Below are 121,896 nucleotides of genomic sequence, written 5' to 3'. Positions count from 1 at the left end.
TTGCACAAATGCCTTGGAATTGTATCTCATCTTTCATTCTCAGTGTTCTACGTTACTCATTTGTCAGTTTATAATAGAATAAATCATAAAGAATTTGTAAATGAGCAATGATTAGCCAAACACACTGTTTATTTGTTTCAAAATATGTATAATTGCTTCGAATGGCAGTGTAAAAAAGTGTCAATGGCACTTACATTATTAATAACAGCAACAGTAATAAACATATGTAATGGGACTGGATAAGTTATTGAGATGCACAAGGAATTATCTTAATTTAATGCTTAAGTGGTTTAGTAATTAACATTTCTGCTGGGTTAGTAGGCCTCCAATGCAATCTAGCGTTTCTAACACATGTTGTATCTCTTTCTGAGGAGTACATTTGACTTGAAAATATACAGATGTGCTCAAATTTGTTGGTACCCCTTCACAAAAAACAAAGAATGCACAATTTTCTCTGAAATAATTTGAAACTGACAAAAGTAATTGGCATCCACCATTGTTTATTCCATATTTAATAGAAATCAGACTTTGCTTTTGATTTTTTATTCAACATAATATTGTAAATAAGAAAACAAATGAAAATGGCATGGACAAAAATGATGGGACCGCTAACCTAATATTTTGTTGCACAACCTTTAGAGGCAATCACTGCAATCAAATGTTTTCTGTAGCTCTCAATGAGACTTCTGCACCTGTTAACAGGTAGTTTGGCCCACTCTTCCTGAGCAAACTGCTCCAGCTGTCTCAGGTTTGATGGGTGCCTTCTCCAGACTGCAAGTTTCAGCTCTTTCCATAGATGTTCGATAGGATTCAGATCAGGACTCATAGAAGGCATCTTCAGAATAGTCCAATGTTTTGTTCTTATCCATTCTTGGGTGCTTTAGCTGTGTGTTTTGGGTCATTATCCTGTTGGAGGACCCATGACCTGCGACTGAGACGGAGCTTTCTGACACTGGGCAGTATGTTTCGCTCCAGAATGCCTTGATAGTCTTGAGATTTCATTGTGCCCTGCACAGATTCAAGGCATCCTGTGCCAGGCGCAGCAAAGCAGCCCCAAAACATAACCGAGCCTCCTCCATGTTTCACTGTAGGTATGGTGTTCTTTTCTTTGAAAGCTTCATTTTTTCGTCTGTGAACATAGAGCTGATGTGACTTGCCAAAAAGCTCCAGTTTTGACTAATCTGTCCAAAGGACATTCTCCCAGAAGGATTGTGGCTTCTCAATATGCATTTTAGCAAATTCCAGTCTGGCTTTTTTATGTTTTTCTGTCAAAAGTGGAGTCCTCCTGGGTCTTCTTCCATGGAGCCCACTTTTGCTCAAAAAGCGACGGATGGTGCGATCAGAAACTGACGTACCTTCACCTTGGAGTTCAGCTTGTATCTCTTTGGCAGTTATCCTTGGTTCTTTTTCTACCATTCACACTATCCTTCTGTTCAATCTGAGGTCGATTTTCCTCTTGCGGCCGCGTCCAGGGAGGTTGGCTACAGTTCCATGGACCTTAAACCTCTTAATAATATTTGCAACTGTTGTCACAGGAACATCAAGCTGCTTGGAGATGGTCTTGTAGCCTTTACCTTTACCATGCTTGTCTATTATTTTCTTTCTGATCTCCTCAGACAACTCTCTCCTTTGCTTTCTCTGGTCCATGTTCAGTGTGGTGCACACAATGATACCAAACAGCACAGTGACTACTTTTCTCCATTTAAATAGGCTGAATGACTGATTACAAGATTGGAGACATGTGTGATACTAATTAAAGAAACTAATTAGTTTGAAATATCACTATAATCCAATTATTTATTATCTTTTCTAAGGGGTACCAACAAATGTGTCCAGGCCATTTTAGAATATCTTTGTAGAATAAGCAATAATTCATCTCTTTTCACAGCTTCTTTGCTTTATTCTATGACATACCAAAGGCATGCAAGTATACATGATAAAATAGCTTTTAATTTCATCACTTTTCAGGAGGAATGAAGCATTATTTCAATGAGCTGTAAGGGTACCAACAAATTTGAGCACGTCTGTATATGGGAGAAACTATGTACAGTACTATAACTAGGAACAGATATCACCTGCCACAGCTAATGAGAAATTTGAGCTCTCAATCTGATAAACAAGCTGATGACCTATATCAACGGTATGCACTGCACACAATGGAATACAATCAGAAATGTCAATTAAATGTTTCATCACAAATGGATAAGCAGTTCTCCAGTTATATACAAAAATGCAAGTGTGGCAAACGGATGGATGGATGTACAGACAGACACACTACAGAATCCAATATTCTCACTAACTTCCAGTTTCATGACAGTTAGATAAACCCTGTGCTATTTCTATGGTCTAGCATTTTAAGAGCTTTAAGCTGTTTATTTGCATAGCTCCACCCAAACGTTGTGGATTAAATATGACGTTTTATGAGTAACAATGGGCAATTACAGTTATTTCTCAGTACTGTAATTGCTGTTAGTGTGTGATAACATTACTTTCCAAATGTCCCTGATTTGGGATTACAATATAATGATGGGGTCACTATACCTACATTACCAAAAAAACACATCTGATATTTGATAATTGTAACCGAATCAACAGTCAGGTAGACTAATGGCTTGTTCATCATTATTAGCAGTGATTTGAGACATGGTCATCTGAAGAGGGTGTACTGAAACTGCCATCAGTAGCATACACTCTTGTGTAAGAGATTTTGATAGTATTGTAGTATACTGTTCGGCTTTCATATCCAAGACAATTGACTTAAAAGGATGATTCAGTGGGCTCTTCTGTAGATTAGTCTTGTTTTGCCATCATATATCATTTCTTTGAATTTTTTTTACATTTTGAGGTAAGAGATGGTGCATAATCCGGCCTGTCTTTCTTCTTCCAAGAACAGGTTTGTGTTCTGCTTTCCTGGACAGTGTCTGAGCATCTATAGCAGCTGTCATTGAACTAATCCAACACACCATGCCTGTAGCATCTGTGGAGACTTCAAACATATGCTTGTACTTGTGATCGAATTTCGATAAACGCATTCATCTCAAAACCAGTGACATTGGGTTGAGACTCCAGAGGAACAGAACGTTGTTTTCAAGGCTTATGTATTATTATTATTATTATTATTATTATTATTATTATTATTATTATTATTATTATTATTATTATTATTTTTATTATTATTATTATTTTACAATCGAGTTACTTTATTATTTTAACATTAACCTTTAATAGTATTTTTTATACATCATATATAAATTGCTTAAATTAGGTATATTTCTAAGGGGTTTCATACAACTCATTGGCCAATACAAATTCTACTAGGATTACATAAGGCGGCCCCAATCTAATCTGGCACCATGTACTGGGGTTGGACAATAAATTAGCTGTACTATATGTAGTACACACTTTTGTGTAACATTTCAGTCACAGTGAACAGCAGAGGATATCTTTGTTAACAGCAGTTCTTTCTTTTCAGTGGAAACTGTCTCAAAATCTACAACTCCACGGGCGATTCTTGAGAGCAGACTGATGGTCCACCCCAGTCTTTCTGCAGGAATTAAGACTACAATCATTGAAGAATAGACACACATACCTCCGGAACAACTTAAACATCTTGCAGGCTTCTCTCGTCAAATCAATTGCTGCCCATGATGGCCATACACCTTGGTTTATGGCAAAGATTATCATTTGTGATCCACATCTGAGACATTGCACAGTCAGTATAACATTACAGCATATTATTGAAACTGAAGCCTAAAATCCTAGTGGTTTGACCCAGTTCTTATCTCCAGAAACCATTGCATTTTAATCTGTAATTTTACAGTAGAAGCACTGATATCCACACTTAATTTTGCACTGACACACTGTTTACAGAGCTTAATCTCTGAAAACAAAAGTGTGACATACTGCATGTAAAGAAGCATTACAGGGGTTTTATGAGTAAATAGCTTCCTGCTGCTCCACAGTGTGGTCCCAGAGCCTGTAGAAGAGCTACAGGCAAGATGCAGGTGTTGTTTGTTCCTTCTCCAGCAGATGATATCACATCCCTAATCACAAAAGGACTGCATTTGGCTTTGACACAGTAATTCTATGGTATAATGGGTGAATTCACCAGCCTATAATTCAGCACCACCTGGATTCAAATTCGACAAGTGAAATAAGTTTCAATCTGGCTCGCCTTTGACAACTTTATAGGTTGAGTGGATGTCACAAGACCACATACATTTCAGGACATTGAGATTAGGGTTTTTCCAGCCTGTCAGTGTAGAAGTCTTACAGTACCAACAGACTCGTGGGCAAAAGCAATTTGCAAAGGAAAAAAAAAAAACTATATACTGGAGGTGACGGGCTTTCGTCAGTTATATTTATATGGAGAGGAAGGAATGTGCAACGCGAACAAAATAACTAATACAAATAATGAAAAGTAAAAGCAAATTGGTTTACTATAATTCAATACTAGCAGTTGCAATATCCTAGATTTGTACTCATACAATCTCAAGTTCATTGTAGTTACGTACTGTATCTCCACTCCCAACTGTAAAGTATTTCAGTGGTGAATGTAGGTGAAATGTGTCTTCCCTGCTGCTGAAATAAAGGAATGAGGGACAGGACACAGACCAATACAGTGCGATTCAAATACACTTGAATTCCTATAGCACCCAATGCAGTCTGAATTACAAAGAGGATATGACAACTGAGTGTTCAAAATCTGTATTACAATATTGAGGCATTTTATTATGAGACATATTTGTTATCACGCTGTAACAATCAAAAGCACTGACGTGTTAACAGTAAGGCACTGATATTTTGACATCAAACTTTATGAAATATTAAATTGAGAAACCACGGCAAACATAAAATTACATTAGAAAACGTGTATTTAATGCACACTATTCTAACCAGGCCGGACAACCCACGGCCAGTATATAGGATTGTTTGTTTTGCTTCAGATAGGCACGCTGCAATTCATCGAGCAAAGTGTTAAATTCGAGATTTCCTGCAATGAAACGTATTCCTTCCCCTGAGTGCAAATCTGAACTCGATTTTCCGAAGCCGTTAACACGGACTTCGCGTAACACTAATGTCTCTCTCCACTGGGAAATAAATAGCCTACAACAATGTATCAATCTGCTCTTTATCGCTAGTCGGCAAAGAACCGATAGAAAGTAGCCACCGAAGGATATTATTGCGCTGTTGTCAGGGCAGGGCAAGACATCCAGGTTTATTAAGGGAGATCAGTGCTGTAGAAAACCACGTGCCCGCGCATGACACCCACGGCTAGTAGAGAAAGTTACTGCTGGAGCTAGGGTAGAAGGGGAGAGAGGAATTTATCATATGGACCTAATAGTGCATCGGCAGGCATCTGTCAGTGAGTTACGAGGAATTGACTTGCGTGCGCGCAATTCGTACTCCAACAACTTCTTTGCATAAGGTGCTCAGAGAACATTGCAAAAGGAGGCACAAGACACTGCTTGCCGGATAGACCAACCTTCATTGGGAAAACAGATTCTAATTCAATAAAATATAAATAGTCAGAGCATATGAATTTGACACAGGCGTGCTATTAAAGCTTAAAGTTATTTGTATATGTTATTATTAGCGAGACTTATTTATCAGTGCAAGGGTAGTTTGTTTTTTTTCCAGCCAATTGTGCTTTGTGAATTTGCCTTTTTTATTTGAAAAAAATCGTGATCTGAAAAGATAACTGGATGTCTCTGCAATTTTTGCAAAGGTGAATGAGTCGATTACCAGCACTAGGGTGGTTTGTACAACCGGTGAGCCTGGCTGCGGTGGGACACGGATTCACACGCCGAGCTACCCTTGAAATAATCAGAGAGGTTAGCGAAACTGACCAGTCACCTGCAAGCCCACACGTGACCTGCTGACAGGATTTCCACTACGTCGCCTTGCAATGAGGACCGCGCCAGAAAACCGGGCTTTCTAAAAACAAACATTATCATTTTACGGATTTTGTTATCCCGTCCCAAACAAAGAGAAACCTCGCGTTTTGCTCCAGTAACAATTGATATGCGGAAAAACTGCAATTCGTCTAAAATGACAGTGTTGACAAAGATCACCAAAGTTCGAAAGAGGAGAGAGATGCTTTTTCTCCAGGTCTGCATTATTTGCAGTATACTGTTTATCGCGTGGAGCATGTCAACGTTACTGTCAAAGATGGGTAAGTCGTCATAATTAATTCGATTCTGTTAACAGAGATGTGTGCTTTGATATTGCAGTCTACACTATGTATGATGAACCGCTTATGAAGTTTTACATCATTCATAGCTAATGCATTCTGTAAGGATTTTGTAGTTCAGTTGATCTGGGTTACATTACCAAATTGGTTAAGCCTTATTTATTATTATTTATTATTATTATTATTATTATTATTATTATTATTATTATTATTATTATTATTATCGATCTTTGATTTTCAAATATGTGTTTATTGCCGGTCCGCTGTAGGAAATCAGTTTAAGCATAAGTATCACGTTTTGCACAAGGTTACAGGCATACTATAGAAAACATGGTCATTCATATTGCACAAGGTGTTTTTGCACATTTCATTGGTAATTTAATAGGGGGGGCGCAACATGCAAATTAGGATTTGGTTTGGAGGTTTGGTCAGCGTGTTTTCGGTTGCTTCTCTGCTTCAGGCTGATTACCGGGGACAGCTCAGTAAATACCTGTTCCCGGAGGCATGTCCTCTACTACTCCTAGCTCTGCCATAAGAGGCTTGTGGTTCCTGGTGTTGCTGTGTTCCCTTCAGCATCCATGCGAAAGTCAAAGATACATATTAAGTAGCACGTACTTAACACCTGATCATGCAATTATTGTTGCCTGGTGTTTGCATCGACATTGTGCTTTGTATCGGCTTCTTCTGTTGACTGAACTCGAGGGAGTGGGCGATCCAATCCCTTTTTCTTCCTTACCCTCCAGCTGCAGTTCCTACCAGTAGTGTGAGTGTGTTGTAGCCCGCCATAGTGATATTATACTGTAACATATTTATAGCACATACATTTAATCTGCCAATTATATATCCACGCGTCCTGCTGTGATTTCATTTAGCGGGACACTTCCTCTTAACCATAATTTCATCTATGTTCTGTCCGTTTTAATAAGGGACATTACATTTTTCTAAATTGAAAATTTTGATTTGAATATGCAGTAGCCTACAATGCGTCGGACTTGCGCACTTAATTCATAAGATATGGCCACAATCTTAGAGTTATAACATGTTATCCACACATACTGAATTGCATTTTCAAGTGAACGTTTAACTAATACAGTACGGGGAACTGCTCATGGTCATTATTTGAAGTTACTAAGATCTTTTCAATCTGGGGACTGACCTGGGAAAGCATTGGCTGCAGATGAGACAAACAGGGAAGAAATGTGTAACAATGTTTGTATTCATTCTCACACATGCCTAAGCCGCCCAGTGAATGTATACTGTACCTATTTTTACCAAAGCTGTACTGTATACAATGCAATCAGCCTCATACCCTCCAGATTTCTTCTTTAATCGTTGCAGCCACTAAATGTATCCTCTGATTTCAAATTATGTAAATGTTACCCAGTGTTAAAGCCCTGCATACAAAAATGAAAGACCTTGAGAAATGGTACACCAGGAATGATACATTGCCAGTGCACAAAGCACATGCAGGTTCCAGCAAATATAATTGTGCTTTTATAATCCTTCTCTCTATAGTGACCTCCCTAGTCATGCTGTATGATGCATTCAATTACCTTGCATGATACAAGTGTGAGTGGAGCCTGTCCCTTGAGTTCCTCTTATTAAAGCATCCTTCAGTAGGTCTGATCAGAATTTTAATTTCCCCTTCAACCTGTAACCTTGCAAAGGTCAACCTAAAGTGAGAAAGGGACCTTGACTAGAAAAATCACCCTGGGTGCAATTTAGATGCTACCATCATGTGTAGCACCTCGTTCTACTCGTATTGAATAGGTAACTGACGAGTTTTATTCGAACTTCAGCCTAACCCTTTACCATGTAGGGGATGTGGGTCCTAAAATGTAAGTATTGCTGTAAGAACCTTAGGAGCCAGTCTTCCAAATTCTGTGAAAAACTTTTGGTTTCAAGTCCCACCACTGGTCATTAAACCCCCTTGAAATTTGAATTGTTGCTATTTGTACCAAGTTTAGGCCGTAATAACTCCAAAAAATCACCCAAATATATGTTTGGATAGGTGTTAATGAGATCTACAAGCATCAAGCAAAATATGTTGGTATCTGGGGATTTTGGATTTTTGGCAGATTTTTGAAGTTGCATTTGTCATGCATTTGAGCATTGCTTATGGCCACTTTGAGGTTAAAGTACCACATAGTTCTATCCAAACTGGCTATTTCTTCAATTGTGCATTCTGAGGATTGATGTCGAGGAAAAAGTAACAATGTGGGCTTCCAATGGCACTAGCTTGGAGCTGAGGGGTTATGAACTTACCTAACTTACTTTGGTAGTTGAAACTACCAAAAGTCCCCTCACGCAGTTATTGTGGCCTAAAGTTGGTACAAATAAAAAAAATTCAAATTTCAAGGGGGTTTAATGACCAGTGGTGGGACTTGAAACCAAAAGTTTTTCACAGAATTTGGAAGACTGGTTGGTTCCTAAGGGGCAGCAGTGTGGAGTAGTGGTTAGGGCTCTGGACTCTTGACCGGAGGGTTGTGGGTTCAATCCCAGGTGGGGGACACTGCTGCTGTACCCTTGAGCAAGGTGCTTTACCTAGATTGCTCCAGTAAAAACCCAACTCTATAAATGGGTAATTGTATGTAAAAAATAATGTGTAAAAAATAATGTAATTGTATGTAAAAATAATGTGATATATTGTAAGTTGCCCTGGATAAGGGCATCTGCTAAGAAATTAATAATAATAATAATAATAAGGTTCTTACAGGGTAAAGGATTAGGCTGAAGTTTGAATAAAACTCGTCAGTTACCCCTCGTCTTGCAATTTGCCAGAAGTGAGCAGAGTGCTCCCTAGTATTTTTTCTGAAAAGCTCTATTCAATACGAGTAGAACGAGGGCTACACATGATGGTAGCATCTAAATTGCACCCAGAGTGATTTTTCTAGTCAAGGTCCCTTTCTCACTTTAGGTTGACCTTTGCAAGGTCACAGGTGGAAGGGGACATTTTAAAAAAAATAATGGTTATCATTTCTGAACTCGGCGTGTCTGAAAACCCCCAGGTGAATTTTTCTAGGAAAATCTGAGACGGATGAGCAACAAAATGTCCCTTTTCTGGTTGAGTTGGCATGGAATGACCCAAATGATGGTGATGTCTTGTAATGTATTCCTAAGTCATCAAGCTGCTGGATTGTCAATACAGAATTTACTTTAAATAACTTTCTCAACCCTTTTTTTTAGCATAAGTTATTTAATATTAGAATCTGGTTATATATAGAGGAAGCTGCCTGTCTGCGTACTACACTTACATTCCAATATGTCTTTATACAGTGTAGATTGGTTACTGACATTTTTGGTATTGCTGTAAACTTGGAATGGAAATGAGGTGAAGGGGTGGAATATGAGAAAAGGCTGACTGTTGTTGTGAAAATTCATTAATTTTTTTATTAGAAAACAAAATCTCTTGCCCATGTTGGTATGTAAATATTTATCAAAACCCCCTGCTACCATGTGTTAAATGTGTTTAGATTGGAGATTTCCAGCGGATTTCATATACCGGTAGATAAACATACTGTACCATGCCTCTAACCTCTAATGCCAGTGGGGATGTTGCAATACAGTGAACAGATTATATTAATCTTCTATGAGAATCAATCAAAATACAACTGATAAGACCCCCCCCCCCCACCTTTTGTATTTATAACTGTTTGATGGCTGAATGCCTGCAGTAACAACAGAAGAGTTTTTTTTTAAAAAAGTTTCTCAAATCCTGGACATCCAAACCTGGATTAAATAGTGTGTCACAGCACTGATTGCTCCATACAAGTCTGCAAGGTGTAATTTGTGCTGATTTGGTAAAGACACATCAGCCTATCAAATGCATATGATGTGTAGCAGGGAGATGCAGCTTTTATATATTCCAGAATGCACCTTGGGGTTCCATTTCAAAATGAATGTTGGAAATCTCAGTTGCATAAGTGTGTGTTGCAGGTGTTTTTGCCCAGATGCTGATTTTGATGAGCAGAATGGACTTTTCCTCCTGCTGTGAGAGGAGGGGTTGGCACAGCAGCAGTCTCCTCCACAGCCATTCCCTGTGGTGCTGCACTTGGTTCCGTTGTATTTGAGCTTATCTGGTACAGTACTAAATGAGTCAAGTTTGACGCACCCCTGTGATCGCAATAGAACTCTCAATCAGCTTCCAAGTACTTGTGCTACACAAGAAGATGTAAGAGATAGAAATACATCAGTATGGGGTTAAAGGCATGGTTTGTTTATCTACTACCATTCTTCATCCACTAGCAGTATTGCAGGGAGCCAGGTTAATGTTTCCACTGTAGTAAAGCTACTGGGACAGGGCTCTGAGAGCTAAATTGACGCCACAGGGCTGCTATAGTCTTCTGAAAAGCTACCAAGATGTGTTACAGAAAATGATACAAAAATACATTGGTTAAGATTATTTATACATCCATACCTAAGTTTATTTTTGGATTATGTATTAACTATCACATTATCAAGTTTTGGACAATTTTCAGAGCAATCTTTTTGGTGATTGTCAAGTATTTTAAGTATATTATGACCAGAGCCTTGCCTATATTCAATACTGTCTGGGGTGAGGAGGAGATTTTGGAGGCTTGTATATTTGTTTTTAAATAGATTGTTGTTAAAAAAGAAAAAAAAAGATGCATACAGGTGTCCATTGACTTTGTCCATATTTTACATTTTCAGATTTCCCAATCAATCTAAACACAAAAAATAAGAATGTCTACAGTCCTATTGGCCTTTAATAAAGTTTGCACCAGTACACTTTACCTCCTTGTTGCAATAAATCACAAATTCTTTAGGTCATGCTGATAATACATTATATACTGTACCATGAAAAGAGGACCTATCTCTAATATACTGGTTTCAATATTTAATTTCGGACAGCAAAATAATGATTTAGCCTTTTAACTTTCACAGTCATTGGAAGTGTTATTTGCACAGGCAAATTTACTAATCATTTCCTACTGGTAAACTCTTTAAAAAGCTCATGTATTCTGGACACGATACTTGTAAGATACGTCCCATTACATTTTATCTGCAAGCGATGTATAATTGCCATATTTAGCATAATCTGCATGTCGTCAAATGCCATCCAATTTAATTTCAAGAACTCTGCTTTATGAATCTTGATTTGCAGATGTAATTATCAAAAAGGTTATTAATGCAGAAATAAATATGCTCACCAACATATAAACCGCTTTGTTAATGAAAGATGTATATTTCAGTATAACGACGCATGTTAAGTTGTTAAAGACAGCGGAGAGAGAAGGGGGTGCAGTGGCGACAGCTGATGCTGATATGTGGATGTTCCTGTTGGCTCCAAAACAATTTATAGCTGGAAGAAAGTCTTCAGGTCCCTTGGGTCTGCAGCCCTTGATCTTAAAGGATTTGCAAACAGGAATAGGAACACTGTGTTTGCTGGTTTAAAGTTCAATGATCTCTGTTGCATTTTGCTTCCAAACTTGGGATATCAATGATGGATGGCTGGGTGTGCAAACAGTGGTGCTGGTAACTGAGTGTGGAACCTATGTCAACTGCCACCAACAGTCGTCTTATGAGCGTTTTAGGTGTGAATTTTTATGATGTGTTTGGCGGGGTGTAGGGGTGTTTTTAATTTCCTGAACATTTAACTGAGAATTTTTACTACAAATATATGAGACTACAGTAAATAAATTATCCTTCCACTGTGCACTTGCATATATTTGACAATGTTTAAACTATACACTAACAGCTCTAATAGGAGATGCTGTTTTTCTGTGTACGAGGGGCACACAAATTGTGATTGTAAAATATTTGCACTGAATGGGAATGTATGTAAAAATGTAGACAATTTTGGGTCCCGAGTGGCTCACGTGGTAAAGGTGCGGCCGCTTGGAGTTCCACATCCTGGCTGTGCTGTGTTGACGATCTTCACTAGGATTCCACAGGGAATGTTGTGTTGGCTTGTGGGTTAGGGAGGTAGAATTGGCAGGGAATGGGTCACCTCAACACACTGTGACAGCCCATCCTGGCTTGGTGCCTAGTGCTGTGAAGTGGACACACAGGGACCAGTAGCTCGTCGATATCCACTCGAGCTCCTGGATGTAAAGAGATGATTAGCTTGATGATGGGATCAGAGGACACCCACTGACCTTATGTCCCGAGTTGCTGCAGTGAGGGGAGAAAAGCATCCAAATTTATGGCAGTCTAAATAAAAACAAAAAATAAACCATACTATTGTGTAGAATTCTGCTGATATCGCTGGTCTGACCACTCCGACTAGCAACAATTACATTTATAAAGCACTGTGCAATGAAGCATCACAAAGCACTGCAGTAGGCAAATACAATAGTCATAATGCACTCTGCAACAATCCTTCTGTACATGCAGCTGGGAACAGACTCTTTCACTTGATTTTGTGACGGTTGTGCTTTCTTTTCTTCATAAGATATCCCTCTCATTTGTCTTTGTTTTGCTACCTGACATGCAGTACAACCCTGATATTCATAAGCTCCTACTGTTATAGATGGTAGTAGCTTCTGGTGTAGATTAGAATGACAATAAGGCTTCAGTGAGGGTGGAGGTTAGTGTGCCTGTAGCTGCAACTACCATTAGGGAATGTAAAAAAGAAGACAAAAAAGGAAAACCAAGTCAGGTTTCTGAAATAGTATTCACATGCACCGAGCAGTCCTTGTGTAAATAAAATGCAATACATTTATGGGGCTCTGTTGCTTTAAAATCGGTGGCGTTGCAGTGAATTGCTTCCAAACAAGGATCTGTTCTGATTCTACAATTTTTATTAAATAATTGCTGTAAAACCCTTAATGTAATTAGATTTGTATACACCTGCCTTTGCTTTGATAAAATAAAGTGGTTGATTAGGTTAAGTGATTAGTTAGTTAGATGTTTTTTCATTCATTCAAAAGAAATATTACAGAGGTCAGAATACTTTTTTAGTTTTTTTTTTTTTTAATTGTGTATACACTCTGAGTTTTGAAATACTGAACATTGCAGTTTGGTTTCATAACTTTAGCAGTTTTACTGAGAGTAACTATTTGGCTATTGAAGGACAACGTGGGAATCGGGTGTTGATTTTTGGTAATTATTATTGTTATTATTATTAATATTAATTGCCTTTTAACCAAGGCAACTTACAGAGACTAGGGTGTGTGATCTATGCATCAGCTGCAGAGTAACTTACAACAACGTCTCACCCGAAAGATGGAGCACAAGGAGGTTAAGTGACTTGCTCAGGGTCACACAATGAGTCAGTGAGTGAGCCGGGATTTGAACCAGGGACCTCCTGGTTATAAGCCCTTTTCTTTAACCACTGGACCATACAGCCTCCATATAAAGAAACAGACACCATGTTTTGGGGGATAATTAATTAAAAAGATACTTTTAATTAGCCTCTAGGTGCTAAACAATTGAAATCCTTTGTTTGTCCTACACAGGTCTTGATACACCTGCAGTAGAAAGACAGACGGCTTCTGAACAGTGGGGGAACAGGAAGTTGATGGCGATGGACATGGAAAATGAAACACTCCTCACCAAGAACTGCACAGAACCAGGTACGACTGATGGATGTAATGGAAAATAATACCAGTAAGTCACTGTACAACAAAGTACTTGCCCTATCTGAAAAAGAATGGTTATTTTCAAATACCTATTAAAATATGGGTACCATTGCCATACATCTTCTACTTTTTATCACTGTATGAGTTGAATTTGAATGGCATGTTCAGTCTTTTAATCTCATTGGCACTGATCAGGATGTATTTAGTCTTTGTCACAGCATGGGACAAAAGCACCTCATGTTGTACAAATCTTTATCATAGCTTCCGGTTTCACCACTATATCGGTAGCCTTTGGAGATGTACAGTGGGAGAAAACTGCAGCTAGAAAGCAAATGTTTAATTTATTTAAAGTTAGTAGTATACTAAAAGTAGTTTTAGCTTATTGCTGCTTAAGTAGTATGCTGCTCAAGAGTGTTTTAAATCATTGCATGTTTTTACTTGTCAATTACTTTTCTGTCCACCTTTAATCGCACAAGCAAAGCAACTTGGCATTGCCTGCTATTTTGTAATATTGTATTCTACAGAATCATGTCCGTTTGCATGAGAGTCAAGACATGAAACTGTTTTGAAAGCGCTGCGCCTGTGGGTGATCCAAAGTGAAATTTTTCACGGAAATCACTGGGCAGCTTGTGAGAAGAGAAATGTATTCTGAACACCTGCCAGGGGAACAGAGTTTCACCCACTTTACTGGGCAATCTGTGCACTGTCGAATGTGTTGGTGTAACTGCTGCAGTTTTATGGGGGGAAACCACTGTGAAAGTAAATTTCTACAAAAAAAAAAAATTATGGTTCTGTATGAATAACGCAATAAATCTGAGTACAATCACTCTATGTATCCATATACTGTATAATGTAGTTAGACAGCAGTTTTATGCCAGTAATAGCAGCTATGAGGCAACAACTTCAAGATGTTCACTTAAAATCATGATGCAGTTGTAGGGATGTAGAATTGACTCAATCGGTTTTGACATCTCACTGCTGTAAATCAAGGAGGTTATAGTCTCTGTGGAAAGCTACATTAAGACAGTGGTGCAGTGATTTGTTGCCAACCACAGCATGGCTCTGAAACACACATCAAGCACTTTTGATGTTTTTATACTGCAGTTCTAATGCAATAACTAACAATAAACTGAAATTGTATCTGTTTCTACAGTATGTATTGCATTTTTTGTTCAAGTGGGGAGGTGAGTAAGCACTTCCAGTAGGGAGGCTTCAAAATGGCTTTTCAAGTTGAATTTGAGAACAGAAAACCTGCAGATGTTGCTGTAGATGCCATATGGACATTTTATTGAAGGAGATGCAATTCTGCCAAGTTACAACCGTTTTTTCACTGTAAACTGATGCATGTCTAATTAAATGAGTAATGTAGTTCCAATTTTGATTTCATTTTGTTAATACAGCATTGTGTCTGATTACGAATTCATTTTTAATGCGCAAAATAATGAAACTCTAAGTTTTCAATTATAAATGGAAGGCACATATGGAGACATATTAATTAAGTGATAACCAGTACAAATTATTTTTGGTGTAAAACACCTTCACAAATCTGGCCCCATGTGTTTTGTTCCAGCATCAGAAATGGTGGAGAGTTAATGAACTTTAATGAGACACTCTTCCAGCACCCAACATCAAGCCAGCCAGTAGAGCTGCCCTTGTACTCTCAGAACATTCGGCTGCCTCCAGCAGAATTGGAAGTGTTACAGCAATTTCTCTTTTGTTGTTGTTGTTTTCTTCTCATTAACTGACCTGAAAGAAGCCGAGAGGCTGGCTAGGAGCTCGTGGTTTTCATTAGATTGCACTGCTGAGTATTCAGGGGAGTTAACTTGATTAACTCTAGCCAGAACAAACTCATGGTGGATTCTAACAAAAATTCCAAGCCTGACAGAACGCTGGAGACTAAACCAAGCAATTTCATTGGTTGCTGCCCAGGTTCTATATATATATATATATATATATATATATATATATATATATATATATATATATAGTGACGAATACTGCCGTGTATAGGTTGTCTTTTAAAATCAGTTGAAGTTCTCCATTTAGTGTCGACTGTTTGTCACATGGTTTGCTTTGAACACTTCCTTGAATAATGATATTTTAATTCCTTCATTTGTTCATTATTTACATACCCGCGTGAATAGGGACATATTTAGTTCACAATGACATATTTTATAGAGTTTTGCATGTGAAGGAAAAACAATTCACGCCATAGTCTCATATCTCACAATACCTGGTTGTATCCCTTATACACTGTATGAAATGCAGACCACAAAACAACATAAATGTTTGAAATAGGAATTCTGTCTCTGCATATGATGGGGAGAGACCTGTAGTTCACTTTGTTCCTTTTCACGTGATATTGAATAAATATTTGTCATTGTTTATTTGCTTCGGCTACCTCTTTATTGATGCGCTATTCGTTGCCTGGTGATGCATCAAAAGCTACTGATGTGGAAGAAGAGGTTAAATAAAAATCAAATTGTAAGTGAATGAGCAATGCAATCAATTTTTATTTGTACTGCACCTAGTCATTATTAAATTTGGTGTATTGCTTGAGTGGAAAACTTTGTTGGTGTCTTTTCCTGTACAGTACCACATATAGACGGGTAAAAATGCCCTGTTCAAACCTTTCAGTATTATTTATAATCTTATGATTTGTGTTTTACATGTTAAACAATGTATTTGAGAAAGCATCCTGTGCTTATTGCGGAATATTGACTCGAGGGAGGGGTGTCTGTTACTGATGTAAAATAATGACACGTGCAACAAAAGGCTCTTTACAAAAAACTTTCTTGAATCTTATTAAGATGCATGACCTTTTAAAATATAAATGTGTTATTTATTCATTTATATAATTTTAAAGTAATTTTAAATTATTATCCACCGCTCATCAGATACAGTGTCTTTATACAAATAAGAGCCAGCGCCATCTAGTGTGCAGCTGTGTATTGCCAGCAATACAAAGAATAAAAGCTTGCCATTTTGATAATACTTTATGAATGTAAAAGAAACATTGACAGACCTGGCCTATGTTATGTGTCCAGTAGTCAACGAGAACAGAAGGGCAGCTCCTGAACACCAGTCCAAACACCTTTACACAGAGAAAACAAAATGTATGTGAGAATGTAGTTCTTTACTGTTTAATGTTGAGATTGACATTGTTAAATTTCTTTCACAATTTCAATTCAGAGGTGCACCAAGCCATTTTACCTACGTTCTGATCCCTTGAACTCTGTCTATTCCAAGGTAATGCTTCACATGAGCATTGCATGCAAATCATTCGTTCTTTGCAAGCTGTGCTTGGGATCATCTCCAGAATGGCAGCTATTCTTGGTTTATCCCATGCATCCAAGGCTAGATAAGTTGTTTAAATTCAATTGAGTACAACGTTATTGCTTTTGTTCTTGAAGACACATGATAATACCGACTGGTTCGTTATCAATGAGAAATATTATTTTCACAGAGTTCTTTTAATTATCCAGAGGATTGAGAATCCATGGCCCAAATCATTTGGACACTTAATATGAAAGTGGAAAAAATATGAAATATGATTTATTTTGGAAATGCTTTGACCTTGTTTTGATCTAGAACTTTCACAGTATCAGAAGCTGTATTTTTTATTTGCTTTATTTTGTTAAAAGCTTCAATTTTATTTTGATAACCCTTCCCTTCTAAAAATGTATCGTAGTAAAAGCATAGCAAAGTGTAATAAAGCACAGTGAAAGCATGGTAATGAATAGGTAAGCATTGTAAGGAATAGCGAGTTATGGTAAAGCACGTGAATAAACATGGCAAACCAGTATAAACTATGGTAAATGCATAGTATAACCATGGGGGGGGGGCAACTAGCTGGAATTAAGATCAAATTTCATGTGGGAGAAAAAATGTAACCATTATTGGCTGTCAACCTTGACAAGAGCCAGGTCTCGGCACAGACTTCATTGTCTTGTCAAGGACTGCTTATTTCCACCTCCTGGACAGCTCTTGAGCTTCAGTACAAATTACTCTTCCTTAATTACTTCGTGAAGCCAGGGAAATCTGTCACTGTCAGTGTTCGGAGTGGGAGTTGTGAACAGCACAGCCTTATGTGCTTCCGTTGTAACAAAGACGAGTGGGAGAAACGACAGTACACAGCTTGACAGCCGTGGAAGTTTGGCACCCAAGAGCAGACCACCCGCCCCCGATACCCATTCACACCCTTTTCTAACTTCTGTTTGCAGTACAATAATACGAGAACCAGACCACATAATCTAATTCATGGTACTCTCCACATTTCGTTTCTCTGTTTTGTAAACTAAAAGAAACATAACCAAAGTCAATGAAAGTGCTGGATTTTTGTTTCTTGCTGTGAGGAACTTGCAGTATCTGTGCACAGTCCCCTCCGCTACCCAAGCACACACAGTGGTAGCTGTGAGCTAGTCTAGGAGCTCTTTCCAAGAGTTAAGCCCCACCAAAAACCAAATGATTTCTCATATCAGCAGTTTTGTAAATGCTTTGGGTGCTGTAAGGCAACTTGTATTAGCCTGGGTTGAGACCTTTTCTTTCAGAAGGCGGTAGTGATTTTACTGAAGTGGTTGCCACTGACATTGGTAATTATGTTCTTGGGCTTTTTTGTTTTGTCAAAATCAGAAACAATGAGGGCAGTGTGAACAGCTGCAGTGTACGCAGACTGCAGGTCACAGCTGCTTGTGGCTAAACTTGTTTTCCCAAGTCTGCACTAAAGTGAAGAGACTTTGGTAGTTTATAGCATTTATCAAGTTATCATGAAGGTTACAAGCATTTGTCACCTTCCTAAAACCTTGTCTGACACATCTGTGTGGTATCGTCTTTCTCGTTTAAAAAATGTATACAGAGTTCTGTAAAAATGGACTGTGATTAGCTGTTTTCCAAAGAGGTGTTGCCCAATCCACCAATGATAGTGCTTCTTTCATGATCAAATAAAACCCTTGATCTTAATGTTTGTGAACTCCAAAATCCAGAATGAGTTGGGTGGTTTGAAGAAAGGGTGGGAACGTTGCTGCAGTTTTCTTTTTGAAAGAACAAAACATCTTTTTCCTAACCTCTTCCTTTCAAAATTGTCTGCTTAATTAGTTTCATGTCATGCCCCTGAATTCATTTCAGTTTGTGAAAATTCCAAGCCTATAAGGGCTATTTTTAATAATCCAAATTTTCAATTCAGTTCATTCTTCAATTATTTCTATCATTTTTTTTTTTACTTTTAGGTGGCAGTTGAAGCCAGGGCTCACTCAATTATCTTGCAAGAATGAAGAAATGTGTTAATTTTGCAAGATCTCAAAATATGATTGATTTATTTCAGGTCACGAATGGCATTCTAAAAGAAAAGGAACTTGCGAACAGGTAAATGCAGCCAATAAATTAATTTCAGTTGTAAAAAACACCTATACATTAAACATTTTATATGTTTGGCAAAGGACCTCCATACCATGAACGGTCTTACTGTTAAGCTGTTCATTTTAAAGACCTCTTAACTATGGCTAAGAAATAACTAGAAACAAGTCTCACCTTTTTGTCACGCTATTTTGGTAGTACCAGTCTGCAATGTGGGATTACATGTAGTTTTCTTTTAGGGAGATAAATCCCCCTTTTAAAATTCAAATGACCTAATTAATATTACAATACAGGAGGGTATATTTAAATTTGTCAGTGTTCCAATTTGGCCTTGGGCAACCACTGATGTCATGAAGCTCCATATATCCCTAGATTTTGTACGCTCAGCAATGTATGCTAAATAATGTTCCAAGTTTTGTGACAGTTGGATAAGCAGTTCTCCAGATGCATGGAAAAAATTTAATCGTTCTCTTTTTACATGTAATGAACCAGGATAGAAGATGGGGTGTGTGATTTATTGCATATCTTACCCCACTCCTACCCCGTAGTCACTAAATATTATTGTATCCATGAGTCTCTTCCTTTTCAACAGTTTGTGATCCATCCCACAATTGCAGTGGTAAATATTGATGGTTGCTTGCTTTCTCCACACTGACCTGACCAGGCAAATTTTTAATATTCTCTTACTTTTTGTTTCTTTCATTATGGCAAGGAAGTTTTCAATGCAACAATGGAGTTTCACTTACTGTAGCTTGTCTGCACTTTTATCTGCCTCAAAAGATCATCTTCTTCCTCATATGGGAGTTCTTCAAAGGCATGCTCTGGTTTGGTACTACTGGATTTTCATCAGCAAGCTGTCTAGGTCCTGCTCAATGATGGGACACACAAGCGTACAGATAGAGGATTACTCTGAGAAACATGGATCATTTTTTGTGCACTGAACCATGTAGTGTTTGTGTGTACACCCGTCAGTGCATGTGTCACTTGACTGACCCTCCACGGCAGTGCTACTCAACCCTGGTCCTGGAGGGCCGCTGTCCATCCTGGTTTTTGTTCTAACTGTACATTACATTGATTAATTGGACCGATTTAAGCTTCTAATACGCACTTAATTGTTCCAATTAAGTAATTTAGGGTACAGTTGGAATAAAAACCAGGAGGAACAGCGACCCTTCAGGATCAAGGTTGAGTATCCCTGATCCACGGTATAGTTACATATGCGATATGAATGATTGAGTGGGAATTGATTCCTGCTGCCCCCTGGGATACAGGTGCCCTGTAATGAGGTGATGCCTCTCTTGGGGGTGATCCCAGTTAAATACATTTGGTGGGGATGAAATGAAAAACACAGCGCTTGCATTTGAATTTCATTACAACACCGTACCACAGTTGTTTGTGCTAAATAGTCTGTCCAAGATGCTGATCCTTTAGGAAAGAAAAATCTAAAGTGATATTGCGACAGTATAGAAGCACTGCAGTTTGTTGTTTCCAATATGCATAGATAAACATTTAGAACAGACTGCTGGCAGATTAATGTTATTGTTTTTGAGGCTTTGTAATGCTTTGTGTAAGAGAAATAATAATAAAAAAAAAAACATATGGCCTACTGGAATTTCAAATGGCTTTTAGGCAACAGGAGAAACAGATATTCAATTAGTATGTATTAGTAAGCAATTGCTAATTTATTTCTTTTTTTGTCAAAATGGTTACAAAGGTTCATACTTTTGTAAAGTTTATACAAACAGTCAATTTGACAAATGTTTTGGCTAGTGCCTTCTTCAGTGTATTGATTTGTGTGATGGTATTCTTTTATATATCAAATAGAAACTATGCTAATGAAGGCACTTGTCAAAGTGTTATGTTGGGGTTTTTTTTCCTAGGGGTTGATTTGATAAACCAATCTCCTGGGGATAAGCCATAGCTGTGTGTTTGGAGCATTGTGGAAGCTATTTTTATAGCCAGACAATCCGTGCTGAGCTGCAATGTTGACAAGCACCATTAAATTCATTTGTTTATTGTCTTTGATAATTAAGCCCCACCTAAGCTCTTCAGACAGCTAAGAATACTTTAGAATGTGTGCCTCCCTGTCGCTTTTTCCTTCAAAACTTGTATTATTATTTAAAGCTAGTGTTTAGATGGGAACTTAGGCAAGAATATGGATGTGAGGTAGTAACTTTGGCTAATGCCTTTTAACAGTGCAATTACTGAATATTTTGTCTGATTGACTTCAATCACTAAAATGAAGTTTACCCAATTTCAAGGTTTGTAACTTGATCATAACAGTGCATTTCATATTCTGTTACTAGCATAGACTCACATTGGAAAAGTATGTATGTAGTTCGTTGTTGAGTTTAATCCCAAATAACACCTTCCCAAGGACTACAGTCCCACAATTCACTGCAGAGATGACACTTTTCTAATGCTAATGACATTATGAAACAATTCTGATTTCATATTAAAATGGTAAAAAGGTTATTTATAAAATATAAATGAGTTTTCGTTAAGTTGATCGTGGTAGGTTACATATGAAATAACTATCAGATTGTTATTGATTAATACTAGTGATGGGCACCATTATCAATATTTTGATATGAAATCGTGGGATTAAAAAAAAAAAAAAAAAAATCTGTCCACTCGGAGACAAACTTTTTATTGCTAATACTGCTAAAAATACAAACGCAGTATAATCAAGTTTATTTTATGTTAAATTACAACAAGCCTTATACATACCAATCACTGTCAGTCTCGCAGGCAAACACCACACACTAAAGTGTTATTTAAACATTTTATTCCATTGATTGGCATTTAGGTACCAAACGCTATTTGCATGCTGCATTATTTTGAGATATGCGTCCGTGGTTGATTGCATTTTGTCTGAGTGATTTACTTCCACTATTATCAATGTATTTTTATAATGTGAACTTATTGTAAAGGAGATGTACTTTTAAAACATCAAAAGACATCTCAAAATAATGCAAAATTCGGCATGACATCATACTTAATACTTTTCAGCATTTATACGCAGAGCGGCTGAAGATTCAATTACTTCTGGATTGGCTAAAAAATGAACAACCCCGAAGTCTGTGCGCAGTGAAGTATAGAAATATTTCAGTTTTAAGGTGGCTGATGGAATAGTAAAACAATGTAGCAAGACCTTGTTTTTCTCCGTGGATATTGTGAAGCAAAACACCACTAAGTTAAAGTAAATGATTGCTTTTCATATGTAAATATCTTTTAATGCCTGTATATATTTGATATTGCAATTTGTTTATTTCTGTGTTTTGCAAGACTTCGATATTATCTATTGAAGTATGTGCATGACATCGATATACAATTTTCATATCGTTGCCCACCACTAATTGATACTCAATTGTGTGAACAAGGTAAACTTTAGTAACTAATAACTTCAGATTTATAAAATGAGTTTGGACACACCCCAATTTAGAACAGTCATCATATCCTGGTGACTTTTTTTAAAAAAAGAACCCCTGGGGCCTCAATTGAACTGGTATACCAGATTGTAACCATTAACCTGCCCCCACAACACTGCCCCTAGTAGATGTAGTACCACATAGAACAAATGTGGTATTACTTATGTCCACTGAGGGGACTAGTTACACTGATACTACATCCACCCGGAAGCTACTTTCAGATGAGATGCAAGAAAATCCTTTGGGAGCAGAGGCAGACTGGCAGACTGACAGAACAGTACAAATGTTGCCAGTAATTTATTACAGAAGCAGAGCAGTCTGCTCTCCAAACAGTAAATCCAGATGGCCGCACAGCCATAGCTGTGTTTGCTATGAGTAGACATGAGATGATGAAACAACAACACAAAGTAGGCAATTTAAATTGTGTCCCTGTATATGGATATGCGTCCACTTCACAAAACCACAACATAATGTATCACAATTATCAGTAATCTGTTTGGGAGAACGCAAGGACTGGATAGCAGAGGGTGTTCACAAATGATTGTGTTCCTAATAACTCCAATTGTAAAAATGAAAAAAAAAAATGTGGTTGAGAATTGGAACCTGAACCATGGCTTTTTAAATACTTATTTATATTTTTTTCTAAACCAAATCTTTGGTCAAGCACCTTATTAGCAGACCAAGGATAAATATAGTAGTTAAGTGTCTCTTGTACCACTAAGTGGATTGAATTTATTTAGCAATTTAATGAAAATCGAGCACTTTAGTCACCTTGACCTAGTTGGTATATTAAAATGAAGGCTATTCTTGGGCAGGGCATGAGACATAATTCAATCAAGTTAGTGATGCGCTGCTCCACTTAACCCATTGTATAAATTGCTATGCCTTGCTGGCATTGCTGCTGGGCAGACACCAGATTAATCGCGAGTGTGTCAGGTGACCATGAGAAGGAGGCCAATACATTCCCTTACTGGACGCTGTATGTGACACGAAAGCTTATGTCCAAAAAAAGAAAACGTTTTTTGCCAGCTTAAAGAAAAGTCCTCCCTTCCTATTTTGGCTCTGTGTCTGCATTAGCTAACATTTACTAAAACTGCTTTAAAAGAAGTCACCGAAACTAAGCACAGCGAACATCTACACAAACTAAATCCTGTCATACTGTGCTCGGGGCAAAAATGAATTGCCTAATCCACCTGTTAATTGATTCATTAAACCTAATTCCTTCATTCCTTAAGATGGGACTTTTAGTGTCAATTGGGTTCTTGTCAACATAGGTGATGGATAGATCAAGAGAGAAGGCTGAGATCATGGATTCCTGAATATGTGTTTTAAATGAAGATTTCAATGTTTGATCGTTCTGATCCCAGCTGAGGGCAGCATGTAGTAATTGGAAATCATGGTGTGTATTAGAAATTGATCGAAGGCCCTACATCTTGGGCTTCAATCAGGTTCTAGAATACTCTGAACACCAAACTAATATACAAGGTGGCACTGGTACAGTTGGTCCACTTTTTGGTGGATTAGATAGACATGGCAAAACCTGGTATCTTTTTTTATATTGTGGTTCATTTCAAGGTTGGGTTGAAGCACATTGGCAAACTGGCAATGCAGCTGTATTGTACAGTACCTGTTGTGTGTGGATTGATTTGAAGGCTCCACTCCCCAGCGCTGTCAATCTGGTACCTTCTTATACAGGGTGCATTTGTCATGAATCGATGCAGAATCAATGGGGGGCTGACATTTTAAAATACTGGAACTCAATGTGTTGCCATGAGGAGTGCTCTGTGTGTCGCCTTTAGGGTGGTTAGTGGTGGGAATTGAAAATGTCAGAGCAGGTGACAGGAGGATAAAATAACTTTCTTGATTCATTGAAGATACCAACGAATCGGGAGGGGGGGGGGGGGGGGGGGAATGGGATAGAATATGGAATGCAGTGACCTTTCAACTTGTCCATTGTAGTGTATACGGCTATTGAGAATCAGAAAATGAGACTGGACTGTTACTGTTAAAGTAAATTGAAAGGTTTAAACAAAAGAAAAAACAACAGTAACTCTTGGAGTTGTGTGTATTTGTTTTCTCATTATTCACATGCAGAACATTGTAACTTCAGAAAGACGATGTGGGGGGCAGTAGCTAAAATTATTCTATAAAAGATGGAAAGGAAAACTCTGGCTGAGCAAAAGAAGCTTTTTTTTTTTTTTTTTACACCAAGGTTTACAGAAAATAGGAAGGATATGCAAGCACAATGGCGTGTTTGTGGATCAACTGCCAACATGCCAACAAGCCCAAATCTGCTGGAAGACTCTAGCAGAGCAGTGGATGAAATGGCTGGTGCAGGCATTGAAAATGAAAACAGTTGACCTTCAAATGTTCTCAAATGTTTGATTAAAAAATTTCTAGGGGAAATTAACATTGCTTTGCCAGCAGCTCAATGCCGACTCCCCACAGCCCTGCTTTTGTACGTCTCCTATTCATTTCAAAGACAGAGCGGCCCAGCAGTGATCCATGGGGGTGCTTCTCTCCAGCAGGGGCAGTGGTCCCATGATGATTTTTGCCTTTTAAGCAGTTGTGCAATACTTCTCTTTTAGACTCGCTTTTGATCAGTTAAAAGAACCTCAGGGGCACCCTTGAGTTATCTGACATGAGTTTCTCTACTGTTTTATAGAACTGCATTAAAAATTCAAATCAGTCCCTTAGAAATACAAGCTTAAACAGCTGAATATGATATTCAACCAGATGACATGATGTCATCTGGCTGAAATAAATTATTATTTTTTGGAATGTAGCTTGCATTTATTCAAATCCAATGACAGAATTACTAGGCAAATCGCAGTGTTCACAAGTTTATCAAGGTTATTTGTATTCTTAATTGCTTTATTGTTGAGCAGAGATTAAATGAGAAGCAGTAGTCTGCATAAAAGCAGCACATTTCCATTGTTCCAAACTCTCCACAGGGAAAATTGATTTATTGGAATATAGGATACAACTCATCAAGTTAATGCGACAGAGGTCACATAAAATTCAAAAGAGGGTCCTGTTCACCCCGGGAACTGGACTATAATCAGATATCTGACAGCCTTTGCATGTTGAAAACAGAAATTTGAGTAAAACACACCACAGGGTCAGTCTGCCTGCAGCTTATGAAAAACAACACTAACTCAGTTACCTTTACTACTGCTGTGACTGCAACTGTGCTCCCATGATAGAGGGCTATTCAGCTATTTCTTTCATACTGTACTGGCCTGATGAGTGTAACACCCAAAGGAATTAGAAAATATTTTTACAAGGATGTTCATAGAACAGCAAATCCCTGTAAATCACACCTCAAAAGTTGGCATGCATGACTTGATACATAAAGATATGAAATTAATTTGGGGATGTAGCGGCACTATTTAGGTACTCCTCCAGTTCACCATCCTTAACAGCACACAATACACTGTTTACATACCAGGTTTTTTCGAGCATTTCTATATTACGCATTGCTTTATAGAAATTAAAATCCATTCTAACCTGTGTTAACAAAGCATTCTAAAACTGATGAAAGGATCAGGATATAAAACATTTTGATTTTTCTGCTCCTTTTTAAAATTGCTACTTTTGGCCTGGCCAATAATAAAATTCACCAGCTGGATTGAGTACTTTCTCTTTTTGCAATACTTAAAACCAAAAATAAAAAACACCTCAGAACACAAAACCCAATCCAACAAGCAATTCCTTCAGAGCAGCAAACAAAGGTTTTAATGTGGTGCAGAACACTAAACAATGGTAAATGGTCTCCCTCTGTGAGCAAAAGGGACCGGAGTCTTTCACCTCATGGTTTATGATGCTCACAAAGGAGTTAACGGCAATGATCTTTTTGGCAGTGGTGGGTTATACAGGGTCTCTCAGACCCTCTACAGTCAGGAAGTGACCCTGCTTATCAGAAGCGTGACTGACCGTTGGGGACACTAACAGTGATGGGAAGGGGGAATCAGCGGGGCTCTCTGTTCCTTGAACAGCTGTCTCAAGAGCTCCAGCCCCTCGCTGGGAAGAGCAGCACGCACCTGGGTAAGGAAACGCTCAACAGTGCGGACAGACCGCATCCCCAGAGCAGACTCTAACCACTGAGGAGTCACCCAGCTGTAAGTGTTGAAATCTAAAAGGGCTTTTAAGCTTTACAACACTTGCCTTTAACTGAAATATGTGTAAAGGTAGCAGAAAGAAAATACTGTATACTAACGGCTCTTCTAGAAGCCAATCCAGGCTGATGTTTTCAGTGTTTCTCTGCTCAATACGCACCCACTGCCATGCCCTCAGCAGGATCTTATAGTAGTCTGGCAGTGAAGCCAACTCGAGTTTGACCATTTCCAGCAAAAAAAAGGCCCCTGTCCTGACCCAGCCTCCCTACCTGCTGCAGGAAGGCACAGGCAAGCTGTCTCCATGGGAGGTGCTCAGCGCAGTACAGCAGCCTCTGCAGGGCCTGCAACCTAAATGCCTCTGTTTTGCTAGAAAGGTCTAAGAGTCCCTGTTTCACTAATGACTGTGGGGGCTCCAAGCAAATCTATCTGTGCCACAAGCTAGAGGCCACCAAGTTATTAACAATGAGTACCCTCCCTCTATAGGTGATCTGCGGGAGTAGCCATTTCCACCGCTGCAACTGGCCTTTCACTTTCTTCACCACCCCCTCCCAATTCCTCTGCAGTGTGCTCATATCCCCGAGATGGACACCCAGATAAAGGAGCCCACCCCTGCTCCACTGCAGTCCAGCAGGTAAAACTAGAGGACGACAACCCCTCCAGTCACCCAGGAGCACCGCATTACTCTTAGCCCAGTTTACTTTAGCTGATGACCGCTTCTCACAGTCTTTGACAGGTGCTGACACTGTCAATATCAGTTTGGTTAGTAATGAATACAGCAATGTCATCTGCATAGGCTGTTGTCTTCACTGGTTTACCAGGACACTGAGGAATGGACAGTCCAGCCAGTTTTTAATATTACACAAATCTCCCTTTTTAGGGAGGAGAGTGATAATCGCGCTTCTGCAGCTCTGAGGCAGAAATTTCTCCTGCACACTCTCCCTGAAAATCCCCAACATGTCCTCTCCCAGCAGAGACCAGAACTTTTTATAAAACTCCACTGGGAGGCCATCAAGTCTAGGTGTCTTTTGTTCAGCCGATGGAGGATCTCACCAGCTCCCCCTGCACCTTTACGTCCTAAACCCCTTTTATTACATTTTAGGCCCTCCAATCAGCCTTTCATTTGGGCTGGACTCCAGAGCTCTCTGGAGCTGTAGGATGTCCACCTCCAGCTCTCTCATGGTTTTATTTAAGCTCTTTGTGACGTTTCTAGTGTATTACTGACAAAAAGATCAAGTCTGCGCCTTCCCTACATCCCACCATTGCTGCAATTTTTTTTCTTAGATCTCCATCTCTTCCCCCCAAAAAGTGAAAAACGTTCCATGCACTTTGTACTCTCGGAGAGGGGAGCAACACGCTAACAGAAACTAAACTGTGATCTGACACGCTTGTGGGGGCGTTTAAAACAAGATTTAAAAATATTTAAATTATGTTTAACAGTATAAACCCGATCCAGTCTGGCCATGGAAACATCAGTGCCATGTGTTTTGACCCAAGTATATTGCCTATCCTTTGCATTAAGGTTTCTCCACACATCAACTAGTTCAGTATAGTTTACAATCCTAACCAGTTCCCTGGCAGACTGGGGATGTGGCTCAATGTGATTCTGATCTAATCTACTGTTAGCTGTGCAATTTAAAATCCTCATCTAAAACTAACACCTGTTCAGTTTTACATTCTGCCAAAAGGTCTTCAATCCTCTGGAGGAAGCTTACTGTCTCCCTGCCGTCAGTAGGTGCATAGACATTAATAAAAACAAACACTCAACCTTCAATAACTACCTGGACTCTGAGTAGACGTCCTTGTATGACGTCACAGACAATTACAGAGCCTGGTTTAAACCCCTCAGAAAACAAAATGCCAAGCCCAGCACTCACATTGGTTCCATTACTGAAGAAAACATCCTGAGCAGAAACGTTTTGTTTTAAACCTCACACGAGCTCATCAACAAATCAATATCGGGAAGAATGGCTTTGAATTGGGAGGAGGAGGAGGAGGTGTCGGCCCAGCTTATTGAAACAACACTTCTGGTCCCTTGAGGACAGTTCGGAGTGTCTTTATCATTATCCTTCATAGTGTCTGCAGTCATGTCTTCAAGGGAGGATCGGTGCACATGCATGTGCATATGCATCTGTGTGCGTGCATGCAGATTAATCGGTTTTGCTTTAGGGATTGCTCTGTTGAAACACAGGCCCCATATGTCATTAACTTGTTTTTATGTTCTCTGGAATAAACACACTGTATAATCAAAACCTTTTTTTTTTTTTTTAATACATAACAGGTTTTGTTTCTATGACATAATGATAGTGCTGTTAAAATTGCAAAGACGCCAAAGTGAAGCATCTATCAAAACTCGAGCAGAGACGAGTCGTGTGTGTGGGGGAGGTTGTGTAAGATATGGTGATATTGCACATGAATGAGTAAACACAAATACAATTTGGTTTGTGGCTGTCTTTTTGAGGAGATGGATTTTCCAATCTGTTTAGGACTAAAGTACAAAATAACGGTACGGCACAGTAAAAGTGTGTCTTTTCTACCATTTTGTTTTTCTAAAAGACTAACGTATAAAAGGCGTGTTTTGTTTTAGAAACAGGAGCTGGAGTCTTTGGGGATGCTCATGTGCATTGCAACTTATCTTGTTGATGTTAAAAAGCAACAGTAACTGTCATTCAGGCCCCTGTGTGCACCATTGAAGACCAAAAGCGTAAACCACAAATGCAATATTACTGTACATACCACAGCACCAGAAACCACTCTGCCACAAGGCTCGGCTGACATCATCTTGTAAGCTTTGGCAGTCCACTTTGTGTCCATCAAGTCTGTGCTGTTGTCTTGTAGGGATTTACTATGAGCTTCCTTTAGCGCTTGTTTTTGTCCCCCACCCAAAATGCATAATAGTTAGCATTTGGGATGTACCAAACAATACATTATTGTAATAAAATATTTTTTAGAGATTATTGCATGCAAATAATTTTATATCACCTTATTAAACCAGATATGTCACAGTAATATGGCTAGTATCGCTTTTTTATATTCCTACAATAATTTTAGGTAGATTTGATTTTGTCCAACAGTAAGCTTCAAAGCAAACCAACAATAATATATGCTCCTTAGGCAATATATTCATCAATACAGATTATTGCTCTTGGAACTTGTAAACGCTATAGCAATAATTGTGAAACTAGAAATGCATACAAAAGTGTTTCTTAATCTGTAAATGTGGCATTAGAACATAACCAGATTTCCATCTTCCATATCTAAAACACAATCTCATCTCCTCTCATTCCGAATGCCAACTTCATCACCCATCAATTTAATGTTCTGGTTAAGTTAACATCACACTTGTTTAGATAGCAGCCACAGCTCCCAATACAACCTCAAAGTATGACGTATATCAGTATTTTCAGTGCATAAAAAGTGTCAACAAATTGTCATCTAATCTGTAATCTAACTGCCTTTTGAATTACAAACCATTAAAGTTGCACTTGCCAAGAAGTAGATCCAACAGACATTGATAACAAAGCAAACGGACACCATGGTTTGAATACACACTGAGGAAGGCTTACAGTTACAACATGTCTGTGCTTGTGCTTGGCGTTTTTTAAAACCGAATTTAAAATTAATATATAAGTATCATCTTTTTTTAAAAGATGTGACGTGAGTGTTTGACCAAAGCACCTGAAGTGAATGTTATGACCTGAGATTCCAAGTGTGCTTTGGAGTTGAGCAAGCCCTTTGATTATTTTATTGGGGATACATTAGCAGCCTAGTGTATAAGGGAGCTTGGTTTAATATGACAGTAACTAATGATGGAGAATGCTCAAGGGGGTACATTCTCACGTGGATACATTTATAAAAGCAACTCAAAATGTTACTCTTCTAAGGTTTTGCCCCGTGAATGCGAAAGGAATTAGCAAAGCCAGTTTCTGCCATCGGTGTTACGTAACTTAAGCAGCTGTCAAGTCTTTAATGAGAAACTCATTAAAATGTGCTGGCCGGTTCTTAACACCAGAGATACCTTTAGATTTGGCCCCCACCTCCAGCTCCACTGGCCCATTTCATGGCCTGTACATTTAGAGAAACATCCATTGTTTGTTTTCCGTTTGGTGACCCTGTCCGGTCTAGATGAGGCTCTGATGGTTTTTCCTGAAAGTCTTTGAGGGATTCAATTGTTAGAGTGCTTGCTACCCTTTTCTTCATTTTTTTTTTAACTGACATGAAAGGATGAACAACAGCTCACAGTGCAGGGGTGCAGCATCTAAGATGGATTCAATCCAAACAAACAGCACCACTTTTATGACCTGCGTAATTTTGTTCTTGTATATTCAACAATAATTTTTTTTTTGGGTGATTGAAAAAAAAAAAAAAATTCTTTTTGGTATTCATGATAAGTAGAAAATTGTAGGTTTTATCATGTGTAATTTCTAAATGGACATATATGTGTTTCTAAATGAATTATGCATGTTTTGCCTCCATCTATTCAGGTTGAATACTGATGTGAAAAGATATTCTCCTGACTAATTTTTTTAATGTGTACATATAATGATCTACGGTATGATGTTAATGAATAATACAACAGATAAATGTGCATTAAATCATTAAATCAAAAACAAAAGTAAAAATGTAGCACCACACTGGCACGGTGCAGTACTTTACTTCTCAGTATGTTGGCGCTCAATGGTGTTGATCCTCTGAAACCAGGGATTCTTAATTCCCTTTCCACACAGCTGGTCTGTTTTTAGAATCGGTACTCATCCCAGTTGTAATTTGAGATTCTGATGCACAGCAGGTGGTCAGCAACCTCAATGATAAATCTCTACAATAACAGCCTTGGGTATCCACTGATGTGCCTTTGCGGCATGCTCCCTGAGTGAAGATACAGTCAGAACGATCTATCTGTTAATAGCAGGTGCTTTTATTTGGAAGTCCAAATAACCACTGAGGTATGCAGCAATTTTATGTGGTGTGTGTGTTTGTTTTTTGTTTTTATTTTGTGGGGTTTTTTTGTTTGTTGTTTGTTTGTTTATTGTGCTCAGGAAGTTTTGCAAGCGAGCACATCTCAATAATTTATTTTAAACTTTGTGATAATTCTGTGATGTCCACTGGCAGCTAGGTTAGGGCCAGATAATTGATTTTACTGAGCCACATTTGAACCTAGCTAAAAAAGGGCTTTTCCATGTAAAGACCAATCCAGGCCACTTTCTATATAACAAATTAACCAACAAGACTTGATTCAAACTGTGTTTTTTTTTTTTTTTTTTTTTTTTTCTCAGTTTGTAGTTGTGTAATGAACCACAGTTTTCAATGTTAACAATGTATAAAGATGCTAGGTACAGCAATGTAATGGCATTTCAAATAGACTCCATCATGGGCTTGCTCTGTGCAGCAAGCCCATGATGGAGTCTATTTTGAAGTACAGAGTGCTGGTGCACTCTGCTTGCGCCACAGGGAAGCTACTTTTGTTAAGGGGCAGAAATGTATAAGACGGCTGAAATCCAACGATAATATACGCCCATTATAAAAAGAGCACTAGTTTATATGTCGTGAAAGTTACGTTTTATAATTTAGTTTTTGAATAATTCAGAAGGTTGTGGTGGTGGAAAAAAAATGAGATCTTGGTAATTTTACTGTAGAATGTTGTCACTAAATTTGTAGATCCCCATTTATAACTTTATGCTGCGTCGTATAGAAGTTGCACGCTTGGCTCGCAGTGGAAAGTCGTAGCAAACAGGCTTCAAATAACTTTTTTTTTTCCCACTGAAGCAGAAAAGTCCACTGGAGAATGTTAACAAACTGAAAGCCATCACATGAAAAAAAAAATGGAAAGGTGAAAAAAGTTAACAGGGGAATAACAGTGTAATTTAATATTATTATTATTATTTTAATTTAGTGGTCGCCAATTTATTTTTATTGTTTTCTCCCTAATTTAATAATGTCCAATTATTTTTAGGCTCAGCCCACCGCTATTACCCTGTCCTCCGAAGCGTGTGCCGTCAGCCAAACGCTTTTTATACACGCCCCCAGGGAGCTCCCGTCCTCGGTCGGCAAAGGAATAACCTGGACTCGAACTCGCGACGTCCAGACTATAGGGCGCATCCTGCACTCCACACGGAGCGCCTTTACTGGATGCGCCACTCGGGAGCCCTCAATAGTGTAATTTTCTAATTGCATGCTGGGGAACCCCAATGTTTTAGCTTATGCCACCTTCAGTGGAATACCATTGCACTGAAACGAAGACAATAGCTGAAATATCTGTCTGCTTTACCTACAGTTTACAGTGTTTAAACTGTCTTCTTGTACCGGGAACTCGCTGGTAATGTATGGCGTGTGTAATACTGCAACAAAGAGCAAGCCAAGGAAGCAACAATCAATAGCAAAACTAATAAGATAGCCCAATTAACGTAATAATGCCACCATAACAGAAAATATTTTCATCTTAAGATTTCACCAAATATGTTCTCCCTTATCTTCTCATGCTTTCTTTAACATTTAATTCTTCAGTTCACTTTTTTCTTTGCCTCCTGTAACGAGTGTCATTCACACGTCTGCAGGGTTAATGTTCAGTATGTGCTAACCAGCCCCTGCACGTTCCTCTTAATGGGACCGCTTAGAGGTCATTCACACTTTATCAATTGGGGTGGAGTGATTGTAGAAGTGTGTGAATCAAAAATAATTTCAGCATTGAAGACATTGAGAGACTTCTAGTTCGAACATTTGTTTATTGAATTTTCTGTTTTAGTATTTCTGAATAATAGCTCTATAAATGATAACATCCTAGCAGATGCTGAGGGTTGGTGTGTGACAACAACTCTATTTGACCTGGAGCAGGCCCTTACTGTGTGAAAGCCAATCCAAAGGTGATGGCATGCTGGGAATAGCAAGAGTTTTATCACAGGATGGAGATAATCTCATCGCAGTATTTAATCAGGATGGGAAATGATTCCAGCTGGTCTTCATATTAGATACTTGACCATGCCTACCATTTCCTTTAAAAGGCTATCATTCTGTGGGTTAACACTGGCAGCCCCTGTGTCCAATATATGCTTTTAAGCTGAGTGATACATTTTTTTTTATTATTATTTAAGACTCGGGTAACTAATTTCTGTCAGTGGGTGCCATCGGGGTCCATAGCTCTTGAGATGCTTGCCAAAAAGCTGTGAGAACACTTTGACTCGGCATGCCAAATGCTGATTAGCTACTAACCTATTGTGCAGAACAGATGCAGGTAGAAGGATGGGTCCATTTTAGTTAATGTGTCTGGTGCCCTGGACTGCATTGTTACAGAAATGAATTGGGTATCAAGAGTTTTGTTTTACTATTACTGCTTCCTTACCTTTTTTATGATGTTTGCAACCATTCTGAATGGTTCTTCTTGCAGTTTATAAACTTGTGTTTTTATTAATCTTTTGCCAAGTCTGTGTTAAGCTCCCCTTCAGTTGTAGTTCCTGCCATATTTAACGCAGATTTGAATAGCAAAGTGTCTTTTATATTAGTAACCAGCTCTTACAGCTGTAAAGACTCTTAGGCTGATCTAGCCTATGATGTCTATGGCAGCTTCTGAACCTCTTTACAAAGGATCCTTTTTGAAAAGTTTAGCTACAGGTAAAGAATGAGGCAAATGCAGTACTAATTCGATTTCCATCCTGTCAGCTAGACCAGGTGTCTCTTCAGGTGAGCAGCACTTGGGGTGTTTTTGAGAGCTCTCCCCATATTTCTGCAAACATGCAGGGTGGTTTATAAAGCTGGCTGGCCGCTGTGCAGTGTTGCTGTGAAAAAACTAACCTTCTTAGCCAGTTTTGATAGATGATACCCATCAAGATAAGCTGCCTGTCCCTGTGTAATGCTGCATTCTGCTGTTTTTAATGATATTGTGCAAGTTAATATGGTGTGTGGGTGTCTTATTGTATAAGAGATGTCATCTTGTGCAGTTTTGGTGAGAGGACTGTGAAGCAAAGCTACTCAAACTGTGAAATGATGTCTCTTTTTAATAATATATTCTTTAACCCCTCAGTGAATATCCTGTCAGAAGTGGGGGTAAAACAATGAGGTGTATATTAGTTTTTGGACAAATATTCAAACACTGCTTGCATGTATTTGTGGCAAACATAATCGTGAATCATTTTTTTGTTCATATACATCATTTATTAATGACTGAATCAACAATATATATTTCAAAGGAAAATAATGCATGATTGGTCTGAAATAAATAACATTCTCCTGTGTAAGTATTTTCTCGTTTCTTTAATAGGTACAGTAGTTTAATAGGGTAAAAAAAAAAAGAAATTACTCCTGTTTTTTTGTAATATGGTGCAAATTATACTTTTTTTTTCCTCCAATTAATTCAATATTAGAGTACACACATTTGTTTGACTTTTTAAAGAATATTTAAACATGAAAAGCCCATGTTTGTCCCAGCTCAAGCTCTATGGCCTGTCATGGTAGATCTAAGATCTTGTGATTTGAAATTTGGTAAGGACATCTTTTAAGTTAGTCTGGAGATATCGCACTATACAAATATTGACTGGAGTTTAGGCTTGATGCCCGAGAGTTGAAAACGTGACACAGTGGGTTATAAATATTTCAACTTTCCTTCAAAGTAGAAGTTCAGTGTGTTTATGCATCAGCAGTCCAAAAGGTATAACAATACCCATGTCCTGACCAAGAGCGTTCTGTTAAAAGGAACAAATGAAACTCAAGGACAGCTCATTTATTTGAGAGTATTGTAATTTGTTCTTCATTTCCTGCATTAATTCATTACCGTTCCTCACTTTTCAGAGCAGAGGCAAAAGCCAGTTATGCAAGTGCTTTATACTGAAATGCTGTTCAGAAAAGATTTCTGGTTTATTGCTGGTTTAAAAAATGATACTGCTGGTAGTAAAATGTAGAAGTGAACTGGATGCTTAATATCTTAAAGAACACAACCACACAGTCCAAATCTGTTTTAAATGCGAGAATGCATCATTACCTCCAGCATTAAAATCTGTTTTTGTAATATACACATTTACATAAAACATTTGCAATTTTAAAGTTTTCCTTCCTTCCTAATGTTTTTCATAATGTGTGCCTTTAACTTTGAACTTAAAGACAAATTACTGATTGGATCATTTATAAGCCTTGCAAATAAACTCCAACTTCACTTAACAGATCATCTTTGCCCCCAGGTTACATGAGTCATCCATAACTGCAAACACTCCATCACAAGATGAACAGTCAGGCCTTGTTCCTTTTAACAGAACGCTCTTGGTCAGGACATGGGTATTGTTATACCTTTTGGTCTACTGATGCATAAACACACTAAACTTCTACTTTGAAGGAAAGTTGCACCATGTGGTGAGGGGGCTTGTTTATGAGGTCACAGAACCCCTCAATGAAGTGCAGCCCATACATTATTCTGTGTGTGTGTGTGTGTGTGTGTGTGTGTAACATGCATATTGTATATATGTATAAAAGAGCAGGTGGCATAAATAAGCAAATAACAGCCATTAACGGATCAACAAAATATGAAGGCAAGGCACATTTCATTAAATGCAAAAAATAACTTGACAATGTCCTCCATAAAGCTGCGACCTTCGCTTACCTTTAGCATTAAACTTGTTCAGTACCACTTCTTTCCACTGGCGCGGAATCATCCCGGGGAGTTGTTGCTGCAGTGTCCTGAAAGCTGTTTGTGCTTGCCGCTGGCTGTTCATCAGGAATCCCACTATTAACTTCCTTGCTGCTAGTCCATTTTCTAATATCCATTGTTGTAGCTTTCACGATATATATTTAAAATGTACTTTTTTCAACTGCTCAATTCACGCTGTATGTGCGGCAGTTATCTATGTGGAAAAGAGACTAAAGAAGGGGGGGTTATGTGGGAGTGGACATTCTGGGCATTGCAAATGGATAAATATTGAAGCAGACACACGTCATAGCAGAAATACAAAGTTGACCAAAACACACTAAAAAGCTCTGAATATGTAGTGTAAATGTAATCATTTATTAAGGATGGGAGAAGAACAAACTGGCCGTGCGATGTCTGCTCTTGTTTGGCTGCTGTTCTGCTTTGTGTTTACAAACTTTACTTTTACTTTGAATCAGTTGAGTTGAATCCTTGTTCGTTCACTGGAGGTGAACTTCTAGCATACGGCAGGAGAACAAAGTGGAGAATTTAAAAAGCAAAGAAGCAATGGATCATACAGTTACTCTGTGGACAATCTGATTGACATATTTCAAAGGGGAGCTCAGGTATTTATGCACAACAGAGATCTGAGAAGTCATTGAACCGCTACACTGTGCCTTGAGAGTTGCATTCAGCTTTCTGATTGGGTGTCTCATGCATTTTCAATGGAATGGAATAATGCGCTGCTTGCAAAGCCGTTACACAGTATATCTATATTCACACTGACAGAGTCATTTTTTTTTGTTTAAGACACATACAAGGAGTTCTAATGGAGCCCCTTACTTTTATTTTCTTAGTGTTATTTGAAAGAAGAGTATCAATGAAACCACACTCCTTCCCACAGTAGGGAACTGAAGGTGGTTCTGTGGAACGGAATTGTAGGAAAGAACAATGCCAGTCACAACATAAAAAGGAATTGGACATGCCGCTAATGGGTACTGAAAACGAATGAGCAGGGGTTGGAGACCTGCAGAAAGCCTTTCTGGTGGCGTTAAGAGAAGTAAGCCTTTAAGCAGGAGCTTAAATTATTATTATTATTATTATTATTATTATTATTATTATTATTTATTTCTTAGCAGACGCCCTTATCCAGGGCGACTTACAATTGTTACAAGATATCACATTATTTTTACATACAATTAATTTTTTTTTTTTTTTTTTTTTTTTTTACATACAATTACCCATTTATACAGTTGGGTTTTTACTGGAGCAATCTAGGTAAAGTACCTTGCTCAAGGGTACAGCAGCAGCGTCCCCCACTGGGGATTGAACCCACAACCCTCCGGTCAAGAGTCCAGAGCCCTAACCACTACTCCACACTGCTGCCCTTAAATTAGAATTTTCAGTTAAAATAAATGCTGTATTTTTTTTTTTTATTATTGTTGCACAACTCCATTTATTCAGTGTTATTATATCCAGAATATAACTCTGGATATGATCTTTTCTTTTGAGCTTTTTCCTTGAACTCTGCTCTAAGGAAGCTGCAGCCACCTCAATGGTCTTGTATTAGTCTTGAATCCTGAAAGGTGGCATTTCTAACATACTACTTGTTACATGCAATTCCGTTGCTCAGTTCTTATTATCTTTCATACGTAATTCAAACTTGTATTATGTAGCATCAACATTTTAATGGGAAATTAATTTAAATCCTCAACAGTCCTTGACTTAACGTTTAACTGAAAAATGAGTTGTGTTTTTTTTTTTTTAAATGATGACCTTGCATTTGATTTTCCCTTTTTTTCTAAGTTTAATCCTGTATATTCTCTTGATGCATTGTGTACTACTGTAAGTGAATACTGCATCTGAAAATCAATGTAAAAAAAGTAACTGCATTCAAAAACAAAAAAATGAAAATGTGTATGATAATTAACAGTAAATGCCATTTTACACAGAACATTTTAAAACATTTTACAGCTTTATACACAATGTAAACTTTCCATTGCTGTTTTGTTGTTGGAAGGGTGTTGCATGATGGTTCTACTCCACAGAACGTCCTTCTCAAAAATAAACCAAGTTTCTTTTTCAGGGGCGTCATGGATATCAAACTAATAAGTTATAAAAAAATTATAATTAAAAAAGCCTTTGAAAAAACAATCTTTTAATTGACTCATGTGAATAGTTCCTTGGTAGAATTGCTATAAGCTTTCAAAAACGATTGCAAAGCCCAAGTTTATAACTTATTAACTATATGTCGAAGAACAATGATTTTAAAAACAAACCCGTAACAGCAGCCTGATTGTTTGGTCTGTATTTGCCTGTTAAACCAATAGAAACGAGCCCTCTTGTGACTTTGTTTATGGTGTGTTTGTTTCTGCTGAATTATTCTCCTGTGCTGGCAGCTGTGTGTCTCTCTGAATACATGTCGTGATATGTCAGGTGGACCAGGTTCTTGTGTAAGGACTCAAGCACACAATTAGTGTTTGGCACACACTCATTAATCTTTGTCTTTTAATTGCAGCTATCCGTGAATTTCCAGAAGATATATTCACAAACCAGGAGAGACAACGGGGGGGTGTGCTGCTTCATATATTTGCGGTAGGTGTGTTTTGCTGTTTTATTGTATAGGGGTCAAGTTCAAGTACATGAGGAGCTAGAGGTCACTGCTGAAACGGGAATACAAAATACAACAGCTAGTTGCCCTGCCAGTTTTAGACTTGCCTAAATTACCAGCAATGGCAGAATTGGTATATTTAGAACAAACATTGTACACCTGATACAGTACAAAACATGGTACTGCAATGGATTACAATGGAATACTCTCCAAATGGAATATCTCTTTGTTATGACATAGATGATTTAAACCTGAATTTCAAAAGGCACATTTTCAACTTTTTGTGGTCGGTCTTGCTCCAATGGCTAGATTAATGTAAAAGGCACATAATTGATAGTCTATAGATAGTGGTTAATGGAAACTGTTCAGTAATCTCAAGGGACTGTAAAATGAAAAAAGTTACAGCGTATGGAAACTAGGTTTAATTATTTCCATCACTCATACAGTAGCGAGGACCGGTTTGCATTTTTTGCTAGAACTGACCTCTGCAGAAAGTCAAACCTCAAATAAGTAAAACAAGATTGCTTAAATAAATAAGATTGCTATCTCAATCTATAACTTTCTATCTATAATCACTCTGCCTCTCTTTCTCTCTATATATAGTTGTTATATTTTAAAATAAGTAATTTGATTCAGATGATACTTCATGGGCTTTCTAAATGTTAAACCCGTCTAGCTACTGTGAGACAATGCGCTTCTAAGAATTGAATTCAGCTTATTCAGTCATATGTGTTACAGCTCTTTTTTGCTTCATAAGCATTCTACTTTTGATAGAGCTTTTCAAGCTGTGGGCATCTGAAAACACTTTCTAAAGTAAGTGTAGAACACAAAGATGCACAGTCTGTACACAGCCTATACGCAAAGAAAAAAAAAACTTAATTTCCTGTGTGGTTCTTGTCTCATATATGGTTATTAAAGTTGATGGAATAAAGTGCTGACTGCAAGTAATCCAGCACAGGGAACTCTAACCTTTCCAGCATAATGAATGAATATCACTATCACTAAATTTAGCGCCTTGGGGCACCTGTTACTGTTAGTAACTGAACCATAAATAATAGTTGTATTTGATTTTCAGGCCCTCTACATGTTCTTTGCCTTGGCTATTATTTGTGATGACTTCTTTGTTCCATCGTTGGAACAAATCTGTGAGGTATGTGGGTTATTTTTATACTTTTGTACTTTTTGACATCAAGATCTTCCTAGTCCATGCTTAAGTGAGGGGAACTTAAATGCAAATCTCATACTTACTGCCTCTGCAACTTCATTTCAGATGACAGCTTTGTATTTTACAGTCATGGAAACTCCTAGGAAAATCTAACTGCACCTTTCTCTATGTCCTAAGATGATGACGAGATTGTGATCATGCGACTTTTTTACGTTTCCGGTGGGGGTGGGGGGGGTAGGTGCTTTTAAATATTGGCTTCATGTTCGGTACACAACTGTATTCTAAGGTTCTATTCCTCCGGGCTCCGTGGCTGTTCTACAGAAGTGTTATCTTTGACGTAGCCAATCTATTTTGTCTCTACAGAAACTCCACCTGAGTGAAGATGTAGCCGGGGCCACTTTCATGGCTGCTGGGAGTTCAGCACCAGAGCTCTTCGCTTCAGTCATAGGTATAGTACCGTTTCAAAGTGATTGCAACCAACAAAATAAGGCCAAAAGCGTTCCGGTTTTGCCCCGCCAGAGGTTTCCAATGGGCAGTTTCTGAAGAAACGAGCGTTTTTAAAAACAGAACTGGTACACCATTAAAGAAACCAATTAAAGAAAGTTCTCATTTTCCATGCATGCCTAATTCTCAGGAAATCTGTTACTCTTGCTCTTCCTAGGTCATTTCACAAGTGTGTTAGTCTGAAGGTATGTGAGTTAATAATTGAAGCATATTTGCTAGAACAGGACCCACACCCTGAGAGTAACTGTACATGTGAGACTGCTATAACATATTGAAGTCCACATCAGGTATGAGTGTATGGAATTGTTGTGGTGGCTGCAGTCACTTTGAGGTTGTGAGGGTGCACTGGTACACCTTTTGAAGAGATGCAGGATCTGCAGTCCTCTCCATTTTGTTACAATCACAATACAAATGCCAACTTAAACAGTGCACTGTACAACTAACCACGTTTACCTGTCACTGAATAGGATGTTAACTATGTGATCTGAATTCACAAACCTTACTAGAGGCCACTTTAATTAACTCTGCTCATATGATGTGAATAGAAGTGTCAAGTCCCTCCATGTATACAAAAAATATAAATGCTAACGTGGAATGCGAGTGCCCCATTCTATCAGTTTCAAACTTGTGGTATGCTTCTCGTCACCATCATTTGGAAACACTGTCACAGCTATTTTTCAGTGATTATGTTTTTAATATTTTTTTTCTGATAAGTGAGCATAGTAAATGCTTGGTGTTTTGTTTCAATATACATAAGTGCAATGCTATTCTTACACTGTAAGATATTTGATATTAAGGTATATTATGGCAACTCGTATACTTTTTCAGCTATGACTTGCTTTTAATGTTTAACTAACCCCATACAGATTTTCCACCTGGGTGTACGTCAGTACATTTCACTTTTGTATCGGTCACATTACAGCTATAATACTGGGTGATTTAGAAAGTAAGTTTACCACATCAATGCACCATATATAAATTAATTGTAAATTGATATATAAAAGGGACAAGTATATAAAGAAGGGAAAATTACAGGTAATACAGATTTGAAAGAAACAATTTCCTTAAAGGAAGTTCATTATTTTAAGTATGTTTTAATTTTTTTAAAGCCATGAAATTATAATCCCAAAATGTGGAATATTCCACATAATAGGCTATGTACTTTTTATACAACACCGATACTGTATCATGTATATAACAGCCCTGAGTGTAATACACTGCATACTGTGTCCTATGCAGTGTCACCTTCCCTCCATAGACAGAGGTGATTTAAAAAGGACAGGAGTGCTGTTCCTGAACACTACTTTACTGGATCTTGAGTTCCTGCTTGATTACATTTGGAAAAAGCCAATGCAGACTGAAGATCAACATCCCTGACAGTCGTGGGCTGGATACAGTCATTGACTTTGTTTGTCATTCTCCAGGTGTCTTCATCACCCATGGGGATGTGGGCGTAGGAACCATTGTTGGCTCGGCAGTATTCAACATTTTGTGCATAATTGGTGTCTGTGGAATTTTTGCAGGGCAGGTATGTTCTCTTTTGTTTAAAACTTTCTTTTTAATTTCTTTTCCCTCCTGGGTGCTGCAGGAAGACCAATTCCTTCAGTGAACACCACACTGCAAGTCACAGTGATGCTTAAAATGATCTAGCATATGGGGGTGTTTATCAACCCAGAACAACAGTTGGCCAACTTTTTCAATGCAATTACTGTTTCATACGTGTGCAATAGTATCATAACCATACCAACCAAGTGTTTTCCAGCAAGAATTGTACATATATATATATATATATATATATATATATATATATATATATATATATATATATATATATATATATATTTTTTTTTATCACACAGTTGTGAAATACCTTGTTAAAAATCCATGAATCAATCAATGAAAACTTGAATTCTGTCCACACCACAAAACTCCATATCATTTGGAACAGCTAGACCTGAACTGTTTTATAGGGCAGTCTTGAAAATGCTTTCAGAAATGATGCTCTCTCTGTGGAAGGCCTGATGCATCATTGATGTTAAATATTTAGCACATTCACACTCACTCTGGTGTCAGTGCTGTGCAACACTTGCATTTCACTAGCTTGGTTTCGTCCACACTCACAAACCCTAGCGTTGTAAATGCAAACTTCCCAAAGGGCAGTGGGTAGAAAGTGGATACATGTATAATGTACACCTGACTCTTTTTAATATTCTTTTTCATTTTTTTTTTTTTTTATTAAACATATTTGGAGCCTTCAAACACCAACATCTAAATATTACAAAATTCTGTGCAATGTTTGCAGGTGTTTTTTTTTTTTTTTTGAATAACATCTGGATCTCCCTGATATGGTTCAAGCCTATATATTGCGCAGCCCTTACAGCATTTTAAAAATATGTTATCTCTGCTAGACCTTTGTGTGGGTCTGCAGTGTTGAAATAGTGAACTGGAAAATGTTAGTTAAATGCTTATGTTGGACAAAACATTTGTTGAGCAGGTGGAATTTGTCATTCATTTGCTTGTAAACCAAAAATGTCAAAATATGAAGTCAAGGTATCTTGTGGCACTCACTAGAATTAGGTTCTGGGTTAATAAAGTATATATGCAACCAAGTATCCACACGCTCAGGATTTGTTAACCAAATTATTTTTAACTTGTATTTGTGCAGCATCAAGATTAAACTCAAATCAACAATCCGACACCTTCATCAGGATTAAAACACATAGAAGTCAGAGCCATTGAGAATAAAATTGTGAAATAGCTGTGGAAAGGAACAGCGTCTCAGAAAAGTGTGCCTTTTACTGGAGGAACCTCAATGCTAGCAGCCATGCTGAGCTGTTGGCATTACATTGTAATCCCCCAAAAAGATTTAAATCTCTTGCTCAACAGTGAAATAGTACTTGCTGTAGCACTTATGTCACATAGCACATTCTGTTCAGAGTTTGAAGGATTTGGCTGCCTTATTTCTGTGAAGAAGTTGACCTCTATTGATTTTTAACAGGAAAAGTTCAATCTCAAAAATGGTAATACCCAGGATGAAAGTCAAAGGCAGCTTTTTTGCACATCACACAAATTGTAAAGTATGGCAATGATTGGGAACCTTTGGCAGATCCGGACTCTCGAGTATTAGGGAACTTAAATGTGTGGTCTTTGATGCTGGTATAATTATCCGATGCGCGGGTTGTTTGTGTCGTGTCAGTCTTTCTTGTAATTAACTTAGCTGGTGAAGGAAAATAACACAAAAAACAACAGCTTCAATTACCCCAGTGCTGAGATGTTACAAACACATTCATGCTAGTGTTTTCTAATTAATCTCTTAAGAGAAGTGTATGTAAATCGTGAAAATCTCTATAGCACATATTTTGTAAGATGTTGACTCAGCAAAATGGGAGTAATTACTTTAGTGTTTTGTTTCTCCACTTTTAGATGGATTTTAGCTGGAAAATTACTTTTTTTGTGCATGTAATTGGAAATCAATTTGAGATGCTGTTCCATGTGGACTATAGTGTTTATTGTGCAGTAAGACAGACAGAAATAGATTCACACTGCAGAGAAGTTTGAGCTATTTTATAATGGGCTTAGTAGGATACAATAGCTTGTCGCTTGTATATGAGCATGGATTCAATCAAAATGATGGTGCCACCAAAATAATGTTGAAATATGCAGTAAATGCATGCACTGTTTAGCAGATTTAATTATTAAATGCACATTTTAAAATCCCATGCATGCTGAACCAGTATAAGGAGGATTACAGAGCAAGTGGTCTGTCCTCATGCCCCCTCTTCTCTTGCAGGTCGTTGTGCTCACGTGGTGGTCCGTGTTTCGAGATTCACTTTACTACACTTTCTCAGTGCTGGCACTAATTGCGGTAAGTTCACAGCACCAGTATTGTATTTTTTATTTTTTTTTAGATAGGCGACTATACATTGGAAACTGGTTAATGATGTATAATAATAAGGTTGATGATAAAACCTCTATCACAACAAATCTGGCACAACAAAACACCATTGATACCAACTCACATAATTCATGTCTCCCAAATATTTACAGTTTTGCAAGCTTACACAGGTACTTTCTGTGTATTGCGTTCTACTGTAATGTACTTAACTAGTCAGTTTCTCTTGCTCTAATGAGTATATAGACTGGTGTACACTAACTGGTTCTCGTATTTGATTTGCTGCACCGTGCTCCTACATGGTTTCTGACGCAACAAGCAACACGAGAGAGCTTACTTATTTAACAGTGTGATGCAACTATTCAACGAACGTGGTTACAGTACTTAAAAAGAGCAATAAGGAAATGGCTTCAGTAACGTTTGTGCCATCGACATCTCGGAGGCTTACTGCTTGTTCAAAAAGTCTTATTTACTCAACAAAGCACATCAAAGCATCAAAGAACTGCAGTAGCCGGTTAGAAATCTATATCTTTACACACATGCAAGCCAGGGCAGGCAATACATTTTATTTTATTTATTTACGTACACGTTTATACCATTATAGTGCAGCACTGAAATAGGATTTTACATTTAAAAATAAGCCCAAGCAGACATTCATTTTTTCCATTTTTGTATTACATTTATATAATTGTGTATTACTGTACTGATTTTGCACGTAATAGTTAAGTTTTATACAGTATTTTTTTGTTTTGTTTTATTTCACATGCAGGCTATTTGCCACAGTGTTCAATAAATATGATCAGCAAAACCAAATGCTTATTTTCACTGCCAATCTTTAGGTATTTTGTACCCAGGGATTACTGTAATATACCCCAGAACTGTACAGATAAGGCTGCAATTTTACCTCTGGTTTCTGGTGAAAATTATAAATCATTTGTCACCAGAAACCCAAAATTTCATTCCAGCCTTATTATGTACAGTTGGGTCTACATCACTCCTAGTTTTTGTCACTTTTGATTAATGTTTTTGTAATGTGTAGTGACATCAGTATGACTCATTCCACAACAGGTCATACAAATACATACAGCAGCAGTGCTGAATACAATGTAGTGTGCACCTTATATTTATTTTGTAATGATAGTTAGAAATAACACATTTTATTAATGTTGTTGTTGCTGAATCATCCATCAAAACCTCACTTCGCTAATCAAGTCTTGGTACACCTGTTAGGACAGCTTTGCTTTAATTTACCATTTATCATCTCAAAATATAGCAAAATAAGGCAGTGGTGTAGTTCTAGCATTGATATAGGCGGTACCCCCTATAGTGTTTACACCTGTGCGTCTGTGCAGTGCGGTTGTAGCTAGTTCTCAATACATAACCCCTGACCTGCTCTTACCTTAACCAACTCAGTACACACTGCAGAATGCCTTTAGCAATCCCATTGCTGTTGATGTTCAAGACCTATCCACACTGGGAATGCAGCCTCTATTGCGACTCTGCAGAGCGGCGTTCCGTCAGACTGCTCGTGTGTTGCTGTATTTTCTGGATTATTATTATTATTATTATTATTATTATTATTATTATTATTATTATTATCCCCGATTCCCTGGGTGTTGACAAAGGAGGCAGTGAAGTGAAACAACACAACAAGGAGGGCTGCGGGCCCTGCTGGAACTGTGATTGACAGCAGCTTGTCATTCGACACACTTCTGGCAAATCAAATCCATTGCCAACTGCCAAGAAAATGAGCTAGTGGGTCGTTTTTAAAAAGATTGTATTTATGCAAAGTACATGCATTCTGTGGATGATTATGTAAACGTATCCCTGTGGGGAAGTGTAAATAAGGGCAAGAGAATAGGTTATCCTTGTATTAGTAAAGGGGGGAGGGGTAGCATGAACACCTGCAATATGTACCAATCCTGTTGTGTAAGATGGCTGTCCTTCACGTCACTGATTTATGTATTATGTGAGTGGAATCTCCAAGGTGATGTGTTATGTATAACAGTTGCATGATTTTGTCTTCAATCAGATTAAGTCTTGATGGGCTAGACAGAAGATCAGACACAGCCTAGTGTAATCCTGAATGACAGCATTAAAAATGCTTGCCCTAGTGTGTGAGACTAGTGTCACTAGGGACTCTGCTGCCAAGTGTAGTAACACAGTCCGTGCTGCAGGGATTAGGAACAGTGCCCCCCTAGTGTAGGGGTTATTCAGTAGTTTAAACTAATATTGTGTAATGTTTAATCTGTGTGTTGCTGTGCGGCTGAATTGATGTGTGCTTTGAGTTTTAAATCTCCCTGACTTTCTCAATGGCAGAGGGCCAGAAAGCTCATGTTCTCTACAGTCCCTTAAGCCTCCCACATACTGTTGTCATGGTCTCCATATGCAGCATTTCTAGATGTTTCAGAATATGGGATTACAAACCATACTCCATCCCAACTCCTTTATTTATACACCTTAATAGATACCAGACTTTAAAAACATGCTGCATTTATCAAGCTTTTATAAATTACACCTTTTTGGGGGTGGTGGTGACTCCTGTGTGGTCACATTTGACTAAATTCATTGTGGGGTTTAACATTGGACTGTGGGCCTCAGACCCCTATAACCCTGCACTAGTCTCCAGCCCTAATTAGTGATATTTTAATACTGTTTTGTGTGTTGTTTTTTTTCAGTGTATTTATGATGAACAAATCGACTGGTGAGTTCCCTCCCTCCCCTTTTTTATTATTTCTGTATACAATGCAGCAGTTCTTCTTGTGAGGCTGGCTTGATTTCCCAGTTGTTGTTGTTCTGACCTGTCAGCACCCACTTCATCCATTTTATTTTATTTTTTCTTCAGGTGGGAAGCCCTGATTCTCATCCTCATGTATGCTGGCTACATACTAATCATGAAGTAAGTGCTTTGCTCCCTTAGAGCACAGAACCTGACAGTTTTCTCTGTTCGCCATTAATCACTACCAGACCTTTTATTCCTTCTACTGAAAAGTTTTGCACCTGATTTTATATACAGGATTTAAAAAATAAAAAGACAAACAGCAGGGAGTTTATGTGAAAAGAGGAGTCATGATCAAATTAATGACAATTACAAATGTGAAGATGCACAGCTGTATTAAAAACTGATTCAACACTTCTTGTTTATCCTTTACTTAAAGTGGGTTATAAGTTGGAGTGGCAGCATTTTATATTTGATTAGTCCTTTTGAAATAGACCCCAGTTTGTTAAATTCAAACTACAGTAGAAAGGGAAAGAAAGGATACAGGAAGTTTATTGCTGCAGACTATCATAGACTGTGCCTTGATAGACTTTTTAAGTGTCTACTTTTCAGACAGAATGTATTTGCCAATTCATTACTAATGTATATATTTTTTTGCATGTGTCTGTGTAGATTTAACACAAGTTTGCAGATTTTTTTCACTGCCAAGGTGGGGAAGAACATAGCCAACGGTGGCACAGTGAGCAACGAAACAGAGGATGGTAATGCTTGTTATGACATTAGGTGGGATGACCCATCACTGCCATTACTGAGGAAAGGTAAGGGTAATCAGACAGGCTGATTTACAAAAGGTCAATTGGGTGCAATTTTATGCTCTCCACGTGTCATGAAGCAGACCTTATTGGTAACCCAGTTTGTTTACGTTCCTAAAAAAATAGTTTCAGCCAGCAAACAAAATATTGACCTACTATCTATTTTGAATCTGAAATATCTTTGGATAGTATTACATTGGAATGAAAAAGAGAATATGTTCTGGATGGTTGCCAACTAAGTTCCAAATAGCAGCTGCTAAGAGCAGTATCATACAAGTGTGTCAAAACATTTGATTTAGGAAAACAAGGTAGTCCTATACTGCGGTTACCAAGGCGAGATGCATTATAAAACTGCCATTAAATGTTTACTTTACTCACAACTGGTAGCCAGTAGTGAAATTGTGTGCAGGCTGGAACCCATTTAATAATCCATACATACAGATGTAACAGGAAAGTGGCTTTTTACTGGTGCCTTTGTAAGAGTAGCTTTATACAGAAAGCCTGTTATGTCTGCGAACAATTGCTCAACTATGGTAAAAGCACCTTTTAACTGAGACCTTTTCAAAAGAATAAAAAAAGAGGTCTAGATAGATAAGAATCATAACTCTCATAATGATTATAAACCATTATAAAAAGGGAACAGTAAGAAAAAAAAACTATGAATGTAATTTTAAGCTACTTTTCTTTAACAAAAGCCTTGTAAACTCATGAAATACTCTAATTGTGGCGCCTAATTAATTCTTTCTTTCTAAAACTGCATTCCAGATTTAACAGAAAGCCATTGGTCTGTCTCTGTAAATGTTGTGTGTTTTCTCTGTCAGATTCTTTTTGGCTATCGACGCGCTGACTGTGCACTGTATACGACTTCTGCTTGTAAACATCTCCTAAGCTACGGCTTTCTCTTGCTTCTGATTTAGCTTTGCAGCCCTGGGGAGGAAACAAACACAAACCTTGCTATGTGTTCTCCGTTCTCAGTTCACTCACAGATAGAGTATCTGCTTCTGATTTTCAATTCTCTAACTAATCTTTCAATGACGCCTGTCTGTTTAGCCTTACTAAAATTGTTGTTGCTTGTGTGTTCCAGTGCTTTGTGATGTTACTTATTGTGCAGTTTTTTTTTTCTTTTTGCCTTTTCCTACTTAAATGTACTGTACTATAATTGCGGCTGTTTTTACTTTTTGCTTATAAAGGCAAGGCAGAATATTATTATCTTTTGCATTCATCTGCATGTGTAGAATGTTGCTTTTTATTCGGAGCCTTGTGAGGTGTTTTGTTTTGAATTTTTAAAAATATAATGATAGATATTAAAGGAATATTACCATGCTATTGGAGGGTTTCTAAAAAGAAAATAGTTAGATGGCTCTCCTAGGGCTGCCACAATGTTACAAAATATTCATTTTGGAGAATGGACACGGGGGGGGGGGGGGGGGGGTATTTTCACTGAAAAGGCCTCAAGACCCATCTAGTCAAGAGTTAGTGGAGTAATGGCATTTTATAGTATTTGTTTGTGACTGATTTCCTAAGCTACACAGTCCTCCATTGTAGTGAATTAACAACAAGGACTTACCGGTCTGTTACCCATTTAGTAAATGTCAAGTTCTGTAATCAGGACTTGAGGAATCCCTTCAAATCTCTCCTGAATACAAGATTGTTTTCCATAGAAACCCTCCAAGATCATGGCACTAGTCTTTTCAATAGGCTTTGGTTTTATAAAATAAAAAATCATTATGCCTGGTAATGACGATGTTCTCTGATGTCAAGGATTGGATAGGCAAATTAGCTTGCGATCTACAGGGCATGAGGAAAGCCATCATTGCCACTACTTGAACATCTCTGTAAATCAAGTCTTCAGTTAGAGCAGTCATTCTGCCACCTTAATTGAGCATTGAATTTATTCTGATTGGTCTTGGCTTTTTAAATTGTATTTTAACTGCTCTATAAAAATGATCCTTGCAGAGTAATTTGTAGCCAAATAGGCCGTGAGCTCTCTAACAATTGTCCATCTGCTTGTTTGGCTGTCTTTTAGTTTTGTCCAGCTGTTGATCTCAGCAGATTTTGTAGTCTGTACATTTCTGGTTCCATAAGGGAATTATGAGCTTTACAGTATTAAATAGAGAATATTCTTTCCCTGCCGCACCAGTAAAATCAAGTCTCAGAAGTGCAGAACAGTAGAGCAGATAGCAAGCATAACCTGTAGCAACATGGTGGCAACATTTGAATTGGGAGAGAATTGAGACCCCATCCACTCTAGTTAATGGTACCTTGTTCAGCATCTTGAAGTTGACAACCCAATCTTTGGAATACTGTTTAATATAAATGGTCCTGCACAAGAAGGTGTGCAGTTAGCCTGAGGTTAAAGGTATGTTCATTTCAAAGCTGTCTGAAATGGGGTGTTTAAGAGGCAACCGTTACCTTTTATAAAGTACAGCAAATGGTTTTACACTAGATTTCGAGACCACAAAGGTTTTGTCTTTAGGTGAGTAACAGAAGGTAAAGAAAGCTCATCTTGCAGATCAGTAATGTCAGTTAAATGTGTGTGGTAGATCTCTTCTGTTTACTCCCCCTGCTTTTCATTTCTTGGCTTGGTTTATTTTGAAGCTGTTATAGTTGCAACCTTGCGTGGTTCTGTGTGCTGCCTCTCTTTTAAACTAACTATGGCATTGTGATCGATAGTGAAAATGAGCAAGACATACAGCAAGAACTCAGTCGTGATGGTGGACGAGATCATCTGCTCCAGCCCTCCCAAGTTAAGGTTCCCCGAAGCAGGCCTGCGAATCATGATAACCAACCACTTCGGACCCAAGACAAGATTACGCATGGCGAGCAGGTTAATCATTAATGAGGTGTGTGGTCTCTTCTATTCTTAGTGCTCTCTTGTGACTCAGTAAGAGTTTTAGTGGTGCTCATGGGAAAACTGGCTTCAATGTGTTTAAAATATCGGCAGCAAGTGAGTGAAGGTAAGACTTTATAATAAAAAAAGTGATGAAATGTTCATCTAATTGACCAGTCTGTTAGACAGATGAGTCGACAAAGTATTGTGCCTGTGTTTTGCGCTGATAACTAAAGTTTTACTTTCAGAGTTTATAAATGAGTGGATGTATTAAAAAGGTACAAACTTGTTTGGGAAAGGGGTACATTTGGAGAATTTTCAAGTAGAAAGAAACAATTGACAAATTTTAGAAAAATCTGACCAAATATCCTTCAACATACATAGAGGATTCATGCCCATTGATAACTATTTATATTACATGGCTGTTGAAGCAAAGCCCTGCCATTAGTACTGCATATGCTTTATAGTTACCTAAAATATTGTGGGCCTGGACCTTGCTCTCTTGATTTGTACCTCCCCTAATATTAAAATCTTACATAACCCTGACCTTTGAAAAACATATTTTGATTTAAATTAGTCTAATCAGTAAATGCACTCATTTAATATAGCTAACTTGTTTTTAATAAATGCGAGCAGGTTGTTTTTAATGGGTGTGTTTTTCTATAATTGTTAGCTGCAGCTGGCCGTCTCCTGCTAGTTTGCCTCAAGGGCCCTCTCCTGCTTATGTAACAACATGTAACTGCTTTTATTATTTTTTTATTGATGTAGAATTATTGTTTTGTTGGCTTTTCTAAGACGGCGAATGTTAGTGAATGAAAACCTAATTATTGTAGCAATAGGGAGGTAAGACGTTATACCAAGGTCCAAAAGATATGAAATAAGGAATAAGAAAGGTACCTGAATAAGAACATAATTCCCTAATTTAATGTCTATTGCATTATGGCATTGGGGTGTGAGGAAAGAGCATAGTAAAGGGTAATAAAGCATGGTTAAGCTCAGGCAAGCATGATGATCCAGATCATTAAAAGGGCCTGTGGCTTATTCACTAGCATCTCAGGCCAGTTGCTTCTGGATACCAGAGATCAAGCATCAAGTGAAATTAGTTTTGTGGTCTCTACTTAGCCCCCATTTGACATGACTAATTGGCAGAGGTCTGGATTGAGGTGATCTTGCACAGCTGTGAAGGGATTAACAGAGGTACACTAGATCTGCACTGAAACATGACTTTAAGATCTAGAACCTCTCTTTTTAGATGGCTATCATACATCTAGTTGACTGAGGTTCTTATTGATTTAAGTACATATTCAGTAATACTAGAAGAAACAAGGTTTATGTAAACAAATGTTTCCACAAATCAGCTTGTCACATGTTGTTCTCTGGTATATGAATTTGTTTCTTGTATTGCTGAAGTGGTGGTAGTATGCACAACTTGGAATAGTCATTGACTTCAATAATATGAAAATAATGCTGTCTTTTGTATTTAATAAATATTAAAGTGTTTGACATTATGAATGTAATACTTTACACCACCATTTACTACACCACATTTAAGTGATGCTTCTGGTTCTGTCTCGGTGGGTCTGGAAACATCATCAGTTTTCTAAATGCTAGCTCACTGTGGTCACGCTTTAGAACTTTTTAATCTGCCAGCCGGTTTCGCTGAAATGTCAGGCATAGTCCTGGAAGCTTCCACCCGTTTCAAATCTCCATTTTATGTGTTGTGTCCTTTCCAGAATGTTTCACGAACAGCAGGCGTCTCCTCACAAGTGTGAAATTTAATTCCTTTCCTCGCCTGTAGTTCTACTTTAACAGAAGTTGCGTTCAGAACTACAAATAGTTGGATTAAAGGCTTAAACCTTGAACTGTTCTTTTCAAAAATGAGTTTGCTGTGAAGGTTGACAGAAACATATTTCAAACCGGCACTGTAGGTTGTTGGAAATGCTTTGATGCTGTGTATTCAGTGTACTGAATGATGGTGTCATTGAAAGGACTGTAAAAATGTGTAAAAAGAGGTTGGCATGCTCTGGTGCCTTCTGTGGCTATTGTTTTAGAATGTATCAAAACAAATAGGTTGCAAGGACACAGCGTGATGCTTTGACACCATTCATGATGCGATCAGAGCTCTTCTTTGACCTTTGCAATTCCAGGATTCCAAGACAATATTGGGGGAGTGGGGCTGGGATGAAAATTTCCAGGAATTCTGTGCTTACAAAGATGTGTAATGTGTTTTGTTTTCCCAGCGTCAGAGGCTGGTCCAGGCTGCCAATGGAGTGGATAATGGAGATTTGGAAGGGAAGCACGACAACATAGAAAATGGAAATGTTCCCGAGGATAAACAAGGTGAAGATGATGAGCCTGACCTGAGCTCTCCATTTTCTATACCAGGTAAGCCTAGAATTGAACGTCAACACAGGCAAAAACATCATCTTCCCAACACTGACAAGCCAAAATATCTGAGAATGAACTTGACCAATTTAAGTACTTTACGACAAAATCGGAACACGTGCTGTATTTATATAATTTGATACATTACATTTAGACTTCACTTTTGCGCTTAACAACATTAGAGTAGGTTCTCATAATGTAGTCAAGGAGAAAATTAAAATAACCTTATGAAGTTGCATGCAATCCACTCTGCTTTTCCAATTCTGGACTTGTCATGATCCCATGGTGTTCCAGATACACAGATTTCAATCGGTGGTCTATTTTCAGTACTGATTGTTCACAAGTGACACTCATCTTAACTTGCTTGGTACTGTTAGTGGACAGTTGTAAGTCTTTCCTATTAATGGCTAAATCCACTCAGCAGAAGTGCCTCTTAAGTGGCAGTAATGCTAGAGGTTGACATTATGCGGACATCTGTCTGCTGGTAACTGGGCTGAGGAAAAAACAAATCACAACCCCAGAACACAGATTAAATTGAAAGTAATATGTAGTGCATAACAGAAACTGTGAAATGTAACTGTATGTATTTGCTCTATATTAGATAAAAATCTATCTAATTACTAAAATTATTCTACTAATTGTATAGTATTAGTCATTTATTTGTGTCTCAATAGTTGTATGGTAGTGTAAATTCAAACACCTACACAAGCCTTAAATAAGTGCTAATCAAGGTGTTAACCCTCTTTCTCACTTCCATATTAACACCAGCAATATTATCACAGCCCCCTATTTCTTCTACTGGAGATATTTAGTTGTTTGCTTGTATTTTATACTTCAAAGTCAACAATAGAGATGAAAAGATACTGCTGCTACTTAATCACTTCATGTGGTTCAGACTCACTCGGTGGTCTAGCTTCGGTCAGACCATGTGACTTACACTAAAGTTACCAGGATGCAGCAGTTTATAGCGTTCATATTTAATATTCAAATGTAAAATTAATGTACAAAAAACAAGCAAAGAACCAAAATAATCTTGACACAATAGAGGGACCAGTTATAATGATAAAGCTAACAAGAGGTAAGATTACAAAAAATCCTAAGAGCAAAGCACGTGTCTCCACATGCTAAACAGGACTACAAACCTAACATATTCACTGACAGCTTAAGATACAGTAAGTGTTTAGCTTCTACTGGGATACATATTATTAAAACAATAGCCCTGAAGCATTCAGTCAGTCCAGGTCAGTCTTTCTTCTATACTAGAATTCACCTTGTTAAGTAGCTGCTACCCATGAGTGCTAAACTTGCCTTTGACCAATATGCTACACAAATTGACTAATTTAAATAAAGCAACCCCAGACCCCCATCTAATTGGCATACCTCCCCTCTGAGAACGGCAACCCTTTGTAGCGTGCGTGAGCTTTCAGCCTTGAGAACTATTTTAGTGATCTGAGACTCTTGCATAATATCTTCAGGTCCTTGTTCAAACAAGCATAAATTTTAATAAGCAGCAATCTTGTAGCTCTGTATTACTCTTCAAGGATTAAATAACGTAATAATGCAGATTTAATTAATGCTCTAGAGAGCAATGCATCCTACAAGATAAGAGTTATGGGGAAATGAGTCTGCAAGCCTTGCCATGAATCAGAAGAGAAAAGCAGAGCTGATAGTCCATTAACGCTCCTGATGTTAGTACTGTAGTGTCTCCAGTGTAACTGCTAATTTAGTTGACTGTTTACAATGCCAGGTTACAATCAATCAATCAAACATACATACATTGTTGATATGTGTGGTGGTGATGTTGATGAATAACCTGGGAGCTAAGTAGAGGAGCTCATTTAACATCTGCCCTAATTGGATCAGGTAGCATGTTTCTTAGGGCAATGCATGGATCAATACAAGGGGCTACCTGATCGATTCGGGGAAAGGGGGGGGGGGGGGGGTCTGGTACTGTCATCCTGCCCTTCACAACATAGCTTTGAAAGCTCAGCATTATAACAGTATACTGGTATGATTTGACAGAACTCAAACAAGTTGTTAATCTGAAAATGGGGTCTCTGAGGGTTATTTAAAATTAAATTAAAACAGGAACTGATTTAAGATGTTGCAGTGTGAGTTTGCCAGACTTCCTGTATTGTATTTATCATGCCATCCCAATTGCTCCTACTGCATGATGTCTTTATCTGAGGCATCCATTTGTTTTGGTCAATAAGTACCAACAGTTCTGCTGTTCTGTCTCTTTTTTCATACTGCAGCTGGCTGTATGAATAAAGTGAAGTGGCTCTTCTCCTGGCCAGTGCTTCTCCTGCTGTATTTCACTGTCCCCAATTGCACAAAGCCCAGATGGGAGAAATACTTCATGCTTAGTTTCATTCTGTCCACAGTGTGGATCGCTGTCTTCTCCTACTTTATGGTCTGGATGGTGAGTTAACCTGTTTCAATATGTATGCAGTGGGGCATCTTTTCAATGCAAAATGTGCAAATTCATCTTGATATTATTACCAACTAGAAAATGTGGCTACGTATAGTATGTGTACTATATGTACTGTATATAAACAAACAAAAAATAATTCACAATGTAATTACAAGAACTACAGTATTGTTTTAAAACATCTGAAACAACATCTCATTAAGATTATTACAACTTTACTGTTTGGTAACTTTATATATATATATACATTTTACAGTGTTCTTTAGCTGTTTTGTGTGTGCTCGTATCCTCTAAGCAACATCAGCAACTCCCAGCATCTTTCTGTTTGTTTGCAGGTGACTGTGATTGGTTACACCCTTGGAATCCCAGATGTTATCATGGGCATCACGTTTCTGGCAGCAGGAACCAGTGTGCCAGACTGCATGGCTAGTTTGATCGTTGCCCGACAAGGTAATTGTACTTTACTCGCGCCCATGTTAACAATGTAGATGTCCAATTTAGCACGCACACTGTGAAGTGTGCCAAGATGAAAAAATGTACCATGCTAACTCCTCCTTTTTATTTGAGTGACATGACCGCATCAATAAAGTTTATGTTTCTAAATGGAAAGGAATTTGATTAACTTGTTGATGTGCTTTGTAAATTCACTTTAACACAATTTTTTGCCTGGAACAATATACACTATTAATTAAAATGTCTCCTTATTCCAGGTCTTGGGGATATGGCAGTCTCTAATACAATAGGAAGCAACGTATTTGATATTTTGATTGGCCTTGGTCTACCATGGGGTTTGCAGACAATGGTTGTGAACTATGGATCAGTTGTAAGTAGACCTTGGATGCCTGTAATGATTTAGTTTAAAAACTATGAAATGACCAAGTTATGCATGGCTTTGTGAAGATGGCATACCCTAGGTGGTTACGCCTTATTCACAGGATAAGAGCTTGAGAGTTGGACCTTGTTTTACATCATTGATCCTAACTATAATATATACTACAACGGATACTGAAACTTTTGTGCCAATGTATGTTCCCTGAAATGTGCATTGAGCTGTAAAAAAAAAAGAAGTCTGCCACCAGAGGGCAGTTTAACCCAATAACTAAAATGGGTTGTGAAGAAATGTTTAATGGTTGCAGGACAGTTAATTGTGAACTGAGATTTAGCATTAAAGACGGCTTTAGTCTGCAGAAAAGATGTAAGTGTATAAAATGTGCCTGTTGAAAGTGATATTAAGTCATGCTTGTTAGTATGCGTCTAACACTCCTGGATTTCTATAGGTTAAAATCAACAGCAGAGGTCTGGTGTATTCAGTGGTACTATTATTGGGATCTGTTGGCCTTACGGTAAGTGAATCGTTACCATTGTGCATTCACTAACAATATACTACAATATTAAGTGTGTCCTAATAATATCTACACCTAACCATATTTAAGCATCTAAACCAGTTTTCACTGGAACTGGGGTTTTAATCAGACTCCCGGTTCAGAAGCATCGATTCCTCCAAACCTGATCGGGTTTGACATGTAAACATTTTTGTTTTCAAATAAGTAATGTGCTTCTCTGTTTCACTGGCAGGTAATGGCTGTGCATATTAACAAGTGGAAGCTGGACAAAAAGCTGGGGGTGTACGTGCTGGTTCTATACGCCGTATTCCTGTGCTTCTCCGTCATGATAGAGTTCAACGTGTTCACCTTCGTCAACCTGCCAATGTGCCGAGAGGACATTTAACCAGCCAGTCCCAGGGGGAGGAGATAGGAGAGGGGGAGGGTTGAACTTTATTAAGAGGCTTTTCATGGCCTTGTATTGTTTCACTTTTTCTACATTCCATCTATCGCAGTGCAGCTTGTTGCGTTGTTCATAAGCTGCCAGTGTGAAGCCATGTGTAAACAGGGGCAGCATGTTGTTTTTTCTTTTCCTCTGTCAAGAGGCAGATTTGAGTTGGATTTGTCCTGCCTTCCTCTTATGAAGAACAGAGTCTGATACGTTTTTATCAGGCAGGCAACTACGGAAGAGCAGAAGTTCACATTTCTTTTTTCAGCACTACTTTTTTCTCCCTTCTTTCGCTCCCTCCCTTTTTACACATGTCCGGGCAACTGTGAAATCACTGGTTTTGTACATCAATGTTTTCTCATTTGGTGCCCATGAAGAGACGGTTTCATTTTTCTTCGAAACCTTCATTCTTTCTAATTTGGAATGCGAGTAATTTTCTCAGCGTCAAGGAGCCATGCAGCATGAAATATTTCCAATTACAGCTTTTTCTACTGCTATCAGCAGACGGTGGTGATTTTTTTGTTTTTTGTATGCCTTGAAGTGCTTAGGCTGTATACATTCTGTCAAGCAGTGAAAGGGAACTTGATAGTTCTTCTGAATGACGGAACAGATTAGTAAAATGACCTAAAAAAAGGTGAGGTATCCAAGTTTATAATGTGCCATTCCACATAGGATTTGTGGATACAGTACCTAGCAACATATTTTGATAGATTTATAGATTTAAAAATCTATAAATGCTCACCTAAACGTTACAAGTAAAGCAGGAATCAAAAATCAAAAAGACCATATCCTTTATTTCTTTATTTTAATCTGGCAGTCAGACTGAGGACTCTGGAGAGGAGACACGCACACAAGAACATTTGAACACTTGCTTATGGAAAGGGAGGCAGCTTGTTATTTTCTTTAATACTCCAAAGACAAACAACTGGATACATTGTGAGCTTCCCTTTGGTGAATGCTATAAGAGATTCAAAATGACCTCCCAGGATGCACCATGTTTAATTCTGAGGGTGCACCACAAGGATACCTAGGAGACAACACCACACTGACTAAGCTTGGGGGGGGGGGGGGGGGTTGTAAAAGTTTGTAATTAACAATTACTCCTAATGGTACTATTTTATTTTTATTTTATTTATTTATTTCAACTAGACAAAATGTCCAGTGCACATAAGACAACACTTCTCTCAGACTTTACATAGTGAGGAAAAACATTTAACTGGTTGAAAAATTGTCTCTTTATCCAAGTTTTCTGTTTTGTGGTGCCATTTCCAGTTGGTAGCTTTCAGATCAAATCCCTGGCATGCTGAGTTGGAGAGTGCTGTATTGGCCTCCCACTTCATTTTATTTCTACCATGCCCATTGCAGTGCTGCTGGCAGCTATACACATCTTCAGAAAATCTGGAGAAACTTTCAGCCAATATACAAGGTAAAGCAAAAGTTGCTAGGCACTTTGAAATAAGGCTTAGGCTTTTACCTCTCCTGGTATATACAAATATATATTGTGTATGTCAATTAAATTGTATGTTCCTGCAGCTGTTTTGAAATGTATGCAAGTCATCTATAATATCTGGACCAAAGGCCTTGGGAGATACCTCAGTTTTGAGAAACTTCTAAAATTAGAACAGCATTCCCAGCCTCTTAACAATGTTTTCTGTGTAGGTTGCCAAACAGCAGTGGATTGGTGACCAGGGTCTAAGTAAAACCAAGCTTTGGGTATGAAAGGGAGGATGTAGTTACCAGATCTTTAAATACATTATGAACTAAGCTGTATATGAAAACCCATTATTGTAAGATTTTTTTTTTATCCTGAATGCTGCCAAATGCTGTGTACAGTATCAACTTTTTACGTTGTGTTCTGGCATGAATTCGATCATTTGTTATTGACAGGGTTGTTCTTTGAAATTCAGCACAAAATAAGCTGTGTAGAATTTGTTTTTGTATGTATTTGTTTTTTACTTTTGATTCTGACAGTAGATCTAGGCCTCTGATATGTCACAAATGTAATTTGCTATTAAGTTTTAATGAAAGTGTCATTCTATAGATATAACAAATATGAAATTAGAAGCAATGGCTCATTAGTAAACCTGCTTGGGAATGTGTTTCCTGTGTAGATGTAATAAGTAAATTATTACCATATCCACACTTCAAGGCTCAGAGCTAGCTTGCCGAATCTCAGATGTGTTTTAAAATGTGTTGCTTAACAAACTGAAAGCTCTGAGGAAAACAAAGTCTGCAATGTAATCTTGGAGGTGCGTCACCTTACAAGGCTGAATCACTGCCTTGTCATGTCGTCCTAATGCTTTAATTGGTTCCATTGGTGTTGGACTATCCTCGATTCACCGCATTCTGCATGTTCGCTTTTATTCTGCAGCTTTTAATTTCATAGATTGATAACCTAAATGGTGTAGAGTTTGGTCTTTTAACATCTGGAGATTTGAAGAGAGATCCTCCTACAGAACCATTGCCATTGAAGACTATTTGGGACAATATTGGGGCAGGCACTGGCAGAAAACCAAGAAAATAACAGGTTGTAATGCAATGCTGCTGATGGACTCTATCAAAAGTACAGAGTCTGCTATTTATCTCCTTTTTTTTTTTTCTTGTCCCCTGCTGTGTACGGCCTCCAGAAATTCTGCTGCTGGCTTGAACCCTGTGACCATCATAAAATAGTCATTTGAAAGACTACATCATGTTACCCCATAGAATCTGCTGCAATAGAGACCAACGCCACAAAAGAACATATATTGCAACTGCAGCAGTTTTATTTTGGTTTCACAAGTTGGTAAAGGGCATAGTTACAGTTTTCTTCCTGAAAATGCCAAAAGCAAACTATATTAGTGAAAGGGAGAGCACAGCTCTGTGAGGAAATTAAAAGGCAATGATGAAAGCACTTAACCCAAAACGTTTGTTTACTCTAATGAATTGTGGTGTTTTTTTTTTTTTTTCTTGCCTCATTAGAATGCAATCAGTTGCTGACAGGAACAGTTGATGAAAAGATTCTAACTTTCTATCCTCTGTGTCAAGCAAAACATGTTTATAATGTGGAAGTCACTGCACCCTAACCCAAACCACTCGGCACAGCAGAGACCAAGCTCTCCTGCTGATTTCTGGTGCTTCTTGCTGATACCAGTTAACTTCAGACACCGGCAGCTATTGTTTAAACTGGAGATATCTTTTAAAGTTGTACTGGTTTAAAAAAACAATTGGTACCAGAAAGCTGTAAGATAACCGAAACACTATGAGCAGGTCAAGCAGTATGGACTGGTTTCTCGGGATGGTATAGTGCATACTGGATCCATTCTCGTCACAATGACTTGCATGTCTTTCCAATGATATAACTAGTTTCTGGTGTAACCCTGATTTTGAGTTCTCATATTAACTTCAAGACGCTTAATCAGTATTCTAGGTGTCAAACAAAAAAAAAATCTTGTTTTGTTATGTCTGTAGGAGGAAAGGGTGAAGCCATGGTTCTACTGCAAACACCATGGTATAAATGGGGGGAAATGCAATGTAGAACCAGAGAAATTCATGACCCAATTGACATTTTATTGGCAAACTTCATTCAGTAATGAACCAAAATGATTCCGAAAGAGCCAGCAAGATTATGAGAAACCAGGAATCCAATTCATTCAGAGGTGGGGAAAGTGGTATGCTGTATTGTCTTGTAAACTCGGAGGATAGTGAATCACGAAAGCAGTTGAGGTTTCTGATTGTTTGCCTGTTTCTACCTTTTTTATTCTGTATTTTTGCAAGATATTTGTAATTCTCTCTCTCGCTCTCTCCTGTACAGTCAGAATGGGTTCTAGAAATCACAACCCAAGACTGCAATGCTATTTGGATATGAAAATACTCTCTGCACTCTCTTTGGAGGAGGTCAGTGATCACCACATGCAGTAGGCAGATATTTTCTATTTGGGTGGATACAATGAAGTAGACTATTTTTTGGCTCTGTTAAGCTGTCCTATTAACAATGGACATACATTTCTAATTATTATGAATATAGTAAATTATTTATAATGAATACAGACAGACTTGTATAAATTGTGTGGCTTTGGTTAAAATGGCCCAACTCTGCTGTTATTTGTGGAATAATTCTGACTGTATTCATCAGGCATTATTGATACATAGTGTGGACAGTGAATTTGTGATACTATATTAAAGGTTAGTCATAACATTTGTAACTTTTTTATGAAATGTTTTTAGTGTTTCTCAAAAGCAAAGGGTAACTATAAAGCAACATTGTAAATAGGCTTTTAAATTAAAGAAATGCCTGTAGGAGGGGAAAAATACTATTTTATACAGTACTGTATTACCGTACAGCCAAAAATACTATACTAATTAAAATATATATGTATACAGTAAGAATACTGGCAATACTGTAGTATACTACTGTATAGTGAATGCTGTGGGTGTATTTTACAGGGTCTTTCTTGGGATGTAAACACACATAGAAAATCTTTACAATGGCACTTTAGAAGCTAAAAGCTTCGTTTTACCTCAGTAAAAGTCTTAATAAGAACACTAGAAGAACATAGTATTCCCTTTTTCACAAAACGCATGTGTGGTCACTCTCCAGTGCCCAGAAGAAACAAATCAATGGTTATGTTCTTGATTTCTATGTTTAAAGAAACCTTCTGTAAATTTACACAATGTAAATTTCAGAGGATATTTATTACAAAGGTAAGTACATACCTGTTTATTAATATACAGCTTTTAAAATTAATCAGGCTACAACAATGATGATACAAAAAGAGATTAGTTCTATATTAGCTTATATGGGAAAAGTATGTAAAAATATCATTGAGAATCAAATTAAATGTAAATAAATCTGTTGTTTCAAAGCAATGTTGTGAAATGGAATTGATGTGGCCCCCCGCATCGCCAAGCACACGCTTTCCAAAACCCAGTAAAAAAAAAAAAAAAAAAAAAGCTGGCTGTACAATAGACAGGTTTGTAATTTATGAGAATAAATGTGACCTAATGCACTGTGAATGCAATGTGATTTGAGGTCATGTGTAAAATAATAATGGAAAAAAGATAATATTGAAAAACCGAATGTAAGTGAAAACAGAGATCTATGTATTATATGAATGTATTGTCTTGCCATCAACAGTAGTGTCAGATCAATGTAAAGCAATAAACAGAAGAAAGAAACATGGCAAAATGAAATTCTTGTGCATTGTTAAATGAAACCTTGAAATTTAAAAAGAAATGTTCTGTAACATAACCAATTAATGAATAAACTTTATAAAACATTGTACTGTGTGTTCTTTAGTAATAAAAGGAACTAGTTTTGGCCTGAAGTCTTTGTCAAGCTTATTACATGTAATCTTGTTTCTCTGCTGTAGTTTATTTTGTTCCCCTCCCCCCTCAATCCCTGGTACAGGAACCCTGGAGGAGTGTAGTGTCCCCTCTTACCTGCAGGGGTCAGTATTATCCATAACTGCAGTGCATGACACGACAACACTACTGGGGTGAGAACAGAACAGGAAATCGGGTATTTATAATATCTTGCTAAGTAATTCAAATCATCTAACAGGGATAAGAATAGCAAGCCATATAGTAAGGGGCAGCAACGGTCTTACCAAAACATCACCAATATGCTATGTGTCCTACATAACACCTACTAAAATGTCCTTAATCTCATTCTGTGACAAAGTGTAGTAAACCAGATGAGTTTGACTCCAGTTTAACTGTATTATCACTGCAACTAAGCTCTCACCAAGCAGCAGTGTGCTCATGCAGTCTCTAAATAAAACAAGCTTCTGTCTACCCTAACTGATCTCAAACTGAATTTCAATGGGATAATCTATCTATGCTGTTTATCCCTTGCAGAGTCAATGTTAAAGCCAGGATGCGTAGCCATGTTTTAAGTACTGAGCTATAAATAAATATTAGGCCTGAATTTCCCTTTTAACACAGAAATCTTATCTAATAAAGATTACATTTCTAATATTTTGAGATACCAATGCCCTCTTAATTCATGTTTATGAACTATTGTAACTTCTCCCATTGATCCCAAATGGTGAATCCAATGTGGGCGCCAAAAATCATTTGATATAAATCCTGAAAGTTCTCCAGAAATGTCAGTTTTTTCAATCCAGCCATGAGCCAAAAACATCCTTATTAACAACACAGGGAGTGCTGTGGACTACTAATAGCATTACAAAGTGTAACGAAGCATGGGCAATCGCAGAGAAATGTGGTAAATGCATTGGCAATGAAACTGAAACTGATTCCATTTTCTCTTCCTTTAATTTTGTAACCATTTATTTGTTTGATTCTTCTAGAAGTATACCATCCAAGCCCTACCTAGCACTAGTTAATGTTATGATCTACGCATTATGACCTGTACCATGACGGACTCTGTTCTCCGGGCTAGTTGTTCTTTAAAGAATAATGTGGTTTTTTTAAGTCTGTTTTGATGGATTAGATGGTCTGTGTGCATGACTTGTTGGAGAAGGCAGCGGCAGCCTAGAACATTTCCTGCCCGTTTTTAGATACATTTGAATTTATTTACTGTTAAATAAAAATAAGTAATATATTATGGCTTCTTCAATACCATGCTGCATTTGTGTGGCATGCTAACAGCATTCTGATCACACGCAGTAGTAGAGCTTCATGGAGAGCATTTTCTTCTTTTCAAGCAGTTGGAATTGGTTTAACAGTCTGAGGTTTTCCTGTTGATCCAGAAACAGCTGTTGCTGCTGACCGGTGCAGCCTGCCTGCCTGCCTCTCATCAATGCAGTCGTCTCCTCGAGTTCAAAGATTCGGGGGAGGTGGTTTTACAAAGCAGTTGTTGGTGTTTACCCCAATATGAGTGTCTCTAACAAGCTTTATGCTCAGTTACACACTGCTGTCTTTGGGTTCTGACATTCCGGAAGGTCATACAAGAATCTTTCTCTCTCCTGTTTTTTTGTGAATGGAAACGTAGCCTGAAAAAGGCAGTCACACAAAACTGGGAATCGAAACCAGTACTTCCTTGTATCCTACTTACTGCACAGTGTTCTTGGTGATTTAAATTGAGTTTCAATTATATATAAAAAAGAAGTAACATTGAATTGTTTATCTTACAGAGATGGGAAAGTTTTAAAGTTTTTTTTTTGTTCTGCCTATAGTAAAATAGGGAATGGTTAATTTTTTTAGAACCCTTTTAGAGATTTTGTTTTCCACTGGAATACATTGTTATGAGTTGGCAGTAGCAATCCTGCTCTTGCTGGGGGTCACAGGAGGGAATGCATTGGCTTTTGCACTCCCATCAGTTGGGGAGGAAAAGGGGCTGGGGGTAGGTCGCTCAACTCAGAGTCCAGCTAGTCATTTCACTTGAGTTTTTCATTTTATACCAAATGAATGTGAATTTTACTGTAATGTGAGACAGCTTTATAAATGTTTACTATTTAGCATTTTAAATTTGCAAAGTGATCTTTGTTATTATTATTTGTTTATTTAGCAGACGCCTTTATCCAAGGCGACTTACAGAGACTAGGGTGTGTGAACTATGCATCGGCTGCAGAGTCACTTACAACTACATCTCACCCGAAAGACAGAGCACAAGGAGGTTAAGTGATTTGCTTAGGGTCACACAATGAGTCAGTGGCTGAGGTGGGATTTGAACTGGGGATCTCCTGGTTATAAGCCCTTTTCTTTAACCACTGGACCACACAGCCTGGTAGAGAAAGGGTTAGGGTTAGGTTTTGAATCACACTTCTACATAAATTATAATTCTAAAAAAAGTCCTATACAGAACTATACTTAATCTGGACACAATTCATTTGCTCATCACCTTTTTAGGGACAAATGGGCTGTACCAAATTATTTTATACATTTTACATTACTCTTCATCCAAGTGGTGGGGGGGGGGAGGTTGGTGGAGGGAGTATTTTCTGAATTTACAGTACTGTAATTCATTTTCAGAAGAATTAATCTACTGTACATTCCTTTTGTATTTCAACCTCATTTTACTTTGCCATTATTGCAATATCATATTAATATTCACATTTTTTTTTTTTAACTAACAGCGTGAATTCAGAATTGGTACATTTTTTTTTTTAAATTATACCAAAAATGTTCTGTGTTAGTTTTGACGACCCTGTTGTGACTGAGTGTAATGCCTTGTCTTTTCCCTTCCTTGTTTCTCCCACGCTACACCGCTGCTCCACTTCCTCCACTGGCTCTCTATCGCTGTTCGCATCCAATTCAAAACTGTTGTACTCGCCTATTGCTTTCTCGACCTTTCTGCTCCTTCCTATCTCCAGACTATGTTCTCCCTACACCTCCTCCGTGCCTCCAGAGTCCGTGAAATGACCTACCCACGGATGTACTCCTTCATGGACTTCACTCGTATAAGCAAATATTTTTTATAGTTAACTGCTCTTAGTCGAACTCGCTCTTAAATGTAATTATTTACTGTGTTCTTTGCTTTGCTCTTTATTTGAAGTTGATCTTATGTTCTACTGATTTTATTATACTTAACTGCTCTTAACTATAATGTGATATTCTGCACTGTGATATATTGTAAGGTGATACTTTGTATTTTGATATTTTGTAATAATGAAGTCTCCCTGGATAAGGGCATCTGCTAAGAAATAATAATAATAATAATAGTGTGTGTGTGTGTTGAGTTTGCATTGCTGCTGCTTTTCCATACTTTTACCATATCGTACACAACAGTACATTAAGGGCAGGGTTAACTTGCTCAGCAAAGTTGTCTTTGCAGACATTCAATCAAGTCTCCAACATCTGGCTATCGGTCCTTAGATGAATTGCAGATCATCCAGAATTAATCACTAAGGAGTGGCTTTCACTTCACTTCAGTCTGGGTTTAATTTCAGTTACTTAGGTTTGGGAATGTAAATGTTTATTTAAAGGAAATGAACAGGCTTTGGTATGAAATGTAAACACCGCTACGGGAGCTCATGCAGCTGTTTGCTTTATTCCGTCATATAAAGATGTCATCCTGAATGGAACCTGCTCTACTCTACATCAAAGCATCCTTGTTTAATGAATAGGTGAACTCCTTGTCTCTTTCAGTCTAGCCGAGTTACTTCTGAAGGCACATATGTGTCATTTAAGAGCCAATAACTTGGTTGTATATCATATTAAACACTATTTAAGCATTCATTGCAGAGAGTCAGTAAGAGAATGAAACAGAAAATATATGTTTTAATTTGAAAAACTAAGATAAAGAAATGTGTGTTGAGCAAAATAAAAATGTTGATAACAGAGCAATAGCTGACATGAAACAAGAGGCCTGCACTAACGATGGTAGGCTGAAAAAGGCCTAGATCTGAGTAAACTACTTTTTTCAAATACATATTTTAAATAGTTTTCAGTGTTTTACAGATTAAAGTTTCGAACAATCAATGACATCTACTTGTGAAAGTTTGTAAAAATTACAAATTTGACATAAATAAATGTCAGTTTCACCTTTTCATCTTGGAGAGAATTGTCCGTTGATGTTCCTCATATTTTTGTGAATGTCCCTTAGGAACCTTATATTAACACATGTGGAATACATCCTTAAATTGTACAAACTTCTTTTTTTTTTTTTTTTTTTTTTTACTTGCTATGCCAATACATACAGTGCACATTTTAAGCAGGAAGGAATTGATGTTTGTAACAGTGACACAAAGCCTACTGAAGTTGACATAAACAAGTAAAGTGTAAACTAACTCATCTCTGTTTAATTTATATTAAGGAAGAAGGCAGTCATAACTGATTTTGCACTGCTACTCTACCCAGATGCAGCAGATATGAAGATGTCACTGATGAATGAACACACTCGCTGCAGCACAGCAGAGGCTATGGGAGCTGTTACTGCAGTGTGTGTGATGCGCTTCAGTGAAAGACTAAAATACTTCACACTGTGTAAATCTAACAACTTCTGTTCACAAATGAAAGTGCTTGGCAAAAATAGAATGGATGCAAACTGATTAGTAAACACACTTGTTTTTTTGACAATTTAACTGCTTTGATTTTAATATTATGTAAAAAAAATAAATAAATAAAAGGCTTTTGTATTAAATTTGACCCTCATTTGAATATCTTTTTTTTGTTGGCACTGGTAACAACTTATGAAAAAGCCAACACTCAAATCGAAGGATCATGACATCTTTATATTTAATCACATGTAGGGTGCAATGGTAGGACCGAACCCAAATTCTTATGCAGCTTCATTACAGACTGAAATTGTCATTACTCGGGTGCACCTGAAATGTACTAGCGTGTGCTGGTTCTGTTTGATTTAAAGAAATAAATGGGCATTGTATCCTGTCTTCCGTCTACACTAAAGCATTGAATATTTTTTCAAACATACCTAACAAATTAATATCCTGATGCATAGGAAGAAAGTCACAATATTTACACTATATATATATATATATATATATATATATATATATATATATATATATATATATATAATTATGCACAGTAGAGTTAGTGAAAACCATACGATGAGCTCTTTGTGTGGACACATCTGCTCATCACTAACTTACCGGTATACAAAGGTAAATTGTGTTTGTTTACTGTCATGCTGATCGTGCGGTGTTGAGTTGAGGGGATACGTCTTATGATAGAGTGTTTTTTGCGTGTGACCTCTCCCATGTGTATAACGCGTATAACACCAACACTCCTCGGCCCAACTGGTTTTACAGGTATTTAGTTTCAGAGAGAAGGGGGGGGGGGCGAGGGGAGGAAACAGTGGGGAGGTTTACGGCTGTGCAGGCCAGTCACAGCTGCAACAGAAAGTCTAACCTCAGTGCTGACTAGCAGGTTTAAAAAACAAACAAAAAACTTTGCCTCAAGTCTGTTTGAGTAGGTCACAAGCCAGATTGGTCTTGTGTTCTCGGACTGTGAAAGTAAACTGTCTTTTCTCATGGCAATCAGCACCACCCTGGCTACCAATAATAACCACCTCTGGAGACAAACATTTTCCAGGCAAGCTTGCGTTAAAGGCTGAAGAGAAAGCCTTGGAGAGAGAGGGAGGCAGGCTGACCCTTGAGCACAGCCTCTTCCTGAAATCCCCGTCCACACAAATGCAGGAAGTTCAGAGAAACAAGACCACATTGCTGACTTTCCTGTACAATCGACGCAGCTGCTGTTGCTTCAACCACGACAGCACTTGAAGGGTGCCAACAGGAAGAAAATAGTTGTGGGTCCTTGCTAAAAGGCAGGGTGAAGATGGGGGCCCTTTGTCTGGTGCACAGCATGCAAGATTTAAGGCGTTGAAAAACATTTGGAGCGCCTGTGCCACATGATGATAAAAACATCTGCACTCACTTTGGAAAGCGGACTCCCTCCAGGGTATGTAAACTTCTGTGTTGAGCAGTCTGTTTAAGCGAGTACAAGAGCTTTCCACTAAGATGGCTTACAGAGAAAATGGCTTGCTGTATCATTATTCTATATATATATATATATATATATATATATATATATATATATATATATATATATATATATATATATAATGTGTGTGTGTGTATGTATGTATGTATGTATGTATGTATATGCATGCAACTCTTATACCGTAATTCTTTAGATGCCTATCTGGAAAAATAATAGTAGGGGGTGGCTTTTGTACTTTTCCCCCCTTGTTTAAAAAGGCTGTTTAATAATAATAATAATAATAATCAATGTAGTATCATAAAGTACATACTATAGGAATCCTTATATTGACATTTGCCGTTTCTACTTTGAAAGTACAGTGTGGTATTTGTGAAACTTGGAAAAGCAACAACAGTCTAAGTGTCCCTACACTTTTAAGCCGTCAGATTTGATACTAGGGCAACTTGAATGTAACTGAATCAGTGCTTCCCCTCCCGATAGTCACTTATGTGCTATCCAAGTTTCCTCTAGTTCCCCAACGTTTGAGGTGCATTTCTTTAAGCTCCAATTACACTTTGCATAAGTCATTAGTTCAAGTTTTTGGTAGACCATTTTTTCATAATTTTGAGAAATGGCGCACTATGGCAAAAGTAAACCTGTGACTTTTTCAGTATGTAAAGGGTTTTACAGCAGGCATCTGCATCTATTTTACTTATTTGTACTTTGCTGCTTGTTAATTAAAAATTAATTTAGAGGTAGGCCTATTTTTAGTCCGTGATATATAATATTCTGTTCTTTAAACATCCAATCTAACGATATGTACAACAAAAATGTAATCAAAATAAAAAAAAAGTTAATTATTTGACAAATGTTTAGACTATAAGGGCTTTTCGATATCTTCAATTCAATTAAAACATTGATAAAGATGTTGGTCCTTCGATTTCTACAGAATTTATGTTCTTTTTCTCGTTAAAACGGGAGAGCTGAAAGTTTCCCTGTGAAATAAAAAATCACCAAGGGCCTTATCACCACAAAGCATTTAGCTCAGGTTTACACAAGTGTTTTCTTAAAAGAAAACAAAACGTTGATTGTTCAAAAGCAAAAAGCCCAGGATTTAAATTATAGTTATTGTTATTGTTTTGTGTTATTTTTGTAACATAGCTGTTTTTTTTGTTTTTGTTTTGTTTTTTTTACCAAAATGGTGCAGAACTTAGAACTGGGTTAAATACTTTTGCATATGTTTCCTGTCCTTCAGACAAAATGAGATGCCAAGGCGCCACCCACCCTTCTCCCTACGCTTGTTTCTCACCGTTATGCCGCCCTGCGAGTCAAAAGGCATGCGCAAGCAACTATTTTCAGCCATGTTTGCAGTATTTTAAATTACTCTTTTAAGCAGTGCAGTGTTTTATCTGTGGTCAGTTGTGCATGCTTGTGTGATAGTTTGCTCTTTACAACATAAATGTTAGGAGCTGTGAGGTCCTTCTATTCCATTCAGGCTTCCTCTATAAAAATCCTCCTTCCCGACCCAACTGTATGCTTTATGTATCAAAGACAGTGAGTTACTATGTTTCAATGCAGCTTGATTTCCATTCAATACTAGTGCTCGGTTTAAAGTATTTATTCCTAGCTAACATATCCAGGTCTACCCAGCTAACTGTCTTGCACGAATAAAGTAGATCTAAGTGCCTAATTTTTTTTTACCTAAAATATTGCTCAAATGAAAACTGTCATTTATTTCAAGTGAGAAATGTAGCTACTGAACATAGTAACTGTATATAAGTCTGTAAATTACAGTTCATTTTAATTTAAAGGAGGATTGAGATGTCTAGAAGGTTGGGTAAATTCCCCAATTTCATTCAACCATGGCATTTCCTGTTTGAATGCAGACTGTTTAAAATGTTCAAGTTAATTAGTCGTCATTTGCAAGATCTTTTTTATCTTCTAAATGTTAATTGACGAAAAATCTCCCCAGCGAGTTTACTTCTAAGAATGTTCACATTGTTTATGGCAAAGAAGAATGTTCAGTTTTAGAATGCTTTTTAGAAAATAATCTTTCTTAATTGCTTTGCATTATTATTTATTATTATTATTTGTTTATTTAGCAGACGCCTTTATCCAAGGCGACTTATAGAGACTAGGGTGTGTGAACTACGCATTAGCTGCAGAGTCACTTAAAACTATGTCTCACCCGAAAGACGAAGCACAAGGAGGTTAAGTGACTTGCTGAGGGTCACACAATGAGTCAGTGGCTGAGGTTGGATTTGAACCGGGGACCTCCTGGTTACAAGCCCTTTTCTTTAACCACTGGACCACATAGCCTCATGTGTGTGTGCCAGTAGATTACCGTATTTCTGAGTATAACGCAGACCTTTTACAGAATCTCATTGTATTACAGTATATCAAGGCTCGAAGATAACATATATTTGTTAGCATTTTGCTACCCAAAACTCTTAATTTGCTACTATTTTTTTATGCAGTAGCATTTTTCTGATACCTTATGCTGCAGTTTATATAACCGACTCTGAGTGAACACATACATAATTACCAGTATTAGTTTTTTAAACACGTACATTAGCTTTCATAAAGCAGGAAACCATTGCTAACAGAGCTTCCTGATTTGTCAATGACTGAGGATTGTACTGCCCCATGTAGATACGTGCGAGACCCACAGTGCAAATCGTATTGGACAGTGGAGTACAAATACTGTCACAAATCACAACGTGGATACAATTTCAAGGTATGAAGTTTATTTTATAGACCAAAAGTACAATTAAATAACTGTTAAAACATTGTGATTTGTTTTAAGGTATCAGGCAATGACCTAACAGGATATTACGTTTATTTAGTGTCTATAAAATGCTAATTTAGTCTGTCATTGAGAACGTTGGCTCAGGTTTTGTTATATTTTAAACCCTGGTTTCAACCACGCTAAAAATGAACACATAATAGGTAGATAATTATTAGTTTATCAAAATTCTGACTAGGAAAAAAAACCAAAAAAAAAAAAAAAAAAACAGGAGCAAATAGCTAGCTATCATGTTACCGTGATCCAAATGGCGGCTTTTTTGTTTTATCAGTACGAATAAGACAAAATACAATCTTGAGTTGCATTAATTTATCTATCTGTTTTCCTTTTAGAATAGATTACACCGTGTAACAATTTTTTTTGTTCCTGGGTAGTAAGTGTTATTTCCTAATTGCTTATGCCTCAAAAGTATAGAAAATGGCTATTATTCCCAACAAACTTTGCTTTTGTGACCATGACAGTGATATTTTGAAATTTACCTATTTTCCAGAACATTCCAGATAGATTCAGTGCTGAGTAAACTTGGAGTAACTTCTAGAACTTTCTAGAACTTTCCAGTAATATAAATAGTAGTATAAATACAGGGGCCTTAAGCCCACCAGTTCAGTTTAGTTCCAGCTGCCTAAGTGGATACATATCTGCATTTTTCTGAGATGGCATCAAGAGGCTGCAAGCATCCGGCAGACGCATTTTGAGACTTCAAAATGGTGGCATTCCTGATGGGTCTCCAAGGCGGTTTTACCAAGTTTCCCTGCTATCTTTGCCTTTGGGACAGCAGGGACACCAAGGCGCACTACCACAGGCGGGACTGGCCACAGCGGACTGAGTTCTCTGTGGGGAGGAACAATGTCAAGTGGGAGCCACTGGTGGGCCCCCGGAAGGTGCTGATGCCACCACTGCACATCAAATTGGGCCTTATGAAACAATTTGTCAGAGCTCTAGATAAGGAGTCGGCAGCCTTCAAGTACCTTCAAGACTTCTTCTCTAAGCTGTCTGAGGCAAAGGGCAAAGCCGGTGTCTTCGTCGGACAACAGATAAAGAAGATCCTGGAGTGCAATGAATTCCCCAAGAAGCTCACTAGTAAGGAGAAAGCGGCTTGGAACAGCTTTGTCGCAGTGGTTCGGGGCTTCCTGGGCAATCACAAGGCCGAAAACTATGTGGAGCTGGTTGAGACTCTGGTGAAGAACTACGGCACAATGGGCAGTAGGATGTCCCTCAAAGTCCATATCCTTGATGCTCATCTTGATAAATTCAAGGAGAACATGGGAGCGTACTCGGAGGAGCAAGGCGAGCGCTTCCACCAGGATATACTGGACTTTGAATGCCGCTACCAAGGACAGTATAACGAGAACATGATGGGAGACTACATGTGGGGGCTGATTCGTGAAAGTGATTTACAGTATAATTGTAAATCTCGAAAAACTACTCACTTCTAAATCTTTTGTAGTCATTTTTGTATTACTTTAGTATAAATACATGTTAATTTGGATTCATGTGTTGTTTTTTTCTGACTTTATGTGAACGAAAAGACACAAATTCGCCCGTTTTCTCATTGGAAATAGGTAAATTTCAAAATATCACTGTCCTGGTCACAAAAGCAAAGTTTGTGGGGAATAATAGCCATTTTCTATACTTTTGAGGCATAAGCATTTAGGAAATAACACTTACTACCCAGGAACAAAAATTGTGTTACATAGTGTTATCACTACCTTGCGTACTTCTCCTGTTTAACTAGTGAAACGTGTGCTTTTTAACTTTATCTGGGGAGTATTTATAACGGCGTGTTCGCTTACTACAGATGTTTTGTTCTCTTGCTGCAGGAGAAGCTGCTGTTCAGTGTATTTTGCAGGCTGCACGAAGCTGCGTTGGGTATTGTTAATCCCCAGCAGTTTACAATGTGCTTTCTTATGAATTTTTAAAAATCTTTTTTTAACCATCATTTGTTCCTGACGAAAACCCTGAACATTATTGTTTCATTGAAATTGTAGGTTAGTTACTTTTTTGTAGAGTTTCTAACATACAGTCTATTGCTTTCCCAGTAGGCCTTTTGGATTTTAGTCATTGTCATCTAGCAAAGGTTTTCTTTAAAAAATAAAAAATAATAATTTATATATATATATATATATATATATATATATATATATATATATATATATATATATATATATTGCACCGTCAAACTGTAACTTACACACATGAAACTTTAAACTAATTAGCTTTCATTTTCAAAACAGCTCGGTTGTGGTTGTAACCTTATAATTTCTAAGATAATACAATGCAGGATTCAACAATAATGTGGCACACGCTACTTTAAAAATCATTTTATAGGTGTGTATGATTTGTTAGTTACCGAAATCTCAGTCAAAAACTGAAGACCGATAGGGTAATTTCGTACCACTTAATTTGCACCAATGAAACGTAACCTGGTTAACCGTACTGATGGCATATCAGATGCTTAGATGACAGATGTGGTTGCATTCTTGTAGAATTTAAGGATAAAATAAAATACATTTCGACAAGCAATTGTTCCATTACTTAGTTGAGCACAAGGTGGTTTCTACGGAAGCGTCCTAGTGCCAAGGAAAAAAAAAAATGAAAAAAAAATCTCCTAGCTAGGAGAAAAAAAGTCCTAGCTAGGAGATAAAAAGTCCTATGTAGGAGGGATGGGGTAAAAGCCGGGCCAGAACCCTCTTTTTATCACCAAAAACCTCCCGGAACACGAGGTTCCGAAGCTGCACAGAGTATGAAAATGATACACACAATACAACTAATTGAGGACCTCATAACACTATTGAGAAAACCCACCGAACCGACCTTTAACTGCTCATTCCAGGTAATAAAACAGTGTATTTATTTTGTTTGTATATGATCCTCTCTCTCTCTCTCTCTCTCTCTCTCTCTCTCTCTCTCTCTCTCTCTCTCTCTCTCTCTCTCTCTCTCTCTCTCTCTCTCTCTCTCTCTCTCTCTCTCGCGCTGAGGATTGTGGGATTGTGGGAGGAGCTTGCGGAGAGGCGGTAGCGTTTGAACGCTGGTGCGGTAGGAGAGTGTTTTCGCTACTATATTTTTTGCAAATTTATATATTTAATTGTTAATTGTTTAGTTCGTTTATATATCTTTGTTTCGTTGCTTTGTTTGTACTTTCCCGTGTATAGAGTAGTGTGTGTGTGTGTGTGTGTGTAGGTCCCGTTATGGGATCTCACTCTGGAGGGCTGGGGGCTCTCAGCCGCCGACACGGGGTCAGCTGCTTGCCCGATGCCGGCGTGTCGGTGGAGGAGTGCCTGCTGGCAGTGGGAGAGGTGGTCGGGTGTGACAATATAATATCGGCATCCCGGATGAATAAAAGGTTTGTCGTGTTTTTAAAAGAGGTATCGCTGGTCAATCAGCTAGTGGAGGAAGGTTTTTCAGTGAAAGGAGATTTTATTCAAGTATCCCCCTTAGTAACCCCTGTTACCAAGGTAATCATGTCTAATGTGCCGCCGTTTTTAAAAAACGAGACCTTGGCAAATGAACTTGCCCGATATGGCAAACTGGTGTCCCCAATTAAAAATATACCATTAGGGTGCAGAAATACAAGTGTTAAGCACGTCCTGTCTTTTCGGAGACAGGCGTTTTTGCTGCTGAATAACCCGGGGGATGTGATTGATGTTGCTTGGAGCTTCAGTGTGGAAGGGACGGGCTGCGTAGTGTTTGTCAGCTCGGATACAATGCGGTGTTTTAACTGTGGGGAACAGGGACACCAGAGGAGAGCCTGCCCGAGAAAAAACAAAAATGAGGAAAGGCAGGAGCAGGGTACTGATGGCAGGGAGGAGGCTGGGGATGTTGGGGGTGAGCGGGAGGATGAGGCTGCTCCCCCATCGCAGCGCCAGCCGGAGTCTGCAGAGACCAGAGAGCCGCCGATCGGGATGAAGCCGCCCACACCACAGCCGAGGCTGAAGAGACTCAGCCACGGTCCGGCACAAAATAAAACTACCGAAAATGATGAGGGTTTTGTGATGGTAGCTAAAAAAAGACTTAAAAAACAAAAAAACAAAGAAGTTGCAGATCTGCCTAACAGTGAGCGGGGGACGGAGCAGAGCCCCGAGCCTGTGCTGGAGGGGAGCCTGCAGTCTCAGGCAGGGGGGTCTGTCCCTCCTGATATGGAGGGAGAGGGGAGCAGCACGGCGACGGGCTTACAACCCGGCGCGGTGCAGCGCTCTTCTCTCTCTGAACCCCAGCAAGCGGAGGCAGAGGCAGCGGTGACGGCTGTGGCTGTGCTGGGAGGAGGAGAGGAGAGCGGCGCGGGGGAGCTGGCAGCCGTGGACGGCGGAGCAGACAGCGAGGACGGAGCAGAGGAAATGGAGGGGGAGCTCTCTGACTCCTCGCTTATCTCTGACATCCCCGATAGCCAACCCGTTAACAGGGGGAAAAAAATCTATACCCTAGATGAATTTAAACAGTTTATGGAGAGTACAAAAGGGAAAAGGGGGGTTGAAATTGAAAACTTCTTCCCAGATCTGCGATTATTCCTCCACTCAGCACACATCGTCACACGAAAGGCAACATTAGAGGAGTTCGACCAGCAAAAAAGGTACCGTCTTAAAAAATATGTTCAAATAATTAAGAAAAAGATCGCTAATGTTGCCAAACAATAATTTTAAAAATGGATACTTCTTTTAAGAATTTTTTTATTGTTGCTTGTTTTACTCTGTCAGTTTTATTTTTTTTAGCCGCTATGGAAAAGTGCGTTTTTATTTCTTTTAACGTGAATGGCTGCAGACAGTCTTTTAAAAGAGCGCAGCTGTGTGAGTTTTTAGAGCAGAAGCGGGCGGGGGTCACTCTGCTGCAGGAGACGCACTCAGACAGGGAGAATGAGGCGGCGTGGCTGGCAGAGTGGAGGGGGCCGTGTGTGCTGAGCCACGGCTCAAGCACCAGTGCAGGAGTGGCAATTTTATTTAAGCCCAGCCTAGGAGCAACAATTTTAGAAATTGAAGAAATTGAAAAGGGGAGGTTATTAAAAGTGAGAGCAAGGTTGGGTGGTACTGTATTTGTTTTTATTAATATTTATGCACCAAATAAAGGAAGGGAACGCATTTTAATTTTTAATAAATTAAAGCAAGCTCTTTTAAATATTGATAATGATGATGTGGTGGTGGTGGGAGGAGATTTTAACTGCACTATTGATTTTACAATGGATAGAAATAATGAGGAACCCAATCCCCAATCCTCAAGTGAATTAGCTGCAGTTTTTCAGTTCAGTGGCCTGGTTGATGTCTGGAGGTGTCTGCACCCCAATGCAAGACAGTACACCTGGTCTCATTGTCGCGCACAACAAATATATAGAGCCAGGTTAGACCGCTTCTACACAACACACACTCATTTGAATAAATTCATTAAAGCCAATATCATCCCCAGTAGCCTCTCTGACCACCACTGCCTGTTAGTTACAGTAATACTCACCACTGACTCTCACAGCACCTCCTACTGGCATTTTAATTTAAAGCTATTACAGGACACACTTTTTGTAAAACAATTTAATGATTTTTGGAACATTTGGAAAAAAGAAAAAACAAATTATAAAAATATTAGGCAGTGGTGGGACATTGGCAAAACGCAGATTAAAATCTTTTGCCAGCAGTACACACTCAATTCAACCGGGTCACTGAACGCAGCAGTGAGAGAGCTGGAGTTGAAAATTCTCCAGTTAGAGAGCAGCCTGGACACAGATCACCAGGAGCAGACCCTGCAAACGCTGAGGGAGCAGAAACACATGCTGGGCAGCCTGCTGAAGGAAAGAGTGAAGGGGGCGCTGGTGCGCTCTCGCTTCATGGGGCTTAAAGACATGGACACCCCCTCCAGTTTCTTTTTTGGCTTGGAGAGGAGGAGAGCAGACAGCCGGAAGATGCACTGCGTCCGGACGCCTTGCGGCAGGGAGCTGTACAGCCGGGAGGAGATCAGCAGGGAGGCAGTAAAATTCTATTCTGAACTATACAGCAAAGAGCCTTGTGAGCAGAAGGATACAGACCTGCTGCTCCAGGATTTGCCCACCCTGAGCGAGGAAGAACAGAACCAATTAGACAAGCCACTAACATACCAGGAGCTGACCACTGCTGTTACACAGCTTTCAAATGGAAAAGCTCCTGGCATTGATGGACTGCCCACTGAATTTTTTAAAAGTTTCTGGACTGTGATTGGTGAGGACTTTTTGCAGGTGCTGGGAGAGAGCCTCCGAGATAAAGAACTGCCCCTCAGCTGCAGGCGGGCAGTAATCACACTACTGCCCAAGAAAGGAGACCTGTGTTTACTCAAAAACTGGAGACCTGTTTCGCTTTTATGTTCTGATTTTAAAATTATTTCAAAATGTCTGGCCAATAGACTAAAAATGTGTATAGGAGCTGTAATACACACGGACCAAACTTACTGCATACCGGGACGTTCCATTTTTGATAATTTGTTTTTAATTCGAGACTTTTTATCAATGGCTAAGACATGTGATTTGAATGTTGGGCTGGTTTCTTTAGATCAGGAGAAAGCGTTTGACAGGGTCGACCACACATACCTTTTTAAAACCCTGGAAGCCTTCGGGTTTGGCCCTGTTTTTATTTCTTATATCCAGCTTTTATATTGGAATGTTTTTAGCATTTTAAAGATTAACAATGGGCTGAGTCAGCCCTTCCCAGTGTGCAGGGGTATTAGGCAGGGCTGCTCCCTGTCTGGAATGCTTTATTCACTGGCCATAGAGCCCCTGCTGCACCTGCTGAGGGGCCGGCTGGTTGGCTGGGCAGTGCCCTCCTCACCCTCCTCTGTCGCAGTGAAGGTGTCCGCTTATGCAGACGATGTGAACGTGTTTGTGTGCAGTGACGGAGACATCAAGGCACTACAGCAGAGCCTGCACACATTCCAAGGAGCCTCTACAGCAAGAGTTAACTGGGCAAAGTGTGACACCTTCCTGTCAGGCAGTTGGCATGATTGCACCCCCCCTGTCCTGCCTGAGGCGCTGAGATGGGACAGGACAGGTATAAAAGTGCTGGGGGTGTTTTTTGGAGTGGAGATATACATGCAGAAAAATTGGGAGGGCCTAGTGGACAGGGTGAGGGGGCGGCTGCAGAGATGGAGGGGACTGCTGGCCCAGCTGTCCTTTAGGGGAAGGGTCCTGGTGATTAATAATCTGGTGGCCTCCATGCTGTGGCACAGGCTGGTGTGTCTGGACCCTCCCCGGGGCATGGTGCAGGAGATCCAAAGAATACTGCTGGAGTTTTTCTGGAGCGGGAGACATTGGCTGAGGCCAGCGGTCCTGTATCTCCCCACTGATGAAGGGGGGCAGGGGTTGGTCTGCATTGCCAGCAGGGTGGCAGCCTTCAGACTGCAGGCGGTTCAGAGGCTCCTGTACGCTGGGGAGGAGGCTCATTGGAAGAGGCTAGCTTGTTTTTTCCTCAGCAGAGTAGGGGGGCTGGGGATAGACAAACACCTGTTTTTAATTGAGAGTGCCAGACTAGCTAAAGTAGGTCTCTCTTCTTTTTACTTGAGTGCTTTAGATGCCTGGAGGGCAGTGAGGGTGGCGAGAGATGAGGGGTCCCTGACAGGCAGGGTCCTGTTGGAGGAGCCCCTATTTTTCAATCCGCTCTTCCCTGTACGTTTCTTTCAGTCAATGACGCTCTGTGCCAGCTTTGTGAGGGCAGGAGTGACCAGGCTGAGACATCTTATCAACTTTGAGCTCTCCTGCTGGCTGACTGCTACACAGCTGGCTGGGCGGCTGGGCTGGCACTCTGAGAGACTGGCAGAGAAAATGGTCAGTGAACTGAGAAGTTGTCTTTCCCCCAAGCTCAGGGAGGCTGTGAGAGAGGAGATGTCCAGCGGCACAGGGCAGAGACAAGACTTCATCTTTCCAGGGCTGCTAGTGTGTCCAGCAGTAGGTGAAGGAGAGGAGGGTGTAGGAAACGAGGGAATGTTATTAAACCTAGACACAGTTAAAGATCTAACTCTTCATACAGCAGAGAGTAAGAAGATCTACCAAATTTGTGTGAAGGCATCACATTCCCACCAGTTGAGGGGGTTGGTGGATTCAAGGTGGAGGGCATGTCTGGAGGTAAAGGAGGGGTGCAGGCCAGTATGGAGGGTTCTGTATAAACTGCCCCTCACCAAGAGAGCGGGGGACCTGCAGTGGAGGATCCTGCACTGTATTGTGTCCACCGGCAGGTTTCTCCATAGAGTTGATGCTAGCATTAGCTCAGAGTGCTGTTTCTGCTCTGCAGAGGAAACAGTGTTTCACATGTATAGTGAGTGTGTCAGGCTAGGACCACTCTTCCATCTCCTACAGGAGCTCCTGCAGGGCCTAGGCGAGGAGTTCACAAAAGAGCTTTTTATCTTTGGGGTTCCCTACAGTTTTAAAAAGAGAAACAGGTGTGTTTTAATTAATTTTATAATGGGTCAGGCAAAATTGGCCATTTTAAAATCCAGAAAGAACAGTATCTCTGGCGCCGGGCTGACTGATGTTGTGTTGCAGTTCAGGGTTTTGGTGGTCAGCCGGATAAGAGTGGATTTTGAATTTTTTAAACTAAATAATAACCCGGAGGACTTCCAGGAGAGGTGGTGTGTGGGAGACGCCTTGTGTGCTGTGAGTGAGGAGGGGGAGCTCCAGTTTTTGTTCTAGTTTTAATTTTATTTTTTATTGTTTTACAGTGTTTTTATTAATTTTGGCTTTAATCTGTTTTTAACAGAAAGAAAACACTGTGGTTTTTTTAATTGATTTTTTATGATCCTTTTATTTTGATAAAATCTATTTTTAAGGAGAACATGATGTATTTTAGGATTTTTTAATATTGCTAATTCTTAATTTTGTTATGTTTTACCTTTATTGAGTTTTAATGGATTTTATTTGGAATGTTAAATAAAGGATCTTAAAAGTCTCTCTCTCTCTCTCTGTTTAGAATTGCTGGTAGCCCCTAACTGTAACAGTTATATGTGATTAAAAAATAAAAATAACACGTATATATAGCTGCAACAGTAAAACAACATTTATTTTTTGCACAATTTTTTTGTTCTTCTTACTTACAATGATTAAAAAAAAGTATTTAAATGTATTTAACATATTCATATATGTACATAGGCTATATTTGATACAAAATAGATACAATGCAATTCAGTGCAAAGGCAAGCAAACACACTATCTTACAATTAGGTAGTTTACAACATGTAAGGAAAAACGAGCAAACAAAGCAAAACAGTTTAGATTTTAATATTATGCAGGGTGACTTCAAATACAGAAACCTTGATGCATTCTCCATTTTCTTCTTCAAAAAAATTAATTCGTTTTTACATTGTGTGTCATATGCATAAATAAATAAATAAAATAAACAGGATAAACAAACTAACATGTACGAGAGAGAAATTAAACAATGTATTCTTGCTCTAAATGAGTTGCTGCTATATTAAACTATGTAACATTGTAATGCCTGAGAAAGCACGACTGAACCCTTGAAACAATGTATCGAATTGAAGTATTTGGCTGAAACGCTGTAACTAACAGATAGCACTAGTTTGTGCAATATGAGAATTAAAATGAAATTGTGTTTTAAATAAATTTGACTATTTTACATCCTTGGCATTTTTATTGTGTGTTTGTGTTGTACTTGGTCAAGACCTTATCCTCTGGCCCAAATGAAAGAACCTGGTGCTAACAACCTCAAATCTTTAACTTAATCAGATGAGAGAGAGAGAGAGAGAGAGAGAGAGAGAGAGGAGAGTGAGAGAGAGAGAGAGAGAGAGAGAGAGAGAGAGAGAGAGAGAGAGAGAGAGAGAGAGAGAGAGAGAGAGAGAGAGAGAGAGAGAGAGAGAGAGAGAGAGAGAGAGAGAGAGAGAGAGAGAGAGAGAGAGAAGGAAGATCATATACAAGCAAAATAAATACACTGTTTTATTTCTCTTGCTGCAGGAGAAGCTGCTGTTCAGTGTATTTTGCAGGCTGCACGAAGCTGCGTTGGGTATTGTTAATCCCCAGCGGTTTACAGTGTGCTTTCTTATGAATTTTTTAAAATCTTTTTTAACCATCATTTGTTCCTGATGAAAACCTTGAATATGATTGTTTCATTGTAATTGTAGCAAAGTAACTTTTGTAGAGTTACTAACATACAGTCTATTGCTTTCCCAGTAGGCTTTTTGGATTTTAGTCATTGTCACCTAACAAAAGTTTTCTGTGAAAAAATTATATAATAGATAGATAGATAAATAAATAGATAGGTTATATATATATATATATATATATATATATATATATATATATATATATATATATATATATTCAGTGTTTCAAAGCTTGTGGTAAGTATACAGAATGCTGATACAATACCAATGATGAACAAATCCACTTTCCCTACACCCACTATTGCTTTTAGGAACCTTGTTGGAAAGTGGATTAATTCAGTACAGTATGTCTAGATTATTGCTTGTATCAATTTAAATGAGTTCTTATTAAGCACTGATATCCGAAGCAGCAGTCTTTACCTGTATATAATAGATGTAGCTTGAAACGTTGCAAGAAAAATTTGCCTTGGGTTTTATGGGCTGTAGTCCTGTGCTTCAATTACCTATACTGGCATTCAACATCTTCTCATTGTATTGTAACACTTCAAGGCCAGGAGGTAACTGCAAAGCCAGGGCAATCAGTAGACTGACTACATTTTTACACAAGTATAGAAATATTTTGCTGATAATCAATTCACAGTGTTAAGTGGTTTTAAGATAATTTATAGCATGATAATATCAGTTTGTACTGAAATCGGATAATAATGAGAAATAACCGCTGCTAGATAAGGCAGCAATGTGTTTAAAACTGTCATATTTAAAGTTTTAGTACACCATAAAGGAACCAGTATAAGGAATAAGGTCAAGGCAGTGGTCATTATTCATTTGTAGTTGGTCCATTTCATGAAAATGGTAAGTTTGTTATCAATATAATGACATGCAGAAGATTTTCTAATGACTAATTTGAATATAAAAAATCATTTGGCTTGACAATAGTGTAATATAGATGACTTAACCGAATTGTTTTTATTGAATAGCCATAGCAGTGTGTATAAAATCTGAGTACATTTTTCTTTCATATAATGTTAATATTTTTTATTAAGTTATCACAATGGCCCCAAATTTTCAGTCAAGCAAAACGTACAGTAATACTGCAATAAGTTTAGTTTCAAATATTTTATATTGTGTAACATGATTTCTGAATAGACTTGTTATTTCAGCATGTCAGGAAACAGAGCCAGTGCCAGATCATCTATTAATAGTGCAGTGACAAATCTTTGATATGAATATTTACCACAGAGTCCCCACATGTCTCTAACATGCTCACTGTACTTCAAGCTTATCGTGTTATCTGCACACTCCATCAAAGCAGTGTTTCTTAGTTAGGTTTGCAGCAGTTTGCTGTGAACAACATTGGGGCCTATCTATTTGCTTGGTTGTATACATTTGTCTTTGCATTGGTCCCCAATACTACAAAGCTGATATTACATAACACCCTACAGTGGTTACAAGAAACACACCTCTTGCCTTTGCTGTATCCTGTATTGTCCGCATTGCAGCAATATATGCTGTTCCCACAATCCAGATCGTTTTCATATTTGTATTCACACATCATGCGTCATAGATCCTGGGGAATACATTTACTCGGGGGCGTTTACTAGGAAAAAGAGAAATTCCATTATAAATGTAACAGGGTAAATTAATTATTTACATGTGGCAATGCGGACCAGCCAGGTCTCCTGTAACAATTTTCTGTTACCACTATACGCCGCAATCAGATCACCATTGGACTGTTGCAGGAAGGAAAATTATCTAAATGCACAAAAAAAGAAATAGTATTTTTCCTGCCATTCCACAAATATTACAACTGCACTATACACTTTGTAAATGAAACAAGGTTAGGGTTATGCCGTCTGTCATCCTTTCAGGAATTGCTCATACTATTGCACTACTGCCATGAGCACAGTACGATTGCACAACAGATCATAAAACATTTCCTTTTGTTTTTCTCCAGGACAGCCCCAGAAGACTATGACCAGGGTAGCCAGGCCTGTGAACCTTCATCTCCCAGGAATCAGCTTCTCATGCCTGGAATCAGCATCTTGGAGAAACTCATCAAGACCTGCCCCGTGTGGCTTCAGCTGGGCATCAGTCCTGAGAGAGCCACCGAGATCTTGCAGCGAGAGGCAGCCGGGGTGAGTGCAAGCATAGGACAGCCTGACAAAACACACCTCCTCCTCCTCCTCCTACTCCTCCTCCCTCAGACACGATCACCTCTTCACTTCCCCATAGGAGTCTGAAAGGGACAGGGATAACACTTTCCTTGTCCTTGAAAAAATATATATTTTGAAAGAAAGCACTTGAAAGTACACAGGGTTCTTGGAACAGGCCTGTGTTCTGCAATACCTTTACTGTGGTATTGTCATGACCTTCTGTCCTAATAACATAATGCATGAACTGTGTTGTTTGTAAAGACACTGAAGCATTACCGTCAGGAATGGCCCTGTGATGGAAAATGGAAGTCAAAACAAAGATATTTGAATAAAGTCGACTCCCATGCAAGGCAGCTGTCCTTTTTATTTCATGTGGGCTGAGCAGTTAGGACCTGTACTGTCCCAACTGTGAAGAGATGTTACTGTCCTCTAATCAGGCTATGTAAGATTCCCCTGCTCTGACTATTGTATACCACCATCTGGTTTGAATCCCCAGTCCAGTTTGGACTGGATGCTCTTCTTGCCCATTAAGTGCTCAACATATGAGTAGAAAGAATCCACGAATATAAAGTTAGGGTCTTAGATTGCCATGGGACCCTCCTAAATGAATAATAATCTTACGGTGCTCTCCCCCAGCCAACCAGCTTATTTCCTCACCAGTCAGCCATGGACAGTAGGCCCCTGTTGAGATCTGCTACTGATCAGCCAAAAACTGCCTTACACATACCTGGAACCACTGTAGGGTATAACAATCCTATAAACTCATACAACTCATTTTTGTTATTAAAAAATAATGAAATGTTTAATTTCTGGTTCAAGCAATTAAAGAGTGTGTGAGAATTTGTGCTGATTTATCGTAGATTTGGCGAACCACCTACAACGCATTTGTAAATAAGAATGTCGGATTGATACTTTAAGTGCATTTGTTTAATAGAGTAGGTAGAGATATGTAACAACTGATTTCACATTGAAGTTCTACTGACGGTTATCTATTGTAAAATGCACTGTTAAAATAATTCCAGTTGCAGGTGTACCCTGTATTTTGCATTTGGCGCATTAACAGTCAGTGTTTGTTTCACAGTGTTGTCAGTTACTAACCCATAGCCGGTTTATTAATGGAAACAAACAAAGACAAATTGAGGTGTCGTGCAAGGTATCAGTGCAAGGTGCAGAACAGGTAACATGCAGAACAAAACCTTTCAATTATAATCCATTGACTTTCCCTTACTTCTAAACTGCCTACTTAACTTGACAACACAGATTGATCCAGATTTAACTGGTTTTCACTCTGAGGGAACCTCTTTCTAGGAGGTATAGGCTGTGTGGTCCAGTGGTTAAAGAAAAGGGGCTTGTAACCAGGAGGTCCCTGGTTCAAATCCCACCTCAGCCACTGACTCGTGTGACCCTGAGCAAGTCACTTAATCTCCTTGTGGTCCGTCTTTCGGGTGAGACATAATTGTAAGTGACTCTGCAGCTGATGTATAGTTCACACACCCTAGTCTCTGTAAGTCGCCTTGGATAAAGGCATCTGCTAAATAAACTAATAATAATATAATGTTTATTAAGAAACAGCACTTGAGTTTGAGTGCCTCTTTCAATGTGTTTAAAACGTATAACACTTAAGTGAGGCCTAGCATGGTATGCTATGCTGAGACAGAGACAGCTACTAACACCCCTTTGTACATACTATATTACAGTTAATTTTCATTGAAACTAATTTGGATTAGATACCTTTTCTACAAGGTCCCGGAAATATTTAGCAGTCGCTTATTGTAAATTACTTCTTATAATTCAAATTTACTAACACGAGTTTGTTGATAGTGAAAATCATTTTGAAGCCCTCTCAGGAAAGAAAGGTGAAAATGAAAGCCTTTAGTTTTAATGCCTGAGTGTAAAGGATCCTATGATGTGTTCCAAGCTGCCATAGTGCTCACGCAGAACTGTGCACTGATCTGAATGCACATAAAAGCAAACAAAAGTGGAGGTGTTGAAAAAAAAGAAAGATGTTACTACAGATTTCCACATGCCCACAAACTAAAAAAAAAAAAAAAAAAACAGGATGCAGTAATACAGGCCGATGAACAGCAAACTGTGGATGCAAGTCATCAGTGTTTCCGATTTGCTTAATACCCTGATGTTGAGGATGCCTTGCTTTTGTGGTTTAAAAATGCCTGTGATCAGAATGGGACATGCAGGTTTCAAGTGCAGTTCATTTGCAGTGTATACTTTTTAAAAGTTCACTTACAGCCGTATTTTCAATAAAACGCACAGTACTTTTACATTTTATAATACTTTTTAAATTGTTCTGTAATTGAAATTTGATTACAGTGTTACTGTAGCTTTAGATTCCTGATAATACGAATTACTGATAAGACACATTATTTTGCTGTCCCTAGAAATTTGTATTAATGAGAATTGACTGTAATTTTAAAACACAATTTCATGTTTGAATTCAGTAATCCAGCAGGGCACTGCTCCTGAAATAACATCACTGCCATGCCCCTGGTCTGTCTCAGTAGAAATGATCCAGTCTGGTCACTTCTATTAGTGAGTACCTCTCAACCACTGCATGAAAACAGCACTATGACAAGCATTATGAAATAAAAAAAAAAAAACATACTGTAGTACACTGGAGGAAGCAACAGTGAGGGATATATTTAATAACAGAGATAATGCATGCTTTATTTCACTGTGCTAATCAATTACAAAGTCTGACCAGAATATGGAATAGGGTGCTGTGGTCAGTGCAAGCGGGGCTTTCTGAGAGTGGGGTAAAAGCTTTATATCTTACAGATCACCCTATACTATATTTTCTAGAATATATAGTTAAATAAGAATCATTAAATAGGACAGCTAATCATAAAATGACTTTCCAGCGGATACAAACCATCTGATACAGCCATCTGACACAAATGATCTGGAACCTGTGAGTCGTGAGTACCGCTCTGTTCAAGTCACCTGACTTCAGTCTCTCCTCTCGTCAACCACAAACAACTTATACAGCAATTCAGATTCACATACTTGTAACGCTAATACCAGAGAGTGTTTCTTGTAATTCTTATTTTATTTTGGACTAAAGACAAAGATAGGTGTATTGCCATTATAGATAACCTAATTATTATTATATAAAAAAGTTTCTCGTGGACACTCCTGAGCCTATTAACTATCATACATATTTAGTTGCTCTTTGTTTGATCTTCCAGTATTGCTGTAACCCTTTGAATGGCCTAGGGGGCAGCATCATGGGCTTCCACTGTGTAGATCAGGGTTCACGTACCTATTTTAATACCTATTTATTATCCCATTGCTGCGGATGAACTCCCTTACAAAGGGGATGTAGTGGAGGCGGTCATATCACACTTCAAGTTTTTCCATATATTTGGAGATGCACTTATCTAATTGTCGTGAAGCTTATGTACATTATTTAGCCTACCTTATTGAGAATAACAGACTCTGAGGATATAGGGGAATATCTGTCCATACATCTGTCAATCTGCATGTCACACTTAGATTTTTTGCATTTATCTGGTGCTTCTAGGTAATAGCTGCCTCTGTGTGCCTAATCTAATAATCAAACATCAGGTTTCTGCATTGCTAGCACACAGCACATGCTGTTTGTGCTTTGAGGAATGTCCAACTGAGATACTTAAAACATACCCGTGTTAGCACAGGGTGTCCACTACAACGAGCGAGTTCAGACGCAGAGAGGAAATGATGTGAAGGAAACGCTGTTACCACAAAATCTGAAAGTCACTATCTAAAAGAGGGGGCTTCGTATTACAGCTGTCCTAAAACGCTGTCCACAAATAGACATGATACTGTTGTTTCATTCAGCAGTCGGAACCTTTTTTTTTTTTTTAAGATTATAAACGGAAAACATGATTTGCTATTTAATACTGTAATAATAAATGTGGAGTGTAACAAATTAAAAGTTTGCTGCATAGTTACTATCTAATTATTTTATTAATATAACTTACCATTACTACCCTACAATAGAAAATATCGGCAAATGTAGGAAATAATATTGCTTTATATAACTAAAAACAGTATCTGCTGCATTCTGTCTTTCCTGAGTCGGTTTGATGTTTCTTATGTATCGTGTGTTCAGAAGCTTCCCAGTGATTAGTGTAGGCATACTCAGTAGGCCTGTACCAAAATAATTTGAGGGGGTCAAATCGGATTGCCCTCGTTTGCGCTCACCTACAGCCCCATAATCAAGCACTAACTACCTTTGGCTTCGTGTTAGTGCCTTACCCTATCTATTATTTGCATTGTTTTCATGCTTAAATGCTTTTTTTTTTTTGGGGGGGGGGGGGGGGGCGGTCACATTTGACCAAATTTACTGTTAAAACCTTGGTTTCAGACATCTGCTTCATGTAACTGTTGGAATCACATGTGTCAGGGGTGTTCAGCAGATTAACTGTCACATATTTTTGATATTATGACATCGCTTTGGCTCACCATTGTGAATATGTGTCAGTTGATTTTGAGAGAATAGCCAGGAAAAAAAGAAATACAGGACTGGCTGTAGTTTTCATTTCTTCATTTTGCAGCCTGTAATTATTTAGAGCAGATCAGCAGATTATGGGAACTGAGGAATTGTAAAGCTTGTTTTATGTGGGAAATGTAAAGCTATAATACCCCACAATCATGTTCAATTGGACAATTATTTATACCATCTTTGTTATTGAACACATGCCATTAACACAAGACTGTCTTTCTTTCAATGTTATAGTTGTGCATAGAACTGTCCAATTGTGATGATACTAAGGACCTTCCTCAGCACAAATTATTTGAAACATAATCTAGGGGTAATTAAGGCTATTTGTCTCTGTATATCCATATGTCTGCTTGTACTGTATGACATTTAACATTTACTGTATCTAGATAACAGGTTGCTAACTCTGTGAGCCAACTAGGAACGCCCCGTACTGGAGGAAATGTAATCTAACAATAGTTTTTCCATTCTGAAATGTTTCTAATAGTTTTTTGTTATACAGACATTTAACATGAGATACCTATTAAATGAATACAGTATATAAATATAGAATATTATAGTATAGGTGACTGTTAAACAGATATGTTTACTGTAGTAAATGACCCAGATATTTAAAAAACAGTATAGATGTTATATAAGTTGGTACCTAATAACTGTAGTGTTTTAGTTCAAATTTACTTCAATAAAACCATACGACGACAGCAAAGGTAATATAGGATGCAGCAGTTTATCTGTATTGTTGTATTTTAAATACTTGAACTGAATTAAAGGGGGAATCAATAATAGTATTTATAAAGTTAATAAAAAAATCGATTTTGAAGTTAATAAAACAGTATAGATGATAAATTGTCTATATTGTCTAAAATAAATATTGGACACTTTCCGAAGCATGGATTATGGCAGCTAATGGTATCTTCTCCTTTTTGTAGATTTTTCTGGTGAAGAAAAATTTGAATCTCAAGAAAATGGTTCTTTCTGTTCGTTTCCCAGACCAGAGTGGAGTGCCACACATCCAAGATATTCTCATCAAAGAAGAAAAGACATGTAAGGAACTGGATCAATAGCAGTTACATCAGGCAGGCCTGCCCTACAGAGGGCCGGCACCAAACATGGGTAATCTGTCACTGATAAAGGAAACAGCCGGAAAGATTGTCGTCTTCAGGTTTACATTGCTTTGCTTTCGCCATGGTATACAACGGCACATACAGCTATGGCCAAAGGTTTTGCATCACCATGTAGAACTAACTCATTTGCTTCAAAGTCGAATGAAACCTGCTGAATAATGTTACATTCATTTACTGAATAACATACTGCTTTGTAGTTTTCCATATACTTAACGAAAAACTGACAACAAATTGAAAACTCTGACATTTCAAAATCTCACATGAAATACTGTACTACTATTATGGCTTCCAGTAGACTTTTTAAATATAAATGTGTAGTTTCTTTGATTACATGATGTTAGATAAAAGACCTAAGTATGCCTGAATCCTAAAATTCTAGGTAATGTAAAATGTCTGGCCATAGCTGTAAAGGTTGGCATTCTTAAAAAAACTGGAAAGCAAGTATTTTTTTGTAATTTATTTTTATAGAAATGTTAAACCCATTTTCACAAAGCTTTTACTTATTTAAAATTGTAATGATGTTTCTGAAAGGGGATAAACGGTTAGTTTCTTAACAACAGCCTTGAAAGTTAGTTAGTGTGATCATCAATAAAGCCTTAAAGCCTGTACACTTTTGAATATAATACGACTGAGTTTTAAATTGACTTCTCTACCAACATATTACCTGCTGGGTCAAGTCACCTAATGTGCAAATTAATTCCTGGAATTGAAAATTAAATGCATGTTACATTGGTGGAACTGGAGCGCAGCCAGCTTTAGTTAATTTGTGAAAATGATACAGCTTTCTGTGGTACTTTCCATTACATTGATCTACAGCTTCTTTTAAATATCACTGATGTGTGTGGCTGTGAAATAACAAACAGTTTTCTGCCTCATTAGGCCTGCTTCCCAAACAGAGCACTGTACTGTAGCTATGTAACGCTGTTATTCCATCAAAATAGCTCAGCAAAACATATCTTGAGGCAAAATGTACACTTGAGGCAGAATGTACTTACAACCGGTGTGTGTACAAAGGGAAAGCTAAGAGGCCACTAAACGTAATTAGGGGGTTGTAAACGGTCTCTGGTTGTTTTTGGTGTTTTTCCTTTTCATCAAAAAGAAAATTGCTAAAAGCAATTATAATTAAAAGCTTTGTAAATCTAGCTGTATTATGAGGGAGGGCACAGTCATGTCTGGTACATTTGGGACAACAGATAATGGCCTTAATACTGAATACAGGGATGGCCTTAATATTGAGGGTGACTTTATATTTAGCAAATCAGAGCTGAAAAAAGTGGCCTTAATTGTAAAGTGATCCTAATCCTGAGTGTGTACTGTATGCTACTGCAAGGTTATAAAGAATACTTTGCTTAGGTTATTAGTTTTTTTTTTTTTTTACTGTCACCAACCACTATCAAAAAAGCTCAGGTGAAATCCTTATAGTTCAGTAAATGTTTCAGTCTAAGAAATATATACATATATTTTTTTCAGGCTGTTAAAAGAAATTCCTGGAGAATTCTTTTGGTTCATAATCTGAGAAAACAAACAGATGTGTGTGAAGTTCCTCTTTTAGATGTTAAAGCTAACACTAGCATTAACATTGATAGAAATACTGTAATATGCATATGTTATCCCGTAGTGCAATATAGGTACATATTTTTTTCGTTCTAAAAATAAAATGCTCCTTTCAAATTTAAGTAAAAGTAAGTTAAAACAGTCTAATGCATTATACTGAAGTGTAAAAAACAGAAGCTTTAGTATCAGGTACTAAGAATGTTACGTGCTGTGGCTAGCAAACCACTGGAAATTGCTGTGGTACATCCAATGAAATAAAGTAACTTTTACAATAAAGTAATATAAGTAAATTATTGAAATATGTCATGCAAACACCTTAGGAAAATGCACTGTGTTTGGAGTCTGTCAAGTTAAATAAATGACACTCAAATATAAACTGTAAGGGAGTTCCTTGCATATCCAGGAGAGTCTTGCAATATTAAACTGACAACAAAGTGAGGCTCTCATGTTCTTTTATTGCTATAAATAGAGTGGAAGCCACACTGAAGACGGGTCAGCCTACTATGAGAGTTCCCATAGTAACGAAACAGGAAATATAAAGTGTAAAGGCTAATGCGTCTGTATTTCCTTCAAAGGAAAAACCAAGCAATGTATAGGTAGAAGAGCCCATGTAAGAGGTTTCTGTCAGGTGCACCTGCCTGCGGGTTGACTTTCCTATAAGGTGCTAAATGTCTGTCGGTTGGATCCGACTAAAAATGTCTTCATATTGTAGACATGGGCCACCACTAAAACCATGACATCATTTTCGTCAGCAGAATACTGTACTGTCTGTGTAGAACGTTTGGCTTTCAAAAGCCTATTATAATGGTGAACTCTTTTTTTATATATACATTTCATAGTTTAACTTGTTATACAGTACCTATGTCAGTACGTAATAAGATTGTAAATATTATGAGCTGCCTATATAGTGTTTTTTTTACAGAGGACTACGATAGTGCTGCGCGGGTCCAATTTTTATGACCCGCTTCAGACTCGGACCCGCTACTACCTGACCCGGACCCACAACCTGCTGTAACACCGTCTTCTTACCCGCAACCCGACTCAACCCTCTTTAATAAGACCTGCAACCCGACCCGAACTCGCAAGTGTTTGCCGTGTACCTACCGCCTGCGCCGACTGACTCTCTCACGCTCTCATTCACACACAGATATCTCTGCCATTCTCCACGGATTGAGTTTATACAGCGTGGTAGCTTTTTCTAGTGGTCTGAATATATTTTAACATTAACTATCTCTGCTTACTTTACTATAAAATACCTGTCTAAATACCGATCTCCAAGCTATAGGGCGCATCCTGCACTCCGGGCAGAGTGCCTTTACCGGATGCACCACTCTGGAGCCCCCTAGCTGCTTTTATAATATATAGCTAAATAATTAAATAGCATAGCTAATCTTAATGTTACATTGTTTTATACAAACTATCTGATGCAAGCCATTGAATACAAAGACATTTCAGATGGCTGTATCACATTAGTACTACCAGAAACAAATGTCATTAAAGCAACAAATGTGTATGTTTTGTTACTATCTATTAACAAATTAAATCTTGTTTTCATTAATAAACCATAACTCAAGCTGTGCTCTTGAGGTTTATGCTGTCGGCAGAACCTCTTGATGTAATGCAGTGGTTTTACACTTTAACAACAACACTACTAAGAAATGGCCAAGGTGTTTAGAGCTGTAATGGCACCCATTGTGTTTGTACCTGTAGTCTGCTTGTTCCTTTTTAATAGTAGAACAAATAACCCCATTTATCTTATGAAATTGACATGTTATCCCTTGAAATGTCCTGTCATTTGTTATCCTGAATCGCTCACTGTTTTACTTTTCTCTCCCCATACAGTGCTCTATCTGGAAGGTTCTGTCCTTGTGTTCGATGACATTTTTAAACTGGTTGCTTTCTACTGTGTGAGCAGGTACAGATTATTGCTTATTCTCATAAATATACATCTTATCCCCTGTGTGTGTGTAAGATAATAAAAACAAGCAAGAGGTTTTTTTTTTTTTTTCTTTTGTTTTTTTTTAAAACATGTTCCTGGTATTTGCTGTAGGTATCACTTCAGTGGTCTAGCTGCAATTGGGCCACGTGACCTTACACAGGAAGTGTTGTTTTTGGTTTTGTTTTTAATCTGCATCATTTCGCATATTACATGTTAAACCCTACTTCTTTCAATGCAAAAGCGCCAAATTAACCACTATTTATTTAATAAACTCACAAAATTGTATATGTAAAATCCTGTACACTTATTGATAGATCATTTCATTTCCTTGCAGTCACTTATCTTGGGATAACTGCTGGCTGTCCAATAGCCTTTCAAATGTGTATTCTTGCCACCTAATTTGTCTCTCTTATGATCTCACCACCGCTGCCCCCTACTGTGCATTTCCATCACTATTACTATCACGGATTACAGCCAAATGCAATCCAAAAAATCTTTCGAAAGCTAGGAATCAAAGATCGTCGTTTGGAGAAGATATCTGAACATTGAACTCCTGCTTTTCATTTTCTTGCAGAGATGTGCTGCCGTTTACGCTAAGCCTACCCCAGGTAATAAAAGAGGCAACCAAATATGAACATCTTGAGACTGTATCAAGCCTTGGATCAGGTACATTTTTTTAAGGTTTTCCTATAAAAAGTCTGATAATGGTTCTTTGCTGCTTTACAGATAGTGGCTATGAGGTCCACTTTCTGGTTTGATTTAGTTGCACCTGTATATGATACTACAGTAGTAAGGAACCAGCCCAAACCTTAGAATGTGGTTTTGAAGAGAATCTTTTAGGTGCTCAGATTAAATCTGATCTTGCCACAAAAGAGCCTGATGGTCAGAATAACTTCCAACAGTATAGGGTACAGATAGTAAATGGATTGGGGCAGTACTATCATTTGAAAATATCTTTTCAGGGATACCAAGATATTTAGTGAGCATGTGAGCATATTTAGTGAACATCTCTATTGATGTGTGTAACAGTTTGGCTTGGTGGGTTGTATTGATTTGTACTGTGAAACCTACAGTGTTGGTTTTTTTTTTTATTTAGCTTTTTTCTTTAAACGTCAGACTAAGTCGTTTTTTTTCCCTTAATATTCCACCCGGAAAAAAAGTTATTCAGATGAGTCATCTCTTATTTTTTTCCAAGACAGCACGACTTCCCTGTAGAATTCAGCAAATACACGCCCGTCTTTTACATCCTGGAATATCTCTGGGGGAACCAGCCCTGTTTTTAATGATACGTGTTCCATTGGTATTCATGGAAAGAGTGTCTTCCTTTCAGCTGAGCTCTCAGGAATATGACACTCAGCCGTGAAATATGGCAGATCAGCTTAGTCAATCCAGAGCCTGCAAGTATGCTGTCAGATCTGAAATGAACTCCAAGAAATAGTTGTTTGTGACATTCTCTAAAAGAGATGTGTGCAGAAAGTTTGGATTCAATTTAAACTTGTGTTTGTTTATTGCTTTACCATTGCATGACATTGTTTTGTTTTTTTCTGAATGCAGATTTCCGCAAATACCGCTCTATAGAATGTGTAAATGACTAACTGCTTCCTGGTAGTTACTCACTTCCTGTGTAGGTTACATGGTCTGATCATCACACAGCACGGGAAGCTACCGTTTTTTTTTTCTTTTAATCTAAATTGTATTAAAAGAAATTAAATTAATGTTGCCAAACAAATAATGCAAATTGATTTCAACACAAGGGGACAGTGATAATGCTGACTATGCTTATAGGAGGTAGAAAAAGCAGAAAAAACATGGATTATGACATTTTAAATAATTACCACAAATAAAACTATATTGCCATCTGGTGGTGGTGGTGTAATGTAAAACATCTGATTAGAATCCAGGTTAAAGAAAAGATAAAAGCATATTTAGTCACATATATATTTATGATCTAATTGTTGTATATAATTTTGATAATCCAGCATTTTTTAAAATCAGGTGTTCAGCTATTATATTACTTTTAAACTGAAGTCTATTGTTACAATAAATCTTCTCAAAACATAGAACAAATTAACACTATATTGACAATTCTATTTTCAGTTAATACAGATAGAATTGTAGATATCCCACACGACCAATAGAGGGTGATACAAAATCAGCTTTCTGGATTGAGACGATTAGTAAAAGTTTCTTGGAAACATCTCTGTCGTAACTGCTATAGGTTCGGGCATTGTAGACTTACTAGCACATCAACAAAGAGGAAAAGCTGTGTTGTACTTAATAATTTACGCAATAGTGTGTACCATGCAGTGTGGTCACTTCATTTGCTTGCAAAATATTATCTTGCACTACAGTCTGTAAGAGTTTTAGCCACGTGAACTGTTTCTAAATGACAGTAAGCAGCAGTCTTGGCTTTGTAATTCTTTCCACTGGCAGCGGTATTGCTAGGTCTACGTGAAAACAGCTGGAATGATGTGGAATTATTTTTCCATGTGTCACAAAGACGGCCGGAGTGGGTGGCGTCAGACCAGAAGCAGGAAATAAATAAACAAAGACTTGGAGTTTTGGTTAAGCTGAGCGCGTGATCGCGGTCAGCATTTAATAATTAACAGACAGAACAGAAAATAAAAAGTTTGAAACAGAAACACAAAACAGGACACGGCACTGGTAGCCAAAATAAACAGGTAGACAAAACGGACAGACACTAACAAACAGGGACGAACAAACACGGTGAGAAACACTTATTATTATTCTTCTTCTTATTATTTTTACCTCCTCTCTCTCCCGTTCTTTCGCCCTGAACACCCAACCCTGAGTGAAAGAAACGTGCATCTATATATACTGTTGTGCTGGGATTCAATTACTAATTAATTATTCACTTGAATCCCAGCACGTGAATTAATTCTGTGCAACCCCGTGCTCACATATTACATTTAACCAGCACGTGAAGTGATTTGTGCTCTCCTCGTGCCTAAATACAAATCTACACTTTTTAAATACACGTGAAACACAGACCCGTTTATATCCCGTGTACCAATCTATACACCAACATTAACACACGCACGCAACATACAACATATAACACACAAATGCACACAGGGGTGGGGCACATTGCCACATATACCCCCCCTTGTGCGCAGCACACATGGCCTCAACGGCCACCTCCCCCCTTAAAAATCCAGCAGTCCAGGACAATGTCTCGGGCTGGGAAGGGAGGCTTCAGTGGGCCCATGGCTGGCCATGCTGTCAGCACCCCTGCCGGTAGTGGCACGGCTGACAGCATGCTGGTCCATTCCTGCAGCGAAACTGCTGCTGGGGAAAGTGGTCTCCTGACCTCTCCCCCTGTCTTTGTAGCCGGTAGCTCCCTTTGGTGGGGCTCCGACCACAGTACTTCCAGCAGCAAAGAAGCTGCAGTGGGAGCAGGTCTCCTGACCTCCCCCACGATCTCCGGCAGCGAAACTGCTGCAGTGGGAGCAGGTCTCCGGACCTCCCCCACGATCTCCGGCAGCGAAACTGCTGCAGTGGGAGCAGGTCTCCTGACCTCCCCCACGATCTCCGGCAGCGAAACTGCTGCAGTGGGAGCAGGTCTCCGGACCTCCCCCATGATCTCCGGCAGCGAAACTGCTGCAGTGGGAGCAGGTCTCCTGACCTCCCCCACGATCTCCGGCAGCAAAACTGCTGCAGTGGGAGCAGGTCTCCTGACCTCCCCCACCTTCTTCATGGCCGGCAGCTCTCCTTGGTGGGGTTCCGGCCACAGTACTCCCTGCTGCGATGCAGAGCAACTGGCAGCCCCAGGCGATGCGGAGCGGCTGGCAGCCCCAGGCGATGCGGAGCGGCTGGCAACCCCAGGCGATGCGGAGCGGCTGGCAACCCCAGACGATGCAGAGCGACAGGCAACCCCAGGCGATGCGGAGCGACAGGCAGCCCCAGGCGATGCGGAGCGACAGGCAGCCCCAGGCGATGCGGAGCGACAGGCAGCGACAGGCAGCCCCAGGCGATGCGGCGCGACAGGCAGCCCCGGGCGAGGCATCCTTGGGCGAAGCGTGGCAAGCATCCTTGGGCGAAGCGTGGCAGGCATCCTTGGGCGAAGCGAGGCAGGCATCCTTGGGCGAAGTGAGGCAGGGAGTCAGGACAAGCTGGGGTGCGGGTGTTGGCCCTCTTCTCGACCTCTGCGGCCGGGCAGTTCTTCCCCGTGCTTCCCTCAGCAGCCTATGCAAGGGCTGCTGAGGACCGCCAGCAATTAGTCCTGGTCCTTCTGTTGAAGGGAGAGGCAGCTCCTGCTCCTCTCCCCCTGATGGTGATGGAGGCAGAGGCAGCTCCCGCTCCTCTCCTTGCGATGGTGGGGAAAGTGATACCAGCAGGCATTCATCCTCTGCTGGTGGGGGAAGTGATACCAGCAGGTATTCATCCTCTGCTGGTGGGGGAAGTGATACCAGCAGGTATTCATCCTCTGCTGGTGGAAAGGGACCCAGCAGGTATTCACCCTCTGGTGGTGGACGGGAACCCAGCAGGCATTCACCCTCTGCTGGTGGAGGTGGCGGAGGCAGAGGCAGCTCCTGCTGCTCTGCTCCTGCCGGTGGAGGTGGCGGAGGCAGAGGCAGCTCCTGCTGCTCTGCTCCTGCCGGTGGAGGTGGCGGAGGCAGAGGCAGCTCCTGCTGCTCTGCTCCTGCCGGTGGAGGTGGGAGCAGCGTGTAGTCTCCTGGCGACGAAGGTGGGAGCAGCGTGTAGTCTCCTGGCGACGGAGGTAGGTGCAGCGTGTAGTCTCCTGGCGATGGAGGTGGGAGCAGCGTGTAGTCTCCCCCTTTTCCAGGGGACTGGTGCTGCTCTGCCTCTCTTGCAGGGGACTGGTGCGGCTCTGCCTCTCTTGCAGGGGACTGGTGCGGCTCTGCCTCTCTTGCAGGGGACTGGTGCGGCTCTGCCTCAGAAGGGAAAACCAGCAGGCATTCTTCCTCTGCTGGTTGTGATTGAGAAACCAGCAGGCATTCTTCCTCTGCTGGTTGTGCTGGGGAAACCAGCAGGCATTCTTCCTCTGCTGGTTGTGCTGGGGAAACCAGCAGGCATTCTTGCTCTGCTGGTGAAGGTGGGAACAGCTGCCTCTCAGGCTTCGGATTCCCGCGGTCCCCCCGTCTGGGCGCTGGACGCTCATGGTCCCCCCGTCTGGGCGCTGGACGCTCGTGGTCCCCCCGTCTGGGCGCTAGTTCCTCCTCTTCATACTGGGTGGGGCATATGGCTAACGTGTGCCCATAAGCCCCACAGCCAGGGCATAACTCTGCCGCGAGGTTCTTTAAAAAAACCTCCCAGCCATCATGCCCGACCTCCTCCCTTTTGGGCTGTGGACGTTCGGGCTCCCCCCACTCAGGCGTAGGACGTTCGGGCTCCTCCCGCTTGGGCTGTGGACGATCAGGCTCCTCCCGCTTGGGCTGTGGACGCTCAGGCTCCTCCAGCTTGGGCTGTGGACGCTCAGGCTCCTCCAGCTTGGGCTGTGGACTCTCAGGCTCCTCCCACTCAGGTACTGGAGAGGGCAGCGACTGCTCCTCTCCCTCTTGCTCACTGGAAGGCATCCCTTCCATGTCTGCAGCTAGGTACCCCAGCACCACCATGGTGAGGTCACGAACGGATGCCGGGTTGTGCTGTTGCTCCCAGTCCTCCCATCGTTTCCCATCTCGCATCTGCAGCGCGTGAATAACCCAGGGGAGGTCACTGGGGAAGTTCCCCTCGGGGTGCACCAGCCAGTCCCATATTTCCCGGGACAGTGGGGAACCCGGTGGCAGTGGGGGTAGAGGGGTGGCTACTGCCCTGTTGTGGCTGTCCTCCTCCCAGCCTGGCATGCAGGATGAGTGCTGCAGCTGTTGTTGTTGCTGCTGCTGCTTCCGCTGCTTCCTGCAGCTCTTTCTTCCCATCCTCGCTTTACTATTATTATTTTTTTTTTTTTTTTGTAATCCAAAAAAATGCGGTTCCTGCTCTGCCCTGAGTTCTGGAGGCGCTGTAGATCCCACGCAGGACACCACGTGTCACAAAGACGGCCGGAGTGGGTGGCGTCAGACCAGAAGCAGGAAATAAATAAACAAAGACTTGGAGTTTTGGTTAAGCTGAGCGCGTGATCGCGGTCAGCATTTAATAATTAACAGACAGAACAGAAAATAAAAAGTTTGAAACAGAAACACAAAACAGGACACGGCACTGGTAGCCAAAATAAACAGGTAGACAAAACAGACAGACACTAACAAACAGGGACGAACAAACACGGTGAGAAACACTTATTATTATTCTTATTATTATTATTTTTACCTCCTCTCTCTCCCGTTCTTTCGCCCTGAACACCCAACCCTGAGTGAAAGAAACGTGCATCTATATATACTGTTGTGCTGGGATTCAATTACTAATTAATTATTCACTTGAATCCCAGCACGTGAATTAATTCTGTGCAACCCCGTGCTCACATATTACATTTAACCAGCACGTGAAGTGATTTGTGCTCTCCTCGTGCCTAAATACAAATCTACACTTTTTAAATACACGTGAAACACAGACCCGTTTATATCCCGTGTACCAATCTATACACCAACATTAACACACGCACGCAACATACAACATATAACACACAAATGCACACAGGGGCGGGGCACATTGCCACACCATGGTAAGGGGTTTACTTTACTGAGTTCTGCTTTTAAGTCTTGAGTTGCGTAATGTTTCATCAGTCAGGATATGTCAGCTTTGCCTGCTAAACGTGACTCTGAAGTTTTACCACAAGCAGCATAAATGTATTTGTGTTTTTTTTTTTTTTTTCATGAGGGGAGTTATTTTGGTTGGAAGCTGAACAGGGGGCAGTAGAGTGCAATGTGGTTCAACTATGACTGAAATGTTTGTTTATGTATGTTATGGATTGTAATTACGGATGTTACATTACGGATTGTAATTCCTGTCGGTGAGGTGAGATTATAAATTCTATAACCACATCTGTAAATGATCCCAACTCTTTTGCATAATGGTTAAGAAGCTCACTTGTAGTGTACATGGTTGGCCCAGCCTCTGCCCTGTTTCTTTTTTCTACTAATGGCCTCACCTAGTACAGTACTATTCAGCAGTCACCATTGCAGTTGGATAGAACTGTATTCGTGAGAAGGATTTCTCATTTATGCAGTTGAAGAGGAGACCTTATCTCATCAGGAATACCTAGATATTTAGAAATCAACCGCCCCAATACTTTTTTCGGGGTAGTATGTTCTTTTGTTCACTGCAAATAAAAATAACCCAAGCATGCATTCTTAAATTATTAATATTCTTACTTCACGAACCTCAACATTGTGACAGGGTTTTTCTTATAACTAGGAAGCAAGTCTTCTGTAATATCTGCAAATAACAGCCATTTTTGTTATCTACCCACAACAGATTTCTGGGGTTCTTCTCTCAACCGAAGAGTTGATGTTATCAAGAGCTGTACCCTCGGCAGCAGCAACAGTAGCCTTCAAGCTGGCCAGCATTTCTCTAATGACGCAAGTCAGTGCTCATGTGAGATTGAGCTGTCTATAGGAAATGACAGGCTGTGGTATGTAAATCCTATTTTTATAGAAGAGTATTGCAACAGCCTTCCTTCAACTGCGCCTATTACAAGAAGTCTGACTACTCCAAATTCAATGCAGCCCAGATACAAGAGACCTCCTCCCATACCTCCCAGACCTCGGACAGCAGAAGAGCTGTTTCCTAGCATAAGAGAAGCTAAGGACCCAACTTCTACAGTTCCTAGCCCACAAAGAGAAGAGATGAAAATTGGGCAGAATGAAGAAGGAAGCAACAGTGTGACACAAATGGCTGAGAAGATGGAAAGCAGCGTGGTAGAAATCATGCCCCAAAAGAATTTTCGGATGCCTTCAGTTCCTCCAAGAAGGCGATTGTCTGAAAAGTTTTCTGAAGAGGCTGCTGTCAAAGAGGAAATTACCCTATTGGTGGAGAATCAAGGAGATCCAGTACCTGTTGCTACTTTGATCAGTATTGAAGACCTGCAAGAGACTGTGGAAAACATCCCTTCTCCCAAAGGAGAGGAACTGCCTAAGTCAAGCCCAGTTAAGGAGCAACCTGCTGTTGCACAACCTGAAAGTGTTCCTCAAAACATTCAGGCAGTCCAGCAGACATCTAAGAAAACACCCCCAATTCCCCCGCCAAGGAGGAAGAAACAAATGACGGCCAATGCAAAAGGACTGAATTCAGAGACGTCAAACTCAACAGCAACGAAAGACCCGTCACAAAATGAACCAAACATCTCTCCTAAAAGCTCAAGCACCCCTGGTCTGATGCGGAGGTCCTTGAATTTGGTCGAACTCAAGGTTTCAGACACCTCCCTCTACTCACCAGAAGGAAACCCACCAGCCCCTTCTTTGGACCATGACTCTTACTCCACGAGCAGCACGGAAGACGATTTTGAGCACAGACCTGCGTGTCCCGTGAAGAGACACCCCACCATCATGCTAGACAAGGCCAAGCAGCGGCTCTCCATGGTCAACCTTCCCAACATGTTCACCATCTTCCTGTCGTCTGACCGCAAGTTCAAGAAGAAGATCACAGAGCTGGCGCAGGATAAGGACTCCTACTTTGGGAACCTGGTGCGGGATTACAAAGCCTTCACCCTGGAGACTATGAAGAAACACTCCTCCAGTACTGAGATGCTGCAGGAGATCCGGCAGATGATGACACAGCTGAAGTGCTATTTAATACAGAGCACAGAACTGCAGGGACTGGAGGAGACTGCTGGTTATTCTGATGACAGATTAGGTAAGGCCAGATCTTTTCAATTTTCTGCAGTTCTGAAAATCAGCAATATGGACTTTAGGGATTTTTTTTACTGATTTTAAACAGCATACAGATCTAAATACTGCAGGAAAGGTATACTTTACACCATCTACAGATTCATAATATTGAATTTCCTACCCATCTAGTATGCAGGTTTTCTATCATTGTTTCTGCTTAGCTGATTATGTGCCAGGCTTAGTACCTATTTCAGCAACATTTTTATTTTTCAACCACTTCTAAAAACTGAAATTCTGAAGTCATTGGTTGTTGGAAAAGATCACTAAGGGTATGCAACTATAATTTATGTCTTCTGAAACTCTGGCAACTGGTTTCAAAGAGGACAGGAATTACAGATGCTCACCACAAGTGGTCATTTTTCAAACCATCAGGTGGCTGAAAAGGTAAATTTTTACTAGACTACTTTTTAAGCATTGTTAAGCATTTATGTTCTAACCAGAAACAGTGATAGATAATGAAAGAGATCGCATGAACTCGGATGTTAAACAAGTACAGTGCCTCACTGCATTGTTCTAGTTTACATGGTAACACATGCTACAGTTTACAATACAAAAATAATTAAAAATCCCCCAAAAAGCGTGCACTTCTTGTTTTAATGAGTGTGATGTTACAGTTTTAACAACTGAACTGGTGTAACTACAGAGCATTTTTGGTAGGAAACCCCAGTCAGAACCCTTGTTTACTAAATATCTTGGTGTCCCTAAATAGATCATTCAAATAAAATAAATACAAGACATTCCAGTAGTCCACTGGCACCCACAATGTTATAGTGCAATATACAGTAAGTTTATGACTACAGAGGACTGATAACTAACATGTTAATCTCTTTAGTGAATGGTGACAGTTGTGTCCAAAAATATCTACTTTCTGTAGAGTTGGTGTACTAAACATATGCATCATGTCACTTTTACTTCCCCTACTGTGTGGACTGTTACAATGAGCCATTTACCATAGATAAGAATTCAGATAGACTTCCTGCACTGTGAATGCTTAACCCACTGTATACTGCAGAGCTGGAACATATCAATACAAACCGAAACACAGCAGCATTAGACTGCAGCTTAGTTATACTGTAAATTGAGGTTCGCTTTACAGTTCATCCTTTTGCAGTGGTTTTAAAACTGGGGTGTCCTGCGATCATGTTTGCTTCCTTGCATGGGCCAGCAACTCTGGACAGTTTTTAGTTTTCAGTTTGTTTACATTCGCCAAAGGGACACAAGCCTTTTTCTCCCCTTTTGAAATGAATGTGGTCCTAATGTCCTGTACATACAGAGACATCTCTATGTTAATTAAACCTTTTTTTAGGTTAGTTTACTAAACAGCAATGAAGGGTTTAGTTAAAAAAAGGCTACTGCAGACAATGGATTTTAAAAACTTAAGTTATCTTAGTACAACAGTTATGCTTTGTGCACAATCAGATTCAAATTACCAAATGCAGTCATTCCCACAAGAGAACAACCAACTGTGTGTGTGTGTGGGTGTGGGCAGGTATTACTATCAATGTGTGGACAAAATTTGAGAAAATGTCCCCACAAAGGTAGTAACTCCTGAAAAAACAACGTTGTGGGGGCGTCCCCATTTTGTAAAACACATTTTAAGAACTAAGTATGCCTTTAAAAAAAAAAAAGTGCCAAAATATTTAATTTGTTGTCGAGTTTCACCCAGTGTGGATTTTTGTCTGCTTGGAGTTAGAAATAGTAAATACAGTTATAGTGAGAGTCAATGAAAAGTCCCCACAAATATAGGAATGCAAATGTGTGTGTGTGTGTGTGTGTGGATCTATGTGTATGTGTGGAGTGTTTTGAATTTGACACCAATCCAGTTTCATTTCGGTATTTTCTTTGCCAATTCAAAATTTTTGAAAAGTGTGATGAAGCCTGTGGTAGTAATATTGGCCTGCATTTTAATTTTTAAAGAAATCTGGCCTGTAATTAGAAAAAAATCTGTAGTAGTCAAACTGATCAGAAAAGGTGTTGTTTATAAACCTATATACCTATACAGCTGTTCTAAATAAACCTGTGTTTTCTAAACTGCCCCAAGCTGGCTTCACTAGACAATTTCAAGAAACATTAACATCACAAACCAGTTGTGAAATAGGATACTGGATGTTTGTGTTCAGGTCCAACAAGAACTTACATAAAATCCTGCGCTCTCTACACTTGGAGCCCTATTTTGACGCACGTGCAAGACACATTTCCTCCCTGAGCAAGTTTTCTATCTAGTTTTATACCAAAAAAATTGTTTCAATCTTCTCAGAAAAATGTGCTTTAAAATACTTTTGTCTGTTTGTAAAATTCCATACAGTGGATGTAGGCCATAGGTTTCCATGCTACTGATGGCTCTAATTCTGTGGCGGAGGATGAATGTCACTAGGAGGTGCATAATTATTTCTGAACAGATCTAGACATTCTAATAGCGCACATTAGAGAACATTTTGATATCTGTTATAGACATAGGGATATAAGCAGTCACAAAGAGGTGGGGGGGAAAAAAAATCTAAAAGTTGAAGAAACAATTGTCTGGCCCATTTTACTGTCAGTGAAAAAGCACTTCAGAGTTTGGCTATACTGTATGTAAAATGTTTCATTTTTCAAACCACAAATGACATTATCTAACAAAAGATATTTTTTTCTGATTCATTCTGTGCAGAAGCTGTCATTGAGGCTGCATTGTGCAAAAGCGTCCTGAAACCACTAAAGGACTCCATTTACACAGGCTTGAAGGAAATCCATACGAATGACTCGTCTCTCAAGAGTCTCAAGGAAAACCAGCAAGTCATTCTCAACACCACCACTACAGACCTGGGGGTGACCACCAGCGTGCCGGAGACCCCCGTCATGGAGAAGATCCAGCACAAGTTTACATCCATGCACCAGGCCTACTCCCCAGAGAAGAAGATAGCTACCCTGCTGAAGACATGCAAGATTATCTACGAGTCCATGTCCATAGGATGCCCAGGTAAGACTGCTGTCTGATGTGGAACAGAGTGAACCAAACAGTCTCTGTTCTGTTCATCCTTTTGATTGGCCATCATAGCAATCATTTAGTGATTTACCTACATTTTAAAATAAAGATCCATGTCAACATTGTTATCAAAGCCTGTATTATTTCTTCTTCTTCTTCTTCTTCTTCTTCTTCTTCTTCTTCTTCTTCTTCTTCTTCTTCTTCTTCTTCTTCTTCTTCTTCTTCTTCTTCTTCTTCTTCTTCTTCTTCTTCTTCTTCTTCTTCTTCTTCTTCTTCTTCTTCTTAATTATTATTGCTAAAATTGTACTGTGACCTTATTCTTGTCACCTAAGACTCAATAAGCTTGTATATCTGTAGACTTTTCTAACTGGTACCAATTTTCTTTTGTTTTGAGATTGTTTTTTCCATACATCCTGTTCTCTGTTTCCTTTGGAAATCTTTGGAATTTTTAAAAATGAAATACCTTCTGTCTGCAGAAAAAGTTCTGTAAATATGTATGCAGATGATACTGTGGTTTACTACAGCTCTGACAATGTCCATGATTTAACTAAGACAGAATGATTTTTTTGAACTTCAAGATTGGTTTGTTAAAAATTGTTTGATTTTAAATGAAAAAAAGACAAATCATGTTATTGGGTTCAGAGAAAATGATACAAAACAATAATTCCAATTTCATTGGTGTTACTTGTAATAATACACCTTTGGAGAGAGTTGATACTTTCAAATATTGTCATTGCTTAAATTTTACATCAAGGTTAAAGTTGTTCCACTATCTGAAGAGGCCCTGTGTATGGATATGATGTTGTGCATAGTTTTAAATGTGTATTCTGTGTGTTTGTGATTGTAATTTGCTGCTGTTGGGTGCCGTTGTAAACGAGCGACTTATAGCTCATATGGCTTTTTTCCAATGGAAAATGAAATCAATAGCAACCTGAGACGATGATTTGTGGACACAAACTGCACATGTTGGCCTACTTTACTCACTCAAGTACCTGGAGTTTAACACACTCTGATGTTTTTACATACAGGATAACAGCCATGCTTGTTTAGATGATGCAGCTACTGTTTTGCCTCAGTGAGCAGGCTTTTTGGATTCTAGCTGGTATACTACATAATTATATTTTTTCCAGAGGAGAGACATTAGACCAAGGATGGCCAAAGTTGGCTCTTCCAGTCCTGTTCTTTGTTCCAACCCTGTTCTAAATGGTTTAACTGAACCAAATAAACCCCCCATCCCCCTAAAGTTAATTATTTGGTTTTACCTATTAAACCTTGAATGGTAAGGCCATCCGTGATTGGATACCTCTACATTAGACTATCCGTTAAGGTCACTGTCGAGGCATCAGGGGATTTGTGTCTTAAATCATACTGCAGGTTCACAGTTTCCATGCAATGGGACGAAGACAAAACATTTGTCTTATAGGCCTATTACTAATTCAGTTTTTAGTACTGTTTTAATCTAAATAAATGTGATTTTATTTGTAAAGAAATATGACATTTGAGGATGCTGTTGCATGTTCTGTCATAGTTCAGTTCACGTGCAAATTGTAGGCAGGTTTATAATCTAAACTAAGTAGTTCTTGCAGTTTTCACAAGAAGTTTGGCCTGCAAACATTTTATAGACCAGTATAGTTAGCAAATATGTCACAATGTCCTCCTGTGGGCTATAAGAGAAGTGGTTGCAATTTGGTGCTTTTCTTCCACCACTGCTGCCATTGAGTGACTCCTAAATGCCTGCATGTTGCTCTTAATATTTGAGAGAAGAAAGATTCACTATACAGTAAAAGACTGTGTGGGTGTGTGAGGGAGAGAGAAAAAAGCTGTGGAAAACAGCAGGTCTCTCAATTCCATGTGGCAATACAATGAGTAAAAAACAAATGTGCCATTAAATATTCAGGAGTCAAGGACACTGAAAGCACAGGCAGTACATACAGAGAAAATGGATACACAGTGTAGTTCTCTGACAGCAGAATTTAACAGGAAGGGAAAATAGGTGTGACGGCTCCCCCTGCTGTTCAACACTGGTATTAATTATTTTCTGTTCACTTTTCAATACATAGATGATATATAGACACAGATGATTTCAATACATTATTATTTCAATACATTATTAGGTGGGAGCCTGGATATTGCTTGAGTTCACTAGCGTGCTCCTGTACCATAGGTGGTTCCCATTGATTTCATGATTTTAGTGTAGACAGGGAATATGTTTTTAGAGACTGTCAAGGACTGGTTCCCTGTGTTAATCACACTTGGCTGTTGCAGGGAAGCCGCATGGTGCTGATGATTTCCTGCCGGTACTGATGTACGTCCTGGTCCGCAGTAACCTGCCCGCTCTGCTGCTGGATGTGGAGTATATGATGGAGCTAATGGACCCCACGCTGCAGCTCGGAGAAGGTAGGCCTGACCAGAGGAATTGCCTGAATCAGGACACAGTGAATCACCACTGGTGTACTTCACCACAATTAGCCATTTCTGGAGTTAGTAAGCATAGCAAATAATGATTAGACACAACAATGCAGAATCCTAGGGAAGAGACATTATTGGATGTAAACAGATAGCACATTAAATATTAGTAAAATGCTCATGATATCAACCCTTTAAGTCACTGATAATATTATTTGAATGCATTATTTATTTAAACAAAATAACTAATTCAGTAAAACATAAATTACACAAGCAAATCAAATGAATACGCATGTCAAGGTGTAACTGTAAAAGTAGCTCTAGATTACTAGATTGGGAAAAAACTATGCATACTACTACATGTGTGTTTCAATTAACGTGTCTGCCTGTCTGCCTGAGTTTCTATCAATTTCTTTATTTGTTTAAATGACACTGAAGCACGATGGGACAATAGTGCATTCATACAATACAAGGACCATGTTAAGGCCCGCAGTGTTGATGTTGTTTTGCATCCTCTTGTTGTCAGGCTCTTACTATTTAACCACCACCTACGGTGCCCTGGAGCACATTAAGAATTACGACAAGCTGGCAGTCACTCGGCAGCTCAGCCTGGAGATCCAGGACTCCATTCACCGCTGGGAGCGCCGTAGAACTCTCAACAAGGCCCGAGTCTCCAGGTCGTCAGTGCAGGTATGTGCCACAAGGGGGAGCTGCTGCACCATTTTTTGTACTAGCACCACTTATAAATGTAACAAGCAAGTGTGCAATGCTCTGGGTATTTCCTGAATATATATATATATATATATATATATATATATATATATATATATATATATATATATATATATATATATATACTGCGTGTGCTTTCCCTCATCTCTTAAACCTGTTTCTCTTGCAGGATTTTATCAACGTCTCGTTCAATGAAGCAGGGTCCAACACAAAGACTCTGGGGGCACGGCCGGACACCACGGCTCAGGACCTGTGTCGACAGTGTGCAGAGAAATTCGAGGTTCCGGAGCCTGAGAGGTATGGGCTCTGTGTGCTGGTGGAGGGGATATACCAACAACTGGGTCCACAGGAGCTCCCTCTCACAGTCAAGGCCACGTTCCACCACAGCGAGCCCAAGAAAGAGTATTATTTTGTATACAAGCCTGTGAGCTCTGAGGAGGGGAAAGACATCGAACCACCACTCAAAACTGAGAGCTTGATTTGAGCACATTCCGTGAAAGGAAGGGCTACTGTTTTTGGCCTCTGGTTGATGTGAAAGAAAAGTTCTGGAGAAGTCTGCACCCAAATTGATCTTCAGAATGTCTTCAGATTGAAATAATCTTGTTGCAGGTCTTTTATGAAGCCGTCCACAAGGTGGAGTTTACTGACTATCAATTGATAGTTGACTTAATGGACTACTGAAGTTGTGTTGCTTGGTGATTTGGCAAATAACTTTATATTTGGTTCACAGTGGGGTGAAAGGCATATCTTTCAGCTGATGTTTACATTTATTTACAATGGATATTATATTTTGTCCAGGTAGGTCTTATAAACAGTACACATTTACTCAATGTTGTCTTGGTTCTCCTTTTGTGGACATTTAAAAATCTCTGTTGAAAGATATTCATTTTAAACTAATATTAAAGCCAATTTTCAAACACAGTGCTTCAGAAAAATAAAATCTTAGGATTTCAAAATGTTAACTGTTGGACCTCAAAGCAGCTCATATGCATAGCCTCTTTAATCTTTTTGTACTACCATTTTTGTATAATTGTATATCTGCAGGTATATGTTCCGTCTTTTGGATAAGACGTAAAACTGAGGTCCTATTGTAAGTGACTGCAGCACAGTTGTTGATGCATAGTTCACCTCCTCGTCTCTGTAAGTCGCTTTGTCACAGTCCTGGAAGGCCATTCCACTCCAGGTTTAATAGGTACAATTAACCAGGTATGGAAAGGCAAACTTTGGCCATCCCTGATATAGATATCATCTTCTATTTTAAGCCAGATGTATTTGCATTTAGTGGTAGGCCTGCAGCTTTACAATATGAGCTGTTACACTTTCACTTTGTGTATAACATGATGGGAATCTAAAGTTGTGAAGAATTACAGCTTTACCATTGAATGTATTGTTGCCACGGACCATTTTTTTTAAATTTTGACAATGAAGTTGTTTTTATACTTTTAATCAAATCTATATTGTATTATCTTATTGGAAATGTATTTTGTAAAAAGAATAAATGAAAGGAACATTATTACTTTTCAATTTACGTCTTGAAGGACCAGTGGGTTTGTGTTATTTGGCTTTGATATAGAAATATTAAATCTTAAAAATAAGATGTCAAGCAGTTTAAATACATAAACTATCACGTTTAAGGGAACAACACTTGTAAATCAAAAATAATGATGCAAGTCACGGTTCAACATTTTTGTGTTGAGCATTTAGGATAAAACAAAGTAAATACATTGTTTGGCCTTGAGTAGTTGCAATAAATCAAAGCTAAATAGGTTTGATTTTGGTTCCTTTTGGCACATGCACAGTATGGTGGCACCCATGTTTTGCAGTCCTTCTGTCACTGAATGGTGCAGCAGTTGATCAGGGATAGGTTATTGGCATGGCCACTTGTCTTTATAAATGGCGATTCCAACAGTAATGCACAACATGTATTTTAGAGCTACTGCATATCTTTTGGGGTTTATAGATCATTTGGGGTTGTCTTCTTTTAAAAGTACTTTACTGTACAAGGCCACAACTGACTTGGATTCTGATAATCCCATACTAAATATAATCACAGTGAATACAGTAGATAAAGGTGACATGTGTCCTCATTACCACATCTATTCATCCCCACTGCTATTTATTACTGTAGTGCTTTAAATGCCCATAATTACATTATATTGACTGGCTTGTTTTATTGATTTAAAACCAGAGGCAAGCAGGCCCATCACACGCAGGGATATCATGTGGTGTTTAATAGTATCACTCAAGGAGCAAGTGGTGTTGCTGATAACAAGCAGTGTTTGCATGTGCTTCTACGGAACACACAAGGGCCTTGGCCATTTCATCAGCTTGGAGAATTACATTTGCTTTGACAGCAGCTTAAAATAAAAAAACAGAATGACTTTCAAGAAAACAAAATTGGTCATTATTATTACACAGTAATCCAGCACAATGAATTTAGAACACAGGAAGAAACGAAAACTTCTGACTTTAATTGTTTTGTTTTATTGATTATAAACATTGGCTAGATCTGTTGCAGAGTGGACCAGGCAGTTTTGTATTTAACAAGTCATGTATTTACTTTGCATATTGACGTTATAAAGCGAGTCATTGCACTTCTGAGATACAATCCTGCCATGCATCGTTTATGCCATTATCTACTAGGTGGGTTGTTTGCAAGTTATTTTCCTTTATTACAGCCACAATTTAGAAGCATCAAATGTGCAACTTAAAACAAAGCGGTATTCCATAAGCAAGGATGATAGTGTGTTTGGAGACGTCAACACCTTTGATGTAGTTCACTCAAAAGAGGAGACTGATAAAAGTGCATTTCTGAGCCTGGTGGGGCTGTATAGCACTTTGTATTCTTATTCATAATTGTAATGTTCATAATATAGTTAACCTGTTTAACTGTACTTGGTGCCTGGTTACTACTTCTGTGCTACCTGCTTATGCAGTACAAATACCCTTGTGCTGGGATACCGGCAACTGAAAATTATACATGTAAAGGCACTGCCCCTTTTTTTGTTTCAACGCTTTTAAAAATAACGGGTTAAGATCTAAGAGTTTCAAGTCCCTACAGTAAGCCGAACAAAAACATTTGTTTTAAAAACAGCCAAACTGGTGTAATTTTAATATACTGGTTAAAACCAAAAATTATTCCTAGTCAAAGTAGTGTGTTTTGTCATCATAAATGAAATCAAGAAAACATGATTTTTTTGTAAAACAAGATTAAAAAGACACACACACGTGTGTCATATATATATATATATTATATATATATATATATATATATATATATATATATATATATATATATATAGACACACATATGTATGTATGTATGTATAATATAAAAATTCTAAATCAAAATAGTGATTCATTAGTGCTCAGAGCCACGTTTGTTGTCTCTCCACATAACTTATTTTCAAGGAAAAGGTGACCTCCTCCATCAATTGGTACAGATGAGGTTTAATATGAAGCGAAGCACACCTTGTTCATTGCCTCCTGGATCCTGCAAGTGAAGGCCAAAGAGGAGCCTTAATTTGTGAGCTCAAAAAAGAAAGTGAAACTGTGCATCCTTGCACTGCCTTATTATCTATTTCAACTAACCAGACTATAATCTCTGGTGACAATATAGCAATGGAATCATATTTTGTAGCACTTTAGAATAAGACTAGATTAAAAGTAGATTAAAACAAAGTTCCCTGAAATGTTTAAATTTTTAAGTCTTCTTTTTACTTCCACCCCCCACTGGTAATATGGTATAGGAATCTTATTTTCATCCTGTTGTGATGTGAACTCACTGTCCTGCATCTACTACTTTAAATTGGGAATTTACATTTAAACTCAAGGGGTCAGAAGTTTAAGATTTCCCAAAGTGCCCCAAAGTATTCTGTTTTTTACTGTTTTGGCCCTGTGATCCACCAAAGGCATAATGAACCTGCATGCAGTGGGAGCCAATACCTGTAAAATTGTGCAAATATCCAGTGCATTTTATAGTAGATTTGGAACAAAATGAAATTAAAAGCAAAATGTTACCTGTTAACAGGAAAACCTCCTTCACAAAGGTTCACAAGAGCATAGAGTTGTCTCAGAGCATATTCATACTAGGAAATAAGGGAAAGAGAAAAAAATTAATTAAGTGACAAATATCGGTGGATTTATAAAACTGAGTAACTATTAAAAACAATGTAAAAGCTTTTGGACGAAATTTTTAAACTGTGTCATTAGGTTACTACTAGGTTTTTCCCCTTTTAAATTGAACTTCCTCTTGCTGAGAACAGTTCTGAATAATCTGGGATGTTTACCATACCCATGCAGAAATACTGTAACATGTCACACCGAGAACAAAAAAAAAAACAGTTTCCTGTCACACATTAAAAAGCCCATTCAGTAGAGCATATGGATCTTCATGACAGTTCCTTCTCAATTAATCTCACTGGCATTTTTACAAACTGGATAAAGACTGCAGAGGAATGTGGGCCAATGGACAATGGAATCTGAAGTTTTTTGTGATGCAAAGTGAAAGAAATACTGGAACTGACCGTGGGCGAGTGCCAGTTGAAGCAGCGTGTTTTGTAGTGTTCCACAGCAGCCTGGTAGCAGTCATGCTTGGTGGTGAGCTCCAGTCTGTCAGTGAGAGCCTGCTCTGTCCTTTCCTTGGATTCAGTCACCACGGACACAATCCTTCTCATGGTCTCCTTCAGCAGCTCTCTGACCTGAGAAACAAACCAGCAAACCATATTCAGATATGGAATCATAAGCATGAATTTAAGCTTAATTCATAAAACGGCAGACCAGTTTTTATATGAATGACTAATATTTTCTACTAATTAATGGGAAATACTCACGTACTGTATAGTGTTACTACAAAGAATATCACATCAAATGAATTCTGATTCTGTTCAAAACCTCTTTATTAGTGCAGAACTGCTTCCAGGTGATCCACCACACACTTGCAGACATTGCAAGAATTCTTTAACAACACAGTTGACAAATGAACCAACCAAAGCCATGAACTGGCTAGCCACCACCGACTCCCCTATCCAGCATATTGTAGCCGTGGGAATAATCGTGAACCAAGGGCTCAGAAACCCAATGCATTAGGGTTGGAGGCTGGGTATGCATGGTGCAGTAACAAGGGGGTAGGAGCGTTGCTCTCACCTTCAGATGTGAGTTGATCTCCTCCAAGTAGCGCTTGGCAGTGGAGATGTCATTGGTGGCCATCAGTTTCCTCTTGAGGATGGCGAGGGGGACATCAGGGCTGGGGACCAGGTCAGGGTCCTCGATGGGGGGGAGGCTGATGGGAGCGGCCGGCTGAGAGTTCTCATGAGAGTTACCCTGGAACTGCATCACCTTCATGTGGGCTAACGTCTGAAACCAAGAAGTATCCATTGAAAGTAAGGGATAGACAATGATATGTATTTAAAAATAATACATTGACGATAAAGTGACTTTTATATATAAAGAGCTTAAGAGCAATGTTCTATGCAAATTACCTGGAAAGTAGGATTTTTAATTAAATAAACCAGCTACGATCAGACACTAATAAAGTTTGTTCTGCCTCTAATGAGCACTGCTATGCTCCAAAAGTATTTCTTACCTTGTTTCCATACTGCATCACATGACTGGTATTAGTGTGGCTCTTCACAATCTTGAACTGTTGTATAATGGTTTCTTTAGTCAGATCCTCCTGGAAGACAACAGAAGATCATATTTGTGACGCTGAGATCCTGTTTTTATGTATTCTTCTGTACCGACATACTGAATTTCATAGGTTTCATGTTGTTTTCATTGGTTCTGAGGTAGAATGGCAGGCGGTTGTGTAAAGTTTTACTGTACCCACACTTGTATCGAATGACACAATTTGATACGGATGGAGTGGAGATGGAACTGTAAATAATACAGCAGTTGCGAAGGGCAGGAAGGGGCACTCACAACATCAGAATCTTCCATCCAGTTGACGCTGTACCAGTCTCCCAGGTAGGTTTCTCTCTTCTCGTCGTAGTAGCAGGCGTAGGAGGACTCGTGGGAGTTGGCAGCAGTGGTGGCGTACACTGGAGGGAGCAAACAAAGGGCAGCTGAGAACCTTGTGCAAATAACTGAAACTCATATAGTGGACAACTTCATGGAAGAAGCTTAAATCTTAGTAACTTCAAGACGTAATTAAGACTTATGTCATCAAAATCCTGATTTTCCATCAAGATTTGTAATATCAGAAATAGATTACTGGACAAAAAACCATTACACCCGTCTAAAATAAACTTGTCCAGACAAACACCTATTAATAATTAATGGCGAGGAGTTTCCATAAACCTTTGTCCTTAATCTGTTTACTGGCAATCTTGATTTCTACAATGTGATTTTAAAAAGAGCTGGTCAACATTTTATGTAAAGTTTTATAAAGAATAGAAGTAGCCATTCTATCTATCTCCAATGAACTAGGTTAGAAAATGAATTGGGCATTACTTGCACACTGATTGCCTGCTCACATTCCAATGCCACATAGTTAAGGGTCTAACCAATGGTTTGTGTATCAATACAATCCTCATCTTCTCATGTGTTACTGATTTATACAAGACATTTAACAGTGCAGCCCAATAGAGAAGATAACCTGTACAGCCTTGTATAGCTGACGGGAAATGTGCTGCCCTAAGACTGTATTTGAATCTATTCCCAGCTGTAAGGGCCTGACGTAAATAAACCATCTACCCTGCCTTGAGGGTTTTGTGGAAACAAGATCTGTGATTTCATTGAGGATAGATGGGAGTCAATGAAATCTCAAGTGCATTCCTTCTCAGTTTGTGCCATACACAGGTTGATACAATTCAAAACTCAATCAATCTCTCAGTTATTCCTTTCTTTTAACTTAATTTGTTCCCATTCCAGTATCTGTTTTTGTTTTAGATGGTTGGGTTTGTGAAAAAACAGGACTTTGACCTCCATTGCTTGTAAACTTCCGTTAATGACAATCCTGCTTGGTTTGACATTACAGTACATTAGTTGAAGTGCTTTGTCAAAAGCAGACCTCATGACAGTATACAATGTAATTTCACTTGGCAGTGAACACAATTCTGCTGACTGTACAGGGATACGATTAGTGAAGGGAAGCGGTTCACAATGACTCGGTATGTCACAAGACATTCCCACACACAAGGTGACATGAGTATACAAAATTCATGTAGTTTATTGCAACACGATGTAGGTGACTGTCACCAAGTTACTTAAAGCAGGATGGTTTTATTTTGTTGCTTGAACTTTGCACTTCGGGAATATTTCTTGAAAGAATAAGAACAAAAAAACAAATGTCACCAAAATGTCACAAAGCTCTGGCTTCTTTAAGGGTACCACATTTAATGGATGGCTTAATGCATCTTTCTAAGCTTTTAAATGAGATCACAAGTCAGCAGAGATATCAGCATGCAAGTGCATTTTACACCCGTTCAATCTTATTGGAATTTCAATGTCACATTCTGTAAACACAAGGCCTTGCTTACTGAATATCTTGGTTCCCTGGATAGAAAAAAAAAAATCAACCCATATTAAACCATATTTGAACAAGCTGTCTCAATTGCTTTTCTTATTGGATTTTTTTTTTTGCATGTAGTTTGAAACCGTAGACTTAAAGTTAAAACACAGTTAACAGTGAGGCAAGATTGCCCAAATGAACTCACCATTAATATTGCCAGGCAGATGGTTCATCATTGACCCAGACTCACAGGCCTCAATATAGAACACCATCTGTGGAAATAGTACAGCTGGTAAATAATACAGATCTTTACTTGCACTGGGGAGATTCTGGCCCAATTCTATGCGTTCTAGTGCTCTATACAATAGCTCTATATGCAAAATGACATAACTCAAAGAACCACTTTCAGTCTTAAATTTACGTTTTTTTAGAACCAAAACAGAAATGAATATTGAAGGATTGTCCTAGCCAACTTTACCTTTTTGTATTTGTTGTTTTTGTACATATTTGTGATTGTCTTGTTAAGATCCTTTACATGAAGCTGGTAAAGCAAAATAATAGAAAAAGAGTTAGGGAATATTATGCAATAAAGACTTCCTTTGATATAGAGTAGAATAAGAAAACATCATAACAGCATTTCCTGTATCACGGAACACAAAGACGTAAAACATTCTGCCTAGCATTTCGACTAGGGGACTTTATCGTGTGTTTGGCTTTAGTTACATTTTTTTAATACAGCTCTATAAATGTTGTGAAAATATGAATATTTTACTAATTTAACTATTTCTACATAAATGTTGCATTCTTTAAGTCTGTGTTTTATTACATAAAGACAAAAAAACATGCTTACATCATCACTTGGAAAGGCCAGGAGGCCTGGGGCTCCATGGTCAGTGAAGTAAACAAACACATGATCATTTGGACCGCTTCCAAGACAAAAGAGAAAGCAATAAGTCCACAGGTAATCAGACAGGTTTGTTAGCCTAGTTCTCACATGATCGTAGAATGCACATGACCAGACAAGACTTCCTTAGACTCATTCCTATGTACAGCCTACTCCCATGACAGGAAACAGCACAATCATTTATTTTTTCTTTTATTATTTTACCAAACCATCCAATCAACACTGTATAATCACCAACGTGCAACTACATTTTTTTCATATCCTGAATTAACGTACAAAACAAAGAGAAGAACTGTTTTCAGCACAATAAAAAAGGGGAGGGGCAACAATGGTGTTAATGGAAACTGGATTTAAAGCACTGGTTAGAACTCCTTTAATTACCTCTTCAGCACCTTCCCAGATCCAACGCCCTGTACTGCCTCTGCATCCCCTTCCAGTACCGCTAGGAAATTCTTTGGGGTTACATCCTTCAAAGAAAAAGAACACAAAAAATTGCTTTTAACATTAGGTTGTAGGAATTGAGAAAAAAAAAAAAGGTTTATAAATTTGTGCCTTAAAATGATAAATAATTCAGTCCTCTCATGAAATTCCTTTACTGGTGTCTTATTAAATTACCCCATAGTTGCAGGCCACAATTACAATTGGGTTAAAATGAAGAAATAAATCATTGTGGTAGCTTGTGTGTTATCTGCTTTTATTATCCTAATTAGAAACTATTTCTATCTCCTATTTTGTCATTAGAAGAGGCTTTTCATAAGGTCTGCTGTGTGTTGCTCAACCAGTGAGATACCCTACTAAAACAATAAGAGACAGTCAATGGCTAGTCATACTGTACATTTCATTGAAAGACGGACATGTAAAGGTGGTAAACTGGCACTGGTGTAAGGTTTAACCCACACCGTGCAGTTAAATGAAACAATAATTTAAAACAAAAAGAAGCAGACTCTGTGAGAACATATTAGAGAGAGGGAGGTTAATATCATTTACTGAGTTTTCCTCTCTAGCTTTGTTTTGTTGGAATTACCATGGTTCACTCCAGGGGTTTCTTGTTGAGTTTATTTAATTATCATTATCATTGTTATTACTTAGAATATTCTAGTGGGAAAATTTGAAATTAATGTAGTTTCCGGCAACATGCTTTGTTTTTTGGCAAACTAACCTCCCCAGTGTAGTCCTTAACAACTCCTTTGTAGACATCGGTACCATTTGGCCTATTAATGACAATTCCCTTTGTTGGATTTCTGAAAGTAAAAAACAAAATCATTTGAAATGTACAAACCTTTACAGTTGTATGACCCTTTTATACAGCTGTCTTTCTAATACAAGGTTCACTGCATTTGTAAATTGGTGTCCAATTCAATTAACTGACAGCTGGGAAACTGCATTTTAGGAACATATACATATAGCACAGTCTCTTAACTATGGCTCCTGACAACAACATTATAGAAAAGGGGCCTAGCTAGAGAACAGGCGGCACAAAACTCAAATATGCTTTACTACAGACTAACCATGTTTTATTGAAATGATACAGAAATTATCCCAAGTCATGAACAATGACTCTAAACAAAACTCTAAAATTATCACCAATTACCGTAAGCCAGTACATACCAGAGGATGGACCACTCATACAGTATATAATAAGCAATAGACAATACCAGAGAAAGGGGAGAGTACAGAAATGACCCTTAAGGAAATCCCCCTAAAGAAACCCCCCCCCCCCCGATCTTGAAGTCAAAATTCCCAGTCGGATGACTGTGACATACAGAAAAGACACACAGTCAGCCTCCATATACCCCCAGATTCTGATACCCTCACTTGCATTGGATAAATGCTAAAAAAAAAACAGGCAAGACTGTTTTTTATTTGGTTTAGGTTGTTAGCAGGTTATGAAAAAGGGAAGCAAGACTCAGGTCACCAGAGCGTTGCCCAACACTTTACTGTAATCAAATTTACAATGTTCATTTCCTGTACGTGCTTTCTGATGTGATTTTAAACTATAAACTGCAACCATGTGATGCTGACTCCCAGCTGTGACTGCATTGACTTCTTTTAGCCAGATGACTTAAGCACATCTGAGGACATCTTTCAATGATTTAAATACAGCAACGTAGATCTGCACATACATTTTCTCCAAAATAATTTGATTATACATATTAATACAGGTTTACAGTGCATGCAAAAATGACTAACAGCTTCAGTATACCTTGAGATTATGAAGCATTCAATAACCTGCACCAAAGAATGTCTGTAGCAAATTTCATCACAATATGACAAGCATGAGAAACACTCGTCAGTATAGTGGAATGTGTGTTATTTATTTGAGACATCACTTATGCATTGATTTCTTTTACATGAGATATTTTGAAAGTCGTTTATAAATTCTATAGGAATAAAAATACACATGACCACTTTGCCTCTTAATACATTTCTATTCACAAAAAACTGTTTTAAGGGCTGTTTTGTTAAAGACTATTAACCAGTGTGAAATGTTTATAAACATAGTCCTTTCAATTTTCTGAATAGAGCCCTATCCGAACAAAAGCGGAGCGTCAAAATAATAACAAGTACTTACTCTTCATTCTGCGCGAGGTCATCATACATCATCACAACAATCTGCTCATCAGGAATTCCATTTTTGTGGACTATCTGGTAGGCGTGGCATGCATCTGCCTACGATAACAAAACAAGAAATCCAATATGAAAACATGTGACAAGATTCGCTGTCCCTTTTCATACTAGGAACAGAACACTTGACTTCCCTCACAGAACAGGCCGAAAAACATTTGGGATATCGTATTAGCTTTGTGAACGTTAATTAAACAGGTTTGAGAGTCTCCCTTTTGTCAGGGGTCGTTTGACTTAAATTCAATACCCTAATAACTTGGTGTTTGCCCTTCCTTAGTGTTTATAGTGTAATATCAAAGACTAGTAAACCAATCAACAATATTACAGGGAGAACAACACAAATATATCAGCTGTCTAGTATATGCCAACAGGCTTCCCATGAACATTACAAATTGCAAGTCATTCAATATGCTCTAACAAGATAAGTAATTCTGAAAAAGGGAGTGAATTTAAATGCATAGGCTAATCATATCTTGATGTAATATGAGAAAACACTGGCCAACCAAGTTTCCAGCCCAATGCTACAGGGCTGTACATAAAGACACATCACACAGTCAGTTTAATTAAAGTCCAGAACTTTTTTTTTTTTTTCAAAACCAACCATAGACAATTATTAGGCATTATGGGTTCCCATCTTTTCCAATTATATGCATTTGAGGGTTTAAACAACTTATATAACAAGAACATTTCCAAATTCATGCACTGTGACCTGGGAATGTATGAAGAAAACGGATTCCCAAGCACAGTGCTACACTATATCAATGCAGTCACTCGTAACTGATGCTAAATGAAATCCAGAGGCTGTAGTTCACACCTGATGCCTGTAGTTGTACCAGCTGTTAGAACCGGCAACAATGACTACCCAGTTTTTGCCTTTCTCTGGGTGTTCCAAAGGAATGGCACTCACTGCCAGGGCCAAGCCGAGCAAGGCTACTGTCTTCACAAACATGCTGCTGTCACCTCTGAAACACAAGCCAGAAAACATGGGACAAGTTCATCTCTCATTACAAAACACACGCCACAAAGGCAATTTAAGAACGAAATAATGCAGCCCAAAATTCTGTATATGTTTGCAACTTAATACTGCAAAGGTGAAATGGACCAAAGAACTGAATGCAACTATATACACTGTATGAACATTGTACTTAATCTTCTTTTCAAATACACTAATTCAGAAGCTGGGATTAATGCTACCTAGTAAACTATAGTAAATCATTTCACTTGACAGGACTAAAGAATGGCATTCAATAGAGTAGGGGTTCTTGGAGTAGAAGTCACATGTATTTAAAACTATTAAATACAGTATGTCATAAAGTAATTTATAATGTAAAATTCTACATTTCTGTATTTCAATAATTATATTAGAAATTGCTACTTGGAAAAGGGGTCACAGCATTACATCATATCGATGAATTAATATTATTCCAATAATATTATTGACTTTTGAATAAACATTTTAATTTCACTTTCCACAAAGCGTTTTGTTGGTGTTTATAAATAGTTATTCCATTTTTTTATATTTATATATACAAAAAACAAATCACGTGATACGACCACATGTCTTATTGTTGATAGTCAGATATCTAGCTCTGGGCCTAGATGCGATTGTACGCTTTGTAAAGAATTAATAACTTGTGCGTAGCTTCTCTTATAAAAGTGTACCACGGTAAATGCACACGCTTGCCTGTGGTTTTACATACTTTTCAATGCATTTACTATCAGAAACTTTTATAATGGTTGCTTACAAAAAGTGTCAAGCAGTTCTTAATTTGTTTGCTGCTTCAACAAATACAGTATTTATACATGTCACTTCCACGTTATAACACTATGCAAGTTACTGTATTTCAATAACTAAAACACATTTACCAAATCCTAACATGAAATACAAAAAATATAAAATTTTCAATGCTGCGAATTTTCAGGTGAGTTTGAATACACTGTATAAATGATATGCATTGACTTTCATCTATTGTGTATGGAAATGTGCCTACAGCCACCAAAAAAAAAAAAAAAAAGCTATATTGCTTTGTAATTTGACTTTGCTTGAAAAGTTTTCTCCGCTACACTTCTCCATAAAACCTTTGCTGAAGAAGATTTTTTACGAAAATAGAAGTTATCCACAGATTACAGCAACGTTTTCGGCAGAAACAATAAGGAATAAGCTTCACACTCACAGGGAATAAAACAATATTGATAGAATGTATCCAGACTTTCAGATGCAGTGACGTCTAAGCTACTTTCCAGTCTAAAAATAGTGTTACTTTGTCTCAGATTCCTAATCAAATGAAACAGAAAATAAAAACAGGTTTAAATCCTTAGTTTTCAGTGCGCCTGAGTCACAGTCTTGTGATATCTGACCTTCAAATGTCGGATACTACAAAACCACTTCAAATAATAAAGCTTTACAAACATTGCACAATAAAAAAAGGTTGTACAGAATTCACAGCTAAACTAGTTTGTGTAGTGAGAGAGAGGAGACTTGTTGTTTTTACTGAGGCCGATATTGAATAGCACGGCTTGATGTTTTCAAGCGACCTTACTTGTTTTCAGTGCATCGCATTTTGACTCGTTTCGAACTCAGATGTCTCCAAATTTCACTAATGTAATGTCTTTTCTAACAAGTTCTTTAAATAGATTTCTTACCTGATCTCCACGAAACTGCTAGAGCTGCCTGTGGACCTTTGTGTTTTTGTGTACTGTACGTCACGACACCAGAGGGGAGGGCTGTCATTGTAGTTCAACCAATGAGCCGCCAGCAGAGGGAATGGACTTTTGCAGTCATTATGCTACTGCACAGTATATTTGTACAGTATTAAACTACTGTATACCACTTCTTGGTAATTAAGTCTTGTATTAAAATAGATGACGGTTTATTAGGATTTTCTGTTGCGTGTCTATGCTTTACTGCTTTATGCTTAACCACAATGTATTAAAGGTATTCACTTAGAGCATATTATGATGTAAAAACAGCACTGTCAAAAAAAAAACCAACAAAAAACAAAACAATTCAAAACAAAACGTCTTCAGAGGACGATTTGTGATTGTGGTGAAGATTAGCAATAATAGGAGCTCTGGTCTTGTCTTTTCTGCCTCTGCACCTGTGAAGCAACCTCAAGGGGCAGACCCTCCAATGATACTTCCTAAAACAGAAAACCCAGCACTCACTGCTTCCCTTCTTCATTCAAGGGACAAACGAAGCCGGAAAA

General features: G+C 38.7%; 3 protein-coding genes across 6 annotated transcripts; 2 read left to right on the top strand and 1 right to left on the bottom strand.

Annotated features, from left to right (window-relative positions):
• The first annotated feature begins 5,259 nt into the window (after nucleotides 1-5,259).
• LOC131697586 (sodium/potassium/calcium exchanger 4-like) lies at nucleotides 5,260-62,612 on the top strand. Of its 2 annotated transcripts, none has more exons than XM_058987541.1 (17): nucleotides 5,260-6,175; nucleotides 13,615-13,731; nucleotides 38,755-38,831; nucleotides 39,923-39,997; nucleotides 40,376-40,460; nucleotides 41,941-42,044; nucleotides 44,307-44,381; nucleotides 47,087-47,112; nucleotides 47,254-47,307; nucleotides 47,800-47,945; nucleotides 50,613-50,782; nucleotides 53,010-53,154; nucleotides 55,410-55,576; nucleotides 55,921-56,035; nucleotides 56,296-56,408; nucleotides 56,863-56,928; nucleotides 57,161-62,612. In XM_058987541.1, the coding sequence occupies exons 1-17, from the start codon at nucleotides 6,025-6,027 to the stop codon at nucleotides 57,311-57,313; spliced, it is 1,839 nt and encodes a 612-aa protein (XP_058843524.1). In that variant the 5' UTR covers nucleotides 5,260-6,024; the 3' UTR covers nucleotides 57,314-62,612. The 2 variants fall into 2 exon arrangements, with proteins under 2 accessions (XP_058843524.1, XP_058843525.1); XM_058987542.1 differs by having other exon boundaries at nucleotides 5,261-6,175; nucleotides 47,800-47,888.
• A 5,467-nt stretch (nucleotides 62,613-68,079) lies between these two features.
• On the top strand, nucleotides 68,080-109,248 carry LOC117422281 (ras and Rab interactor 3-like). 2 transcript variants are annotated; one of them, XM_034927853.2, is made up of 10 exons: nucleotides 68,080-68,659; nucleotides 83,494-83,674; nucleotides 89,120-89,234; nucleotides 92,711-92,783; nucleotides 93,382-93,473; nucleotides 100,197-101,573; nucleotides 104,259-104,567; nucleotides 106,839-106,970; nucleotides 107,506-107,669; nucleotides 107,881-109,248. In XM_034927853.2, exons 1-10 carry the CDS (start codon nucleotides 68,610-68,612, stop codon nucleotides 108,193-108,195), a joined length of 2,808 nt encoding a protein of 935 aa, XP_034783744.2. In that variant the 5' UTR covers nucleotides 68,080-68,609; the 3' UTR covers nucleotides 108,196-109,248. The 2 variants fall into 2 exon arrangements, with proteins under 2 accessions (XP_034783744.2, XP_058843521.1); XM_058987538.1 differs by lacking the exons at nucleotides 68,080-68,659; nucleotides 83,494-83,674 and having other exon boundaries at nucleotides 89,224-89,303.
• Nucleotides 109,249-110,172: 924 nt separating this feature from the next.
• LOC117417143 (legumain-like) lies at nucleotides 110,173-121,435 on the bottom strand. Of its 2 annotated transcripts, none has more exons than XM_034029013.3 (14): nucleotides 121,334-121,435; nucleotides 119,505-119,652; nucleotides 118,638-118,735; nucleotides 117,225-117,306; nucleotides 116,447-116,532; nucleotides 116,012-116,087; nucleotides 115,640-115,702; nucleotides 115,367-115,433; nucleotides 113,631-113,749; nucleotides 113,296-113,385; nucleotides 112,857-113,066; nucleotides 112,238-112,411; nucleotides 111,732-111,799; nucleotides 110,173-111,204 (listed from the first exon to the last, which is right to left on the bottom strand). In XM_034029013.3, the coding sequence occupies exons 2-14, from the start codon at nucleotides 119,637-119,639 to the stop codon at nucleotides 111,162-111,164; spliced, it is 1,311 nt and encodes a 436-aa protein (XP_033884904.2). In that variant the 5' UTR covers nucleotides 119,640-119,652; nucleotides 121,334-121,435; the 3' UTR covers nucleotides 110,173-111,161. The 2 variants fall into 2 exon arrangements, with proteins under 2 accessions (XP_033884904.2, XP_058843522.1); XM_058987539.1 differs by lacking the exon at nucleotides 121,334-121,435 and adding an exon at nucleotides 120,865-120,971.
• Nucleotides 121,436-121,896: the final 461 nt, after the last annotated feature.

Source organism: Acipenser ruthenus, chromosome 15 (assembly GCF_902713425.1).
Source record: "Acipenser ruthenus chromosome 15, fAciRut3.2 maternal haplotype, whole genome shotgun sequence".
NCBI lineage: Eukaryota > Metazoa > Chordata > Actinopteri > Acipenseriformes > Acipenseridae > Acipenser > Acipenser ruthenus.
The sequence above is the reverse complement of the archived record's forward strand: the minus strand, read 5'-3'. Positions and strand labels throughout refer to the sequence as shown.

Excerpts from the sequence above, each read along its gene's own strand:
- LOC131697586 (XM_058987541.1), top strand. The coding sequence starts at position 6,025 with ATGCGGAAAAACTGCAATTCGTCTAAAATGACAGTGTTGACAAAGATC. Across the intron at positions 6,176-13,614 it reads AACGTTACTGTCAAAGATGG|GTCTTGATACACCTGCAGTA; the intron begins GTAAGTCGTCAT and ends TGTCCTACACAG. Across the intron at positions 47,308-47,799 it reads GGCTACATACTAATCATGAA|ATTTAACACAAGTTTGCAGA; the intron begins GTAAGTGCTTTG and ends GTGTCTGTGTAG.
- LOC117422281 (XM_034927853.2), top strand. The coding sequence starts at position 68,610 with ATGATGATAAAAACATCTGCACTCACTTTGGAAAGCGGACTCCCTCCA. Across the intron at positions 83,675-89,119 it reads TGCAGCGAGAGGCAGCCGGG|ATTTTTCTGGTGAAGAAAAA; the intron begins GTGAGTGCAAGC and ends TCCTTTTTGTAG. Across the intron at positions 93,474-100,196 it reads TGTATCAAGCCTTGGATCAG|ATTTCTGGGGTTCTTCTCTC; the intron begins GTACATTTTTTT and ends TACCCACAACAG.
- LOC117417143 (XM_034029013.3), bottom strand. The coding sequence starts at position 119,639 with ATGTTTGTGAAGACAGTAGCCTTGCTCGGCTTGGCCCTGGCAGTGAGT. Across the intron at positions 113,386-113,630 it reads GGATGGAAGATTCTGATGTT|GAGGATCTGACTAAAGAAAC; the intron begins GTGAGTGCCCCT and ends GTTGTCTTCCAG. Across the intron at positions 111,205-111,731 it reads GGAGGTTTTCCTGTTAACAG|GATCCAGGAGGCAATGAACA; the intron begins GTAACATTTTGC and ends CTTCACTTGCAG.